Genomic DNA, 144,179 nt, shown 5'->3' on the forward strand with positions numbered 1-144,179 from the left:
CATTTATCTTCCTGGCTTGTTTTTCTAGGATAACAGAAGTGTATATAAATCCCAGGGGGGAATTGCAAAGTCGTAACATCTCTATAAAGAAAAAGTAAATCCGATCAAATAAAGTTGAAGGTACCTATATTCCTTTGGTGTAGTAACTCCACTCCTCGTTGGCTTTTCTAGAGAAATTTACACACAGATGACAAGAAGATGTGCAGAGCCATGATAATCTCAGCACCGCGTGTTGTAGTGAAAGATAAAAGTTAACTGAAACACTGCTTCTTAGTGTAATAGACAAGAAAACTATGATTGAATTACCTGGTAGGAGAGTATACAGCCTACATAAGCCAGAGCGATCTACACCAACGTGGGACAGCCTGAACACACGATGGAGTGTGAAAACCCAAATCCAAAAGAATGAAGCAGTAGGAAAATGGGAGTGTTACTGTGTATACTTCACACAGACATTCACATGCAGACAGACGGATGAGAAAGGGAGTGGAAGAAAGTCACTGCTTCCCCTCATAATGTCCTAAAAATGCAAACGTTGCAAAACAATGTGCATATGACCTGAGTGATGGTACCTTTATGATTTGTTGGTACTTTTCTACAGGTTTGAAATATTTTATAATTGGATAATTTGCAGTGTCACTTGCTGGCTATGATTTCATGCCAAATGCGCTAAACATCATTATTTCGCCTCTTTCCTCCATCTTTCCCCTTTCCTTTGCCCTTCCAGAGCATCTCACGAGTAGGCCTGGCTTACAGAAGATTACGTAGGTGAGAGCATTCTAGCAGTTGAGCGTGTGTGTGTCATGGAGAAGTCAAGGAAAGCTCATGATTTGTCCATAAATGGCAAATGGGCTGCAAATCCCACAAGGATAAGACATATGGCAGGTGTGTGGATCTGTTCATGGACTCGGATGTCCCTTCACTGCGTAAGTGAGCGGCTCAGGGCTGGAGCATTGTGTGAGCCTCTTCACAGGCAGGTCTGGTACCAGGACGGACAAACAGACCCTTATGGACATCAGATGGAGAGAAAGCATGGACAGGTATCAGGAAATAGCCCTCTATTGGAGATGGACAGGAGCCAGCGTGCAGGCTGACAGGGCTGAGGGTGAGCGCAGAGCTCTCCAGCACTCAGCCCCAGCAGCGGTGCTTCCTGCAGGCAATAGAGCTGATGTTGAAATAGAGTTGTGTGCAAATTCTGCCCAGGGCACTCAGCCCCTCCCCAAACTCTGCCTCCTACCTTTCTGTCACCTCTGTGTCTGTCAGGAGACCAGGGCATGGGCAGGCATACAGTGTGATCAGAGGGCAGAGATATTTGGTTCAGACGAAGACAGGCTAGGGTGAGATCAGCTGGGACAGGCTCTGGTGGGCTCCCTAGCCCGGAACAAGGCTGGTTACAACCTACACGGAGAGAACCCCTCTGAATTAGCGTGCAAGCTTCCATAGCCATGTAGATCTTCAGAAAGGCTGATTTCCTCTTTGTTCAGACTTCAAGACAGTCGGTACTGGAGGAGGTGCCAGAAGTTGATACCTCATGACAGAACAAGAGCTAGAAACCAATGTACAGAAATGTCAGTCAGTGGTGTTCAGAGAGTGCACGCGACTCATGAAAAATGCTTGAATTTGACTCTCATGTGTTTCTGAACTGATAAAGGGGATTGAATGAGGATAATTGTTAGAAATGTTACCAAATCACCCTTTCCCCACAAAGCCTTGTATGATACTTTCTTCCCAGCTTTTTTAGAAAACCTTTTATTTCATTTTCTTTATGTCCAGTCATGTATTTAGTTTAGTTTAGTTTTGTTTTAGAATGTAGTAAACAATTTCAGGATATCACTTCTTTTTAAACTGAGGTACAATGTTCTTTTTAGCCGCGTATCAAAAGGTAAACAAGTATGGAAACTTCTCCTTTGAAGATTCTGCGTGGGTCTGTTGCTAGTTAAATTTTCCTTGCAGAAATCAAACATGGTTTCCGGTTGCATGTTTACCAAGCCCCCTTTCTCTATAAAATACAAAATGCAGGGCTGCAATTTTCCCATTTGTTAATTTCTCCCATTGAGCCCATTCCTTCCTCTTAAATATCCTCTTTCTTGTAGTCCATCTCATTTAGCAGTAAATACAGAGGATTACAAACATTCCTGTTAGATATAAAACATTCCAGGAAATTTAATTTCTTTAGTCATGGATTTTAGCTGTAATGATACTGTGCATTTGTATAACGTCTCTGCCATGAGAAATATGAACTCCTTATTCATTATGTGGAGACAAGTATTATTATCATAATTTTGCATCCTATGTAACTGAGTCACAGGAAATGAACCAGAAATAAATCATACCTGGAGTGGAACTTGCCAAAGAATGTAGTAGAAAGGAGGTGATTGCTTAATGCCTTGAACACTTGCACTCTGGGGTATAATGCAGCTGCTTTGCCACAGAGAGAGAGAGAGACAGAGAGACAGAGAGAGACAGAGAGAGATATCTTTTTTTGGTCTGGAATAAAAGATGGGACATGGTGGTAAAGTCACAGACAAGGCCCTTGCTAATGCATAATATCACTACAAACCTTCCTCTGTTTCCCATGACACCCCCCCCCCCCAGCCTGGCCTTGGCCTGCAGACCCTGGGGACATTTCCCTAAGTCCTTCTGGGTGCAAGGTTCATGGTTTTGCTCCAGGGTTCTGTTCCAAGCCTAGGTGAAAATCTTTGGTCTAGAACCTGTGCTGAACCATTCATGGCCCTTTGGTTAGGTGAGTATCTGGTTCCTTCAACTCACCAGAGTCTTAATAGTTTACCCTTTTACCCCTAGGGATTTTTCTTTAATCAAAACAGCCTTGTAAAGCCAAGTTGGTGTTTTTTGATGGGTCAAAAAAGGAACTAAATAGGAGCCACCCTTTGAAGACTCTCCTCTTGATTGGACAGACGGTTTTATAACCCAGTGTGACTAGGGTTCTGCATCTTGGAAGTTTCCAGATATTTCCATTTGTACGTATGTCTTATTTCAATGCAGAAAATTAATGAGCAAAACAAAGTATGTTAATCAACCCTTGAAACTCTTTAAGTACAAATCCTTAATCATGGAGAGCAGAAGGAAGGCGATGTGACTGGTGAGTCAATTTTATCCCTGAGTTATTGCACAAGAAAAACTGGTTGCATCTAACAGGGAAAATGCTAGAAAGAGCTGTGTGAGACTCAGTAGATCTCTTGAGGTTCTTTTCCAACACTACCTTGCTGGTTTCTTCTCCATGGGATTAAACAATTCAGTATCAGATGCTTCTACCAGGAACTGTAGATGTGGAAGAGCTGTTTCTCTTAACATTCTCCTGTCCTCTCTGTTCCATTAGCAAGGGCTTTGGTTGGGGCAGCTCTGAGGGAAACATGAGAAAAGAACCAGAGAATGAGGAACCTGCAAGTCTGTTGCCTTATTTGGTACATGTGGAGCACAGTACAGAAACTCGCCTGAGAACTTTAAGAAAGGAAATGTACCCTGTCTGTCACGAAAGGAGGAAAAAGTTTCATTGGGGGCAGTAAGCGTTGACTAGAACAATGAGAGCTTCCTGGTGCCAAGAGGCAGAACAAATGTGTGAAAGGGAATGAAGGGACATTACCATACCCAGCCTTTCACCGGAAAATGCTACATAAATGAGGGCTTCGTGTCAATATTTGGATAAGGAAACATGTCTCCGTCTGATTCGAAGGCCCTTTGCAAACAAAATCTCTTGAGAAACTTTGTACAATATTCACAGTCACAACAGAAGCTGTACCCTTGGAGTTTGGGGGAGCCATTGTCATGGTGATGAATGTGTGAACAGCGCTTCTCTCTCTCTGTGTGTGCTTTGAGGCTACGTGGTCTTTGGGCTTCACTGGAAGGGGTCGCGGCCGCCGGCCTCCACCCTGTGGCTCAGCTGTGAAGTTCTCAGGCCCTCCACGGCCAGGCAGAACACACTGAACCAGGTGCAATCGCCGCTTCGTTTATCTACTGCACAATTTATACACCGCGAGAACAGTACTCATTTCACGTTTTAGTTGTTAAGGTGGTTTGTAGCAAAAGTAGAGTCCAGGCACCCACGCCGAGGGCAGCTGTGCCTGCAGTCAACTCAGTAGGAAGAAAATTGCCAGCATTATTGAAGTGGAACTGGATGGATGGTGACTTCGAACAAGCACAGCTCCCACCTGCTCTCCCCAGCCAAGCCACCGATGGTGGAAGCTGGTTGTGCACCCATCGTGCGGGTGCCTTCAACTTGACCGTCCTCTCAAAGGAGACGCGTGGAACTGGAGGAGAAAAAGAAATGGAGGAGTCCAAATCTTGGGTCTCTCTACTCAGGGATTTTTGTGATGCTGGGAATCTCAAAGGGAAAGCAGATAAATTCAATAGGAAAAAAAAGCTCTCTTCTTTTTAGCAATAGCAAAGACAAAGAGAGAGAGAGAGAGAGAGGGAATAAGAAGGGAAAGGAATAGCATCTTTTCTATTTTAACACTTTAGTGTATAATGGCATATGAATAATATCATCATTTTTCTGCCATTTATTCAGATGTGAAGGAACTTGGCGAATAATAATAGCTGCTGTCAAAGGTATTTATATTTAAAAGGTCTTTATGTAAAAAAAAAAAAAATTTTTTTTGTCAGGACTGATTTTTCTGTGAGAGGATCTTTCCATCGCCTAGCAACCAAAATGGCTATCTTCCTGAGTAGATGCCACATTTCAGAGGGGGCACAACCTTTATGTGGAAACATTTGCAAATCTAGCAGTCGGGACTCATAAGAATTCAAAGCAAGTTGTTAAACGGATCCCAGAGGCAGGCTGCGACAGAAGTCTCGGGGGGTCTCTTCTTCGGGAAAAACGGAACACGTGAGGAGCACGAATCCCCCGTGCAAAGCCTGAAGCTGGGGTGATCTGCAAATGAAAACGACCCCTTCAATAGCCTGTTCTGAACTTTTATCTATTCAGAAGAGGAGAAAAACAAGTTCATACCAGGAAAAACAAAGATTTTGCTTAGCAAATCACTACTTACCTCGTGGTAAGATGACCTCTCAAGGAGGAAAATGTCTAGCAGGAATTTCTCTTATTAATAATATTTTGAAAAAGAATAATGGACATGTTTGGGATTCAATCAACCCCATTTGCTACTGCATTTTGATCATTTGTAATATATTAGTCATCTTTATTCTTGCTCAATCTCACAATGGAGATTTTCTACGTGTTCAAAAATATTTAAACTCCCTCTTTCTCTGAGATAAAGATCGTAACAACCAGATTATAAAGGAATCACCAGAGACAAAATTCATAGCGTGGAAATAGTGATGAAAACTCTCTCCTGACAGACATTACCCTCAAGATGGGGGTACCTCTGGGCAGGACCCTCGGGTCCAACAGACAGCGGAGTTAGAGGAGGCCCGAGGCCTCTGGCAGGCCTCTCTCAGGTCATAGTGATGGCCTGCGGTGGAAACTTCAGTCTCTGCCCAAGCTTGTGGCTTCACAGTCATCCACAGGCTTGGAGAGGCAGCGCCAGGTCCCTACTGGGTCAGAACGGCAAGGAGGCTTGTGGGCACCTGTGTATTAACCCGCTCTCAGGGAGACCCTTAGTCACCTGACTGCAGCGTCAGCCCATTCCACAATCCTGTCCACATAGGATCTGCTGGGGGCCCACCTCCCGTATGTCAGAAGATGTCAAGAGCGTCACTCCAAGTGGAATATATGAGGCATCTCCTTGAGACTTCCAGTTCAGGATGTAGTGTCTTTTCTAGAAGAGTATCATTTATTCTTAAAACTGATGATCTCCTCTTAACTGACTCTCTAAAAACACATGGATGTTTCTCCTAGTCTTCTTTTTTAAATTAGCTTGAAGAAAGTTCATTGTTACCTTTCCAGACATGTTTACAATTGTTCTACTCAATTTCCTCTCCTCTTGTCACTATCACTGCCCTCTCTCAGAAATTATCTTTTTACTGTTCCTGCTGTTGCCAGTCTGGGATTTGAACTCATGCTTACTCAATCACTAGGCTGGTGCTCTACTACTAGGGCTCTACCAGCTTTTTGCTGCTTATTTTGGAGATGGAGTCTTGTAGGCTTTTCTGTCTGGGCTGGCTTTGGCTTGATATTCTCCTGATCTCACCCTCCTGATTAGCTAGGACTATAAGCTTGAGCTACCTGTGCTTGGCTCGCCTTTTTATCTTCAGTGTAAAATTTTGAGCTGTCTACTGGGAATGCCTTAGTTCCCAGGCTTCTAAAAAGTGACATTACTTTTTCAAAATAGATATGGAGAAAGGAGAATGCTTCTGAGAAAAGAAACAAAATACATGTCATAAATTAGGAAGAAAAATGTCATACGAAGTGTGTTAGATATTGGTATTGATTTGTTCTGGGAGTGTGTCTCCAGTTCCTGTACAGGACACAGGAGCTTGCTTTATAGAGATGAGCACAACCACAGGCTGGCTAGGCTGCCTTCCTGTAAACACTGACAGTGGATCAATTTGGTTCAGAGCCTAGTTAAGTTGGAGAGAAAAGTCAGGAGGTCACTGTGGTTATCAGTTCAACCTGCCGGCTAACGGGTAAGCATGGTTTCCTTGTAATGGTTTCTTTTGATATTGTAGAGAAGATGTTTTAATATGTCACTATGAATTATTTATTTATGACAGCATTGGAAAGGTATATTCAGTGCCATTTAGTAACCATGCTCAATGTAGGACTAAAACAAAAAAGGCATCAGTCATTCAATATTTAGAAGACATTCTGTTTAAACTCTTCCTAACAAACATGGAAATATACACTCTGATAAATGGCTTCTGTGCCAGACAGCTTCGTTTCAAAGGATAAAGGAAGCTAAGACATCATCTCCTAGTTGCTTGACAGTTTTTCTGTGAGATATTTTCACAGACCAGGACCAGATTGGACAACTGAGTTAAGAGCAGCAACAAGAAGCAAAGTGATTCACCAGAGATTCTCAGGGTCAATAGGTGCTCTGATAAAGCAATCTGGTTGTGTTCAGAAATATTTTTTTTTGACTGGTCATGGGGCTTGAATTTTGGGCCTGGGTGCTGTCCCTCAGCTCTTCAGTTTGAGGCAAGCCCTCTACTACTTGAGCCATAGCACCACTTCTGGTTGGAGATAAGAGTCTCATGGCCTTTCCTGCCCGGATGGCTTTGAACTGTGATCCTCAGATCTCAGCCTCCTGAGTAGCTAGGATTACAGGTGTGAGACACCAGTGCCTGGCCAAGTGTCCAGAAATCTTGAACCTCATAGTAAGAAGTGAGCAAAGGGATGATTAGACCCTATTATTGAAGCTTGAACTTCAGCAATGGCTTCCTCCCTGGCATCTGTGCTAGTCTATTAGAATGTGTTCATCTGGAGACATGATGAATTCTCTGTGGTTAGGCTTCAGTGCTTTTCTTCCCATCTCCATCCATTCTCTCTTGTCAGCTCACTATTCCATTCCCAAATTTCCCTCCCAATTTATAGGACTTGCACAAAATATTTTTTTCATGTATATCTAACTGGCAGCCTGATGGAAAATAGTGGAGAATTCTTTCTCAAGGATCTTTTCTTCAGAGAAAAAGAAACACTGACTCAATTGGATTAGGAAGATACAGTTTTTAATTAACCTTTTCTTGATATTTTTTACTTCCTCCTTCTGAGGATTCTTTTCAGTTGTATTTTAGTCATCAGCTGAATATTGGTCTTTCATCTTATGTTGTCTTCGCTGCTCTCTTTCTGGTTGTTTTTTTTTTTTTTTTTTTAATGTATGCCGTTTTCTGGATATTTTGTGAAGGAAAATTTTATCTTGATTTTCAGATCTTTGGAGACATATTTCCTTGTAAGATTTGGTTCAAAACACTTCAAGTAAAATATATTCATTGTCTTCATTCTGATTACTTATCAAGGCTGTTTCTAAGAGTTTCTTTTCCTTCATTAATGTGCCTCTTAGCAATGCAAAATTGCAAAATTTGTAGTTTTAGTTCCTAGAATAATAATATGAGATATATAAAAAACTCTTTGGGGACAAATAAAAACTTAAATAAAACGAAACACTTCCAAGATCTGAAGGGTAACATAGAGGTTCTCCATTACCCAATAGAATTGTGAAATTGTTGAATCAAATAGTCTGGAAAGGAAGTGGTGGTGATGGGGAGAGACAAAAACAAAAAGGAACAAAAACCCTCAATCCTCTAGTACTGGACAGAACTCTACTTCACCCTTCCACACACATGGCTTTTCATCCCAAATTTTAGAACCCAGAGGTAGCGTGTCCACAGCACCTGTGTCTTATGGTCTGAGCTTCTCGTAGCTGTGATGTCTCAGAAGATGCCAACGGTGCCCTCAGGATTCCGATGCAGGCTGGATGCTATTCTTGTCCCCTAAAAACAGACTCACACAGAAATGCAACACACCAGAGTGAAGCGTGGTGGAAGTCTGGGGTAAGGAGGGTATTTTGTGATGCACGGCTAATACTCAAATCTCCCTTGTGCACACAACGAAACATAGATCCCAGACTTTCCAGGCAGGAGGTGCTGGGGGTATCACCAAGAGCTTTCAGGAAGACAGCATGGCCAGGCTGCACATGAAAAGGGAGCTAGGGCTAGGCCCTGGGGAGGGACAGACTCGATGTCCTGGGCAGATGAAACAGTAAACAGAACCATATGCAGCCCAGGGGCTCTAGAAGACAAACTCAGCATGTGTGACGAGGTGATGGAGATGGAGAGGTCCGAGGAATTGGGCATCAGAGGACTCAGGGCCGGGGGAGACTCTTTAAGGAGTTTTAGTGCTAGGTAATGGCATGGTTGAATCATGAGGAGCCATCAAGGGATTTTAGGCAGCAGGGGGCAAAGCTGTCTTTGTGTGCATTTATGTGGAGCCAGGGAATTCCAGAAAAAGGAGTGGGAATGTGCAGGGAGCATCTGGAAAAGCAGGCAGGACTCGGGCATGGTGGAAGGCGAGGTGGTGGGGGGTGTAGGCAGAATTCGGGAGAGGGTGGACGGAGGCTTACAGCCAGCAGAGCTGAAGGACAGGAGACCGGCTGCAGGAGGAGCTGGAAAGGGAAATCAAAGAACAGAGGTTCAGCCCTGCTTCCCAGCTTTGGAAAGTCGTGAGATGGAACCATTTCCAGTTGGGGTGCGTGGAATTGGAGGTGCTAGGGGGCATCCGAGGACTGCCACTTACGGGACCACCGGCCAAATGGACTGCGGTGTACGGACTTGCTGGCTGGGTCTTCTTAGATAGAACCTCATGGGCAGAGATGGGGTGGTTTACGGTCTTGGATGAAGCAGGATGGATGGAGTGGCAAGAGGAAAGACCTAGGACATGAACCTGTCTTCTTTCCCACACTGGGGAGAGTTTCAGGAGCAGGATGGCTGCATAGGAGCTCAGGAAGGGCATCCAGGGAGGGGGAGGAAGACAGGAGGGCTTCAGACCCATGAGCATGGAAAAGAGGGGAGCTCTGCTACACTGGGGGGCACCAAGCGCAAAACAGCTATCACTGTGGGAATGGTGTCAGGAGGCGAGCGTCCATGAACACTTGACACAGGCCCCGCGGAGCATGCGTAGATCTGAAGGCACAGACGGTGTTAGTGTGGGCAGTGGGCTCAGGCCCCAGGTGTGTGGCCCATAAAGTGGCTGCGGACTCAGAGGTGGCACTCGACCAGCTCATAGGAGAGACAAGGACGCACAGAGGTGTTGAGTCCACGGTCAGGGAGTGGCAGCTAGTAACCGGGTGAGGGAGTTGGGAAGGGGTACAGCCTGGAGAAGGGAGGGCAAATGTCTCTCGTAAGAGGGGTTCATTTTATCAAGAGAGAAGGCCAGAGAGAGGGAGTGTGGCTGTGGTGAGTGGTCTGACCGAGAATCAAGAAGCTATGGAGAGGAAGGAAGTGGTTGCTATGGCCACTCTGGATCCAGGGTGAGTTGACTCCCTAGAAAGCTGGCTGAGCATAGCCATAGTCAAGTTCAACGTCAGGGTGAAGTGTTGATTGTCAGATGACACAAAGTCATGGCTTTTCCAGGAGAACACACATCTCGTGAATTCAGTAAGCTCCAGTGTTTGTGGATCCTGGTTCATGACTTGGTTGTGTTTGGTGGCTTTGCTACAGATCTACGACTGTTATTTATTTCCCTTCTTATCTCAGCTTCCCGGGGCCTGGTCCTGTGGGCAGCAGCCATGCTGTAGCAGGGTGCTTGGTTTCCTGTTTACACTGCAGCACCTCCTGAGGTACAAGGAGTCCTGGGAAAATACTAGGAAACTACAACTTCAAAAACAAGGTCAGTGACCTGGGAACCAGCTCAAGGCTGGGTCCCTGAGAAGGTAAGATGGCAAAGGAGCGGCTGGAGAGGCTCAGCAGCCCTCTGCTGACTGCTAGAGTCCCAGGGCTGGGCCTGGCGCCGCTCCCAGTTTGCAACTGGACAGCCAGCTGTGTCTTTGTTGCAGGTTCTGAGAAGTCTGCCCTGTTATGCTGACGGCAGGTGTTGTGGCCAGACAAGCTCACTCAGGCTTCCGACCCCTCATTAATTTGTAATAGAGTCGATTGTTGTCACTAAATATAAAGCAATTTGCCTGCACTCAGCAAGGAATTGGCTTGCTCCTCTGTGTGACCACAGGGCATTTTGTCTCCTTTGCTTCCCCCGCTGGTCGCCTTTCTCCTCAGACCTTCACACTGCTGTGCAGGAAGAGCGCAGAGCAAGGGAAACTTCCATGACCTCCGGGAAGTCACATGTATCACGTGAATCTGCAGCTGGGTTGCCCGCCCACTCTTTCCTTCTGCCCTATCACCATTTAAGAGAAGCCTAAGGAACAACCTGACACACAAGTTTGAAGCTATTGTATCAGGAACAGTATATTCTTAAGCACTCCATGTATCCGAGATTTGTCTCCATGTGGTCCATTTATTTTAATTTGGGACTGTAGGCAGGAAAAAAAAAAAGAAGTAATCAAACTTGTGACTAGCATGGAAAAACATTTTTTTAAGTCCCCAGGCTGCAGTATGACCCCTACCACTTTTGCTGTATTTCTTCTCCTTGTCAGATCAAAGTCTGAACCCCTAAAACTCAACCATGCTTTGATTAATTACCTCATAGAATGAATTGTGCAAATTATAGTTCTAGGTGATTTATGTCATTTCTAGCTTCGATCAGATTTTTTTTTTCTTTTGGTGTTTCTTGCTCCATTCACTGAACTTGTCAGCCTTCACCTTGAAGAAGGTACGATTTTTCAGATTGTGTTATAGTGTTGTATGTTTAGACAAAGTTACAGGACAATGCGTAATGGCGTGCTGCATCTGAAGGAGAATGTAGAAAACAATGTCATTCTCTTTGGAAAACGAATTGGAAAACTCTGTACTGCTGCCTCCTTCTTCCAAGTCTTTCCATTGAGCATTTTTTTGTATAGTCCTGCTTCCAATTAAATGAATTAATTTATATAAGACATATAAAGCTTTTGGGGATCTTCCCTTATTTTCCCCATCTCCGAGTTCTTGTTCACATCAACAAGGTTAAAGGTATTTAAAAGGATTTGAAATTTCTCTAAAGTTAAAATAGGGGGTTAACTTGAACATTGGAAAGACTAGCTCTCAGAAAAAAATCCCACTGCCAGGCAGATCCTTCATTGAAACCGCATAAATAAATGAAAAACAAAACAAAACACAAAACCTTTTCTCTCCTGTCTGTCACCGAAGCCACCTGCCTGGCACCCTAGTCTTTGCTTCTGGGATATGGCACTGGGGAGGGAGGGCTGGCGGCCTCTCTGCCTCCCAGAGTCTGGGGTTTGGAGTTGTCCTGGATTGGGCAGCTGTGCTGATGCCTGACACCCAAACAGAGGAGAAACAGATGAAAACAAGCAATTGGAAAGTGAAGATCTCTCAGCAGAGTCACTGCTAGCTGGGTAAGTTCAGCTCACTTGTACAATTCAGACGGTCCATATTCAGAAATAATATGCACCCAGAACGCTGGTCTTCAAGTCAGTCCGGGTGAGCTCAGACAGTCCTGTGCTCACTTCACAAAAAGCCAACTGTAATATAAGCATCATAAATATTAATATCGCCCTCTTCTTGGAAATGATACTCAACACAGAATTGTTATCCCCATGGCCAGAGGATATATCATTGCCAGAAGTTTTAATAAAATATTTTTATTATAAAAGCCATGCAAACTATATTACAGCTAATAGAGAAGAGTGAGGGAAGGGAGCCCCCCTGTCTGTACACGTTTTGGCTTAGGGGTGCATTTCTTACCAGGATCCTTTTCTTTTCCTTAATCACAGATACACGTTGACATTGGAATCAGACTTCAAATATATTTTATTCATTACTTATTACATTACAGACACATTATATCACTGCTAGTCACCATCATGTTTCTCCAAGTGAGTGCACACATATTTTTGGTGGTGGTATTGGGGTTCGAATTGAAGGCCTTGTTCTTGCTAGGCAGGTGCTCTGCCTCTTGAGCCATACTCCCTCCCTGCCTATTTTTCAAATAGGGTCTCGAATGATTGCCTGGGCTAGCTCTTAGCTGTGATCCTCCCAAACATTCTTCTCACAGAGTTGGGAACTCAGCTTATTTGTTGGTAGGGTCTTGTCTTTTTTTTGTCCCATCTTGAACTCAATAGCAGTTCGCTTGGTCTCTCTGTCCTGAATAGCTGGGATTACAGGAATGAGCGACCACGCCTCAATACACTACCATTTGCACATTCGTTTCACTATTGACGATCATTTAATCTTTTTCTCAGTTTTTAAAATTATAAACAATGCTGAAATGAACAGCTTGGGACACACAAGTATTTTCGTTTCATCTCAGGCTAGATTCCCATGCACACCATGATTACCTCCAAAGTCAGGACATATCTCCTCCCAAATTATTAAAAATGCCAGTCTTGCTACATTGTGGCTGACATTAAAACTTTAAAAATCAATTGAATAAGCTGTGCACCGATTGCTCACACCTGTCATCCTAGCCACTCAGGAGGCTGAGATCTGAGGATCCTGGTTCAAAGTCAGCCCTGGCAGGAAAGTCCGTGAAACTCTTATCTCCAATAAACCACCAGAAAACCGGAAGTGGTGCTCAAGTGGTAGAGTGCTTGCCTTGAGCTGAAGAGCTGAGGGACAGCGCCCAGGCCCAGAGTCCAAGCCCCACAACCGAAAAAAAAAAAAACAATCGAACAATTTCTTGGTGGAAATTGTGCTTTTTAAAATCATCTTTGGATATTCGGGAGAGTCTGTGTGTTTCGTAGGGAGCTGTTGCTGTGCTGTCGTACTTGTCTGTCTTTGATCTTGCTCATATGGTTGTATGTTTCCATATTGTCTTTAACCAGTCCCTTCCCTCTCCTTCATGGAGGACTTGTTCTCAATTCCAGCCTTACGTATGTATTTTATTCCATTGCTGCTTCTTGCTTCAAATTGTTTCCTTCACTTGCCTTCTCTCCAGCAACCTCCTTCTCGTTTCCTCACTACTTCCATTTCCATCTTTTTGGAGGACTTTCCTCCCCTCCTCTACTCTCCTCTTCCCTTTCCTGCCTCAACCCCCATCTTCTCCCTTTCCCTCTTCCTTCTCTGTCCTCTTTTACTTTTTGGAACTGGGGGTTGGGCCCAGGGCTTTTAGCATGCAAGAAGTGACATTCTAATGTGTCTTCCCAGATTACTGGTGACAAACTATGACAGACAATAGACCTGAGCCCTACAAACCTGCTGTGTCCCCATCCCTCCCCGAGCCTAAAGTGGGCAGAGACACAAGCCACACAGAGGCTCCGTGCTTTCTTGTATTTCCTCAACCGGGGCTTCCTGTCAAAGAGCGAGGATTTTGTTTCCACCATCGAAAGTCATTTTATCTAGAGCCAATCTCCTGAACTGTGTTCAGTCGACCTCTGGTTAATCTTGATTGGCTGTTGTAACTGGGCAGGAAAAGGCAGTTTGGGGAGGAAAGATCTTTAAATGATAAGCTTCAGCAACAACTACGAGAGTACGTCTACTTAGTCTTATAGTTTATAATATTCATATATGATCCATACAGTCATATTTTATGAGTCATAGAATCTCAGAATTTCCACAGACAAGTGGAATTAAGAAGCAGCTTCAGAATGCATGGCTGTAAGCTAAATGGTTTGCTCTCCTCATTTGCTTCAATATGTTAAAAGTTATTTGGAAATATGATTCAGTGACATGGATTCTGTATTTAGACCCTTGAAAATGTCTTAATCTGGTTACTGATCCATAACCACTAACATGTCACCAACTGATAGCTATGAACCACTTCAGGTGACCACCAGTGGATAACATAGAAAACAGGTAGATATTCTGTCTTGGCCTTGACACTTCTGCCTGCCTGCATTGTGAGCAATGAGATAATCCCAGGGATCTCAGAATCAGGAAGACCTATGCAGGGCTCAGCATATCTCACAGGTGTGAGACACTTCTCTGCTTGTCCAAGCTCACTGGGCACTCCTGGGTTTGATTTCTTTATTTCAAAGTTCACTGTCATTTATAGGAATTATGAGAAAATGGTCCACCTTGGAATAGCTATTGTTCATGTTGTACTACCAGTCTTTCAATTATGAGTTTACCAAGTAGGGCGTATGGAGTGTGTGATTTTCCTCCCCACCTCCACCCCCGGCTACTGCACCATGGACCTATATCTAGGGGTAAGAATGGGCTGTCATAGATCTGCCTACCATGGTTGATGCTTGGGTACCACCGCTCTCTGGATGCTTGACAATAATTCTCTTGTGGACATGTTTGTATGTGAATGTTTGTACTGGCCTTTGTTTCCTTCAGATAGATTCTGAGAAGTAGAATTGATTGTAATGTTTTACATGCATATCCAATCAAAACTTCTAGGAAGAATGTGCCAAATTATAGCCCTAAATTGCTTCTTTCTTAAAAGCAGTGAACTCAGAATGTTTGGTCATAATTAAAAAAAAAAATTTCAAATCTTTTTTGTTAATTGGACAGAAACTCAATAATATCCCCTTCTTTAATTCTGTATTCCTCTGTTGGCATTTGCATAGCGCATTGAAATAGTGCCTTGTACACGCTAAACATTTCATAAGTATAAGTAATTCTGTCTTTTATAATTTCTTTCTTTGTGTTTATTTTAAGAAAGTCATTCCTTACCCTAAGATCTGATAAAATATTACATGTTCTCTGTCACATTTTATTTTATTTTTATATATTTCATGTTTCGTCAGTGTGTATTTCACTCTTTAGAAGTCATTACAGAAGGAAGACACAAACCTCTCAGGGCTCCAAGGCGTTGTCAGATTTCCTCAGTCCTCATTCCCCCTAAGCCACTTTGTTTTGATCCAAAAATACCAGCAAAATTCGTTTTGTAAGATCTCCTGGCTTTTGACCCCCATGATGATGAAGCCGGTTTGTGTTCCATCATATTTTCCAGTATGCCCTGAAGTTGGCTTAGGTCTTGTTAACCCAGATTCTTCTGTATACTTCTCTGGATCTCAAAGACAGACCAGTTTCAGGAGGCTGAAAATTCCAAACATAACAGAAAACAGACTTCATCAGTCTTCTGCAAAAATATAAAAGGGAACTAATACTACTGTGGGTTCAAGAGTGGAAGCAAAGTGACCAATGGGCATTGCCAAGGATTTTACGTTTGTGGTAGCCGGTACGGTCTGATGATGGAATTCTGAAGCCAGCCTCAGTAGCACTCCGAGAAGGCTCATGCTGCTGGATTTTGTTCTTTCTCTGATTACCATGCCTGTTCACACATTTCTTCTCCAATTCTGCCATATGCTCTATGTCACCCTTAGTGAGTTCATGAATTATATTACTCAATAAGTTAAACGAAAGGAGGCGAATAACAGCAAAATCCACAGCATTTTTAAAATCATTTATGCTTTATGGAAAAGTGTAAATATCTTTATCAACTTCCAACTAGCTCTTTAGGAGCAGAGTAGTCAGCCATACACAACTTGCTCTCAGGAGAGATCGCATTGATCAGACCAGGATATCAGACAGGGAGGGCAGCTGGTGCTGTGGCTGTTGGCAGCTGGAATACTGGGAGTTTCAGTTGGTGTGACTGAGTCACTCTGAGTTCTGGGGTCCCTGTTTTTACACCCCCTAAGTGCTCTCATAGTGAAGTAAAGAGCTATTGAGATGTATAGCTATCTGACAAGTTATCAGGAGGCTGGACTCAAATTATCATCACCAAATCCTTCTTTGGTGGCATTTTGTTTCTGATATGAATTACCCTCACGATGCATCCCTTGTTGTTGTTTTTATGAATATCACATTTTTGGGCACTGGGTTGTTCAAGTCATAAGTGCTCACTTCTGCAAAAGGACCAAGAGATTGGATGCTAAACTATACATTCCCTATTATGAGCTCCATAGAGAAGTGCAGTTATTTGCTCTATTAGGCAACAAGAACTGTGTCATCTGGGCCATTGAATTACATGGCATTGTTTTAGTAGTCTTTGATTCCATTTAAATGAAAACATGGGACCATGCTTGTACTGTATGTTGAGTCAGATTGCTCCCAGTCATAATGGGACTACTGTAAGTTCATTAATACTCAGAGGCCACAGGAGCCCCTGTTCATGCAATGAGGTGGTTTGATTGAATTTCCGCTCCTGCAGCTTTTGTAAGTCTTTAGCCTCCTCCCTAGGAGGAGTCCACCTCTAGGAAACTCAGATCTCTGGACTCCTTCTCCTGGAGCAAGGGTAATGGTGGGGGAAGGGTGGGAATAGAACTATTACTTTTCCTCTGACTCCAATGCTACAGGAAGCCGCCGGCTACAGTGGTCACGTTGCTCTTGTTTACTGCCTGGGGATGCTGGTGTTGCGTATTTCTTTTGTTTTCTCGGGGTGTAATCTCTGTTGCACATGGAGTTCAGACAATGTAGATGACCCTGTCTTCCATGCACACAGTTCTCTGTCAAGAGTCCCTGGGCGGGACTCCCATTTTAGTGTAAGGGAGAGAGGAAAAAAAAAATAAAAAGAAACAATAGAGACAAATTTAGACACTGATGGGAAAAGAGAAGTTGCTCCCTGTCCACCCCAGCCTTTGAAACAACGCCCGCCCGGCTTACTTCCTTGAATCTTCCCAGGGTTCCCCAGCCAGGCAGAGTGGCCAGGGCAAGGCAGGCAGATGGCAGGTGATGAACGTGCACACCCCTCGGAGAGTTCATGTCCTAGGCATCCCTTCTCTCACCAGAACAATACAACACAATTGCACACATCCCAGACAGAAGCAAAACCCATCTCCTGGTTCAGATCAGCCTGAATCCTTATCAGCGTGTATGTTCCCAGCTCTTCAGGAGGGCATTAAGCCATGGAGCAGAGCTGGCCTCTCCCGGGGGTGCTCTGGGCGCCTTTACCAGGCCATCTCCTCCTTCCCATTCTAGACTATCAGCTTCATCTCCCGCACCTGCGTGCCCTCTGCTCCTTTGAACCCCATGCATTTTTATTTATTTATTTATTTTTGGTAGGTTGTGGGGCCTGAACTCTGGGCCTGGGCACTGTCCCTCAGCTCTTCAGCTCAAGGCTAGTGCCCTACCACTTGAGCCACAGTGCCACTTCCAGCTTTTTCTGTTTATGTGATACTGAGGAATTGAACCCCGGGCCTCATGCATGCAAGGCAAGCACTCTACCACTGAGCCACCTTCCCAGCCCCAATGAATCCCACATATTTTTAAGAAATTGGCTAAAGGATGCAAAGAGACATTTACCAGCTTGTAAAACAGATGACTGATTTTGAAAGGATTGAAACTGTATGCTGTTCATCCTGGGATATGTGTGTCTATTGGGGTGGCCCAGATAATAACTGAAATCAGCGATAGGCGTGCAATCTCTTTTTGGGCTGAGCTGTTAATGAACTGTGACCTTAGATGGAAGGAGTCACAAACACAAGGCACTCACTACTCCACAAGAGGATCATTTCTGGGCCGAAAACATTTTTCTTGTTACTGTTAGAGTTCTGCTGTGGTCATTCAGCATGGGGTGTTGTCTGCCTTTCATGGTTCTATGTACATTGAGGATGAATTATTACAATTTGTAGGTAGGTGCTCATCAGAAGCTTTTACAAAAATAGTATATATCGAGTTTTTCAAGAATAAAAACCATATAGAGCTGGTTCTGCTCATATAATCAGACAGTTCCTGGTACGTGTATTTACCAATATACTTCATCTTACCTAACTGATGTAGAGGTAACTTCTTGGACAGACAATTTTCTTGGCCTGTAGGTTCTACCTCCTCTGCCCGGCTAGGACTTTACTTATTAAAAAAAAGCATGGGTAAAGTAGAGAAAAGGAGGAAGGAATAAGGAGTACATGTCTGAAGGAGAGAATTTTGAGAATGGGGCTGAAAAAAAGAAATCCTAATTTGCTTGCTTCTTAATCCTGAGGAAAAATAGAACTGGCTGATTTGAATAGATGCTGTGTCTAAAATAGCTCAAGAGAGAAAAATCAAAGAGAGATGCACCTTTGTTGCATGAATCTTTTATCATTTTCCTAAAATACAAACTTTCTAGTTTTACAAAAACCACAGTGCTACCCAAATTCTAGACATCTTTTGCCACAGACCTGAGTGCATTTCACTAGACAGGTTTTCAGAACTCTGTATAATGGAATTAAAATCTTTTTTCCCCCTTCGGTCGTGGGCTTGAAGTCTGAGCCTGAGAGCTGTCCCTGAGCTCTTCAGCTCAAGATGAGTGCTCTACCACTTGAGCCACAGCAATGCTTCTGGTTTTCTGGTGGTTAATTGGAGATAAGAGTCTCACAGACTTTCCTGCCTGGGCTGGTTTTGAACCATGACCCTCAGATCCCAGCCTCCTGAGTAGCTAGGATTACAGGCATGAGCCACTGGCTCCTGGCTTGGAACTAAAATCTTTAGTTTCTGAATTTCTACATTGCTCTTGCTTTTGATTCTTTTCCCAACAGCCTTTGTCTGGTTTTTGTCCAACATAATTTTTCCAGGACAGCCAAAACCTGCCATCTAGAACATTTGGTTCTGCAGCAGGATGCCTCTTCTCCTTTCCAGTCTCAGGGATGAGTCCTATCTTTCTTTCCTTTCTTTCTTTCTTGCTATTTTTCTTTCCCTGTTTGTCACCAGCCCCTTCTTCACTGTATCTGTACCATTTACTGCCACATTTTTGCAAGTTGGAAATGAGGGCATTGCACTGTGTCTTAGAAGACAAAGCTACATCCCATAACTGGATTAGGGGAGGCAATATAGAGCAGGATCAAACCAAGGAAGGCATCTATATTTTATTTTTTTTATAGTCTAATGCAGCAGCTAAACGTGGTGTATAGGCAATCATCAATATGTTAAACTCCTTAATGTATGTTCCTTTTGTATTTCCTACCTTCTTTGCTGTTGATTAGAGTGAGGAGAATGAGTTCAATGAGCCTCTTTCATAAGATGTGCATACTATTCGGGAGAGGAGCTTGTTGTTGGTTGGCCTCCTAAGTTGAATCCGAAGTTGTGGGCCTCTTCCGTCACAGAATCTCCAAGTGAGGGTGTGAAAGAGTGGCCAGTAGACTGTTGCACAGAGTGTTCCCTGCGGCACAGGTGACACCTTGGACTGTGTTATTTCTCACCGTGAGGCTGCTCTGTGCATTGTGGGATGTGTAGCAGTAGCTTCTACTCATTCGATGACAGAAGAATTCATAGCCTGCCCTCCTAAGTGCTGCTAAAAATTGTCTCTCACATGTTCCTAATGTCCTTTGGGGGTGTAGAATGCTTCCCTGAAATAGATAGGTTTTTTCCCCCCATCTGTAGGCTCTGCCTCTGATCATGCAAATTATGGCTTACCTATCCCAGAACTATCTTCCCAAGACCTTCATGGATTTCATCTCCTGAAATTACGCTGCTCAAAAGACACCTCTGTGGAGGGGTCTTCCCTTCTGCCTCTTCTTCACCCGTGTGCCACACTACCAGCTCCACCTTCTGAAGCCGCTCATTATGCTTCATAACATTTCTCCCAGCCTGCATGTACCTTTAAGTTTTATTGGCTTGTCATTGATCCACAATGGAGACTCAGAGCTGAAATGTTAACTTGTTCCCTACCGTGCTCTATGCAGTATCTGCCATACGGTATTTGTGTAACTGTGGCTTGCTGAAGAATGGGTGAATGAGTGCAGGAGTGAGTGACAAAGAGACTGAACTGGACTCTTTGGTGCAGACAAGTCCAGAATCTAGACCTGCCTGCCGGAAAGAAGCATGTATGGGAATGTTCTCATGGCCAAGGTTGGAATGCCCACAAATCTTTCAGTTTCTACTTATTTATAATTACTTAGTACTTCAGATTTTTCCCATCATAGGAGATTTATAAAAAAAAATTACTAGGTTCCCATATTCAAGTTGAATAGGTCTTTGGTACTTAATCTTTTTTTCCCATGGAAAAGAACATCATGAACTATTGTTCCTTTTCCTTGACTAAATTCTTTTCAAGATGCTGCAGGAAGAAAAAGTCATGAATCAGCCAACGATCTCTTCCACAAGTCAAATTTCAGGTTTTTTAAAAAAATTACATGCATACATAAAGGACCGTGTGAGTGCATGTAGTTTTTCCATTTTTTTCCTTTTTGCTTCTATTGAGAGTTTCTACCCTGTCAGGAAATGAGTTGGAGAAACCAAACTGGAACAAAATATGCTAGAACTCTCCTTGTTGAAATCCCATGGTCGGTGAATGGACAGACACTGGTTTTGCCAATAACCTCATCATTTTCCTGGGCCCGGGGACATGCTTACACAATCCTGAAGTGCACAGTCACTAGGCAGAATGTGAACTGCCTGGTGAACTACTCTATTTCTGTTTGTCTTCAAATGTTTAGTGTCCCTACAACACTCTTACACTTAAAAAATTATCTTTAAGTAGTTGTACATAAGACTTGCTATTTAACAAAGCAATTTATGAATACGCTGTATCCCGATCAACATTCCCACTCATCCCTTCTCCCCTTCTCTCACTCGTTTTTATTTTTTTAATAAGTTTTTTTTATTGTGAAAATACCATACAGAGGGGTTACAATTACATGAGTAAGGTAATGAGTACATGTCTTATCAAGCATTGTTGCCTCCTCCTCTGTTTTTGCCTTACATCCCTGCCCTCCCATCTCCACGACTACACTCCCCTCCCCTCGTTTTTGTTTTTGTAGGATATGCCTTGGATTTGTGTCTACATTTTCCCACTTTTCTCCTCTGATACTGTCTTATGAAGGGATGGAGGATTTGCAGTTAGCCAAGAAGCTAGGTTCAGATACAGATGGCTTGTTGCCCTTTCCTGAATCCTTTACCTTCATAGAGACGCCTGGTCTCTTGGCCTGCATTCTCTCAGCTGTGACATGAGTGTATGTAGTTGGATGGATCTCATACAATGGGATTATTAAATGAGATAATATACAAGAAGTCCTGGAACACTGCCTGTTTTCAGAAGACTCTTCTTTTTTTTTTTTTGCCAGTCATGGGGCTTGAACTCTGGGCCTCGGTGCTGTCCCTCAGGTCTTCAGCTCAAGGCTAGTGCTCTACCACTTGAGCTGCAGCAGTTTTCAGGTAGTTAATTGGAGATAAGAGTCTCACGGATGTTCCTGCCTGGGCTGGCTTTGAACCATGATCCTCAGATCTCAGCCTCCTGAGTAGCTCAGATGACAGGCATGAGCCACTGGTGCCTGGTATACAGAAGGTTCTTAAAGCTAGAGACCTTTTAAAATTGTTTCAATGCAATTTAATCCCACCTCTGAGTTAGAGAAATCTTGTAACTCTCTGGTCTGATTGTATGTTGTTCTGTCAGAGTCTGGATAGAAAATGGAAGAAAACAGTGGGAGATTTTATTTCTTTTTTCATGTAGTATACTATTTATCACATATATGTATATAGCTAATATTTCTCCATGATAGAAGATTTGAGAAATTCAGAAAAAATATAGTAGAAGAGTATATGAGTTATAATTCTTTAACATTTAGGTATGTCTCTTTATTTCTATATACAGGAACAATGAAATAAAATTAAACTAATCAGTCTCTTCTTTAAAAAAACTAATTCTTAATTTTTCCCCTATTATTCGTTAGCTACTAGCTATTTAGTAAACTCATATACATCCACAGCACAAGGGATTCTCTGCCACCACAGACGTAAACACACCCCCACTTAGTATATTGTTACAATTCTCTTCAAGATTTTTCACGCATTAAGAGTTTAGGATTTGTTCTGACGTCTAATTTTTGTATTGTGAATCAATTTACAAAGGAAAGTGAAAAATATGAAATACACAGGACACTGCCCCCAAATGACTTGTCTGTGGAATCAGTGTTCTGGGATGTAAGGGCTGGGTGGGGGAAGCGTCAGCTGTCCCAGCACACGCCTCCCACCCATATACACCCCCCCCCGCTCTCCCCCCCATATACACCCCCCCCCCCCCACCCCGCAGCTAACTCTTCTGCTTTCAGAACTTCATCTCAGCAGAGCTCAGTTTTCCTGCCGGGGAAATGCAGACAATAATGAATTGTGTGCAATAATAACATACATAAAATAGGGAAAAGCATCTGTCACAAAACGGCATCACCACACATCCCAGACTGCTCTTCGTTTGTTGCAATCCTTTCTCAGCTAGAGACATCTGAAAGCTGAAAACCCCGATCCAGTTGTAGTTTGTCAGTGGAGGAATTCTCCTCCCACACCCTCCTGAATTGGTATATGTGTTTTTTGAATATTGGAGGGAATCTTGGACGGACATTTCCAGATACTTATCTGAAACTCTGACTTTGAGGGTACCTTCCTGAGAGCGAAAAGCATGAAATGGAGGCTGTTTCCAGTTTTGGTGGAGGATGAGGGTGTGAGGCTGAGGTCAAGGTGACACGGCTGAGCTTTCTGTCGCTCTCCGGGCCTCACCCGGCCCTACGCTTACCCTGTATGGAATTTTCTATGTAGAGGTCTGTCACTGGAAAAATAAGATTCTTTTGCCAAAAATAAAAACCCTTTGGACACAACAGATGTAAACAATATTGTTGTTATAAAGAATTTCAAAAGCTTGAGAGCTGAGGTTCTGTGTAATAATGCTCAGGGAAATTGTCCTCCTCAGCAGCCTTAGATGAGGTTCCAATGTGTTGTCTGCCTGAGATTTTTTTAAAGAGCCCATTGCAGCCCTCTTTCTACATTAATATTGTGTGTGTGTGTGTGTGTACATTTATTTCTTAAGTGACTGTACTGAATACTTTTTTTTAGCATTGTAGATGATGTGCTCTGGGTTGTCTTGCATTTCCCACTGTGATGATACTATAACAGTTTGGACAGACAGAGGAGACGCAATTTTTTTTCTGAAAAAAAAAATCACATGTCAGAAAAAAAATCACATGACTTACTGCTCAGCGGGAAACGCAATGGTCTCCTACGAACGCATCCCACATGCAGCCATCTTGAGCCTGAGCTCTCTGAGGGCCCAGGCTCGCTCGCCAATGCATAAACACTCAACACACATAACATTTGATTGGAATGAAGAAATCACATGCTGTTAGGCTGGAGTTGTGACTCCTCCACACGTCATTCCATAAACTCTTTCGATAATGACCATGCAGAACTGTTGGAAGAGGATCTAATTCTATGGAGATATCTTTCAAACTTTCAGCATGACTAAAATACTCCAATATCTCTTAGCAATTATATATAGTTCAGTATATATAGCTCATGGTATTTATATTTATTTCATTAGACTATGTTCTTCATAACGCAGGGGTCTCTTTTCATTTATAATTTTTGTTTCTCTGCTAGATTAAAACAACTTGAAGTCAAGAATGGAATCGTGTGCTGTTAAATTTTTCCTGTCTAAGAAATGCTCAAAAATATTGTCAGTGACCCAGGGGACTGTATCATCAGAATAAGGACAAAGGTGATTAGGTACTACTAAATAGCTCTTCCCTTTCCCCCATGATGCTTATAGCATGGGTCAAAATTGACCTTCCACTATTTTATTATGTACAAAAATTACACAGTCCATCCCAGCCAAGCTCGCATTAGATTCTTACTGGGGTCACTGATGTGAGAAAAGTTTGAATTGCAAAAAGAAGTGATAGTTTGATTTCCTGTCAGGATCCTCGACTATGAGAAACTTGTGTTTCCTATGTGTACCTTGGGTAACTACTGTGCTATAGTGAGTTAACAAATAATTTAAGCAACTTTCATGTAAGTTTAGATGGTATAATTAATTAAATACAAAATACCTATTTACCTCAAAATGGTTTTGTCTTGGTGCCGGAAATCCTTATCAAATTAAGCCAACATTTCTGGTGATAGACTCATTGTCTGTAGGAGGAGATGAAGGCTGTTTATGCTTTAAGATCTAACAGCCCCAGTGCTGGCTGGGCATAGCAGATCAGCAGGTCGACAAACAGCCCAGCCTTCTGTGAGAAGAGGGTGTCCAGGTATAGAGTAGGAGAAGAGGATGCACAGGTATTTATGGTAGAGTAGGAGGAGAAGATGCATAGGTATTTATGGTAGAGTAGGAGAGATGTAGAGCCTAGGGGAGTCTAGTAGGGCAGCAGAAGTGGCTGGAGAGTCAGGGAGTGAGCCGGGAGTGAGCACTGGGGTTAGGCTGATGGGAGGCGTGGAAAGGTTTCCCAGCTCTGGAAATATGCTTGCTGAGCTCAAGTCGTGCTGAAACTTTTGGGCAGGCAGGAACCGGTGACTACACCTTGCCCTGTCAGCAGAGCAGCAATTCCACATTGTCACAGGCAGAACCGGCCTGGTGCAGAGTGGAAAGTACTGGTGGGCCTATATCCACCATCTCTTGGACCAGAAGTGCTATGTGTTCAGATCAGCAGCCCGAAGCTCCTTCTTCACCTGGGAAAAAGAGCATTATACACCTCCATTACCTCTTACGTGCACAAGCCCAGGACTCCTTGAGACCAGGGAAGTGAGCCAACTTCTAATAGAAAAACCACAGCACTATTAACAGTGCTCCCCAAGTAATGGGACCTGGGAGGAACGCCCAGGGCAGCATAGATGTTCGTGGGATGAGGAGAGAGAGGCCAGGGTCTTTATGTCAGGAAGATCAAGGTGGTTCAACAAGGGGAAAATAAACCATACATCTTGGAGTGATCAAGGCTATAAAGGTAGTTTTAAATGTCATAAGACTCTAAGGAAGTGCAGGGTAAAGGTGCAAAATATAATCTTTTCACTGAAAGCCGCTAAGGTCCAGTTCAGGGACGGTTGAAAGTCAGAGCTCTCGCTCCTGAACACAGGTGACTAACGAAGATCCTCTGGGTGCCCTTTGGTGAGAGGACATGACCCAGCTAGACTGGAACACATACATGCATGTTCATGCATGTGCAACACACACACATGCACACACACACAGTGTGCACTAAATGTTTCTGCTGTGTTCTCCACTCTGGGTTCCTCTTTGAGTCCACTCTTCCAGCTCGATTGCCAGGAGTGTAGACATACTGTCGGCCAATGGTCGGATCGGTGGCGGAGTAACTACAGCTCACTCTTGCTACAGGAAGAACATTGTTCACTAAAATAGTTTGTCTTTTGATGCCAAAGGAAATCAAATTGTAATCATGGGCTGACAGTGGAGTTGAAGTCATGAGACTTCTTGCTTCAGATTTGGCAGCCCCACACGTTCTCAGGCTTATTAAATATAATTTGGGTTTACAGAAGGGAGAGGCTTTACGACGTTGGAAATTTGTTTTAAATAATGCCTAAGTAAACGGCTGGTAGAACAGCCAGCTTCAGAATGACTCCCATGAACGGCCAGGACACAGGTGCTCAGAGCAGCAGGAGTTTAGATTTTTGCTGAAATAACCCAATGAAGACAGAATGCACCTGGGAATGCCTGGGAAGTTGTGCTCTAGCTACATGAAAATCTCCGAAGACCACTGTGATTTGTCTGTTCTGTTCTGACAGTGGTGTGGTAAGGTTGCCCAAGGAGAGGGCGTCAGCCTGAGTGCATCCACCACATCTTCGTGCTGCTTGAAGAATTCAATTGAAATTAAAGCTAAACAGACACAATGGAGTTTTATTCAGCTATAAAGAAGAGCAAAATTAGGTCATATTTCAGGAAGGAAAATGGATGGGACCGGCCATCATCAAATTAACCCAAATAGGCGAGATGCAGAAAAGACATATGTTGCTTGTCTTCTCTCACAGGCAGGCTCCAGATTTCTTTTTTTTTCTTAAGGCATGAAAGTAGAAAAGGGACCATTTGGGAAAGGAAAGGGGATGGGCAGGACTGGAGAGGGGACAAGAGAGGGTAGGGGGTGAGTCAATGTGATCAAAGCGCATGATACACTTGTATGAAAGTGTTGTAATGAAACCCATTATTTTGTACAAATGACATATACAAATAAAAAGGTTTAACTACCCTAAATAGCAATAGATGAATGTCTGCTCTACACAACTGTTTAAACGTGCTGTCTCATTTAATCGCTGTGCCAAGGTTTGAGCTTATATTTGCCTCATTTCAGGAATCTAGAATCGAGGCTTATGTGGTTAAGTAATTTGCACAAGATGCAGGTTCAGAGCCACTAGAGCCCAAAGCTATACTCTTCCTGCCATGTTCCATATGTGTGTGTATGTATGTGTGTGTGTGTGAAATAGACAGAGAGAGAAAAATAGAGAGAGAACTAGACTTGTATCTGTTTTATTCTACTAGCTTCTTTCCCTGAGACCAGTTGTGGCAGAATAGACCCCTTTCCCTTGGGAAAATGAAGCAGAAAACTGGACAGTTTTTTCAGTGCCCCCAAAATACTTTTCCTTAGTTCTTTTGGGGGTGTATAGAGCAGTAGGTGGCTGTGGTCACCTGCACAGAGCGGCTCTGGATCTCTTTGCCTTTGTCTACCTCCTTACAAGCCAGATAGTGGACTCAGGCTGTGAACCAAGAACATAGCTGTAATCGTTTGTAGCCTGTGGAGAGACACGGTGTTGGAACTGGAGAAATTAAACCGAGAAGAAATTCCCTTTTTTCTTTGCACTTCACATTTTCTGTTACACCAGGAATGTAAACGTAGTCACAAACTGCATCTCTGTGACACATAGGATAAGGAATGTATTCCCTCAGGCGTAGGGAGTAATCTTGTGATCCATGGTTTATCTTTCTGCCTGCACAAAAAGCATTTGTTTGTTTGTTAAAATGAAAAATCAATGGCGAAGATTGATTTCTTTCATTTTTTGGGGGGGGGGGATATCTGGTTGGTTTACCTTGATACATATATTGTGGTATTTACCACTGTTTACTCATCCTTCACAAGTGATTTAAAAATGATAAAACGAAGTTAACCCATGCGATGAGTGTATTAGGAGTCACAGGGCTTCTCATGTAGTCATTGCTTTTTATCAGCTACAGTTTTATTTATTTCTTTTAATTGGATATAATTCAATTTAGCCAGAAACTTAGCACCACATGGCAGCACACATTTCACTAAGCTGGGGGGGGGGGGGGGAAAGGAGAAAAAAGCCTAACGCTCTGAGGGCTAATGGGCCATTATAGAATCCCAACAAAGTTTATATGTAGAGCCTGTGTTGGCACGCAGTCATGAATGTTAGAGGCCGGCCACCATAAAACGAAATCCTTTACATCAGCCTCGGGTCTTGAAGCTGTCCTGTGCCTGTCACTTGACAGCTCAGAGGTATTTTGGTGACCGGGGCCAAAGCGCTTTTCTCCGCAGAAAGGAAATGGTGACTCTACTGGAGGCTCAAAGGGAAAATTAAAGTCATCCGAGCCCTGATTGCAGGGGGTGGGGGGGGCGGGTTTCTTTGAAAACCTGAAGCAGGCTTTGATGCCTCCCAAGCCCTCATCAAAGGATGCCCACGGTGCTGGCGAGAGGACACATTGGTCTGGCTGTCCCAAAGTGGTCATTTTATATGGTTTAATTCCACCCATCAAAAGTAGCAGGGGGCATGCTTTTGGGCAGAGGGACACCAGGACATGGGGAATGGGGGAAGGAATCCAGACCCCAGCTCTCTGCACTGGTCTAAAGGCAATGGGGTCGGTATTACCAGCTCTCAGGCCACCTGAAGATGCCAAGGTTGAGGGACAAGGAGGCCCTGGAATGAGTCCATTTCCTTCTGAGGGACGCCTCTGACCCCCCCGAGCCAGAGGAGCTGCTGCTTGGACCACAGCTGGCCTTTGATCAGACGACAGTATCCTGTGGGTGTGCGCCCATGCCAGGACTGACAGCCATCGGAGAAGAGGATGAGTAATGCGTCCCCAGCGACCCAGACATTCTCCCCGCATCTTCTGTCCATGTTTATGGGCAATGATGGCGTTTATGATAATGAGAACAAAGCACACCACAGTTAATGTCACCAGTATTTCCTCCCTTTGGCAAAACAACTGTTCTCCATCTTTCCACAATCTATGTTCTCAGGGAAGACTCTCTGGTACAGGAGTCCCCAAGGAAAACCTTCACACAGATCAACTTTAATAATAGAACAAACTGCTGTTTATAAAATGCCTTTCATAGCTTTTATGTCTGATGAAGAGAGAGAGCCAGGAAACTCTTTTCCACCACAACAAGTTGACAATACCCAGCAGTTTTTCTTGATTTTATGAGCTCGGGACTAGCCTTGTAATTCTGCAAAATGTCCGCAGTTTGCAGCTGCCGACGGTTTCCCTGTAGGCAGGTATTGAGGTGACAGTACTGTATGGAACAATGTGAGTATTTACTGCTGGGGTTCACTCAGCACCCTGAGTCACAGCCTGCATCTCCCAGGGCCAGAATCTGCATGCTCTCAGCACTTCCTCTGAATTATGATCTAATGCGAGAGAAACAATATGCTGCAAATAAATAGATTTCCTCCCTGTGGGTGACTCGAGCTGTCCCCATTGTGTGCCTCTTCACTGGGCACTGAAAACGAGGAAGTGTCCTCACAAAGGGCTTTCTCTCTGGCTTCCCGGGTTGAAGCCTCTTTCTCACTATTCTGGTTCTCAGCTAAGTTCACGTATTGTTTTTTCCCATTCAAGCAAGACTATGACTAAGATTATGCCCCGCCCCCCAAGTGGGCGGCCATTGTTGGGGTAGAAGGTGGGGTGGGGATGTGAGACCACCTCCAGATGTCAGTTTGGGATTATTCGATGATTTTCAGGTGGACCGGGTCGTGTTTGGTCTCTGCGGTTGATATGGATCAAAGTTGGAAGCCAAGATACAGATATTGTGTATTTGTTACTGTTAGTGTTTGATGGGGGGGGGGGGGGGGGGAGGGAGAGAAAAGAGAAAGGAGGGAGGGTAAGAGAAGAGAGGAGGGAAGGTGAGAGAGAGACAGAAAGAGAGACGGGGGGGGGGGGGGTGGGATGGGGGTCGGTGCTCCAGAGAAAGAATGCAGAGATAAGAGAGGCCTAGGAGGAAGTTTCTAGACCGCACACTCTCCAGATGTGAGTGTGGGCCTCTCATAGTCCTGCCTGTGTGGATGGCTCATTTTATGGGCAAACTAAGGCAAGGAAAAAGTCAGGATATTGCTGGACTAGAGTTTATGCCCTCCTTTTTTTTAAATCCTTACATGAAGCTTTTGGATGTGCAATGTGTCAGAGTCCTAAGGGGAACAGGCAGTTCTGGAAGGCAAATGGCATTGGTCCCCAGTGGCTCAGGGGGTCTTGCCTGCCACCGTTTGAGGGGTTACCTGCCATCCTGAAGTTCATGCAGCTCTGCTGAGTGTCAGCTGTGGTTGCTATACAGTTCCTCCGGCTCCCTGAGACCAGCTTGCCCCTTGGTGGTAGTAGTCCATTAAGAAATTAAAAGCCCAGGGCTGGGGTGTAGCCCTAGTGGTAGAACCTTTGTCTAACATGTGCCAGGCCTGTGTTCTATTCCCAACGCCCCCCAAAAATACAAGGACAAACATGAACAGTGTGATACACACACACGTGCATACACACACACACACACACACACACACACACACACACACATACCTCACACATGCCTTTGATTGAACCCCTGTTTTCTATTTTGCAAACAAGCAAACTTCCCAGCCTCCTTCCTGATCTCAGAGGAGAGGAGTTTTCCCATGCTTCCCATTGTGCAGAAGGGAACAGAGAAGAGCCATTGGATGTCCCACAGAGGGACCCATCCTGTCCCACAGAGGGACCCATCCTGCCAGACACACAGCAAAGGCCATCCTGCAGACTGGCCCACAACCCCCAGGAGAACACAGATTCACTCTCCGACTTGATAAATATTTATGATGGGGAGTGCATTGTGCAAGAGGCAGACATTGAAGCCACGCTCCCACGCGGCTGGTTACATCACTGCCTGATCTAAGCTCGCACCAGCTCTAAGTGACTTCATCACACAAAGGCCATTGTCTTGGCGCCTACTCTTGCTTGGGTCTTTTCCTGAACACCTCATGCTGCCTTTGTCCCTGCCCTGGGTACCTGGAGCATACTCTGCCAAGAATTGATCATGTGTTCTTTTTTTTTTTAATTTTTTATTGTAAAGATACTATACAGAGGGTTTCGGTTATGAGCAAGGTAATGAGTACACTTCCTATTGAGCATTGTTACCCCCTCCATTGTTTTCCCTTCCCTCCCTACCTTCCCCGAGGGTCTTTTTTTTTAAATTGTGATTAAGTGATTACATAATTCCCCACATTTCACAGTATTGTGGAATAATGATGCTCATTTAAAGTCACAAGCTCATTCTAACTTTCCTGGAGCAAATTGTCTATCATGGTCTATAACATATAACGGTGTACACATATACACCATACATGTGATCAGCAGCATGGGGATATTTAGTAGTGGTTCGAGCAGATGAGTGGGAGTTCTTTGTTTCTTAAGTCTTTTTAATTTTGTCATATCACCTAACATTTTGAATTTAGCATCCACTTATCAGGGAGACCATGTACCATTTGTCTCTTTGCTCTTGGCTTACCTTGCTCAACATGATTCCTTCTAGTTCCATCCATTTCCCTGTAAATGCCATTATTTTGTCATTTCTAATGGCTGCATAATATTCCATTGTGTATAGATACCACAATTTTTGGATCCATTCATCTGTGGTGGGGCATCTGGGTTGTTTCTATATCCTAGCTATTGTGAACAGTGCTGCAATAAACATGGAGGTGCACGTGTCCTTGTATATTGGTTCCTGTTGTTCAGGGTAGATGCCTAGAAGTGGTATGATGATCATGTGTTCTTAAGGAGACAACTTGACCTAGGGACTCTCATGTCTTTCTTTGTCTCAGGGCTGCTTCTGCGGCTTCTCTCTGTGGCTTGTCTCCGTGACCCCCCTCTGCGGTTATCTGGAGTGACAGCATGTGGCATCGGCTCACGAGAAAACTCTGTTTGTTTGTTCCATGTTTGTCCAAACAATACTTTGCCAAAAAGTTGATTCCATTGCTTCTAGATATACTTAGCTAGCTGGTGTCACAGACTCTGGGGCGATGAAATTCTATGGTTTCAACGCTGGTCAGAACTTCTCGGAAGGAGGAGTGCAAACTGACCTAGAAGTCTCTTCTGACGGCATTCACGTTCTTAGTGCTGCCTGCACAGACGTGGGGGGGGGCACCTTGCACGTGGACAGGCAAGGTCTTCAGATGTCACATTCCTCTCTGCTGTGCAATTCTTCCTTCCCCACACCACCCTAACAGTCAGTCACCAGAGCACTTCTGCTTGCCACAGGACGGAGCTTCCTGCTGCAGGTCTTTGCTGATGCTGTGTTCTTCTTTTGTCACAACATCTGCGTCCTATATTTTGTCTCAAAAACCAAGAACTACCATCTTACTATGCCACCTATAGGTTATTTTGTTTCATTCGTTCTTGTTTGCTCAGTTTTTGTGAGTGCATGACTTAAGCGGTTGTTTTCCTTACATGTACGTTCCTCAGGTTATACAACCACCATCACTAATTCCAGAATCTTCTCATTACCTTCGAAAGAAATCTATGCCCATTTTCCATTCACCTGTCTACCGAGTCCCTGGGAAACCCGAACCGTGTCACTGTTTCTGTGCATCTGCCTACTTTGCATATTTATGGAGTCGTGTAATATCTGCTCATTTCTGACTAATTTTTTTAACTTGATGATGTGGACTTTGAAAAAGTTTATTCATATGTTGTCTATACCCATTCTTTACTGTTTTTTTTTTTTTATCGTTGTTGTTGATGAATAGTATCCCACTGTAGGTGATACTAGACTTTGTTCATTCATCAGATATTGGATTATTTCTAATTTCTTCTATTTTGAATAATGGCACTTCAAGTCTTCATAAATATTCATGTACTTGTTTTTGTATGAGAGCTTCTATTTTTAAAATTTGTTTTTGTGATTTGCAGATAAGGCCACACTATGCAACTGAGAGTGTCCATGAACTCTTTATCCTGCTTCAGTCTCTCAGGTGCTGGGATTCTGTGTGCCACCATGCCTGGTTTCAGTTCTCCTGGATACAAACCTCAGGGTACTGGCTCAGATGGTATGTGTGGTTATACTTTTGAGGAACTCTTTGCCTCAGTTGCTGTATGATTTTAGATTCCCACCAAGAGGGTGTGGGAGTTCAGATTTTCCACATCCACTTTTTGATGTCCATCTTTTTCATTGTATCTATGGTTGCTGGAGGGGAAGTAGTAGTCTCTTGTGGTTTGGAGTTTGCACTTCCCTGGGAATGATGGACATTTCTTTCATGTAACTATGGGTCAATGGTCGCTAATCTGCTTTGGAGAAATGGTTTCTTATCTTTTGGCTGTATATTAGTTGTATTAGTTGCATTTTTATTGTTGAGTTCTAAGAATTCTTTATGGCACTAGAATCTTATCAAATGTATAACTTACATTTTATATGTATGTATGCATATATATATATATATATATATATATATATATATATTGCCTATCTATCTATCTATATATGTTTTTGGATTGGGTACAGATTGTAGGTCCTCGCCCATGTTAGGAAAACACTTGACATTGAGCTCTATAGTCAAACTTTTAAAAAATGAAAACAAAAACAGGAACAAAAACTTAACTTCAAGCGAGGGTCTTGCTACTGCCCAGCTCGGCCTTAAACGTGTACTTCTCTTGACTCAAATTCCTGAACAGTTGGGATTACAGCCATGCACCACCACGCTCAGTAGAGTTCCACCTTTGCGGAACCCTTTGAAATATAAAAGTTTACAATTCAGTTTTATTCATATTTGTCTTTGCTCGCTATCTGTGGAATGGTGACACATAAAATATGTACCTAAGAAGCTATTGTCTAATTCAAGCCCATAAAGCCTTAGAAGAGTTCATCCAAGAGTTTCAGAATTTATCTTACTGTTAAATATTTGATCAAATTAATTTTGGGTATCCAGTTATCTCCCTATCACTTATGGAGAAGACGATGATTTCTATATTGAATTTTCTTGGCACCCTTGTTGGTAAACAACTGACTATTCTTTTACAATTATCTGTATCTCTGTCCTCTGGCTGTAATAGTACCTCACTAGCTTAAACATGAAATATTAGTTATGTAGGAGAGGCCATTCCATTGTTTTACCTTCCCACACCTGCTTATACTGTATTCTAAACAATCTCATCTAGCCTTATCACCCTCTCTCCTTAGCTCTTTTTATTTTCTCCAACTAGCTGAAGTGTTAGTTTTGTCGTTATTGTTTTGTTTTGTTTTGTTTTTTAAAGCAAAGAGTTTTTTGTTTCATTTTTTTCTGGGTTTTGTTTTTTTCCTGAACCCTACTTTATTTTGGCCCTATTTAAATTTTTAAAAAATTATTTCCTTTCTTTGTCTTGATCTTCCTTTTCTATTTCTATAGGTGGTAGGTTAGGATAAAGAGCTCTTTCTCTGACTATAATACGGGCTTTTGAAGCTGCTCATTGTATCTTTTGGTTTTTTCCTACAGCTTTTGGTGGGCTTTTGCCTATAGGCACGCTGCATTGGTGTCATTTGAGCTTTCTTCTCTGATTTTTTGTTTCTTTAGGAATGTATAGTTTAATTTTCACATATTTCCCAGTGTCTCCAATTTCCTTTTGTTACTGATTATTTGTTTCATTCCATGGTGTTTAGAAATTTTACTTTGTATGCTTTTAATTCTTTTAGTTTATGGAGACTTGTTTTATGACCTAACATCTAATCTACCTTGGAAAATATTCTTAAAATGCTCTTGAAAGACATGCTACTTACTGTTGGGTAGGTTGTCTAAAGACATCCCTTAGATCTATTTCATTTATAGTGTTGTTCCAGTCTTATGTTTTCCTATTGATCTTCTGTCTAGTTCTTCCATTAATTATTAATGCCTTCAAATGGTTGTTGAATGTTAATTTGTCCCTTGAATTCCATTAGTTCTTGCTTCAGGTATTTTGGGACTCGCTTATTTGTTGTATACATGTTTATAATCTTTACTTCTTCTTAATATGTTGACCTATTTATTACTTATCAAAATATTTCTTTGTGTCTTGCATCAAAGTTTAGAGCTAATTCTCCTGACAAAGATTGCATTCTTCACCTTCTTTTGATTAATATTTATGTGGTGTACATTTTTTCCATTTTCCATTTTTCTAACTTTAACTTCTTTGGGTTTCTAAGCTAATGTATCTCTTGAGGAAAGAATGTAGTTAGGGGTTGAGAAGGTGGCTCAGTGGTAGAGCGCTTGCCTTGCATGCCTGAGGCCCTGGGTTTGATTCCTCAGCACCACATAAGCAAAAAGAAAAAAGCTGGAAGTGGCACTGTGGCTCAAGTGGTAGAACACTAGCCTTGAGCTGAAGAGCTGAAGGACAGCGCCCAGGCCCAGAATTCAGGCCCCATGACTGGACACCCCCGGCCCCAAAAAAAGAATGTAATTAGATCACCTTAAAAATATCCATTACTAATTTTGCTCTTTCTTCTCTCTCTCTCGCTCTTCCTCCTTTCCTTTCCTTTCGTTTCCTTTCCTTTGCTTTGCTTTGCTTTGCTTTGCTTTCCTTTCCTTTCCTTAGGACTAAGTGTTAAATTTAGGACTTTATGCTTCCAAGTCAAGCTATGGGTTATTCTTCAAACAAGATCTTACTATTTTGCCTGGGCTAGACTCAGTTTGCAATTTCTTACTTATACTTCCAGTATAGCTGGGATTACAAGCCTGTACCACCATGAACATGCCTGCTTTTATGTTGAGATAAGTCTTGTTAACTTTTTGTCCTTTTTGTCTACATTGAACTGTGATCTTTTCAAGTAGATATGCTTACAGTATGAGACTTGATTCTCATTCTTAACTCTTATTCTTTGCTTTTTTACTAGAATGTTGAATCAATTTACATTTAGTAAATTACATTTAGTAAATTACTAATAAGGTAGAATTAATACCTTCTTGATCAGCCTTCTTGGGTTATAAAACACAATAGACAGTTTTCATATTTCTTTTTGTTTTTCTCTTTTAGAAACTTTGTTGTTGAAATGATGTGTTTAAATGTGAATGTCTTTGAATGTATTCTGCCTGTCATTTGTTGGACTTCTTGTTAGTGTACATCCACAGTTTTCATCAAATTTGAGAGTTTTAGGTATTATTTCTTCAAATATTTTTCTGTCCATTTTTAATATCCTATTCTTCTTGATCTTTCATTATTCATAGGTTATAAATTGGGTGATATTCGCACAGGTCTCTGAGGCTCTTCTGTTTTCTTTATCATTTGTGTGTAGACTGGATAACCCAATAGACTATCTTTCAAGAGTGTCAGTTCTCTCTTCTTCTGGGTTAATGCTAATGTTGAGACTTTCAGTGATTTTTTGTTCCTGTATTCCTCTGATCCAGCATATTTGCATGTCTCTTTGCAATAGATAAGAAAGACTTATGGCCCTCAGTAGGCATAAGCATTGCTAGAATAATTACTGATAAGCCTTTGTTGTAAGCATACCCTCTTTTCAATGTTTATTTTAATTTTTTTTTTTTTTTTGTTAGTCATGGGGCTTGAACTCTGGGCTTGAGCGCTGTCCCTGTGCTCTTTAGCTCAACGCGAGTGCTTTACCGCTTGAGCCACAGCACATTTCAAGTTTTCTATTGGTTTATTGGAGATAAGAGTCTCACTGACTTTCCTGCCCGGGCTGGCTTTGAACCTCGATCCTCAGATCTCAGCCTCCTGAGTAGCTAGGATTACAGGTGAGAGCCACCGGCAGCCAGCTGTTTATTTTATCTTTAAACAAGATAAGATGGAGGTGAAAAAACTGTACTCCCTCCTTCACAGCCGTGAGATGTTTCAGTGTTGGTTCCTTGAGTGACAGACTATCAGCCACGCTGCCAGCTAGAATATGCTGATGCCAAGACCAGGAGCTTTGGTTCCTCACGGGCATCTGGAGGGAGTTACACAGTAGCTTTGGTGTTCTAGACAGCATGTATGGGATTTTTTTTTCTTGCCATCACAAACCTCAGTGAATTTGAGAGCTCTAGAGCCATTCATCTAAGTCAGAGGGGCAACTTTTTATCATGACTCAACACTACTATCTCCTGATTTTTCTTAAGATTTTTTTTGGAGAGTGGGAGTATAGGGAGAAGAAGTGCCAGAGATTGAGGCCAATATCTTATGCTTGTTAACCATGTATGGTACTACTGAAATACATACACAGCCTCTCTCTAGACAGAAGAACTGGTGGAGACAGACTCTGGGAGACAGGGCACTTTTTTTTTTCTTGACACTGATGTTGGTTCTATTTATTTTTTAGTTCCTGTACCAGAGGGCTCCACACACGTGCGCTCATAGAAAGAATGGAGCTTACTTCGTTAAATGATGGCACTGCTTTTATAACAACCAAATTAAAAGACGATGAAGCAAAGCTATTTAATAATCATGAGCTATTTAGTAGTGGGAGTTAAGATTGCAAAAGCTATTTTCAAAGACCACAGTGTTATTATTTTTACATTTTAGCAATAATATACGAACAATTATACCATTATGTGTAGTGATTCAATCTGATTAAAACACAAATAGCAGTTCTCTTGCTTTGTATCATGTCAACCATAAATGACAACCAGAGGTGCCAAGCTAATCCTTCTCTGTCCCTTTTATACAAGTTAAAACATACATTGAAGAAAACAAAAGGCTGATTGGTGTGTTTGTTTCCAGCATTGTCCTGCTGATACATGGTTTTATTGAGGGATAGAAGCGTCATTGGAACCTGAGGCATTCTTGCAATGAGGTGTATTATCTTTGTGTGTATGTGTAGAGAAAATGTTTCTATGCCAATTGTGTGGAGTGAATATTAAGAACTAACTTATCTTTACTGTCGTTTTAGTTTTAGTGAAAGCACTTTCCCCACATGGTTCTTAAAAAGCTGGAAAAGCTTTTTAATTTTTTTATTGTAAGGATACTATACATTGGGGTTACAGTTACATGAATAAGGTAATGAGTCCATTTCCTATCAAGTATTATTACCCTCTCCTTTGTTTTTCCCCTTCCATCCCTTCCCTTCTCACCTCCCCAATTCCTCCCTCCTCTGTTCCCCCCCCACCGCCACCAAAATTGTAAAGTTCATGTTCAACATAGTGTCGTGTATGTCTCATTGTTATAATGGGTCAACCTGTATCCTTGTTTCAGCATTTTGTTATTTCCTTTTCCCTTCCCAAATTAGAAAAAATGTATATACAAGATGCAGGATACCAGATTCAAATACAGTGAAAACGAGTTATACCAGGGGAGGTAGAACATACAAAAGAAACAAAAAAAAAGCACATAGTACATTAAAAACAACAGCGACAAAGATAAAACTTCTTATATCCCTTTTGTGGGGTTCATTTTGCTCAGCACCATCTTATCTGGTCATATATACATAGCTTTTGCTAAATTCTTTTTTTTTTCTTTTTTGGTTGGTCGTGGGGCTTGAACTCTGGGCGTGGGAGATGTCCCTGCACTCTTCAGTTCAAGGTGAGTACTCTACCTCTTGAGCCACAGTGCCACTAATAGCTTTTGACCTTTTCTGCTTGTCCTAGACATAAACTAGTTATTGCAAATAAGGGAAACCATAGGACCTGTGCTTCTTTGGGCCTGGCTTACTTACTTCACTTAATATAATTTTTTCCAAGTCTTTCCATTTCCTAACACAGGGGGTGATGTCATTCTTTCTGATGGAGGCATAGAATTCCATTGTAAACTTTTTCTGAAGTTATTTTGGTATCTGTAAGGTGACATGTCATTCTAAATTTGTCAGTTCTGAATTCCTACTCAGGAACATGTATATTCACAACTCTATACACTGCTTGCTTCACACCACACACTTACTCTGTGTGTGTGTATGTATATGTGTGTGTGTGTGTGTGTGTGAGAGAGAGAGAGAGAGAGAGAGAGAGAGATTCTCAGTACTGAGATGTGATGGCAGCCCAAGCTGTTCCCTCCCCTCTGGAACCTGAGCATGTTGGGAGATTCTGAAGAGCCAGCTGGTACATGGTACATTGTAACAGGTGAGGTACTGCCTGCTGGTCGGTTGTGGGCCTCAGTAAGGGCCCACAGTTAGCAAGGTAGAAAGGTGGAGATGACAGTAAAGCTCACCTGCAGGAAAAGGTCAAGATAGGTCACCTGAGACAAGGGAAGTTGCTTAAATTGCACACTGTAGGCATTGCATATACAGTAGTTTATGACAAGTCCTGGAGCTGTGCTGTCTAATAGAAATAAGCACATAAAAAAGTAACTTTAGGGGCTGGGAAGGTGGCTCAGTGGTAAAGTGCTTGCCTTGCATGCATGAGGCCCTGGGTTCGATTCCTCAGCACCACATAAGCAGAAAAAGACAGATGTTGCACTGTGGGTCAAATGGTAGAGCGTAGCCTTGAGCTGAAGAGCTGAGGGACAGTACCCAGGCCCAGAGTTCAGGCCCCATGACTGACAAAAAAAAAAAAAAAAAAAGCAACTTTAAGTCAGGCACTCATTGCTCATTCCTGTCTTCTAGTCATTCAGGAGGCTGAGATCTGAGGATACACGTTCAAAGCCACTCTGGGCAGACATTGAAGTGCCAGAGATTTTTATCTCCAATTAAACAGTAAAGAGCTAAGGTACAGGAGCAGCTCAAGTGCTAGAGCTCCAGTTTGGAGCCCATAAGCTAGAGCACCAAGACCTGAATTTAAACCCCAGAATCAACATAAAAATAAAAATAAACCATTGAACTCCATGTAAAAAAATAAAATACCCATCCTACTTCATTTATCCCAGCACAGCCAGATATTCATAGCCTTGGCTTCTATATCTATGAATTCAGTCAACTATGGATCAAAAGTATTTGGAAAAAATGTACTGTACAGAATATGTATGAACTTTTCTCTTTCTTACACAATAATGAATAATTGTCAAGATGTATCATTTCCATTATACTATAAGGAATCTAGGTAAAGGAGAATCTCCACAGGTTACATGCAAATACTACACCATTAGATGCCCAGGACTTCAGTAACCACAGATTTTGGGGTCTGTGCTAGTCTGCCATCCTGGAAACAGTCCCTAGCAAGTCCCTGGATGACTACATTTCCAACATCTTGACATTTCAACATATAGCCCACATAGAAGACTGTTCATGGGCATTTTCCCATATGTCTTGCACATGGTACACTTGCTCAGCTCATCTCAATTTGTACAGTAAATACTCATTAACAATAATTTACACTTAAACTCCATAAAATTGACAGTTGAAAGTTTGAGTCACTGCTCAAGTCATTGCAAACATACCGAGGTTTCCAATAATTGAATGATTTTTTTTTACATTTAAATTTAAATGGATTGAAATCTGAAATTCAGTTTCCAGTTCATACTCACTATCGTAGCTGCAGGCGAGCAGCTCAGACTTTGAGGGTCTGAGGCTCCTGCTTGAACCGACAAGATGCTTCGTTGACAGCAGGTGTCCGCTAAATGCTTGTTGGATTAGATTAAAGAAAGCAGCTGAGGCCCAGTCACACTAAATAACATACCCAGGAGTCCCCAAATGTTAAATGGTAGTGAGATAAACTAGAACTCAGGCTGGCAGTGAAATGCAGCATTTGAATTTCAGAAAATGTCTCAGAAGAGCTAGGCTAGCCAGGCTTTTTTTCGGGGGGAGGGGAGTAATATCCCCAAATCTGTTTTGAATTTGGAGAGATAGACCTCCAGCAGGAGCAGTGGGAGACAGGGGGCACCTGCATTTACAGTCTGCAGTGGGGGAAATGCACCAGTAACAATGGAACATCAATGGCTTTCACATTGGCCTCTTACCCACCATGGCTCTGGCAGTATCAAATGCAAAGGTCTGAGTTTCAAAACATGGGTTTGAAGATGTGTACAGATATGTGCAACTGGCATCTAGTTTCATGTCTAGAGTGTAAGCCAGTGGATGTAGAACCTGGTGGAGGTGGAGGACAGCCTGCTACCTTCTCTGGAAAGTGAATAGGAACCTATCCTCAGCTTAGTCTTTAAGGGCTGGAGAGAACCACATTCGGGTCCCCCTGGGTTCCCCCCCCCCCCCCCCCCCCCCGCCACAAGGACATGATTAATGAAACAATGCATTTAAGGGGCTTTCTCTCTCTCTCTCTCTCTCTCTCTCTCTCTCTCTGTCAATTGTGAGGCCTGAACTCTGGGCCTGGACTCTGTCCCTCAATTCTTCAGCTCAAGGCTAGTGCTCTACCACTTGAGCCACAGCGCCACTTCCAGATTTTTCTGCTTATGTGGTGCTGAGGAATCGAACCCAGGGCCTCATGCATGCAAGTCAAGCACTCTACCACTGAGCCACCTTCCCAGCCCCTACTTTGTCTCTCTTGAATTGAATAAGCCTGTTCTATTTTAATCTATTAAGAATAATCCTTTAAATCTATCTTTTTGGCGATAAGAAACAACAACTAGGTATGTATTACTGTTTAGAGTAAATGGTTTTGCTTAATATTTTTCCATTTTATTGCAATATTACTTTTCTTTTTTCTCTCTTTTTATTCTCTTTTAGTCACCCTTGAGGTCATCTTCTTAGTATATTTGCTTTTAAAAGAAATGGCAATAGGTGTTTGAGAAGCTCTACTGTTGGCTAATGATAGTATGGCTTCTGACATTACAATGGCTTTGGCCAGTAGAAGATGTGTGTTTCATTTGAGGGAGAAGAGCATTGCCCCCTCCTCCCCCCAAAAAAGTCTACATCATCTGAGCAGTGGGGTTGTGAAGCCTCTAGTAGCAGTCGCCTCACAACCAGCCATGAGAACAGAGGTCCTCTTGATAAACATTTGAGTCTATCAAGAGACAGACATGAATAACTTAGGATAATGGTTATAATGTTTGTTAGCTTTCTAAGCATGTTTCTTTGTCTCCCTGAATTAAACAAGTGCATGTTTCTTCAACTTTTTAAATATTTTGATTTCTATCATGGGTTAAAAATAACTGAACGGCATGTACTTAAAATAAATGACTTTCTCCTTAGTATAATTAAAGAGATCAATGTCATCCGAAATCGCTTTTATTTTAAGGAAACCCAGACAAAATCATCTACTTAAGTAAGGTAGAGTCTATAAATTGGATTAATTTGCTAACATGATTTTAGAATAGTAAAAATCTTAAAATCTAAATCCAACATGGAAAACAGGCTTGCTTATTGCCTCAATAAGCAAGCCTGTTTTCCATGTTGGATTTAGATTTTAAGACAGAGAAACTTTTAAAAGTGATGAATGCTTGATTTTTGAAATTTGAGTAGAAATTTAATTGTAATTATGGTGTATGTGGAGATATGTATGCATCTTGGCAGTGTAGACTTTTGGTTCTTCGTATCTGAATTCTGTGGATCACTTTTCTGTGCTGACCAGTTGGCTTCCCCAGCCGACGCAGGTGCCAGAGACCAAGGCTAGTGCCACATGTTCCCCATGGGGACAAATATGAAAGACCTGGCCCCTCAGGTTTTGTGAAGAGGAATGAGGTTTATAAATATACAGAGAAGCTATGATGCTATCACCATTATAGTCTTGTTCTTAGCACTGAGTTGAAAATCTGTGTGTTTATAAGAGCAGCAAGTGGATAAGCTAAGGCTATATTGAAAAAGATCTAAGATTCAACACTGCACTTTATATTATTTTGACCATGTACTTTTTGATAATATTCTATTTTTTTGGAAAACAAACAAATTTACTTGATTCTGGATAAACATCATTTATAGCTTCAAGAATCTGGACATTTCAACTATTGAAGCCAATATATCTTGGAGTTGTATGATACAATGGATAAAATGATATCTTACATACAAAACAAAATAATACAGCACGTCCTATAGCTAATATCTCTAAGGTGTGAAGTGGTCCACATGGATGAGTTTTCCTAACATTTAAAGCTTCCCCTTTGAAAGAAAATGAACTTAGAAATAAAGCATTGTTTGTGTCTTCATTTTGGTAGCTATCTGTTGGCAAGCATCTACGTACTGCTCAGCTATGTACATAAACATACTCAGCAGTGTGTAACTCTGGTGCACTGGGAACCTGGAGGAGTGTTACATTGTGCTGGTACTGTCACAATGAGGCATGAGGTGTGGTACCCACAACCACCTCAGAGTTGTCAATACTGTCAATTCCTGGGACCGACAGAAATCCATTCTTGGCCTCAGTTGGATTATGTGCAAAACTGGCATCATAGGAATTCTTTTTTTTCTCTCTCTCTTTTTTTTATTGTGAAAATACTGTACAGAGGGGTTACAATTACATGGGCAAGATAGTGAGTACATTTCCTATCAAGCATTGTAACCTCCTCCTTTGTTTACCCTTCCCATCCCTTCCCATCCTCCCTTCCCCCCCTTCCAATCCTCCCCCCATAGGAATTCTTTTACCTGAATGTAACCCAGGCAGTTGGTGAGAATCAATGGAAGAAAACTGTCCTCCACCATACTAGTTAGAGAGTGATGATTGCCAGCTTCCTGCCCCTCCTCCATTCTCCCACAGAGTAGTACTCTCACAGCCACCTCTGGCCAGTACTATGTGCATCCCCATTGTTCTGGCTTGGAGAGATGAAGGTCTGGATAAATACAAATGTCTTAGTCACTAAGTTGAAAACTGGAGTTCAAATCCAGTATCGAACCATCCTGTTGTACTGCCAGCTTTGATATGCAGAGGTGAGTGCTTCTGAATCATTTATACTTCCAGGAGTAGCATGTCTCTGAAAGTCACACTTAACAAAGGGAATATGTGGTTTCATGGGGCTGGGAAGGTGGCTCAGTGGTAGAGCGCTTGCCTTGCATGCATGAGGCCCTGGGTTCGATTCCCCAGCACCAAATAAGCAAAAAGGAAAAAAAGCCAGTAGTGGCACTGTGGCTCAAGTGGTAGAGCGCTAGCCTTGAGCTGAAGAGCTGAGGGACAGCGCCCAGGCCCAGAGTTCAGGCCCACAACCGGACCAAAAAATAAAAAAAAAATAAACTGGTTCAGACAGGTGTGATGCAACCACCCAGGCCTAGGGACCTGATTAAATTCAGTTCCTTCCTTTCTCTTCCTCATGTCCCTCATCCTAATCTATTCTGCACCAGGAAACCAGACTCCTGTCTATAACATAAGCTACCAGACAGAAGCAGTATTTAAAAATAATTCTATTTAATGAGTCATTTTTGTAAGCATACTGTACTTTACTCATTGTATAAGCATCATATGGATTATTAACAATAGAAAAGTCCCCAGCTGTGTGACATACAATCTGGTCAGACAGAATGCCGTCAATACCGGGATCTCTTTAAAACAGTTTCATCACATTTAAAAGCAAATATGCAAATACAGGTATAGGATTGATAAGACTTTTTACCTTATTTATTCCAACTATGTCTTTTGTTTCTACCTATAGCATGGGAAAAAAATAATGATTTCAGTTTCTGATATGAAAGGTTGAGCTCAGAGAGGTGGTGCCGTGCTATTACCATGTACCAACTTTAAGGGCTTCGTAATTTCTGCTACATTAATTTCCTACATAGCACACACTTGGACAGTTCGGACAATCTCCGCGTAAGTTTTAATAGTATGACATAACCTTCTCTTTTCCTTTACTTTTTCTTTTTGTGTGTGTGTGGCATTAGGGTTTGAACGCAGTGTCTCATGACTGGGAAGATATTCTCACTGCCAGCCCATGCTATCCTGGTTTTTTTCCTCTGGCTCTTTTGAGATCATGTCTCAGTTCTTCTCTGCATCATGCTTGCTCACAGTTAGTGCAGTAGGCATGCACAACGGTGTCCAGCTCCTCCCTGAGAAGAAGGGATCTTGTGAATTGCTGCTCAGGTGGCCCTACAGCATGAACCCTCCCAAGACCAGCCTCTTAAGTAGCCAGGATTACAGACTCCAGCCACCAGCATCTGACCTTTTCTGTAAAAGTATCTTATAAAGTTATTTTTAAAGAACTATAGGAAAAAAACAGTCTTGGGCCCAAAATAAGGCAGTAGAATAAATAAAAACCAGGGTGGATTCAGAACTCACTGGGTGCAGTGCCAGGGGTGGGTAGTGTCTGACTGTGTTGTCACTGCGGTATTTAGTCTCTTGGCTGCCATTGGTTTCAGTCAAGATGTCTAATTGATTATCATATATCAAACAGCATTAAAGAATGCATGAACTATTCATATTCATTAAATAAATGAGTAATACAAAAGTATGGAACTGGAGCAAGTCAGCCAACTCTTCCAGGGAAGAAAAGGCAGAGCCACTTTGGTTAAAAATGCAAACTGGAACCACTCTGACAGTGCCATCTTCATTTTTTTCTGAGCCAACTTGTGCTGGAGAATCAGGGGCGACTCCTGGCTTCATGTACGTAACATTCCATGAGCTAGTGTTTATAATGTGCTGAGCAAGACCAAAAATGGAAAATATCTGTGGCCTAATTGTAGTATTCTACCAAAGACCTCTATGTCCTCAGCTTTTGCAGGCTATGCATATGGTAGTCTTCTGAGGATTTCAAGATGGCATCACAATTTCTTTTCTGTTTAAATTGAAATCATTTAGTAGTGAGGAAAGATGATAATTGGAAAGTACCTTGAGGATTCCCAATCTGGAGATATTTCTGAAGATTTCCCTTGAGTTGTCTGTGCTCAAGGTGAGGATGGGTGTGCAGAACTTCTCAAGAAAAAGAAGTGTGTGACATGTCATCTGTTCTTGTTTGCTCCCTGCTGACAGCCAGTCCCTTTTGTGAGCCACCCACCTCTTCTCCAGGATACCTCTCACAAGCCAGGACTTGGCAAGATGCTATTTTACAAAGAAAAGAGCATGCGAGACAAGAAGGCTAACTACACCAGCCAGGTAGACAGACAAAAGGGGCCTCAATGGACCAGGGCACCAAAGCCAGCTGATGTGTTCCTGGAATAAATGGAGTAACCTCTAAGATAAGCTACCTGCAGTGGAGCTGCAAGTGCATTGTATGTGCACACGCACACGTTTCCCCCCCCCCCCCCCCCACACACACATCTCCAGTGCCTGCTTCCTGCCCCTTACAGGTTAGCTGTGAGGACACCTGAGCCCCAGGGCCACACCCACCCAAGTTCCTAATTCTGAAGCTGGAGTTGAACCACAACAACAGCCTGGTCTGTCTATAGACAACAAAAACACAATGGAAAAGGAGATCTTCAACAAGCAGGTTTCTTTTATGGAATCACGGTGTTACAATGTCATGTGGCAAATTATATTTTCCAAAATAACAATTGTCAAGTGAAAATCAAACCGATGGCAGATCTCTGGCAGCCTCGTATGGACAGAGTTACTCCAAGCCCTGAAAAAGAGGACTGGGCTATTGATTGTGGGAGAAGTAAGACCTCAGTACATGAGACATTGTGATAAAAATAACTCTTAAAAAAAAAGGAAGTGACATTTTGAGAGCATAATCTAGACAGTCCCTGATTTAAGAGCATCTAGCAATTTCTCTGGGTATGTGCACTCTCATCTTGCTGATGAAACCATTCTCTGCTCTAGAAAATCTGGAGAGCCTGAGGCACCCCACAGAGCAACTGGGCACGGCCAGAAAGCCTTGGGTCCTGTAAGGAGGCTTTGGAGCCTTCTGAGAAAGGTGGTTGGGGGCTCGTGTGTTTCTGGTATCCCAAATGGAAACTCCCAGAACACATTCACACAGGTACAATGTAAAAAGAGGTGGCCAAACAATAATAAAGGCAATGCAGTATTATAGTAGTTACAATGTCACGTTTTGTTTTGTTCTGTTTTGTTTGTCTGTCATGGGGCTTGAACTTTGGGCCTAGGTGCTGGCCCTTAGATCTTCAGCTCAAGGCTCTACCACTTGAGCCACAGCATCACTTCTGGCTTTTTCTGTTTATGTGGTGCTGAGAAACTGAACCCAGGGCCTCATGCATGTGAGGCAAACACTCTACCACTGAGCCGCCTTCCTAGCCCCTACAATGTCATTTTAATGGGCTGGGAGTATAACTCAGGAGTAGAGCATTTACCTTGTATGTGAAAGATCCTGGGTTCTATCCCAAGCACCACAAAAACAAACAACACATACATAAAGAGAAATATATATATATATATATATATATATATATATGATGCTTATGTTTATATAACATATGTGAAATACGATATTTATAATGTATATATGCTATGTATGATACATACAACCAAGCATGGTATGGTACCCCATTAGTATGTATACCCTTTATGATCCATTTGCATCAATTAAAAATAAATGTGATTACAAGACATTATGTCGAAAAACGAACTTTATAACTTTGGCTCAGGGGAGCGGGGAATGGGAAGGTATGGTAAGGGGAAGCAAAGGAGGAGGCAACAATGCTTGATAAGAAATGTACTTATTACCTTGCCCATGTAATTGTAACCCCTCTGTATGGTATTTTCACAATAAAAAAAGAAATCTTAATCAAGTACTAAAAAAGAAAGTATGTTTATTAAAAATATAGAATTTTCTTTCAGGTCAAATGTGCATTCTCTTTTAAAGTAACGATAATTTCAGATTTCCTTTTTGGGTCTTAACACAGCAAAGTCTTGCTGCAGAACAGTGTTTCCCAAAAGTGGCCCATTTATTTCTCTCCTGCAGTAAAAGGAGAACTTCAAATGAGACTAAATGGTGGCATCTTGTGAAATGGGAGTGCACGTTTGGGCAGGAGAGATATGTTGGCCCCCAGCACCAATTTTTTTTTTCTTTTCTTTTTTTCTTGTTTTTTTTAATTTTATTTTATTTGTGAACATACTGTACAGAGGGGTTACAATTACATGGGCAGGATAATGCATACATTTCTTACCAAGCATTGCAGCCTCCTCCTTTGTTTACCCTTCACCTCCCTTCCCAGCCTCCCCCCTCCCCCCCACCCAATCCTTCCTTCCCCCCCCCCCCCCCCCCCCCGCTCCCCTCCCACATTGTAAAGCTCCTTTTTGACATGACAATTTGTACTTCTCATTGTTGCAACAGATCCACCTGAATCCTTAAATGACTTGTTTTTCCCCATCTCCTCCATAAGTTATACTGACATCATATATATTGAAAGCGGGGGTTATACTGTGGGGGAGGGACATACAAAGCAACAAAGAAATAAAGTTATAAATGCGTTAGAAACACATGCATGAAAGAAAAAAAAACATTAAAATGCCTATCTAAGGATTCATTTTCCTAACATCGCATTGTCTGACTTTTTCCACTTGACTCATACATATACTAGATATTGCAAATAAGGGAAACCATGGGACCTGTGTTTCTTTGTGCCTGGCTTACTTCACTTAATATAATTTTTTCCAAGTTTTTCCATTTCCTAACAAATGGGGCAATGTCATTCTTTCTGATGGAGGCATAGAATTCCATTGTGTATATATACCACATTTTCTTGATCTACTGAAGGGCATCTGGGTTGGTTCCATATCTTAGCTATGGTAAATAATGCTGCAATAAACATAGTTGTCCCCAGCACCAATTTTGGCCCCTCGCTCATCTTTGCTGGTCCATATCCAAGTGGCTCAGGTGAGGGTCTGTCTTGGTTTGGGGCAGGTAGGTTCTAGTGGGTGAAGCTCATTTGACAGGGTGCCAAGATGGCCAGGACTGAAGTGTGATCCACGGGCTCTTCTTGCTGACAGAGCAAAGTGGCTTCTTCCTGAGTGGCTCTTCTTAGCTCAGTCTCCTCTGGGGTCATGGCTGGGGGCTGCTTGCTGTGAGAACAAGCAGACATGACTGCAGGCACTTCCTGCTCCTGAAAAAAAGGAACTTTAAGTTCTTCTGGGAATAGTAGTCAAAGGGTGATGTCTAATTCTCACTGTGATTATGCATTAATGTTTTTTTTGGAGGGGGGGGGGTGTAGAAAATGTGTCAAGGAATCTTATCAGTAGGCAAAAGGGAAGAACAACAACACTACATCAATGTGCACAGAGCATCTTAGCAGTCTTGCCTGGCTGGAGCAGAAGTTGGAGACCCTGTTTTTACTGCTCTGTCCATCGTTTTGGGTCGTATGTGTTGCAGGGATACATGCAGCTTAAAATCCATCTCAGGGAGGCCATGGGATGAACAGGCTCTCCCAGAGAAAGGCATTGGTAAGCCTGCCGTGTTTTTACACTGTGTTTCAAATTGATTGCTTAATCCTCGTAGCATCTGGAGTGGGGTCTGCCGAGCAGCCCCACGGAGGCAGCAAGGACACAGGGATGGAAATTTTTTTTTTTTGTAAATTTCCCCTGATTGGTGAGTTACCAGTCATGCTTCATTGTGGGGCAGGAGGGATGAATTTTAGGGGTCTTCAACCCCCCAAATCTTTGTGTCTCTGCATTGTGACCAAGAGAAGTACAACGGCCTTTGAGCCTTTGTTCCATACCATTCAAAGGCGAGCACACCCATTTTCTTTCCACTTGTTCAATTCCTATCACCCTTTAAGGATGAACTCCAGTGCTCTCTCCTCCACAAGGCCTTTCCAGCCTATGAAAGTGCTGCTAAGCACTTTGGATCTCATTGTTACAACCCTGAATATTTTCAGGATAAAAGGAGCTGGGATTTGGAGTAGTTTTCTTCTGTTGAAAGGCAGAGTCAGAATTCAAACTCTGATGAATGCTCTAAGATAATGTATATGTCTTCTTAAAAACCAAGCTTTTTTCAGTTCTATTTTATATAAGTGTTTACTGTGCTTTGCTGTGTTTTCTTCTTGATGGCTATTTAATTTTTCCTTTCTCTATCTGTCTGCCTGTCTGTCTGTCTGTCTGTCTGTCTGTCTCTCTCTCTCTCTCTCTCTCTCTCTCTCTCTCTCTGACAGTACTATGACTTTTGAACTCAGGGACTTACCTTTGTTAGGCAAACACTTGGCCACTTGATCCACTTTTTGTCTTACTTTTGCTTTTGGATTGGTTTTTGTCCTTTTGCCTGAGATGAGTCATGTTGAACCATGATTCTCTTACCTCCACATTATGAGGGGTGGAAATCACAGGCAGGAGTCACCACACCTAGGCTAGAGTATTTAAATATTTTTGTTACTCTTACAGTTTATGAATAGTAAAAGCAGAAGCTATCATTATGTTTCTAGTGACTAGATCCTAGTAGCCAGTACATTTGATAAAAGCTAGATATTTAAATATTGGAGATGTGATTTTAGTGTCTTGAAAGTTCAGAGAGTTGTGGGAGACACTGCTTATTCTTGTCACAACAGATGTGGGCCAGGGGAGACTCTCTGTACCTGTGGTCTGTTCTGTGCAACCCAGAGGTGTCTTTATAAGACCCAAATCTGAGAATAATACCCGAGGTGCTCCATTACTGAGTAGACACTGGCACAGAGAAAAAGAAAGTTTGTTAAATAAACAAATAACTGGATGCTAGGATAGCTGGGTGGGGTAGAGCACAGTTGTAATTAATTGTCATTCCAGAACTCGGAAAGTAAAAGTGGGAGGATCAGAAGTTTGAGGTAAACCTTGACTAACTAGTAAGAGCCACCAAACAAAATGAATGTAAAGATAATTGGTCTTTGGGGAGACTATACTCAAGGGAAAACCTTTTTATCTCTGTATCCAGCCAGGTCATAGCTTGGAAAATGGAAGTTTCATCTCTATAGAAAAATTCTGGCTAAATGTGATTTAATGACAGTAGTAATCTCTGCTGCCTAACAGATAAGATGCTCGGGGGGTTGATGAGGTAGCACTGTTGTACTAAGAGTTCTGTCATGCTAGTAGGTGCATCGATGTTCTCTTCTTTATCTTTGAATAGCAATCACAGTGTTCACCTTTCAGTGAGCTGCTCTTCTCTGTAGCAATGCTATTCTGGTAGCAATGGTTTTTTTTCTGCATATATGTCAAAATTGTTTAGCAAGGAGGCATCACTGAAAGGCTTCATTGTGAAAACTACAGATGATCTGGACAGATGTGGTTAATAACATGACTGGCATCAGCGTCAGGTTGACACTTTCAGAGCTGACGCCAAAGCTGATGAGAACCATTTGGTATTCAGCGGTGTGGCAGGGAGATAGGCAAAGAGAATGGATGCCTAAGTATTTGCCTTCTGAGATAGACAGGAAGGGACTCAATGCCTAGACATACAATAGCAGTATAAATCCAGCCAGCATTTAGGATTGCAAAATGCAGAACACATACACACACACACACACACACACACACACACACACACACACACACACACACACGGAGAGAAAGGAGATAGAGATCCCAAATGATTCCTCTCCATTATTTTTCATAAATCCTATATCACACATGGCCGAGGGCCAGACTGCTAAAAATCATAAAATGTCAGAGGTGAAAAATATTTCAGAAGCCTCTAGTACATCTCATTTTTATTTGCAATTATTACCCTCGCTTACTTTGTAAGAATGCCATAGTACCTTAAGGTAGTGACATAATTCTTGTATAAGGTAAACTAAATAGCATTGTTTTATAGATATGGATTCATTCATTCATTCATTCATTCCACCCCTCATTCATTCATCCAACACTTGTGTGTTAGATGACAACACATTGTCACTTTCTGTACCACTGGTTGCTAGAGACAGACACATAAATAAATCAAAAGCTTTCTCCTGGGGAACTTAGATGCCAGCACAGTAATCCCATATGTAAACATTCAATTTTGACACTCCATAATTCTTACAAAAGATGAGTGCTTGCACAATGCTATGGGAACACATAGGTAGGGATGTTTTCTTTTCTTGGTATATTTAGGTAAAATCCTTTTCAGGAGATGACACTGGAATTAGAACTTTAAAAAAATGAGGCTAATCCTTTGGAGATGGAGAGCCAAAGTGAGTGGTACTCCTCTAAGAGGAAGAGATAAAGGTCAATAATGACCAAAGCTAATCGATTTCATACTACCTGAAGGGAGATAGGCAGGTGCCAGTGATACTTGTCATTTGACGCAGGCTTGATTGGTCATACTATTGAGTTGTTTGTGTGTATGTGCTCTGCATATCCTATTTCTCCTTTTCAAACACGAGCAGGAAGCAGCACTCTTTTCCAGGACCAGGAGGGATGTTATATAAACAGCCATGTCAGCCTTCATAAGGCCCTTGCTTTCCTTGTGTTAGGTAAACAGGAACCAAACTCTGACCCATTATTAAAAGCAAAGACAGCTGGCAGTAATCACATTCTACAAATACACAGAACTTTTGACATTTTTTTAAAAAAAAGCATAAGTGCCACTTTTTCTAAACAGGTTGAAACATGTTATATTTCCCATCTTTGCTTTATACCCCATTAGAAACCACATCTCCAGTTTATGGTTGATTTCTACAAATCCCACTAAGAGAGCCCCGTTGCTCCATTTGACATTGAACTTTGGAGTTTAAGTTGATGGCAAAATAAAAAAAAATGAACCAAAAAGTACTTAGCCAAATGTAGACAGCCCAGCATAAAGCAAAGCAATTTCAAATGTTCAATCTTAAGAGAGTCATGAAAACCACGATGGCTTTTAAGGACAAGTAGCAAATTTGAAAACAGAGAATAAAGCCTCCTAACATTTATTTTGAGATACACCAGCACACTTGGGAGCCATTTGCATCTTATTTTTGTGTTCTAATTCTCTCTTTGAAAATATACTTGGCAAAGTGCCTGCAGAATAGTACCTAAGAAGAATAATTAAAACCATTGCAGGCAGCCTTTCCTTAATCTAACTGAGCCATCCATTCTGATTAGACTCAATTCTCCAACTGTAGGATTTTCACAAAGGTCAAGTCTGTATAACCGTGCTTTTATTTAAATAAAAAAGCCTCAAGTTTATTTCTATATTGTTCCCTCAAACACACAATTGTCACAATGATCTCTAAATGATTTAACATTGAATATTCTTATTCTCCAAGCAGCATACAAAATTCAAATTTTAAGGTGATAGTGTGACTACATGAAAAATTGCATGTATCAAATAACAACTTTTATTTTTTAAAAAATAACATTTTCAAGGCACACTATAAAAGTGGATAGTTGATAGCAATACAAGCTGAGAGGCATAATGGCTTTATACTACCCAAAGACTGGAATAAATCACACAAATGTGTAGTCACTAACTACAGGACAATCTGCAGAATTACTTTGACTTCTTCACATAGAACTTTTCCATCAGAAAACATTTCTTTCCCTCTCTCCTTCCTTCCTTCCCTTCCTTCCTTCCTTCCTTCCTTCCTTCCTTCCTTCTTTCCTTCCTTCCTTCCTTCCTTCCTTCCTTCCTTCCTTCCTTCCTTCCTTCCTTCCTTCCTTCCAGTTGGTGGTTTCCTTTGAAAATAATTGTGTGTTTTTTCACATCCACTCCCCAGATTGGGTCAATATCAACCTCAAGATACAGCCTGGCCATTTCACAGTGGATGGATGGGCTGGACTCAGACTTTCTGAAGTGTTGTTCTTAATAGACAGATTGACTGTCACAAAGAAGACGGCTCCTCAGATCTTTGCACCAATCTCCATTCTGTCTGCTATTGCCTCCATTTGTTTCCATTATGTGGTCCTTAAGGATGGAGGCCTTTGTTTAACTTTATATGACAACTAGAAAATACCAGGGAGAATCATATTTTATGTTACAGTTACTAGTGAGGAATACCTTCTGTGCTGAATCGAAGCACCAAGTTTTTCTTAGAGAGCTCTAAGAGACAGTTTAAGAAAAGCATTTATCACCACATACATTGAACTGGGAACCATTTTTCAGGTAAAAATCACTTCTTTCTCCCCACACATCTTCTTTGATCTCTGGATTTTGACAGAAATATGACAGTTTTCAGTTCTGGTAATGGTACTATTCCTGATTTTCATAAAGCAAATTGTAAAGGATTTGCCAACCAATATTGTCAGCACCTCCCCTTGACAAGCCCCATTTTGGAAAGGTTTGATGTTTAAAAAATATTTACGCTGTCATAATTTAGAAGATTTGGGTGCCAAAGTATGTTTCTAAACAAAGGGGCTTAGAAAAATTGAAAAGTGACAAAGTCTGCCAATAGATATAAAAAGAGCATTGCAGAATCAACCACTCTACCTGGTATTTGCTGCCTTAGATACTTCTGCTGTTGCAAAAGAGGAGGGCTCTCTGCCCTCCTCCAGGCACTACCATTTGTCACTCAGTTGCATTGTAACTTCATGCTATTCATTGTCATTCTGTTTTCTTTGGTTTCCCCATAGCTGTCCGCGTCGATTTCCCTGTGATTTTGTTTTCTAAACATAGGATATTTCATTCATCTAGGATGAAATTCATTTGCTGGGATTGCCTTGGTAAGGCACTTCCCACTGGAGAGAATGGCACAGAAATGGAGTCAGATGACCTTTTCCTAGAGCTGTTATCACTATCTGATTTTCTGAAAATTATGAGTGCATCCTTAGTTGACCCATAGATGGCCCACTCTTTGACTCTCCTAATATCCTTATCTGGAGCTCTTTTTTCACCTACAGGATGCTACAAACACATTCATGAAGACTGAAGACTTGAAAAAGAAGAGCTCAATAAATCATGTGGAAAATAGCAAGCCACTCACATCCAGCAGAGAGAAATTCAGAGGAACAGTAAAAAAAAAATCAGGCAACGTTCATCTTTAATAGAGAAAAGTTAAAAACTGGTGAGATGTAGATCTAGGGGCAATTTTGCTGAAGTCATTTATCTTCAGCACCAGAGTTAGGCCTTGATCAGCAGACCTTGAAAACCTTGCATGTGATCTCAAGTAGTCTTGCACTTAGATATGGAAGACTGATTTGGTTAGTCACTGGTTTTTCTGGTATTTTGACTAGAAATTTAACCCCTAAAAATTATAGTGATCTCTTATGTGTATTGAATATAGAACACATTATATAGTGGAGCTTCATTTGAAAGCAAAAGTGTTATTTGATGAAGGGACATGACTTAAGAGAAGGAGAATGTTTAGCTAACTTGTAAAAGGCTAAATCACTGGTGTAACTGTGGCCAAGTGCTATGGAAAGAAGGCTGCTGAAACTAGATTGGATTTATTTAGATTAGACTAATTTAATTTCTTTGTTGGTTTAACTTCAATTTTAAAAGACCTACTAAGTTCAAATCAATAAAAACATTGCTATACCTGAATTTCTCCAATCTATGTATAATTCAGTCTTAATTCATCTTTCTAATGATTAACAAACAGAGATAATTAGTATTTCACTTTGTAGTTCTCAAATATTCACAATTGATATAAATATGATATTAAATAATAACACTAAAAAGATTATTTGTGGAAGCTACCAACGTTATGACAACCACTTGACTTCATTAAATAACACGTACATACATCCAATTCACAAATAGGACAAAGGAATTACTATTCTGCTTTGAGACTCAATGAAGACTAGATGGAATAGAAGCAATTTGCTTCAGTAAAATATTTCCATATCATTCTGTATGAGCATTCAAATTTTACCTGTGAGTTATTTATTTATTTATTGTTATTGTTATTGTAGATTTGTTATACAGAAGAGTCACAGTTACATGAATCAGATAATGAATAAGGAGTACAGTTCTTTTTGAACTATGTCTCCCCTTCCCTTACTCTCTCCTAGTGTTCCCCTCCAGGCTCCACCACAAGATGTACGGCTCGTGTTCTACGTAGTGTCTAGTGAGTACCACTGTTGTATCTGTTCACCTTTGTTCCACTTTTTCTGTACCTTCCCTTGTCCTCCAAAATACAAACAAATTAGACAAAAGGAAAAGAAACCATAAACAGTAACAATGGCAACTAGAAAAAGTCTCTTGTTTCCTTTACTTGGAGTTCATTTCATAGAATATTTTTTTTTGTTTTTTTTTTTTTAGTGAAAGCAGGGGTTATATTGTGGGGGAGGGACATACAAAGCAACAAAGAAATAATCTTATAAATGCATTAGAAACAAATGCATGAAAGAAAAAAACATTAAAATACATATCTAAGGGTTCATTTTCCTAACATCACATTATCTGACCTTTTCTGCTTGACTCATACATACACTAGATATTGCAAATAAGGGAAACCATGGGACCTATGTTCATAGAAATTATTTTATATGATCATATGCACATAGCTATTGAGCCTTTGTCAACACTCCTATGCTTATTCCATTTTAGTGTCAGTGTGTGAATGTCTCAAGTCCCATATAATTTATCATGTCCCAGTGTGTGTGCATATATATATATATGCACACACACATTTATATACACACATACATATTTCAATCACTAAGTGTGTTTACTTGTTGATGTGTAGGTTATTCTAGTTACCACAAATGAGGGAAAACATAGCCTATGTTTCTTTGGCTCTGGCTCACTTCCTTTATATGATTTTTTTCTAAGTCCTTCTACTTCCTTATGAATGGTACAATGTGAGCTATTTATTGACAAAGCATCTTTCCTGTTCCTTGGATTATTAGAAGGAACATATTATCCAGCTCTAACTCTGTCACCAAAATATAATTTCAATGAGATAGAAGAACTAGGAAAATGGCAACTGTCCAAAATCTTTGACCTTTTCAAAGAACCCTGAGCTTATAGAAGCATACCTTTAATTTCAAGGAAGACTGAAAAAAATTCACTTGTAGTTTTGGGAACTAAGTTTTAGAATGGAGCCTCCGCCAGGTACAGCAAAGGTTTTTCAGTATTTTTGTTGTGTAAGGAAAATGCTTTTTCCTTAATCAGAGTATCTCATAAACTCAGCGAAAGGTCAGAGGATAAGAATGTCAGATTTTTAAGGTCAAGTTATAAAAAAATAAAATAACAAACTAATGGAACCCCCCCTCTTTAAAAAAAAAAAAAAAGGTTGTTTCTAGTATTGAAAAGTTCTTGTGGTAAAGGTATCTAGTTAACAGGCAGACAGCAAATCTCGGGGTTCTGCCAAAAGAATGGAACCCTCAAACCACCTGTATGGTACTGAGGACCTCAGAGCCTTGTAGGCACTCCTGTGTGTAGATATGTGTGCAGGCTCTTACCCCAGCACCCGCTCATCTGGAAGACCTTGGTATTGATGTCACTGGTGATTCTCCGTAGACTGCCTCCATTCACAGGCCTCAGTGGTCCCCCACACCTGTCTGCCCACTTGGCTGCCCTCCTCACTCACTGCCCCACACAGCCTGCATAAGCTATAAATAAGCAGTTTGCTTTGACTATGTTGTACTACTCCACTGACAAGTGGAATGTTAATTAAAAGTATAGGCTACTTTTGTATTCCAAATTCTGTTCTTTGCAATACAAGGAGTAATTGATGAAGAGTAAAAGGCAGATTCTTGTGACTTCCTTCCTTCCTTCCTTCCTTCCTTCCTTCCTTTCTTTCTTTCTTTCTTTCTTTCTTTCTTTCTTTCTTTCTTTCTTTCTTTCTTTCTTTCTTTCTTTCTTTCTTTCTTCCTTCCTTCCTTCCTTCCTTCCTTCCTTTAGCTCTCTCTTTCTCTCTTTCTTTCCTTTCTTTCTTTCTTGCTTTCTTTCTTGCTTTCTTTTTTCCTTTCTTCCTTTCTTTTTTTCTCTTGAAGGATATTTAAGATCTTTGGTCTTGATAGTTCAAAATATTTACTGCCCTGGGGCTTACTGGGAAGTCATTCATTAAGACCACTGAAATTCTCTCCAGAATCAAAAGGAATTTGCAGCTTTTAATTGAGGTTCAACCAGGGTTACAGTAAAATGAAAAGACAAATCCACCAATCAGGTGACAATTAAAAATCACCAATTTATTAGATTTAAAATTTTTTACATATGTTTGTCAGTTCACCAAGATGCCCACCGCATGTTAAATGTTGGATTATATTTAAGATGGAACAGTGAAAATTAGAGAGCAAAGTTAAGTTAATAAAGAAAGAAAAAAAATCAAGCTTTAATGATGTTGAGGAGTGAATTTAGCTTTAAGCTTCTTGAAATGCTTTAAAAAGGATTAGATTGGATTAGACTAGATGAGATTTAGTCCTTGTTGCCAGACAAAAGAAAAAAAAAAGCACAACAATGTACAGTAAGGCCTCGGAAACTACATGTACATTGTACCAGGGAGACCAGCGAGGAAAAATGTGCCTAGGATACACAGAGTTCAGTGGTCTGAAATTACTCCAATTGACCTATAACGCCCGTGCGCACACACACACACACACACACACACACACACACACACACAGAGTACTGTCACAAAATTACTGCTGCATGCATTGATATCACATCTCAAATCCTGAGGATGCACAATTCATTTTTCCTCTACACCACCCAACTTTCACTGATGACACACCTCTCACATTTTCACTTCCTCCTTTAACTTAAGCACATTAGCTTTCACTTTGCCTTTTGGGCACCATTTACTTTTGCTTTAATTTCAAAATTAGGGATAGGAAAACATTGGGCAGATTGTAGAACTGTTTAGACACAGCTGACAACGCCAGAGGATTGCCTGAGAACTCCACATGTCAGGGTGTTGTTCGCGTACTGGAATGCAGTTTTTTTCTTAAATTTCTTGTATCCGTTTGTCCATTTTTTTTGTCCATGTATGATCAGAATGAGGTATTGTTCATCTGCAAATAAGGTGGATGTACTGTAATGAAACCCTTTTGATTGACTTAGCATGCTTCATATACCCATTTTAACAGAGATATCGTCTGTTACACCATTTTGACCATTGTTTTGTAAGGGAATTTCCTGTTTGAATCAAAACCTATTATAATTCATTCCCAGAGCATCGTGTTTCTCTCTTCGAAAGGACTTACTGGATGTGTAATTCATGTGTGTGTGAATATTATTTAGTAAGTGCCACAGGAGTATAGACAAAATAGACTTTTGTGTAATGTTAGATTTCAAGGCTGGCATGAGGAAACACTCACCTTTGTTGAGGGAGTAAATTCCTCTATGAATGTCTTTATAGCATCTCCTCAAACCCCAGAACATTACACTAGAATCTGACTCTGTATGGTGGATTTTCTTTAAGAGAGTGAAGACAGTATAATTTGGTTGCTTGGAATTTGATGACATGATTATTCAGGAATATGGCTTAGGAAATCTCGATGAATGTGTAAATCAGCAGCTTGAGAGATTGTCCTTTCAAATACCGACTGGAAAATCATGTCAAGTCCTAGTCCACAGGGAATCCGCAGTCCAACTTCCTAGAAACACAATACTTGAACAGTTATTCATTGAAGAAAAGTCTGTAACAACATTAAGTGGGAAAGTACACATACTTCTGTAGGTATGAGATCTGGATTTTGTTCTTGGCCGGTGAAGAGCAAGCTTTCTTTTCCTGGGATAGATACAGTGATGTGTAGTAAAACAGAAAGGGACCAAAGGAAGCAAAACCTAGTTTCAGGTCCCAGCTCAGCCACTTGATACCTGTCTGCTCTTGGTCAAATACTCTCGTGTAAGCCACAGGTTCTGGGCTCTGGGTTCTTCCAGTGGTTGCAGAGGTAAGCGACGGTGGATGAGAAGCGTACAGTGCACAGTGCACAGCAGGCAGGCCACTGCAGGTTTTTGTGTGGGTGCTTTCTCTGTGGCCACTACATTGCTGGGTTGAGCTATGCCATTTGGCTCTCCAAGGCATAGCCAATTGCCTGGGTGAGTTCTGGAACCGAGACGATTTTAATGATTCTCACAGGTTTCCCCAGACCCTAGAGAGCTCAATCACCAGTTTTGATTTAGAGAAAATGAACAGATCGGTACATTTCAATTCAAAACCCCTTTGATTTATTTCTGATTTAGTTGTTGCTAGAATAAAATACCAGGACCAACCAAGAGCGAAGGCCACATCAGCATTTTTGGTAACTTCTCCCTATCTGCAGCCTTGCCTTATCTACTGTGGAATTTTGAATATATTCACCATTAAATTACGATGAGTTGTCTTCAGGTTCCAAGTGTGTCCTATCTTATTTTTTGTTTTATTATAGCACATCTAAAAACATGTCTGTGTGCTTAGCCTTAGATGATACCCCGTAAGGCTTATATCTAGACAGTGGAAAAAAATATATATCCCTTACTATCTCTGGTTAGCCTTTGCATTCTTGAACGTTTACGGGCATTCAATAAACTTAATAGATGAACAAGAACAATCTCCTGAATAGCATTTGGAATCATCCTTAACTTTAGGATGGTCAGGATGCCCCTAACTTCTCTCTTTAGCTTCTAAAATTAGAATGTTGGAAATATCCTTTAGACAAAATCCCTTTACCATTGAGGAGTAAACAATTCTCTTTTTGTTCAGGGAACAGATTTAGATTTTAATAACTTAGCCTCTCCCATCTGTTCCAAGTATAAATTGTACACGCAATTTATCATCGTGACAGGATGGGGTCACTGGGCAGGAGCCCGTCCGGCGTCCACTCTTCTCCAAAAAACACGCCAGACCCTTTGTCACGCTGAGACAGGTCACTTTGTTAGTCCAGGGAGCTACTGTGTAGCATGGAATAGAGAAAAATGTCATCAGTAGATCTCAGAAGTCACGAGACTGTTTCAGAAAGAGATACAGCTAAACATAAAATCATGCGATTGTACTAGGACATCAATTCCTAAATCTTCAAGCAATTATCTTAATTGCCAGAAAGCAGCACACACAAATAAAAGAATCCAAACTTGGGAAATAAAAGGTTTCTATATAAAAGCTATCTGACAACCAAATGGCACCTGCATTTCTACTTCTGAAAATTTCTGTTTCTGAAATGAAATGCAGACTGAGGAACACAGGAGGTTAAGGTTTTAGACATGGACACTGCCCTCTGAACAAAGCACTGGTAGGGCACAAGTGAGCCTTTCTCTGTGTCTGTAATACTGTGCCTTTAAGAAGAACCTACTGGAGTCAGCTTGTAACATCAGGTGTTCCAAGATGGTGGGGGCAGGGGCACTGGCTCCTGCTGAGGCAGGCAGCTGCATTGCTACAGTTTGCTTATTAATTCTGATAAACTATAAGTTTCATTAAGTTACTAAGGTTTCTTAAAAATCGATTGAGACCCAGTCTCCTACATACCACGGCAGAAACAAAGAAAATCTCAGAGGGCCATGTTATGCGCTTGTGTTACCTTTGTGTTCTCCTGGCTGGAGGCCCCTGTGCTGAGCACCCAGCCCACAACCACACCTTCAGTGGGACAGCTGTCTCCACAGCCTGCACCTTGGAGTTTGCTTCAGCTGGACACCAAGCAAACCAACCAGAGAGAGAGGTTGGAGGGGTGTCTGTGTGGCGGGCACAAGGAAAGGCAGAACCTCAGTCTCAGGGGGACTTGACCTGCCAGACTCCAGAGAGAGGACCTTTCTCTAGAGCTTTCAAAGCTTAAGATCAGACAGCAGCAGCTTCCAGATATTTAAATTCTTTCCTGTAGAATGCACTCAATAAGCCAGTAGGAAGTAATTTGATATCTTACGGTCACCTGGGATCTTTTGAAGGCCTGATTGACTTCACAAAAGGCACTTGAGACAGTGCTAGGCAAACAGCATGAGTCAGGCTTTGGGTCTGGCCCAGATCTTGTCTCCCATAGAAGAGATTCACCGAGGAGGAAATGTAGCCCAGACTAGGGCAATAAGTCTGAGTCCTACTGGCCTTTATGGGAAGGGGAGCCAGGGCTCCCATTTCTGGCTTGTCTCACACCTTTATGAAAACTTTTTAACTCACTTCATTATCAACACAAAGAGCAGAAACGAGCTCAAAAGGATTTTGTTGTTGTTGTTCCAGGGTGTTCTCAAGGCAGCAAGATTTTAATTTTTCAAGAGGTGGGCTGCTAAGCCATGCTATATCTTTCTTTTCCAATTACAGGCTTATTGAGTGCAATTAAAGTCATTACCAAATTGTTTTTATCATCAGACCTAAAATTTGTGCTTGTTAAAGGCTTTGTGATGTCATAAGTGCTATACTTAGAAATATCTTAATTGTTTTGGTACCGATTTTACAGGAGGAAGCTTACTGATGCCTAAGATCGAAATGATGGATGGCATCTTCTTACCAGCCTTTAAGAAATATTATTTATATAATACGATTTGAAAAGATGCAAGAAGAGAACTATTAAAAGAACAGCACTTTGAAGGACATAGTTCATCTCAGATTTCTGCGTCATATGTTGTAAATTTTCATCATAGAAGAAAAAGGATTTGAACTTTTATAAATAACCTACATTACAATATAGTAATACCTCCATTGAAGTGAGTTTGAAGCTGAGAAGTCTAAAATAAAAGACTCAAATTGTATCTGACTGACAACGATAAAAAAAAAATTTATTGGCTGTTTCCAGTTATCATCATGAAAACAAATACCATAGCCACTCCGGTATTTGTATGGTTGTTTTTATTAGTATCTACAAAATCTTTTCTATTTCCTTGGGTATCAAACTAAGTTTAAAATATATTTCAGATATTTCTTCCAAATAATTATTTCATATCGTCATGCTTTCTTTTAGATGTTTTCACTATGCTTTTCTGTAGAATGGTAAAATATAGATTTAGTATGTTCTTTCCATATACAACAAGTATATATGGAAAAATAGTCATATGCATTTTTATGAGTAGATAAGTATCACCCCTTTATACAAGCCAGATTCCAAAAAGGAAATTCTAATAAATCTACCAGTTCCTAGTACTCTTCTACAATTCCTCCACTCAATTACACTATTTCTTCCCACCAGGGATCGAAGGCAAATGAAGAAGTCAAACTAGGTGTATGAATGTGACCCGGTATTTCCCCCAAGGCTGTCTGTGTATGCTGCCCTTGGGCCAGAGAAACCACACTGGTGAGCAACTCAAAATTTAGATTTAGGAGCCATCCATCGTTGTAGATTCTTGCTTTTCCTCATGGACAACCGTTGTTTTGGGGAAAGTACCTGTGGTTCAGAGCAAAGGAGAGAATCTGCAGCTAGGAGCCAAGAAGGGCAGGAAGCCCTGTACAGGCACAGTTTGAAATCTATCCTAGAATTTGCAGTTCATCAGTGCGAGACTCAGGCTGAGCTGTCTGAGCTGTGCCCCAGCTTAAAGATGCAAGGGGCTGGGGAAATGCAAGGGGGCAAAAGTTTCAGGTTGTCCCGGCTGCAGGAAAAAGCAGGAGTGCATCTGAATCTACCCCCTTCTCCTGCTGCTGATGTTTAGGTCCCTTTTGGCAAAGGACTCTCCCACCATGATGTTTCTCTAACCCCACAAGGAAACTCAATACTCTGCACAGTCACTCCTGTGAACAAGTTTCATTTTATTCTGGGGGAAACAAGCTGACATTTCAGGGTACACAAGATGGCCGTTTCTGCAGGAGAAACATTAAGAACATCCTTCACAGAATGTAACTCTTAATCAGTTCTGTTTACCCACGCCGGGAGCCACAGCAGGTCACGTTGTTTGCCTGGTGCCATTTGGTCTACCCTGCTGCCGTCCTGGACAGGAAGTACTTAAGATTAAAGATTATATTTTTATAGTCGCAGGCCTGCCTACTCCGAGCTATTAGCTGAAGAGAAATGTAGCTAGGAGTCAATTTGTAGCAGGGATATTAACAATCATTTGTGTGTGTTTCACAATGAAAAAAAAATAGAAGGAAGTTAAGGTAGAGAAATAGAAGGGAAGAAGGCAGCTAAGTCATTGTTGCAGTAATAACTGGTATTTCTGTGTTCAAGTTGGATTTTTCATTGGAGATCAGTCTTGCATATATAATTAAGCCTACACTGGTGCTAAAGGACATAGTCACAGATCGCGTTAAGGATTTCATTTCACTTTCTATAGCTGCATTGTACAAAGCAATTTTTTTTTCTCCAAACAAATGGAAACAAGCAAATATTTGAAAACAGTAATGTGGAGTGTGCACGTGGGCTGTTTGTCTTTCTCGGTCTGCTTCCTGGCAGGGGCTTCGTCTGTAGTGGTTTAAGTGGAACCATTTTCCCTTGAAAATCCAGTTTCTTCAGACAAGCCTAGTGGGTGATGTGAGGCTTTGCATTTTATAAACACGTCACTTGGGTTTCTATTTTTGCATTTTGTATTTGTCAATGTAAGGGAACAAGATGCTAAGTCTGATTAAATTCACTTTTGCTAAAGAGTCATTTACAATATAAAAGTTCTATTAGTCTTTTCCTATACATGGTGTTTTCATGATGATTTGAGACACATCACTCAGAATATGATGTTTAAGAGGTGATTGAAGTTTCAGAAACTCGAGTGTGCACATGCACGTGTGTGTGTGTGTGTGTGTGTGTGTGTGTGTGTACTAGGGAATTCATTGCAGCATCAAAATGAACTGTATTCACATGGTATGTGAAGAAAACTTTAAGACATTAAATTTCTTCCAAATCTCTGTTAACCTTCAACAAGTTACACAATATGAAAATAATTTTATTATGGAAAGTAACTCAATTAATTTAATAACTTAATCTAATCACTCCCATGTTATCCGCAAAGCAACTGTTTATGGACATCTAGCAGTAATTATACACAGTAATTCGGTGCTCATTTGAAAACTAGATGATAAAATATTTGTCCTTAAATAAGAGAAATCTTACTTAACAGAATAAATTGGCAACTTGGTAGTTTGGGTTTATAAAATTGCACAATTTTATAAATAATATTTGACTTAAAAGAAGATATATTCAGTTTAGAGCTATTCAATGTAGAGCATTAGAAGGAAAAACAAAAGAATGCAAAGAGTGTCATAACACATATACAACTGTAGACAGAAAATAGGTTTGCTTGATCTTCTAGTTTTCAATGCATCTATGTCTCTGAGTACCTCAATATTAATCTGCCAGTGGACTTTAAATTAGGATACTTTTTGCAACTTTTACACACTATTACAAGAGGATTTTATTTAGCCAGCTTCCTCTTGTGGACTATTTAGTTTTATTATAGTTTCTTTGCTGTCAGTTATGTTCTGAGAACAGTGACTTCAGCCCTAAGCCTTGTGTCAGAGGAGCAATTTGATCACTTTATTTTTAAAATTAATGAGCTTAGCTGTATCCTCATTTCATTTCCTTCCAAGTAAACTCATTAATAATAATTAAAAAAAAAGAGTAACAGACTACAGGTGGAGAAAATACCTGTGGTGCCTGGCTGGATATAGGCTGTGACCATGGCTCCTTGTGCAAAATCTGTGAAAGTAACCATTTCCACAGGAATCTGTATGTGTATGTGTATGTGTGTGTGTGTGTGTGTGCATCATTACCAGAATATTAAAAATCTATACCCAAGTCCTGAGAATGTCAGCCCACTCTAAAACAGCAATTAAAAAAGAGAGTAAAAGCCCAGTGATCAAAGGCATGCCGAATTTTGTTAGCCCAAATGTAGTAACTTTAATGAAGTAAACTAGTGTGATGACAGAGTTAAACTCAACAACAATACCCCCACTCATTAAAATCCTAATACTCTTCCATCTGTCCAGCAACTTTGACCAACCCTTGATGGTGAAGGAATTCATTTCTTTATTAAGATGAAGTTTCCACAGCCTAAGAGTCGTAAGAGCAGTACTGCAGCCCCTGCGCAGGGAGCTTCTTGCCACATGGAGGGCTGCATTGGAGATGCAGCCTTCATGGCCTTCACTTCTGACCTCAGGATGTACTCGGGGTGGCGGGCAGGCTCCCAGCCTTTTACTCCCCCGGAAAACTCCTTGCTTCTGGTTGGGTAGAAGTAAGTGCACTGGCCTATTACTGAAGAAGCAGATGCTTCAATTACCTTCTCTTGGGGGCTGGAACTGAACGCAGATCATGGCCAGCTTTCAGGATGGTGGTGGTGGGTCCAGGAGAGACGTTTATTGCTGGTAATCCTTTCAGATCTCCGACCCTAGTGATGGGCTTTGCTTCAAGCTATTGTCAATACAGATGGTGCTAGGCTTGGAATGCAGAGGCCCACAAATCCTGCTTATGTTTGTAGAGTTTGTACTTCTGTACTTAGTGGTGAATGTCAGCGAAGGAGGACTATTTCCATCAGATGTTCTCTGCTCATTAGCACTCATTATGGCACTTGCAGCCTCCGAGACAGGCATTGGTCTAGGCACGCATGCATGCCTATCTATATATTTAGGATATTCACAAAAGAAACATTCTAAAAAGTATACGTTTTAAAATAAAGCACTCATCTCCTCAGATGATAGTTACATTATTAGTACAGTTTTAAATTCTTTTCTTTCCTGTTTATTTATTTGGTACCAATCCTGGGATTTGAACTAAGAGCCTTACATTCTAGCTTGGCTTTTTCATCCAAGGCTGATGCTGTACCACTTGAGTCATAGCTTCGCTTCTGGCTTTTTGCTGATTTATTGGAGATAAGAGTCTCATGGACTGTCCTGCCCAGAATGGCTTTGAACTTTAATCGTCAGTCTCTGCCCCTTGGGTAGTCAGGGCTATGGATATGAGCCACCAGTATTTTCTTATAAAAAGTAGAAAATGTGCATCATACTCATAAATTCACATGTTGAATTGAAACCCATTGGTCTAACTATTGAAAGATAGTGAAAAGTATGAACAATGTGCTCTTGTGGATTCTTCTGATACACACGGCAGCACTGGTGACAGGTGAATGAGACCCACACAAGGGTCCTTCAGATGTGAGGGTCCTGTGTGGGTCCTACAGTCTCCACTCAGTGCCAGTCCCTGTGCATCTGATGCTCGGCTGTGACCCACGGGCAAAACCCTAGAGGAGGGGTCTCACTCACGCACCTGACCCTGGTGAGTTCTCTGCTGGCCTCACCCTCACTTGTGTCTTTAAGTCCCATTTCCTGCTGTGTGGACCATCTCCCTGACCGCTGCTGCTTCCTCAAGCCTTCCCACCTGGAGCGAACTCAAGCCCATTCCCTCTCTCAGGCCCTAGACTCCGCCCTTCGTCCCCCACACTCCAATGCTCCTTCCTTCCTTCCTTCCTTCCTTCCTTCCTTCCTTCCTTCCTTCCTTCCTTCCTTCCTTCCTTCCTTCCTTCCTTCCTTCCTTCCTTCCTTCCTGTCTATCATTCTCTGGGGCAGCGACTGTTCCTGTCATCTTTGACATGTCCAAAGCCTCACTTTGAACCTCAGATCAGCACAAGTTGAAGAAAAGGGTGTTGAATGAAAGCTAACTATAAACCCAGGGACAGGAGCAGCTGCAGCAGGCATCCTTCCTCACGGTTGGCAAGGGTGCTGTCCCTGGGCAGTGTGATCCCAGGCCCCATCTCTACACCCAGGCCCTTGTCCCAGCCACCCACACCACGGTGGGCTGCAGGCCCCTAGCTCAGCGCTTCTGCTCAGACTCTCAGTTTCTAGGAAGGCCAGCAAATCTGCACGACAGCAAAATCAACAACAGAAATGGTCTCATAGTTCTAGATGGCAGGCCTCCAGAAATCAAGGCACTGGTAGGGTCATGTTCTCTCTGAAAGTGCCAGGAGTGAGATTTCTTTGACTCTTCCAGCTCCGGGTAGCTTTAGGCTTTCCCCAGCTTGTGACCTCATTATTTTGATCTCTGCTCCCATTTTTGCATGGCCTCTCCTCTTAAGGTCTCTCTCTCTCTCTCTCTCTCTCTCTCTCTCTCTCTCTCTCTCTCTCTCTCTCTATCTCTCTTTCTGTGTCTCTGTCTCTCTTATTCATGTTATAAAGAACATGTGAGGATATTCTTTGGGGAAGAACACAAAGGCTCAATGTCTATGTGCCTCTGATCATTTAAAATAATATTTATCAAAATGAACTCCAGGAAATAAAAATGAGAGGTCTTTTCTTTGTTGTTGTTGTTGTCTTTTTGTGTGTTTATCCATCTTTGGGAGGATGAGGGGCACAGAAATGGAGGGATAAAGGGTGAACAAATGCAGCAGTGGTACTCTCTAGACACTATGCTGAAAATGAACAATTCAACTTGTGGTACAGGGAAAAACAGAGACAGCACTTGCAGGGAAGGGGGGACACTGTCCAAAAGAGAATGTGCTCTTTACCTGACTTAAGTAAATGTAACCCTACTGTACATCACCTTTATAATAACAATAAAAAATGTAAAAGGACATACTATTGGATCTGCCCAGAAGGTACAAGATGATCTCGCGTGGAAAGTCTTAATTTCAGTACATCTGTAGGGTGTGTGTATGTCCTCCTCCAGGCTAGGGAATAGTTAATGACACCATGGACATTGTGCTTGAGCTACTTCAATGGACTATGAGACACTGAGCTCACTTTGTCCTCCAGAGAGCATTATCTCTGGTGTTTGGGCTCAGGAAGAAGTTTTATCGCTGTGCTGCCCTGGACTCAGGGGTAACATGAGCCTTTGTGAGGTGCTCACATCCTCTGGGTCTTGTTTGGAGCAGAATCTGTCTGGTTTGCAGAATGATAGCCTGGCACTGGCACCTGGACCAGCTCTACAGCTGTGTGGCTGCCAGGAAAGCAAGGGGCATGTCCCACCACACCAGTTAGGATGCCCCTGGGGGTGTTGGATAGCAACGCTGCCAGGTAATCTGCCCTCCAGGAAAAAAGGTGCATCACCGCCGCTCAGCAGAAGGCACCATGTTGAATTTACTATCTTCCATCTTAGCCCTTCTTGGCTCCTACTTCTGTTGGCTGTGTTAATTAATTCAGACAAAGAATGGCCAAATCTCTTTCCCATATGCAATTTTGGTTTAGTCTACATTCCTGCTAATTCATGATTGGTAAAAAGAGAACTGTGAAGTTTTTATTTTAAAATACACTGTGGCCTGAATATAATTTTCTTATTTGTTTGCTTCTCTGAGATCTTTCATTTGGGAATTGCATTCATCAGGTAAAGATGTGTGCACTTTGATGAGTTTTAGTAAATAAATCCACTATGTGACCAATATTCAGGTAAAGACACACCAATATAATCACGTCCAGCCTCCTTCAAGTCAAAATCCCTCTGGTAAACTCCCCAGTGCTGATGTCTGTTATCTTGAGCCACATTACATGTATATAATGCAATGCTTTAACATACATTAGATATTACAATTCATTTCATTTTTGGGGGGAGGGGGTCCGGTTGTGGAGCCTGAACACTGGGCTTGGGCGCTGTCCCTCAGTTCTTCAGTTCAAGGCTAGTGCTCTACCACTTGAGCTACAGCACTACTTCCGGCTTTTTTCTTTTTGCTTATGTGGTGCTAAGGAATCGAACCCAGAGCCTCAGGCATGCAAGACAAGCGCTCTACCACTGAGCCACCTTCTCAGCCCTCATTTCATTTTTTAAAAATATGTTTTGGTCAAAAGAAAGGGAAAATAAGGCACCGAAATATTCAGTTAATTGCCAAAACTCTCTGAGCTGGTAAGAGGCAGGCCTGGAATCTCAACATGGCAGGTGATTAGAGGTGAATTGCTTTATTAATCCTGGACTCCCCCAGCAATTCAGACATTAACCCGGAAAGCTGAGAGAAGGGTAAAACTAGTTGACTGCCTTACCAAAAGGGGTGGGGGTAGGAGAATCATCTCCAGAATATGATATAATTGTATAGATGAGAACTTGATCTTCCAAGGAGATTTGAGGGTGTTGAACAAACCTATAACTGTGATATCTAGGGTACCACAAGGTATTATCAGTCCACCTTCCTTCAATGTCATGACTCAGCCTCATAGGGAAACATTCACAGCCACATGACTAGGAAAGAGACAGAAGCACAGGTCATTAAGTAATTTTCTCAAGACCATAGAGCCAGTACTGAAGGAATCCCTGATTTGAACCCAGAGCTTGTGTTCACAAGCACTATACCGTATACTCTTTCTTGTCCATGCCATTTCAAAATAGAAGAGAAATGTTCTCTGCTCAGACAGTAAATATTGACTAATATTCAATGGAAATTATTTCATCCTGGCATCGACATCTAGGCTTACAAACTCTATTTATTAATTGAATCATGTATGAGATTCACAACCCCAATAATGCCAAGGAGATGAGAGTTACAGAAATATAAGAAATAGGCTGGTGTCTAAGAACTCTAGAATCCATGGAATTGTGAGCAGGAATAGCCCCCAAAGACCATCCCAGAAGACCAGGGATCAGAGAATGTACTAGTGCTGTGGCAGAGAAGGTAGAAGTGCTTAGGAGAGTCCAGGTCTTCTAGTGAGGATGTTGTGCAACTCCAGCTTGGCTGCTTTTTGGTATGGAGTCTAACTGAAGTAAGGAGGTCGGGTCTGACTGGTGCCATGTTGGCCACATGGTGGATGGTAGGATCTGACAACTTGTCTTCATGCTGGGGGAGGGAAATGCTCTTACCCATCACCTGCCTCCCAGGTAATGGGCATGCCTGGACCCCTGGAGGCAGGAGTGGGCACTTGGCTGATAGGTTACTGAATCTGTCCATCCAGTGCCGGGGACTGGGAATTTCCTGTGCTGAACTATTTAGGCCCGGACGAGCATGATGCCATACCACATGTGTCACCATGACCATGTCCTGTGTCCTGTGTCCTGGCTCATTTTGGATCATCATGGCTTCCCAATTCCGCTCTCCATTGGAATTGGTTTGTTGGTATTGTTTTTGTTCTTTCTCTTTAGCCTGTTTCCTAACCATGTTATGTGTATTTGGGGGTTGTAGGCCTTTGTAACAATAGGCAGCCTGCAGCCTGCTAACTGTGTAATCAAGACTCCAATATTCCATCTACCTAAATGTGGCTTTGGGGATGATTTACCTTACAACCTAACCACTGTCACCCAAGCCATTGGGCTTGTGGGCTTGTCTTCACTTCCCTCGGAAGCTGAGCTTTCCCTGCCTCACAGAGTGAGATCTTCCCTGGCACTTGAACATCTTCCCCTCCCAGGCCACTGGGGGTAGCTCCACGTGATCAAGGGTGTGAGCAGCATGTCCATTGCTGTGTTCAGGATTAGTGGTGGAAATTTCAAAGGACATGGTTCCCTATTGAATTATTTTGTTCCAGTGACACATTTCTGGTGACAGAAAGATTCACGTTTTTATGGTGAGGCTAGGGGTCCTGTCCGTTCCTCACGAGGATCAAAGCAGACTAGATAAAGCCTGGAAAGTGAACTCTATGCAAAGTTTCCATTGGTGTACAATGCTCTGTGTAAGGAAAGCTTTCAAACTCAAAGTAGGCATGAACTAAAGATCAATCATGCAACTTGCTGAGCAGTAATTACTTCTGTGGCTCTGATTTACGTAGAGGAGATTTAGATTTACAAGAGAAAATGCTGGTATAGGGCAATACACTAGTGTTCTAGCTGCTTCTTTTTTCCTAATCAATGAAGTATTTATTACAACTTTCCTGTGTGTGCAGGTCCATGTTCACTGTACCCTAAGAGCAAAGCTTGTGCTTTTTTTTTGCTTGTGACGTGGCTCAGAAGTGATAAGACATAGTCCATGTGCTAAAGGTGGGTCCAAGATATAGAGATGGGGCAGGACTGGATGTGATCTGCAATATTCAGGGGCTAAGAAATGGGAACTTCTCTTGGACACTGAGTGGGGTTTGCGTTAAGAAAGAATCAGCAGGGAGGTGTTTGTCATGGAGAAGTATGAGTGCCATACACAATATGAGACCAACTCAGAAAGAGACAGGGAGGTTATGCCCAGCTCTGAGTGGGCCAAGGTTGGGCTTATCACTGTGAGTACAAATTTCACAAGTTCTTAGGATTCGTTTTTTTTTATGTTTTTTTTTTTTTATTGTAAAAATAGTATACAGAGGGGTTACGGTTACATGAGTAAGGTAATGAGTACATTTCCTATAGAGCATTGTTACTTCCTCCTTTGTTTTCCCCTACCGTCCCTTCCCTCCCCACCTCCCTAACTGTTCTCAGGATTCTTAATGCTAGGTGAGCAATTTGAACGTTGTCAGAGGAACGCATAAATATTAAGCTCAGAATGAAGGAACAAATTGATGAAGTGGTCAATCCGTATCTTCATCTGGGCCGGTCTGTTAGCCGACTTTGAGCTAAGTGAAATTGGATTACTCACATTTCTAGGATGGCACTAAAGATCACAGTGTTTTGATTCTTATATCTTAATCATGTCTCCTACAGACTGCCCTGTAATACACTACACCCAAGATACATCCAAAGGTGTTTTTTTTTTTTTAGTTAACTTTCAAATCAAATCTTGTGCTTTTTGCTTGGGGCTGGCTTTGGGCCATCCTCCTGCTTGTGAATTCTGTGTGGATGGAATTACAGGCATGCACCATTGTGCCTAGTTTGTCTCCTGAGATAGGTTCTTGCTATATTTTTGCCCAAGCTGGTCTGAAGCCACCATCCTCCACCCATACATAACATTTGAAACATTTTGAATATTTTACAAACAATCCCATTAGTTATATGTTGGATTTTCTTGATCATCCTCCGTAATTTTCTTTCTTGATCTCTAATTTGTCATCCGTTCCCATTTATTTTTTCTTAGGCTGTAAATTACAGCCAAAGTTTGCTTAACTGTTGTTTTTTCTATTTTGATACTTTCAATGTGATCTTGATCTCTCATTCTTCTCCCCATGGTTATTTAGGTCTTGCTTCCTCCTGGTCTTAATCCTTCTTTTTCACTTTTGGGGGTGATGGGTCAGGTTAGTGGGAATTCTCTGGAGAAAAAGGATTATGTTCAGGATCTAGTTATTTTAGTCCTTATCTACCTTCACTGAGAGGAGACAAAAGCTAGATGGCTGCAACTTTGGCTCTTTTCCTACCTCGCCCACTAGAGTTGACTTCCTAGCCAGGTATGATGTAAATTCATGATCTGCTCAGTCTCCCACATGGGTCTACCTTATAGCCAGGGTAGGCTGGTGGCTCTTCCCCTCATCCTCTGTCTCCTACTGTAAATGAGGGTAGAGAATTGAACAAATCGTGTCTTGTGGGTCCCAGTCCGAAACGTGCAGCCACGGGCATCCTCTCTGTATCCCCCAATGCTGTTATTTGACCTTTGCTGCATTTGGCAATCTTCTCCCCTAGACCATTGATTTCCCAGGTGTTAGTGCTTTCTGTAGAATTGCAATGTGCCTTCAGTTTTGGAAATTTTCCTAGTTGATTTTGGGTGATTGCAACAGGAGAGGAGCCATATCCTGTCCTGGCTCCTGTCTTACAAATTCGATTTTTTTTTAAAAAAGGGCTTAAATCAATTAATTAGCAAGGTGTAGTATTACCTACTAAAAACTAACTAAGTCTGAATTGGACATTCTTTTTCCTCTTCATATAGTCACAATTTATTCATGTGGTGAGGTCATGCAAACAGAAACAGAAAATTAATCCTGTCCAATAATAGGCCACATGTGAGTGCTATGTAAGTTGATAGATGGATGGGAATGCAGACAATGCTCAAAGTCATTAGAGGTGGGGAGAGGAGGCCTGGAGGTGACACCTCTCTCCCTGCTCTTGAGAGGCTGACAGAGACCACACGAGCCAAACTCTCTCCTACCTCTACTCCTTCTTCTCCCAAGACATCCATTGAAGGTGGTGAAAGCAAATCTCCAGGTAGAAAACAGGAAAACAATGCACTGTCTTGAAACGTTCCCCAAACCAGACCTGGTCCCCAACAATCACCAGAGAAGATGATTACAGGTGACTCAGAGTCTCCAAGAAAAACCTCATCTCTGCATTTTTTCACAAGGACCCAGAGTAATTTGGAAGACCCTGCCCAAGTGTCTAGAATGCTCTGGAAGGTCAGAGACCTTGTATTTTGTTTCTGGCTCTGGCACGGAGTAGGTGTAGGAATTGGATGCGTTTCAGTGTAACTGAGCCTCAATTTCTTGTCTGTAGATGGGAGGGTGAGGCTTGGGTCTAAAACCACTTCCAAATTTAATATTACATGTGCAATAAATGCAGAGCTTTTGTAAAGCTGTATAACTTTTACAAAGGGGAAACTTAGGATCAGGGACTCAAGGAAAGCAGTGTGAGCTATCCCTTGCGGACTAGAACCATGGAGTAAAGGCCTTCCTCCTGTCTTGCCTGACGAATGACCTCAGATCATGAGACAATGCATACAGCTTCACTAAGAACAACATAGTAGAGGAGCTATATAAAACACAAGACAAATTGACCAGCCAGGCTTAGCTACACACCCACAAGAACACTGTTTTTCTTTAAAAAAAAATCATAAAGTACCCAGAGCAACCCACACACACCTCGAGTGTATGAAAATATTGGTTTTATTTCTACCTAAAAGCGAACGTTTTCTCAGTTGGTTTTTAGTAAGATGAGTGCTTCCTGGCTTTAGAAGTTTGATGGACAGTTATCTACTCGGGAGGTAAAATGAATTTCAAAGACAGATCTAAGACAAACTCCTTTCTTTTCCCCCTGGCTCCCTCTGGACTTTTGTTGCTGTAAGTTTTACAGGAAAAACAAATTTCTCAACGGGTCCAGGCTTACATAAAAGTATTATTAAGACCCCCAAACACATCAAGAATTGTCTTCCAAAGAGGCTGGGTAGCACCGAGGATTCATCAAGGTCAGATAATGGCCACAATCATGTTGTGCATTGTGGGGAGGGCCTGAAGATTCTTCTTATTCTTGTAGGAGCATGAAAATATGTCATTGGAGAAGGGGGAAGCAGAAGACAGCCACATTGGAATCTGCCTGCCTTTTGCCATTAAAAAAAATTATTTTTTTACTGGAAAGGCTTCTGGTGGATTGATTTAATTAATTGATTTCTGTCTCTGATTACCTTCTCTCTGCATAGGGCTGGGGGGACGGGGGGTGGGGGAGGGTGCGGGTTCTAGCCTGGCACGTCTGGCTGATGTTCAGCTGTGTGCATGTAGTATGAACGACGATGGTGATTCGGATGTGAGTTGGTTTTCTCGCCACTTCTTCCTTGGCAGTGTATCAGACGTGTGATTTTCCGTGGCGATGGGGCAGGAAGATCATGCAGGAATAGAATCCACCGGGGGAAAAAAAAGTAAAGCTGCTTTTGCCCAATTCTTTTCAGAGTTCTCCAAAATCAACACATGAACAAATCTGAAAATCTTGGACCAGCCCGAGATGAGGGGAGAAGAACAGTGGATGTAGGACCGGGGTGTGATGCTCATGATCACTTGACGTATGGAGATGGCAGGCTAGGGAGGGCTGGGGTGCTCAGCTAGGGTGGTGCAATTGCAGCCGGTTTGCACAACCTACGATAGACACTCCTGGGTGGGGGTGGGGGAGGAGAAAATCATACACCTAGAAATGTCCACCTTCTGCAGAACCTTTGAACCTCAGAAATGAGCTGCGGGAACAGAAGAAATCACTCTCACCAGACCGGTTGCATTTCATTGCAAAGGAACAAGTGTCATGCAACTTGGGATCGTTTTCTCCAAAGCAATGGATGAGAAGCTCTGAGAGCACTCTCACACCTGGGAGAGAGGTGAGCTCCGTGAAACAGTCATGTCAATAGCTGTAGAATGCAGCAAGAGGAGTAGCACGAGTTAAAACAGGAAGACCCACCGGACGGCTGTATGCGGCACAAAGAGGTAAGTGGATCACTTAAGATGAGAGAAACTACATTTGTATTGTCCAAATTGATTTTTGTCAACTTCACGGTTCCTTTTCCAATCCACTGGTTTTAAAAAAATAAAACAAAGTCCCAGAAAAGACCCATTCCAGATTTCTGATGCTCCACGAGTATTTTTCTTTTCTCCCCAACCTGTGATGCGGGGATTTTCTCCTTAGGTTGCTTCTATGGCTCCTATCTGTCCATGATTCTGTGCCCCATTTGGACACTGGCTTATTGAGGCTTCTGCTTTCTGCTTTCCAGGAAGTTTGGGAAAATTGACTCGGTGTAAGAGCGGGGGGGGGGGGGGGGGGGGGGGGGGGGGGGGAAGGGGGCGGGAGGGTCAGGCAAAAGCGGAGGTGGGGGCGCACAGTGGGCACACTGCTGTGCTCAAAGTCTCTCGCTCACAGCCTCAGTCAACAGCCCGAACCAACACAGATTTCCCTCTCCCCTTCTCTGTGTGCTCAACACTGCCGTGGGCAGCCAGCATTGATCTCCCGCTGGCTTCTCAGAGGAGCCTAAAAGGAAGGGGAAAATTGCTGGATGGCGAGGGGGGGAGTTGGGGGGTGGGGGGGGACCTGAGTTCAAATCCTCATTGCTTTACCAGCTCTGGTTCCACAGAACTCTGCAGACGTAGCTCTCAGGTCAACGAGTGGAAAGGGCAGGGCAGTGTCATAACATCATCAGTTGGAGGATGTGTGACCGTGGTTATGTTTGGCTCTGGAAAGTCTCATTTCTCAGTGGTCCAGCCATCCAGTGTTTCCCAGCACCTCCTTCCTCCCAGGTGTTAGGGGTGCAGGAAGGAGCCACAGGGGTTCCCTTTCAGCATCACCCCCTTTTCTCAGGCCTTACCAGTTTCCACTGTACTCACGGAAGCAGGTAGCGTCTGTATCTCCCCTTCGTCTTAGCACAGGGCTGGACTAGAAGCTCTCCCTACATACATGAACAGTTGCCATTTCAATACTGGAGAATGTGTTTGGAATCTCTCTCTCTCTTTCTCTCTTTCTCTCTCTCCTCATCCTTTCCCCCTTTTTTCCTTTCCTTCTCCCTGTCTCTTACACACACACACACACACACACACACACACACACACACACACACACATACACACACACTTCTCTCTCATGCATGCATACATACATACATACATATTCTCTCTTCCACACATACCTATATTTTTTTGCTAGTCCTGGGACTTGAACTCAGGGCCTGGGCATTGTCCTAAGCTTCTTTTTGCTCAAAGCTAGCACTCTATCACTTGAGCCACAGCACCACTTCCAGCTTTTTCTGTGTATGTGGTACTGAGGAATCGAACCCAGGGCTTCATGCATGCCAGGCAAGCGCTCTACCTCTGAGCCATGTTCCCAGCCCTCACTCCTCTTTCTTAACAACTGAACCGTCCTTGTGCTCCACTGTCCAGTCTGTGCAATGATGATTAAAGTTTTTTGAGCTGGGAAGATTGTTCTGAAGGATGAAGGCAGGTCTTAGGTACAGCCATATCTGTCTTCATGAAAGAGAGGCAGAAGGAGCTGTGATGACAAAGAGAGGGGAAGGAGAAAGCAGTGGAAGGGAACTGGGAGTGTTCTAGAAACCACCAGAAGTCACCAGAAGCTGTCCAGGAAAAGCATAGGAAACTTTCCCCCAGCCTTGGACCCAGCCTGGCCCGGTCTACGCATTGATTTTGAACTTACGACTCCAGAATCATAAGGAAGTAAAAGTTTGTTGCTTTCAGTGGTAATTTGTTGGAGCAGCTACAGAAAATCAGTTGTCCTCGCCAGCCAACGAGTGTGACCTGGTTCTCAAAACCTCTCCCTGTGAGATTCCCGCACTCAGGCCCTGAACCATCATGCACCTACTTAGGTCCAGACTCCTCAGCCTTCCCCCACAGCACTGTTAACTGTGGCTTCCCACTTCTATTTTCAACCTGGATCCAGGTGACTTTCACAGGAAAGGCCTTCAGTTCTGGCTTTACGAGCCAGCAATTTGGCTTCCCTTACTTTTCGCCACTGTGCTTTAGCAGTCTCTTTATGTGACCACAGCCTTGGCCTCGTGATACTCATCACATTGGGTGGGAATGCTCAAGTCAAGACAAAGTCTCAAACCTGCTCTACTTCTCTGCTTCCTCTTCCTTCCTTTCTCTGGGACTCTGGCCTTGATCGCACACTGCTATCCTTTGCTTAATTACGCTTTCCCTTCCTCTCTCCTTGTTCTGGATCATATTTTTGTAAGACACAAATATCCCCACCAGCGAGAGACAAGGGTGGCCCTCAGCTTTCTGCCACAGGCGTCACTTCAGGTGTGAGCAATAAATTATTCCACATATTTGCTTCCTCATTCCTCTAGTGAGATTTTATCTTTTGTTGTCACTTACTATTATATCACAATCAAGCTTTTCAGATTTTGTAAAAATATAGTTAAATAGCATTTGTTCTATTCCTTTGATGGACTGGAAATTTTCTATTTTCCTATTTCTAGATTTTTCAAACCCCATCCATGAAGTTTTGCTCTAGTCTCCAGTTCGTTATTTAAAAACATTCCTTCATTTATTCATGGATTAGTTAAATTTTTTATATATATATTAGTGTTTTTCAAAGTATAAGACTAGTTCTATGAATGTTTAGTCAGGTGACATGGGAAAAAAAGGTTTTCTGGTGAGATTACTTTTTGAAGCTGGAGAGGAAGAAGGAGGAGCAGCAACTGAATCATATATTTGACTACAGATGAGTTGACATGAAATAATTACAAAACCTTGTCTATGTAAGGATTTAATTCATGCTTTAATTGTCACTTTCTTTTTACAGTATACCAGTACTCTCCAAATTATGGACTATAGAAATTACAGTATTTCTCAGTTCTGACATTAAAAACACCCTTTTATACCTTTAAAATGCATATATTCCTGGCTCATATTTCAGACCTTTTCTCACATTGTCATTTAGACTGTTTTCTAAGCAAGCACACTAGCTTAATACAAGGCAGCAAACTACAAGCACTCGGTACAAGATTAAAGTAATGTTATCTTTATTGCAGTTGCACACTGTTAATACCATGTGTGAGCTCCAAGACATTCAGTGATAAATCCTAAATGAAATTGCTGGGCAACTCTGCAGGTTCCGGTGAAGAATGCATTTGGCAAATGTTAAAAGTCAGAAAGCATTAGGAACTGAAATTTACCTTTGATGTTGGCCCCCAGGGAGCTGACAGTAGGTAAAAGGCAAAGTGCTTGGTTGTCAAGTCAGGAAGAGTATACATCTCTCAAACATTATTGGGTACGGGCTGGTGTGGGATTTTTGTTTTTGGGGTGTTTTCCTATTAGAATTGTTTCACTAGCACAAAAAGAAATGACTCCTAAATCAATTAAATGCTTTTCACACGTTAAAATTTCATATAAAATAGTTTAAAAATTAACCTTGTTTCTTTAATTGAATGCTTAGATGGTTTAATTCCAAGGAAGTTGAGATATTCAGTAGTTAATCACCTGCAATGAACTATTGGTGCCTATGTGTGTTGTCCAAACTTCTCTGTGGGTCCTTTTTGGATAATAAAGAGAAATATTTTAGATTTTTCAATGAAAGTAAACAAAGTCTTTGCTTTAGATTACTTTCTTCTTAATTAACTTGGTCTCTTTTGTCCAAATACTCAACCTTATCATTTTAATAAAATATTACTACTATCATTATTTTAATGTATCTACAGAAATCTTTACCCTCACTTAGTATTCGTGTGAAACGAATAATGTTCAGTTGCATGGTCCTTTACTAGAGCCTCAGTACAGGCTCGGATCGCACACTCTTGAATCTTCCAGGCTGTGTGTAGGCAGCACCCCCGTGCCCCCCTCCCCCCCCCCCAATGACAACTGGTCTACCACAGGCCTGCTGGTGTCAGTCAGTGCAGTCAACTTCTGGTAAACTGGTTTTTCTTGTCATTGATGGCAGGCCTTTTTATTCCCTTCTACTGACGGGTTTTAGTTTGTGTAGTTTGTGTTTGGGTTCACTCTTGCTGGTGTTCAACATATGTGTATCTCCTCGGAACCTGTTGCCCACCTTGTGGCTTCTAGACAAAGCTGTTTTCTAGAGAAAGTCTGTTTTCTAGAGTGTTCCCTCTCAAGAAGAAATCTACCTGTGGCCCTTAAGGCTCTCACTGGCTATTTTCCACCCACATCCCCATCCCAATGACTCCCAACCCCTGGACTGACACAAGGATTCTGTGTGGGATGGTCTCTACCAGAGATGAAAACCAGAAGCCAGAAAGAAATCCATGTTCAATATCTGGCTTTCTCTCGTGTCTAACTATGAAACACCTGCATTGGGTGTTCTCCTTTGTTTCCTCCATGGCTTTACAAGAGCCCTCTCTCTCTCTTCTTCACGTGGCTGTAAATACCCCACACCATGTCCTCCCTTTCCCCTGCTTTGTATGCTTTCTTGCTTTCAGCTAGTCCCTTCTCTTTCTTTGCAGGAGTGCTAAGCTTCAGAGCTCAGCCTTGAGGATAGACAAGGTGCACACAATGCGGTCCATCAGAAGATTGAAAATGCAAGGTTGCCACAATTCTTCCGGTGTAATGAGGGTTCCATAGCCTCTGCCTCGGGCCCATCACATGGGAATGTGAGGCTGTGTCTTCCACTGTCTTTTTCCATCTTCATTCACTAATGCCATGTCCACACCTTTTGATTAGGAAGATGAGTTTCTCAGCACATCCTTCCTAAACAGCTCCCCCTTCACTTCCTGCCTTTGCCAGGCAAGTCCCCTCCCATTTTGGACTTACATCTGTCACAGGATTATTAAAGGTAAAATAAGAGAACAGGCTCTGGAAAATGATTTCCTGGTATCAAATTCTAGCTAATTGTGGGAACTAAGGCAAATTACATAATGTATGGATGCTTTCTCTTCTTTAGTCATGGGTGTAATGATAGCTATTGGGACATGAAGTAATGCACATAAAATGCATGCAAGGACCTGGTGTGTGTTCTACCTGTTACGGTAGAATCAAAGGCTCTCAAGAGTGGAAGGACACTCAGTCTAATCTTGCATTATTTGACAGCTCTTATAATAATCCAGTTAAATATTTATGTAACTTCTTCTTAAAGGCCTACAGTAAAAGGAGACTGGGTACCTTCAGAGGTGATTCATTCTGTCCTAGGAGATTTCTGGATAGTGCAATGTTCTTCTGTAGCCTAAGAGAATATTCATCTCCCTGCACCATCTATTCATTATTTCCAGAAATAATGGCACTTGGAGCCCATTTAGGGCAAGTCTCATCTTCTGCTATCAGTGAATGTTAGGACGCCTGTTTATTTTCCTTATTATTTGCCCTTTCATGTTACACAGCCATTGAATCCTACAATAGGATTTAAGCTCCCCACCCACTTAGCTATTGGACCTATGAAATCTAGGTACCCCAACTGAGTCTCAGGGCCCGATGAAAATGAATTAGGAAACTATGTTGCTTGAGATCAAAGAATAAGAAAGTCATTTTTTAGCTTTTCTAGAAACTATAAGCCCCATTTTAAGTGGTCACTTATGATGATTCAAGTGTGGCTTGAACTCTTCACCAATAGCTAAAGCCTTATAGAAGTACAACCAGTGCCAAACAAAATTATAGAAGAGTTGTAGATTTTACCATCTTAGAGCTTAGACACCTGAAGTTAAGACACAACATCCTCTTGGTCCAAGTTGGCAGCACTGGCCTACGTCTGTTTCAAGCACATTAAGAATTTGCCATAAACTCAAAGGAAGGGTAGATCATCTCCTACAGGAGTGAGCAGCGAACTCAGTAGTCAAGTGGTTAAGAGAAGAGCTGGTAAGGGTGGGAAATCTCTGGCTTTCTGGATAAGGCTCAAAACATCATTCAGCACAGGACAGGACAGGTCAGTCATGCCCTGTGTGTCTCATCATAGCCTGTATGGGTAATCGTATGGCCTTGGAATGATGCTATAAATATTCAAATACACTTTGGCAGAAAAAAGTTTCTGTTTTAGTAGACGGAAATGTCAAGTGTAACAGAGGACACTGCCTAGAAATGCTAGAAGCGAGGTGTGTGTAAGAAGCAGGGGAGCTCACTCTAAGCCAGGAAACGGTGGTATCAACAACGCCTTCCACGGTGGTGAAAGACACCTGCAGTGACCCACCTCTCACAAAGGGCTTGGCGTGAGTGTTCATCAAGGGCCACTCAATTTCAGGCCTGGCAGAATTGATAGAAAGTTAAGGAAATAATTGCACAAATCATTTAGTTAATTGTGTTTGCTTTTCCAGTCTTGAGGTTTAAACTCAGGCCTGAGTACTACCCTTGAGCTTATTTTATGCAAGGTTAGCTCTCTACCATTTGAGCTACAGCTCCTCTTTTGGCTTTTGTGTGCGTTTGTGTGTGTGTGCACGCGCGCGTGCGTGCGTGCGTGTGCGTGTGTGTGTGTGTGTGTGTGTGTGTGTGTGTGTGTAGTTTATTGGAGATAGAAAGTCTTATGGACTTTCCTGTCTGGGCAAGCTTCAAATCACAACCATTGAATCTTAGCTTTCTGAGCAGCTAGCAGGTGTTAGCCTTTGACACCTGGCAGTAGTTAGGTTTTGTTTGTTTGTTTGTTTGCTTTTGGTCAGTCATAGGGCCTGAACTCTGGGCCTGGACGCTGTCTCTGAGCTCTTCAGCTCAAGGCTAGTGCTCTACCACTTGAGGCACAGTGCCATTTCTGGTTTTCTCTAGTTAATTGGGGATAAGAGTCTCCCACACTTTCCTGCCCAGGCTGGCATTGAACGTGGATCCTCAGATCTCAGCCTCCCGATTAGCTAGGATTACAGGTGTATATTTGATAGTAGGCCAAAGGAAAAGTACAAAGTGTAGTGTGAAGGCACACTAGCAAGTCTCACAAGACAGGGGCCAGCTTCCTGAAGCTGATATTTAGGCTGGGAAGTGGTAGAGATCCTGAAGTGGTATAGCATGAGGGCAGGAAGAAATGGATAAAGAATGGATAAAGTTGAGCATGAAGGAAAGGAAAGGGTAGGGGAGTTTCAGAGTTTGAATGTTGAGTGATAGTTACCAGGCTTTAGCAGACACTGGCAAGATTCAACTTGTGTGTTACAAAGTACTGCCTCAGGACCAGGTCAGGGTTACAGGATGGATTTGCCATCTGATAGACGAGCTTGCCTGGGGAGTGAGTATTATACCCAGAAAAGAGTTTAACACTGAGTCCTAAATGTCCAGTGCTTATGGGGAAAGGGTGAAAGCCGAGCTAGTTAAGAGACCCTGAGAGACTGTGGGGCTATGGAGGACTAAAACCTCTTTTCAACATAGTTATAACATTATTTTGGCATCTCCCAACTGAAACACAGCATTGCAAACAAAATTGATCAGATCCATAAAATTAAAAGTCATCTCTTCACTTCCTGACAAGCTCATCATGTTTCTTTTTTTCCCTTCCCTTTCTTCTACTCCTTATCTCTCTCTACTCTGAATTATGAAGTTTTTTTTTACAAACACATTGTTTCTACAGACTATAAGTTTCCGATCTCAGAATCTATTTCTTATTCATCTTTGAATCACCCACAGCACCAAACAGAGAGATTTGCACATAACGACTACTCCATTTTTATTGAAGAAAAGAGTGATCCAATTTGTGTTACAGGAAGATGAATGGTGTGGTTATGTACAAGAAGGATTGCTGGGGAGAGACATCACAGGCCAGGTACGGAGTTACAGCAGTGGGACTCCTGGGAAATAAGATTAATGGCAACAGGAATAAGAGGAAGAGAAAGATTTGAGAGACTTTCAAAGAGAAAGCAACAGTTGGGTGATCTCGTCAAATTGTATGGCTTAATACTTTTATATGCCCCACAGTCCCTTATTTACATATCTAGGCTTTGATTCTTTTATTCCCCCAGCTCAGAACTCATATCTTCATCTGTCAACTTGACAAGTCCTCAAGACTCTGTCAATTTCAGTTCTGCCCTTTCCTAGTCTTTCTCCTATTTTATAATGGCATCACCAATCATGAGCTGCACAGGAATCATACTTGATTTATTACATTCTCTCATCTCTCTCCTAGCTCCATATTGAGTTTATAACCAAGTCCGGGTGTACATTTGAACTTTATTCTCATTCTGGCTTCTCTCCTCACCTCCAGCTCTAGCGACCCTAGGCTGGTCCTTTTTCATTTACAGTAATACAGAAGCCTCTCCGCTAGCTGCCATTCTCCTGTCCGTTCCCAGTTCACTCACCAAACAGCAGCCATTTGAGATTGAATCAGCCAAAGGCACCACTTACAATCTACCGTTCACGTTGCTTGCCACGGTATATGGAGCAAAACCTGACATCCTATGGTGGGACTTCAGCTTCTCTCTCTCTGATTTTCTCTCCTCAGATTCCCACTCTGTGGCTAGCTCTTCTCAGTAAGCTGAGAATGGAACCATAGTACCACCAGGAAAGTCTCCTTGACTTTGCTCTTTGGGGTCTGGCATGGTGTCAAGCTTGAGATAGATCGTCACTGAGATTCTCTCTTAAGGGGCCTTCTTGTCCTAGTAGAGAAGGGGACAGATGGGTAGAAACAGGTGTTTGTGTATCACTCAAATATGGATTCTTACTCAGATCCTCCATCCTTGCATTTCCTTACAGGATTTTGCACTCACTCCCAACTGCCCTACTTCCCATATGTACCACACTTCTTCATGCTTAGTGAAGTGGCAGTTCTTAGAATGTGTAAATTCTTTTCGGAACCACCCGTTCGAAGGTAGCGTAGCTCTACCTCTCAGGCTGTGTCTACCTTATCTGCCTGCTATTTTCTCCTCAATCATTTTTGCCTCTTATACATACGTGGTTCTTTTTCCCTTAGCTGATACACAGATACCTTTGGCTACATTTCTTTTGAACTTGATCATGAGCTTTATTTCTGCTTCTGTAGTAGAAGACAGAAAGTGTTTCAGGACCATTTGATGCCGGGCTCACCTCCTTATGGGGTGGATAGAAAACTCTCTCCTTGATTTGTCTCACGGAAGGCCTCTATGCTGCTCTGTCCTGAGCTTCACATGCCCACAGTGGCTGTAGTCACCTGTGGGACTACGGCAATTTATGGTTGTGAGAACTACAGTCCTTTCTGAATCATATTTGCATGTAAAATCTGCCTCTTCCATGGCCTGTCCACATCTATCCACTCGGGTAGACTTGGTTACATGGTAACAAGCAAGGCCTAGGGATCTGTGGCTTACAAAAGTGACTGCTAATTTTATGCTTCGTAACTCGTCCTTCAGGGAGCATCTGGGGTTTTGCTGGATATTGTTCCAGTTCCCAGCAGATGTGACTGTCGTCATGAACACCAAGCAGGTCATTCTGCTTACATTCCATTGGCCAGAACAAATCACATGGCCATGCATGGTAGAATAAAGCAAATACAATTCCACTGAAGGCCCAGAGAAAGAAAGGTGATGAAGAGTATCAATAATGAGTTATTTCTGCCACTATCTTCTTTGATAGTTCCCTTGTTCTCAAACTTGAGTGTGTATCAGACTCACCAAGAAAAAGGCTTGTTAAAGCCCATACTCGGAGCCTGGGCCTGGGGTTAGTGACTTAGTAGTTACGATGGGAGCCAGGACTCTGAATTTCATGGGCGCAGGTGATGCTATGGGAGGAGAGATTCTGTGACTGGATCTGCGTGGGGTGGGATTGTTCTAAGTCTAGGAAATTAACCTTGGTTATGTCTTCATTTTAAGTAACTTTTCATTGAATACATATTGACCATTAGTTTCTTCACATACAGAGGCTCCATCTTCTTTCTGGTGATCTTTAGCGAGGTTTGACTCAATTGTAGCTCTATTTCTCAGTTTCTCAGCCCTTTGAATCGTCATTCAATAATTCTGATGTAGAAGCCTCACGTAATTAATGACTACGAAAAATCTATGCTATGTTTGAATGGAAAAACACAATCTGTGACTGCTAAGTGAGTATACTTCAGGCCAATAAATTATTCTGTAAGGAACTTACCTTAATCATATCAACATGATGCTGCTTGAAAAGGTTTTTCATGAATTTTAAACATGAGCAAGGTCTATTTAGTCAAACGATGGTAAGATGTGTGCTAAGGTCAAAATGTGGCTAACTTCTGGCCCAGACTTTTACAAACCACACATTATTGGAGTTCACATCTTGCTATAGCTGCAAGTCACGCTGGCATGCTTGGGTTTGGGGTGTGGACACAGTTTTAGTGAGGATGGTGTTATTTTGTCATAGTTCGTTCCTACACAAGTGACTTTTCATAACCTGAAATGCCAGGCTATTTCTGAAACAGTTGGGTAAGCCAGCTGATATTTTAAACACTGCTGCCATACAAACGTGTTCGCCTCCTTCTGGACTGGGGAAGAGGTCTAGAACACAAGAAGTGTGCCAAGTAGAGTCATGGTAACATAATTGCACCTGCATAAGAAGATGGCAGGAGGAAGGTCACGGAAAGACCTTGGAGAAGGGCATGGGAGCAAGAAGGAAAGTGAACAGAAGCCAAGGGCCAGTCTGATTAAAGTGCTGCTTATGCACACGTGAAAGCCCACTATGTAACCTATTTGAACAAGTCATATACACTTCAAATATGAATGACAAGCCCGGCGCCAGTGGCTCACACCTGTCATCCTAGCTACTCAGGAGGCTGAGATCTGAGGATCACGGTTCAAAGCCAGCCTGGGCAGGAATGTCTGTGAGACTCTTATCAATTAACTGCCAGAAAACCAGAAGTGGCACCGTGGCTCAAGCAGTAGAGCTGAAGAGCTCAGGGACAGCACCCAGGCCCAGAGTTCAAAACCTAATGATCAACAAAAATTTTGTATTAAGCTAAAAAAAAAAAGAATGATAAGAGTGATAGCAGCTCCCGGTTTTCAGCGTGTGAGCAAGCTAGTACAACTAATTATTCATAAAAATATGTAGATAGACTTATTGTCTATCTTGTTTCATGATAACATATCTTTTAGAGAATTTTAACTTATATCTCACCAGAAAAATTCATTGTTTTTATTTGTATAACAACTTTTTCATCTCATTGGAAAATTAATACATATTTATTGCACAATGTTTAGAAAACACAAGAAAGGGAAAGAAAAAGGGGAATCAACATCAGTTCTGTGGTCGAGAGCTATTCCTAACATGGTGGCTTATGATCTTTTTCTCTTTTATTTTCTTCTACTTATGAAAATGTCTTTTACAATGACAATGCATTTACTATTAGATTACTTCTTTTAAAGTCAACACATCACAAGCTTGCCCCCAATCTATTAAATATTGTTGTATACAACACTGAATGACAGTTTAATAAATCTTTCACCTCAACTAAAGAAAACACAGTAGATATTTCTTTTCTTTTCTTTTTACTGATTGGGGAAATACTTTTGAGGAAGTTCCTGATTTATAGCACAAGACGTAATAAATGCAGCGATCATATTACCATTTTAAAATACTTCTTTCTAAAGCTAGTATTTATTGTTAGTTATATTTTATTAATTTATTGTATTGGGGATCAAACTCAAGGATTTGTGTATGATAGGCAAATGATTTCCAACTGAGCCACATTCCCAACTCACCAAATTATTTGATCATGGCAATTTCTCTCACAGAACAAAACCTGTGAAACAGCCACAGTAGTTGAATTTGGAATTTACTCTTAAAATTTGCACAAAGTTTGAAATAGACCCTGATGGATGACCACTCCTTAATATGTGCCTATTTGGAACCAAGAGAGTATGAAGATATAGGAGAGGTCTCAGCAGAATACCTGGGTCATCCAAGTATTATAAGCTGTTCACTTGGGTACCTTAACTCAAGGTGTCAGTTTATGTAAATCTTGGCAGATTTTTTACTTCTTAGATTCTAATGTCAACAAAGAAAATCCTTCATCGCCTTGGCTAGCTCCTGCCTATATTTAATACCTCCTACTGTCCAGGAATCCATTTACTTCAACTAGCCTAAGTCTTTCCTGCTACATCTTATTCCCTCCTGCTTACTTTCATGTGGAGGAAGCAGCACAGCTGGTCTCTTTCTTTTAAAGATGCCACCCAGGGTGCTGGGGAGCATAATTTGCCAGCAGACTAGATCTCCAGGTAGGCCTTCCCGCATCTAGCTGTCAACGTGGCAGGTGTAGGATGCTTTAGATGTGCCTGTCATTTCCATTTAATATTTATTCTCACCCACTGGAGGAATGGCACTCCAAACACAGTGTTTACTGAGAATGCTATGGTGAGATTCAGTGAAACTAGTGTCACTTAACTTCCACTTAAGTCATTGTTGTGGTATATTTGACACCACTGAAAGTGATTTAAAAAAAAAAAAACAGTTAAAAGTAACATCTCCATTTCTGTTTACTCAGCCTGGGAAGGTTAATTGCTGTGTTGACAGCTCGAAGCATCTTCTTCACTGGCTAGTTCTGTGGCCATTGCAAATTTTTTTACAGTTTCCCAGGCACAGCTCTCTTCATCCCGATTTCTGATGGGATGGGCACCTTAATGTTCTCCTTCTTATATAAATGAGCTAAATTCACCGAAGAAATACTTTCAACACACTTGCTTGTTGGTTTTCACCTACCCACGGGAAATCCTCAACACACACAGGGCTGATGTGCCAAAAACACTCCTGTACTTGGCATGTTCATTCTTAGTATTCTGTTATTTAATTTCAAGTCATTTGTATAAATCTAGGAGACAGTGATTTGTTATATTAACTTGTAGATCCAGTGTTTTTCCCTTCCTGACATTTTATCCATTTTTCTCCCTTTACTTTGTTAGTAAACACACGAATTAATAATAACTTACATGGTAGAATCTATGTACCAGCATGTTTCTATGTTGTGTAAACTTAAACTCAGTTAATTTATGTCATGTCCTAAATAACATATGAAATGAAAACTATGCAGAACCCTTCTTTACAGAAGAGAAAAGTCTTTGATTAGAATGAGCCCCTTGTCCAAAGTCACCCCACCAGCTCGTCCATGCTGTGCTTTCCGACATAGGAGAATGTTTGGATTTCACAAAAAATCCCCAGGGGAAAGGAGACAATTTGAGGGATAGACAATATGGTAGAAAGGATGATAGAGATGGAGACAGGGTAAACACTCGGCAGGGAAGCTTGGACTAGCACAACAGTGAGATTAACCTTATCCTATCATGGTGGAGTCTTGATGTACGATAAGAAAGGAGGGGGATTTTTGAGAAAGATAGACAAGTGTATTAATTGTGTACCTGCCACTGCGGATGAATCTCTTGCATCCATTTTAGACCTGCATAGAATTAAATAAGGGGACTCGCATTTGTCTTCTCTTCCATAGCCGTTGCTTTTAAGATGAGTTAACTGGCCTATGGGACTGTTATGTCTGCAATGGAATTTGGTGAGCAATATCAGTGGTGGAACCTGTTGGGAGAATTTCAGTGAATACTAGAGTTTGGGAGTTCAGGTTATGGCACAAAAGGTGGATCTGTGCAGGAATTAAATAAAGTACACAAGAAAACACCATATGCTGGAAGAAATCAGAGCAGGGGAGTTGGAAGAGAAGAGGAGAGGGTATGGAGTGCTTTCACTGTGACAGGCAGAGTTTACTCTGTGGGTGAATGGGGTCTCATTTAAAATAAGTTCTTCCCAGATTTAACTCAAGTTGAATCTGTTTGGCTGCTGTCCTTCTAGGAAGCGGAGAGGACATCTTGAGACACAGACATGGGGGTGGGAGGAATGGGGAACCCAGATGAAAAGAGGCCTGGAAGATTCTCCCTCAGAAACTGGGACTTTGGTCCCAAGCACTGCAAGAGAATCCATCGATTTTAGCTACCCAGTCAGAGAAACGTGGTCTCCGCAGGCCAGGAAGTGAACCTGCAGGTCAAGCTGTGTTCTGTGCTGTGAGTATGGGTGACTGGCACTGGCACCATGGGCAAGCTGTGCTCTCGCACACGCTGTGCCAGAGGGGATACCACACTTCAGCCATAAGCTAAAGATGCATTCCGCCCCAGTGGAGGCTTGAAGAAAGGACAGGATGGAGCTCTTTCTGCGCTCACTTGGCAGAATTTCCCTCGCTCATCCATGGCTCCTTCCTTAGAGGCCCCGGAAAACAACTGTGGAAGAAACTGCATGGGAAAATGATATAAGAAAACTGATCCAAACAGAAGTTGTATAGTACCAGCAAGTGTAAAGGACAGAAGGCTCACAGTAGAGACAGGGCCCCTGGGCAGGAGCAGAGGAAAGAAGTCGATACAAGCTCTAAGGAAATTTGATTTCTCTCCTAGAGCTTATCTGGTCATTTGCTCATCACTTTTAAGGCACTGTAATTAGAGCTCTGTTCCTCTAACAGCCCTTGCATTAGTGAGATTTCCCTCGCTTCTGTCAGAGGCCCAGCTTTGTTTCCTACTATCTCCCCCACCCTGTTTGTCATGAGCTTCCACAGATAAGAGAAAAGAAGAGTCGAAGGAAAAGCAAAGCAGTGGGAGCCACGGGGAGTCTCTTCGGGCCCTGGAAACACTTGGTAACTTTTCTTGCAACTGTCAGTGGTATTAACTTCTAACCCATTAAACTCCCTCACAGGATGGCTGGAGTCAATGAAGCAGGACCCGGCCTTTGCCTGGCCTCTCCATTTCCAATTCCAGCAGAGAGAATGAAACACACAAAGTTCACAGGGGGAAAGGCCCATGGGGGAGGCAGTGCTGAGAATTGGAGAGGAGCTTTTAACTCGTCTCAATGTTACTGTCCTTCCCATTTTAACTTTTATCTGCCCATTAGCTCCTTAAGTCTGCTCATCCATCCATCAAAAGGAAAAAGAGAGAGAGAGAGAGAAAGAGCCAAATGACGCGTGAGAATATTTTCTAGGTATCCTAAGGCTACCAGGCCATCTCCTGAATTTGCCTGAGATGTAACATCTTCATACAGTGAAAGCTTCGTGAAGGACCATTTGTGATTTTTAAAAAGCTATGTACCTTTGAGAGCCTTTTAGATGTACTTTTGACCTTGTTTCAAATTCCTCAGCAAGCAACAACAGTTAAGAACAAGGATATCTAAAAAAAATTTTAGGTGGTATGTTTCCAAAAAAGGAACAGTTCAACAGGTTGATGAATAAGAGCTAGGTTGAATCAGCTACAGGAATTATGATATCTGGGATTATGATATCAACTTGTAATCCTTAAATGGTACAATGAAATAATTCTATTAAAGAAGAAATTAAAATTATTTCTATGACAAAATAAAAAGTTGGTGGTGTAGTGTCAACGTTTAATAAGTACTAATGAGCGCTTAAAATTAGCTTTTAGTGAGTGAATTAAGATTTCTGGTGGCTCACGATTGTTATCCTAGCTACTCAGGTGGCGAAGATCTGAGGATTGTGGTTCGAAGACAGCTGAGGCTAGGAAGCCTGTGAGACTCTTATCTCCAATTAACTACTGAGAAAAATCTGGAGGTGGAGCTGTGGCTGAAGTGGTAAGAGTACCAGCCTAAAGCAGAAAAGCACAGGAGGAAAAATATATTAAACTCCAAGGAGAAATCTTGTTTCGGGGAAGGAAAGAGGTCTGGCTAATTGGTCAAGTTTTTTGTTTGTTTTTATATATGAGCAATTAGATCAGAGGGAAGAAAAATATATTAAACAGTATATGGTATTAAATATTCAAGCAGAAGTAGCACTCAGTCTGGACTCCAGACGTGGCTCAAGTGGCAGTGTGCTTCCTCGTAAGTGTGAGGCCCTGAGTTCAACCTCCAATACCACCAAAAAGATGGACTTTTATCTCTCCTTCCATTCATACAACATTCATTGAGAAAGCTGATATTAGCAATCAAGTCTTTGTGTCAAAAATCTCTATAATTAGGACTGGGAAGGTGGCTCAGTGCTTGCATTGCATGCATGCATGAGGCCTTGGTTCCATTCCTTGGCACCACATAAGCAGAAAAAGCCGGAAGTGGTGGCTCAAATGGTAGAGCACTAGCCTTGACTGAAGAGCTGAGGGACAGCACCCAGGCCCAGAGTTCACACCCCATTACCCACCAAACAAAACAAAACTCTATAATAAACAAGAGACTGTGGTGATTTTCTTAAATATACTTCATGACAGAACATGAAGATGTTGTAATCTATATATATATATGTATTATGATGGTAGAGCAAATATGAATAAAATCTTAACGACTGTACAGAGACAAGATCCTCCGTCCTCTTCCTTACAATCTATTCAATCATGTCTCTGGACTGAGTGCTACCGCTAAAATAATATCGAACTAACAGAAGATTGCTCCACCTCTTACCTACTTTTATGTCCACCCTTATGATTATTATTGGACAAAGAGGACAATTACGGGAATGGAAATTAAAGGAGAAGCTTCCTGGTCACTTACTTTTAGTGAAGTGTCTTATTTTTTAAAGGTGCAACTCATCTTTTTTATCTACAAAATTATCTCTTTGTATCACTGGCAAACCAGCAGGTTGGGATTAGGGATACTTTATCACAAGGCTAAGCAGGTTGTGGACAGAATCTAAGGTTGGTTTTGCGCCCCAGCACTGTTTAATTCAGATCCATTGGTGGAGTGTTCCGTCGGTGCCACGCACTGTGCTAGGTTGAGATAGATGGAAAGGACAAAGGCTTGGGGCCTTGATCCACTGCCCATTAGCATTACTGGCCATCTGCTATCCCGGGCCAGTATTTACATGTCCACAGGGACTTCTAATCGGTGCTAGATCTGGCTCAGTTGCATCTCTGTGCCTGAGCTTAGTATAGGGAAAATGGATGGCAGAGTGGCTTGCAGCATCTTGGTCCTGGCTTTGGAATTGTTCAATCTAATGAGCGAGACAAGTATGTACACAGCCATGACAGGAGCCAAGCCGAGGGCTCTAATAGACATATAAACAACATGTCACACGAGCCTAGATGTGGATTAATTAGTTCTGACTCAAAAAGTGGGCTGCTTGTTGAAGAGAGAGCGTATTTAGTTGGAGCAAAGAAATAGAAACCTCTTTATATAGAATATTATAGCAAACAGATGCCTCCCACTAAGTAATTACTTCAGGACCTCATGATGCTATTAGCCGGGCTCTGCTCTCCTCCTAGCTGCCCACAGGTCCCCAGCTCCTCTTTCTTATAAACAAAGCAACTGCACTCACGGGAGGCAAGGTGCAGAGAACTTGGAGTGTGGAATCCTGGGTTTGCAGAAGCAGGGTTTGCTTCTTGCTCCAAAGTATCTCCTGGGTGGGTTGGGCTATGTAGCGAGCCTCTATGCAGGTTGAGCTGGATGATCTCCCTGTGGTTCATCGCGAGTTCTGCTCAGGAAGAAGGGTGAGCTTGTGGTGTTGCTTCCTTCTTTTTCCCAAGGATCTTTTTCTTTTTTTCCGTGTTGCGCTAGCTTTGGATTTTCCCCACAAGCACCTGAGGGGAGAGGAAGGAGACCGCTCTGCAGTGGGTGAGCACAGGCCTCTAAGGAACACAGAACATACCTCCTGCTACGAAGTACTGTCTGTGGCACCGTCAGCCTTGAACAAGCAGATTCTTATCTCACCCCAAGTCCAGCATGCTACCCATACATGCCTTGTACTTCACTAGTTCACAGATTTCTTTATCCCCTCATTGGCCAATTCCTGGGAAACTGAAGGAGGCAGAAAAGTCAACTCTGGAGATAACCCGATGTGCTCCTGGGGCACAGTTTTAAAAAGTTGAGGTACTATTTCGGGGGAAGATTGTCCTGCAGCAAGAAAAGAGAAGTTGCTTCTCCTCCCAGCTCTGCTTTTCACCTGCAGGAGGACAAGCCTGTGAGAGACCAACCCCATACTCCAGAGGGCTCCTGCAGGAAAGGGCTGGGGATGGGAAGGGGTCTCCAGACCTCCACCCAGGAGGACCCTGAGCCTTGAGGCATCTGTAGGCCTTGGGGACAGGGCGACACAGCAATGCCCAAATGCTGGAACACTCTTTGCCAAAAGCAGAGTCAGCAAAGAAGACTTACAGGAAAGAAAGCCCTATTTCCGGTCAGCTTCACCCTTTTGTAATAATGATGTTGCAGTTATTGCCTTACAGCAAAAAAATGAGTCCAACTGATGTCTTTTCAATTTACCAAATTTATTAAGATGCACTTGCTTATTAACTGATTTTAATTGCGGTCCTGTTGTGATCATGGAAAGTAGAACGAAACGGAGACAGCTACCAATAAATGTCTAATTGTTCCTTCATTATTTAGTGCACTTTATATTTCATCACACTGATTTATATTTTATAGCAGGCATTATAAAGGAAAGAAGCCAATATATGTTTTAGCACAGAATGGTACAGTTTTAAAAAGCAAGCATTTCTCTTGAAATTTCCCTGTAATTTATTTCATATTTTGAGCTTGTTCTGACAAGAACATAGTATGTGGGAATGAATGTTTGGAGTTCTGTGGGCTTAATTAGTGAAGGTACCTAGCTGACACTCTGTAAGTTAGAGGACACAGGGACACTGATTTGGGGGAGTAACTTGACACCGTTAACAGAAAAACATTTTAAAAAGCTATTTATAGCATTGACTAAGACATCCCATTTCTAGGAATTTACTAAGGAAATGACTACAGCCATTCATAGGAAAAATACTCTGCTGAGTTAGGGGGGGAAAAAAACCCAGAAGACTGTCAAGAATGCGAATGCTCAAAATAATGCACTCACAAATTAAGAGGGGTCTATTATATAAAGAAAGGCTATGCAGCCATAACAAATTATGCATGTGTAATAATTATGTACAGGTATATTCTACAGTAAATTTGCATATCCAGACTGATAACCTAATCCTCCACAGCCAGATGAGTCTTGCTTGGATGTCTTGTGGGGTTTCTGCTCCTTTCTAAAGCTTCTATCATCTTACTGTTGCAATGATGGTGCATAAAATAAAAACAATTCGGTGAAATTATTTAAGACCACCAGCTGGAATGAGAAAAGGTATGAATATTAGTTGCTGCATTTCCTTTTGTCCATTAAGAGGAAAACCTTTTTGGCAGTGACAGTCTCCCAGTGCTTGCCTCCAATGCTTTTGACTGTGTGTTGTTCCTGTTCTAGGATTTGTCTGGTATTTTTCTGTTGGACTGTGGTCTCAATAATACATTAAAACAACATCAACAACAGAACTCTTTCCCATCCTGTCAATCAGAACAAAGAATCCAAACCCTGAAACATAACCAAATCCCTGGCCTACACCCAGGGCACTGTTATGTGCCTTCTAATTCATTGGAAAATATGGAAAATGTCAGTGAATACAGGGCCCAGTCTCTCCATTAGCAGCCTAACCCCGCGGTGCAGATGCGTGCCCTTTGATCTGAGTTGCATCAAGGAGAGACCTGATCTTTGGCCTCCAGGGTTATAGGACAGTCTCATTTGCTCCCTCTGGCAGCTTCTCCACGCTCCTAGGCTTAATGGGGCTGAATCACAAGTGCGTTGCGTCTTCCTGTTTCCTGTTCAATTAGCCTCTCGGGCCTTCTCATTTGACTGGATTCTCAAGTGGGAATGAGATGTCCACAGCAGGAGAGAGATACTTCATGATTTTTTTTTTCCTGTACTATTGTAGCCTGGTTAAGAAAAGTGCAATTTTTAAAGCAGGACTATGATCACATTATGTGAGAGAAAACATCATAAAACAAGTGAAAACTTACCAGTGTGGAAAATCCATTGTCAGCCTATCAAATGTACTTGAATATGAAAACAGTTTAGATAATTAGAGGAGCTATGGCTTCTCTGGTGGGATTCAAACGGAATCATTCATGAGTATATTTACTTTTCAGATGCACTTATAAGTATATAAAGATCACGTATCCCTTGGAAATAAAGGATTAAATGCTTTAAAACTCACTTGGTTAAATAGAAATTATGGCAGATAGATATTCAAGTAGAACTTAAGCTTTATCACAAATGTTATGTTGTTTGTTTAGTTTATACACACTCAGAATATTATCTTTCTAGGTTATGTAGCATTTTGTAAAAGCTTAATAGAATAAAATCTTTCTCTTTGAAATATATTTAAAAAACCATAAAACACTTCATGGTGTTTAGAACAATTCTGACTTAACACTGTGGCAGCAAATGTTTCTTCTTGAAACCCATTTTTCTTTGTTTATTATTATTAACTTTGTTCCATTACTACTCCATTTTATTTCCATTATTTTATTATTATATTCCAATTCTGAAGACTGTGATATCACTTTTACTTGTTTTCAGTCACTTTGTTGTTAGGCCTCCCTTGTCATGAAGATGTAAGGAATGGTGTGATTTAGGACTGATGTGATACAATACCAGACCAAACCCAATTGCCCTCTACCTAAGTGGCTCTCACTGACACCTTTGAGGTTGTGCTCTAGAGTTAAATGATCACAGTGGCTTTCCAGAAATACTAATTAGATTCCTCCGTCTTTCCTCCAACACAGGTTATTTCTTGGGAAAGAGTAAATTTAACTGACTCATGTTGGGGAAGTTTGTACATTGGTCTTCGTGAGTCAGAGATCTTGCAGGCCTGCGAAGCAGAGCCTTTTGCTCACTTCATGGACATGACTTCTTTTGTCAGATACCAAATACAAAACACACAATAGGAAAGAAGCGATTGTTTCAAAAAAGAAGCGATTGTTTCAAAGCCTTGTAAGAGGTTATTAACTCACTGTACTTTTGTCTTTTCTCCTGGGGGATGGGAGAATGCAGTGGGAGCCCCCTCTCTCTGTCACAGTACTGTTTCCAGGGACTTTTGGGCCTCGGGTCACATTCTGAATCTTCTTAAGTGTCTGTATTGTCAGGCTCCTTTTATTTTGTTGTTTGAGAAGAAAATGAAGATCTTGGACATCATTTATTCTGAAAGCAAGTATCCAAGTGTGTTTAACAAGAAAGAAAAAATCAAAGATGTATCTTCTGCCTGACTGGCTTGGAAACCTAAAATCTTCTTTACAAATAGAGTGATTCATTGCTTACAACTGGATCAAAAAGTAACAAGTTTTTGTCAAGGTCTTTAGCTTAAAACCTCCCCTACCTCTTCCCGATTAGCTCTGCTGTGTTGGATTAAGTCTTCGATCCCGCTTTTGTCTCCTTCATTACATTTATCCCCTGGCCTCCCATGGTCTGCGCTCTTCATTAGCTCGAGTAAACAGCAGCGAGCTGACATCACAGAAGTTCTCCAGCGTGGGTCATCCCTGGGTTTCCTCTGCACTTGTTTTCGTTTCAACGTAAACATTCTGAATCCAATAACCCGGTCAATAGGAACCTTCCTGTTGAGACCTCAGCAGGCCCTGGAAGCAAAGGTCAGCGGAGTTGCATTTGCTGTACAAACCTTGAGGTCAGAAATGACAATGCTGGGGCAGAATTAATGGTCTGTTGACCCATTCTGTGGTTAAACGAATAGCACAAAGCTTTAGTACCCAAGGACCACATCCATTTTTACATGATGAATTCAAATTAACTACAGTATGTCCCCAGAGCTTGTCAGCACAGTTGTTTACAATACGCTCACACACTCTCTTCCTTCTCAGTTACCAAACCTTTCTGACTTACTGACATATTACATGCATTTAACACAAGTGGGATGGAAGAAACACACTGAGCGTGACCTCCTATTCCCTGTGGGTAAGAACAGTTGCATCCTGGTCTCCACTTCCTGTTTCACTGAAGACACCTGCTCTGACCTTGTCCCAAAGGAGATTTCACATTGGTCACGAGAAGCATAAGTCACTGGATTAAGTTCTGAGGAAGGATTGAGAGTGAGTGTTTTTATTCTCAAAGATGTGGAATGACAAATTATCAGCACAGGGAACATTCTATGATGTCATCACTTGGTTTTCTAGCCGGTCAATAACTGGCTTGATTATGATCCAACGCAATCTCCTAGACCCATCACACTTGTGCATTTCATGTTAACCTAAGCTTAGAAAACCTTAAAAAAAAAACAGCTGTCTTGTACAACTAAGGGAAAATATGTACAGAACCACAATTATGGAAGACTAGGGTATCTGTGGGTACCTGGTATTGCGAAACATTTTGCTGCCTCAATGGTTTAAAAAAAAACCCAAACACTCAAAGCTTCGACCTCATCTCTCCAAGAATGACTCCCAAATGCAAATCTACATTCAGGTGTGGAAGGTCAGGTAGAGGCTGTCTATATCTCCACAACCCACACAGAAAAAGAAACAGGCACTCCGATACAGATGAGGTATGTCAGTATACAGAGAGACATATCTGCGTTTGTGGGTCGCCATGGAAATAGTAGCTGATCAGAGATACTGGATTTTAAGTACTGACAATGGTGAAAGGTTCCAACACAATAATATACCCATTTTGAATCTCTACCACTAAGGCCCCAATGTTCCATAAAGGGAAAATCAAAAGCTGGGATGAAATGTCTATACATCTTTTCCTTTTTTTTTTTTTTTTTTTTTGTCAGTCCTGGGTCTTGAACTCTGGGCCTGGGAGCTGTCCCTCAGCATTTCAGCTCAAAGTTAGTGCTCAACCTCTTGAGCCACAGCACCACTTCTGGTTTTCTGGTGATTAATTGGAGATAAGAATCTCATAGACTTTCCTGCCCAGGCTGGCTTTGAACCACGATCCTCAGATCTCACCCTCTTGAGTAGCTACTATTACAGGCATGAGCCACCAGCACCCAGCTTATATGTCTTTTTCTATTGTTTCCTGAACCCAGAAGAAGTAGGGCGATGCTGAAATGCAGGTATAGAATGAGCTGTGGTCTCTGTAAGAGATTAGGAACAACAACAGAGTCACAGGTGGTGAACATTAGGTTTATCTGAGGAAAATTCTACTCACACATAAAGAGGTAGGCAAGTCTACAAAGTGTAGACATGCATTTGGGAGACCAGGCAGTGTACAAGTTGATGCGAATGTAGATTTAGGACATTTGGTGACTTAGGACAATTTCCATGGCTTGTATTTACTTCACTTCCACATCTGAAACAGTTGGGAGTGTTTAATGGTACCGAAGGTGTGCTGAAACCTAACCAGGTACACAGTAAGTGCTCACTAAATGCTATTTATCTTTGGCAAGGAGAGTATGGATGGCAATTTGTGATGATTGACACTTCCTCCTGGCTTCTAAATTAAACAGTTTTGGGGGAGGGAAGGTGTTTCCCATGTGTTATTTATTTTACATTTACAATCAATATCAAAACTGTGTTTGTTCTCTCATTTTGCAGCTGATAGGCATCATGGTTCTTTGCGTCAAATCCAGAACAGTTATAGTAATAAATATCTCTGGTAAGAGATACTGTAGAATACATTTCAATACCTGAAAACAGCATAGAAGTTCTACACTGTGCCTATCCCTCCATTCTAGCATGTTCTATGAGATCTGACACTCACCTCTCCAATCTCTCCCTCAATCATACGGATTTGACTCAAATAACTCCCAAGCCTCAATTTTTGTAAATTTTGGTAAAATATGTGGAAAATAGTTTTGACCTCATAAAATTATTATGAGAATTTTACTACTAGTAGTTGAAAGGCAGTTAATGATATGCCTTCAAAGTGCAGATTCAGCGCTATTCAGCCAAATGTTATTGGCATGGAAATGGATGGAACTCCAAGAACATGAGCCCGTCTCCAAAGGCCAAATGCCCCATGTTTTGGCTCACATGTGGAATTCAGACTCTGAGATCATGATGGTGGTGATGATGATGGTAATGGTGATGGTGATGATGATGATGAGACATGAACATAAAATAAGGACTATCTGGTGGTGGTGGGATTTGGAAAGGGAATGGAAAAAGGAGAAACTCCTGAGGATGGATCATGTTCACACACACCCAACTCTTCTCTCCCGCCCCCCACCCAGAACATAATGAAACCTACCAAAACCCTATGAAAAAGGGGGTTATGGGAACAAAACAGAAGGGGCAAACTTGTTTGAAGTACAGCTATGGAATCATCACGATAAGAACCCTTTGACCTATTAATGCATTCTAATAAAAATGGTAAGAAAAAAAGGAAGTGTTCATAAATGTTAGCCATGATTGAGTATAAAAAATGTTAAAATATTTATTCATTTTCCTTGGTCTAAAGTCAATGTTCAGCCATTACCATGGAAAGAATGACCTATAAAATATTCGTGATGGACCTAAAATCACACTTGTAAGTTTTATTTGAGTCTCTAAAGGAAAGGTCCTTCAGACACTTGATATATGTTACGTTTTTATATGACCTTGTACTCTGTCTTTGTTCTTTACATCTTTATATTATTCCTCAGCCAGGCAGAAATTGCTTTGAAGTAGGGCCTTTCTCCTCACTTTCACACTACATCCTTAAGTGTCTTTGATGGAAAACTCTCCAAGGTTAAGGACTGTCTCTGTAATCCCTATAACTTTCTAGAGTCTAGCCAGTGCCCAGTTGGCTGCAAATAAATGCTTTGTTTTATTTACTGACTGAATTAGATAATTAGGCTGTATATTTGAATGGACCACACAGAATGGTTTACCATCTCAGCTGTGCAGCAGCAATGTTAAATTCAAGAGAAACATATATTTTAAGTGTTTAGTTAACCAGCGTTGGTGCAATGTATAACCACCCACACTAGGAAATCTTTGATTATTCAAACAACTCTTAGGAGATACATAACATTTTATAGATTCATTACTTCTATCTTCTATATTTCTGTTGCTTTAACATTCAGATCATTAGGCAGAAATAGCTTGCCTTACAGACCGGCGTAAATCTTTCACTGGGACGTGGAGGCAGCCTGGTTTACAATGTTATACTCCAGTATTTAATGGGATTACCTTCTAGGGTATGAAGTGAAGAATAAATTATTTGGGCAAATCTAATCAATGATGCTGTAAAAATTAATTGCAAAAGCCTGGGCTCATTTAACTTTTGTTCTATAAAGAATAGTCAATGAAGAAAGATAGGTTGGGTGCTACTGCAGAGTAAATCTGTCAATAATTGTCAGAGAGCAAAGAATACAGTTTCCAGGAGTACAAGGAAAGTTGCTTGGGTGGATTTTTACAGAAAATAATAAACAGGAAGTAACTTATGTGGTAATAACCTGACATTGTTTCAGATAGACATCTTTTGTTACTTTCCTCCCACAACATATCATAATAAAATGATTCAGACACAGTGAAACTGAAAGGATTTCTAGGCAGGTGTCAGTACCCTCACCACTGAGATTCTATGATCAGTACTTCAAGCTTCTTTGTCATTGCACATATCTGTTTTATATCCCTATATCTTACAAGTAATTCTTGGATCTGTATGGTGCATTTCAGAATAAACTGTAGATCAGTGCAATTCCTCCTAAAATATATACACCTATATATCATCAAGTAGAATTTAATATTTATCTATACTTTCTTTCCACGTAAGGTTCACGTTCAACAGGACCCACAAATTGAAAGTGTTCCTTCTCTGAATTTTGACAGTAGATCCACCTGAGGATCCAATTTCTTCCAGCAGTAAGAACACGGTGCCTCCCCAGATAATCCCCGACACTGAGTATGGACCATCTCTCCTGAGGACCAGCTGCTGTGACTTTCTTTTCTCTTCAGTGCTTTTTCTCCCTCTGAAATCTGGTCTTGGCAGAGAAAGTTGTGCTTGCATGGTGCTTCAGTCATGGTATTGCTGAGCCACGAGTTCACACCTTTCTACCGCTCTGACCCTGCAGACACACCACCAGTGGTTATCTTCTCTTCTATTAGCTTCTTCAGCAGGAGACCTCTCATGAAGAATTATTTGTTTTATACAAGCCTTTTAGGGAACTTAGGTTTGTGTTTCTCCTTGGTAAAATGTATAGTCGAGGTCCTGTTTGATCATTATGGAGGTGTAGACCTAGTTGTTTTTGCCTTTTGCCCAAAGGTTCTTATGTACTTTAATTGTTCCCCAAACACTGTAAGAATGGAGCGTTAGTGGAGCCCTCATTTGTAAAGTAATCACAGAGATGCTGTGGCCATTTAGGTAATGATTGATGAGCCCAATCAATTCTGATCCTAAATTTATGCTTTGAGCAAATGACAGGTATAGAGAGAAGAAAGCAATGTGAAAGTACGATTCCTTTGGAGACTGTGCACGTTGGCCATGGGTCTTCTACAATTATGGCTTCTTCAGCTTCCAGTGTGACTGGTTCTCACTGCGATGAAGCCGTGGGATGGCTACTCTCCCTCGCTGGCATGGTCCCCAGGCTCTTCCTTGTTTACTTTCTCGTCTACCTTTCTGCTGGAAATGACGTCTTGAAACACCACCATCTGCTTCTTCCCGGGTGAGCCAGGCAGGGTGCCACTGCCCACCGAGACCTGGACTCGTTCCCGAATGGCAGGTCCCGGACTACAGCTGACAGCTGTCCCCAAGTGTCACTCTAGCAGCACATGACAGGGACACAGAGACAGCTCAGTGCACAGCCAGGGATTGTCTGCACAGAAATCAACTCCGTGCTCCAAGACCCCCCAGGGACTTCCTGGGCAACAGGAAGTGAGTTAGCGAGCTCAGCATCAAGATCACCGTCTCTGCACGTTCTGAGAGACTCCCTGGCTGAAGACAGCATGAGACTGTTGATGTGATCCACAGAGCCAGACAGATCCAGGATGGAGAAGGGAAGGGAGGCTGCCGGCAGCGTCCACATTCACCTGTGTATCACCCATCTCCTTGCTCTTCTCAGAGACGCCTCTAGGGAAAGGAACAGGAATTCTGCAATCCACACGGATCCTGCCTTCTCTACCTGACTGTGACCTCACGGTCCCCAGGCTGTTTGTGGGACTCCACATCTGAACTTTGTCCTCACAGCTGCCTCTAAGAGGCTGGGTCATTTGGTTTTCGTTCCTTGGATCATGTGCTCTTCTCTGATGGGAGGCTTGATGCAAGCCTGAGGTCTCTGAGAAATCTCCCTGTCCTGGTGGCTTCCCACTCGAGGCATTCAGAGCCCTCGATCCGGTCCTTTGCTGGTGGAGAAAGTGTTATGTTTGGCTCATGGAGTGCACACACTGCCTCTTTCCAGTGAGAGTTCAAGGCTTTGCAAGCCCTCGTTCAATATGTGTCAAGTTGAAACAGCTATTGTTTGTTGAACAGTTACTCGAATTGTGATACATGTTTATATGTTTTCTGATGCTCACTCGGATTGTAAATAGCCCATAAAAAAAATATCCATCACTTGCAACTTCTCTCCTTTGAGTGCATCTATCTATGAGTACCCAGTAACTTACCTCAAAAGAAATCAGGCCTATAGATTTGGAGGAAAGTGCTTTGGAAATTGGAATGCACAATACTTGAGCTAGTTAATATTACAGAGAGGATCTGAAGTGTTGATAAATAACACACCCACTTCCGCCTCCCTCCTGCTGTGGCAGTCCTTTCCCTTTCTCTATGGTGTGTATTCTTTTCTGGTGCTTCTGAGCACAAGCCTCATGCCAGGTGAACAAAGATTCCTTACTTCTCTGGCTGTTTTGGTCAGCCAGCTGCTAAAAATATCCCTGAAAGTACAAAAATGTCTTCATGAACTGGAGGATCACGTTAAGAAGATGCCCAGGCAGACTGTTGAAATGCTCACAAAGCTCAGCTCTGCTTGTGTCCTGTAGTAAAATGGAAATGAAGAGAGAGGGACGGAAGGGTGGTCTGTGAAACAAGGAATATGGGAATTTTATTGTTGAAAATTCCAGACCTACCAGATAACAAATGATGTTAAAGCAAAAAAAAAAAGTCTTCAGGGAAAGATGGGGTCTGGAGTCCAGTCAGGAACACATGAAGAAAGAGGCAAGGCTGTGGCTGTTGACTCCTTTTGCTCAGACTTCAGAGATCGCTCATGTGCTTGATGGAGCCATGCCAACTATGATGTTCTGAGCAGCATGAGAGTGCTCTTCCTCCCCAGTCTAATTGGACAAGAATAGTTTAGAACTCAAGATTTCTACAGAAAAGAAGCCAACTGAGAAGACTATTCAGTTGAAAACACAGACCATTTTCCAGGAGAAAAAGAATTGTCGTGGATGTATGGCAAATTCACCCTTCCTGCTCCGTGTGGGCTTCAGTGGATTGGCTGAGACCCTCTTCTTCATGAAGGCACAATTCTGTGCTCAGAGCAGAATCCGGTGCTCATCTCCTCCATAAACACCCTCAGAGAATGAGATGCAGAGATGACAGTGTACCAGCTAACTGGGCACTCGTAGTCCCTTCAAGTTTTTGACAGAAAGTTAGCCATTGCAATCCAAAGTATTTTCAACCTCCTCATCATGCCTTTGCTGTTCTGGGGGAAGCTAGCCACAGTGCTCTAGCTCGCTGTAGTGACATCATGAGGAGAAGAGCACACAGGCTTTCTATCAACCCATCCGCCAGGTACACCAGTCAGCCCAGTGAGTACAACCGTGGGAACTGGGCAGAAAACAGAGTCAGAATCATTCAGATAAGTCAAATCTGCCGTGCACCGTAGTTGCTATTTAACAATGCACAATAAGTTGTAGTTATTAATTGATGTATGATAAATTGTCTTCATCCTCGGGGCAGCTGGGGTTTTAAGTGGGTGTTCTGTGTGTTGCAGACCCCAGATCGCTCACCAGGTCACAATTACAGTACTGGCTGTGGCTACTGTCACCTGAGGGATTGTTTGGAAGGTAGACCTACTTCCAGAGCTCTGTATGATGTGGTAGTTAGAAGGCTGACCACCCCTCACTCACTGGTGGCAAGAGAACTCAGTTTCTGCCCTGTGGCTGTCTCCCCAGGCTGCTTGAGTGAGTGTCCTGACAGTGTGGCTGCTGGTGGCTCTAGATGAGGTAATCCACGAGAAGGGACATGACCCAGACTTGGGAGCCATGCATCGTCTTTTCCATAGCATACTTGTGCTTATCTAGGCTGGTCCTCCTCAGTAGAAAAGTGTACTCTAGAAGGATATGAAAACCAGGAGGTGTGAATGTCTTGAAATAATAAAATATTCTTGAGTTATATCACTAAGATTTATCATGCAGTGATAGATAATGAATATAGAAACAAACCAGTATGGAATATTTTTGTTATTCCTAATGACTCTAAATGAAGAAATGCAGGCCTGTCCTTTCCGATCTGAATAAGCATGGGGAAGCCATGGACCATAGAGTCCTCTACTTCATCAGAGGTCTCTAGTCCAAGTGGCATCTTAAGCACCCCCAAACTGACCAGACATCCCAGCTCCTGGATCTGGGCATAAATCTTGGTAATTTGTTAGCTAGTTTGCTACATCTGTGTTCTAATTGTTTTTGTCCGTCAGGCTTTATAGTTTTATCTAAGTCCAAATTTGGGATTCCAACCTTCACATCCCTTCTGGTAGAAAAATATCGTGTGTCTTTACAACCAGCTTTTTATATTGTGCCATGGCTGTTCCAAATACAAAAGATACTTCATGTGTTTCCTAGGCAGACACTTTTAGAACACTTTAATTCACGTCAGCAAAGAGAAGTTCGGGGAAAGTACTGCGTGTTGTTTCCAACAAGGTGGAAAATTCATCCGAATGACAGAAACCCTGGGTAATGACAAATCTCTGAGGATTCATGTGTCACAAAAGAACTAGCTGATTGGTGTGTGCAGTTCAGCTGTAGCTTAATATCAATACTTACACTCCCCTCTGAATAAAAAATGAAGCAATTAAAAGTTACTAAATCCTTTGTTTTGAATTGCTTCTGGTCCCTTTGGGTTAGTCATTGCCTGGTTTTGTGCCTCTTATTTTGAGAAGTCCTGTCTTGCAAGTTTGCAAGTTCATTGACTCTATTTGGAAATGGACTTCATTCCAAAAAATAAGTTTGACTTAAATATTTTCCACTCCCTCTGGGGACATCTTGACAAAAATGGCAAAACCCAAAGACTTTCCGAAGGCTAATCTTTTTTCTGGGTCATATGATTCCTTTCAGTTTTCATCTGGAGTGGGTTTTCTGACAACAATAGGTTTGGCTGTTGGTGAACTGGAGAAAATCCTGTTGCTTTAGAGTTAACAATGAGTGGAATTTCAGGGCAGTCGGGCTATTTGCTCAATACAATAGAAGCTGGCACAGATGGGACTTCCAAGTGTCAAACAGACTGTGTGGGAAAACCTAAATTACTGCAACTGAGTCAACAAGCTGTTCTGAATGCAGCAATGCTGATCAGACACAGCAAAGCAATTTGGTCAGCTTCAATTCCTACCCATGGGTAAAGGCGGATATTAGAAAGATCCCCATAAAGCAATGGTTAAATGTTATAAAAGCATAGCAAGATCCAGCAGGGAGCTGAAAATCTAGGGGAGAAGAGAAAGAGGAGTTAGTGAAATGAAACATTAGAGATGCAAAACAATATGCAATTAATAATACCTGTCTTCTTTAACTAAGAAAAAAAATAATACCTGTCTTCTAGGCAGACTTGTGACCAGGAAGAAACCACAGAACCAATGATCAAAGACGAGGCTGAGGTCTGCGGTCTCATTACTCACAAGCTTTGTGTAATGCAAAACAAACAGTGCTTAGATTACAGAGAGATCCTCTGTCTTCCAATAGTTTTAAACTTTGGGATCTGTTGGGTAAACAGCTCCCGAGTGAAACTGGATTCACTTGAGTCTGATGAATCTGAGTGCGTTAGCCAGAGGTTTTCAGATATGACTCGAATAAATCACTGCCTTCCTTTACACAGGTTTCTGGCTCAGCCAAATTTCACAGGTTAGAGGTCAAGAGCAGGACCTGGGCCAGGAGGCAGGAAGCAGAGGCCTGAGCTATCTGAGCCAAGGGGGAAAGTCAGATGAATGTTATGAAGTTACAAATACAGTTTTGATTTATCTGCTTGCTTCATAAGGTTGTTCTTAGGTATCAAATGATTTCACACATACATGCATGCGCACACATGCATGTGTGCATGAACACACCTGTGCAGATGGGCACACATACATGCAGCACATGCACGCATGCACACACACACTCACACATATACACAACAGAAGCCATCAAGAGCAGAAGCTAGCACTCTGTAGCTGATCCACATGAAAACAAACATAATAAAATTGTATCATAACAAAACTGTAATACAGTTTATTCACATGATGTCACTAAGGTTTTCATGTTATAAGTTACATGATGTCACCATAGAATGAGCAGGTAGAAAGGCATGAATCTTCATTGACTTAGACTTCAGATCTCTAAACTGCAAGCTCTAAGCCACTATGCCAAACTATGGAATAAAGAGGAGAGGTTGACAATCCAGCAAGGCGGGGGGGAGGGGGGGGGCGGGGGGGGGGAACCAATGTCCTTTTTTCTACTGTCTCCTTGCATAGTCAACACAGAAAACATCTAGGATCCCTGGAAACCAAGAAATGTGTGGGTATCTCCCCCCAACACCACCTAACCAAACTGTTCTGCAAAGAACATTAAAAGGATGGCCTTAACTCAAATCCACTCTAGTCCCGCTGACTCTAGAGACAGGTAAGTCCCACGAAAGGAAGGCTCCATCCCACAAAACACAGTGGCATCTCGCACCAGTTGAGAGTCGTAGGTTGTCAGCGATCCTTCGGAAGGCTCGGGCAGGCGTCGTGTTTGTCGAAGCTGCCTCCTTGGGTTGATTACTTTGTTATTCTGGTCCCAGGTGTACTGTGCTTACTGGGTATCAGAAAGGGTATCATAAAGGACAATGATGAAGAGAGGCATAGAGCATGGCTTGTGGGGAGGGCCAGGGGCTTCTGTGCCCTCTCCAGACCCCCACCCTCCCGGAACCTCCACCTGCAGAGCTCGGTGAAGCTCTCCAAACCCAGTCTTCCTGTGTCTCTATTGAGGTTTCATTACATGATTGATAAAATTAATGGCTATCGGTGGTTGGTCCACTTAATCTTCAGTATTTCTTTCCTCTGTGAATTTGAGGTTGGTTTCCAGGTACCGGACATACATATAAGAGGACGCGTACTTCAGAATGGGCCCAAAGAGTTTAGAATCTAAGTACCAGGACATTGAGATGATGGCCGAATAAATATTCTATAACACCATGAGGGACTTGAAGTAGACTTTATGAGCACAAGCACAGTGATCTCTCTAATACGTGGACATGCAGCATATAGCACTGTTTTCCATGGAGCAGGATTCTTATGGGATGTGGTGGTGATCGAAGTGAAAGCTCACCCACGCGACCCACCCAGATTCTTTAATAAAAATAAATGCTTAGAGGTGATTACTCTGTGTCCTGTGTATTTGAGCTTGAGTTTTGAGGAGAAATCAGTGCGAGTCACGGTAGAAATCAAACCAAGTTCTAGGGGCAGGTGATGGAATTTGTTTCACAGCCTGTGATCCTCACCAGGTATAAAGGGGAGGGAGGGGCGGCTTGAGCAGTACCCTGGCAACAGGACAGCTCAGATGGGGTTTTGCACCCGGGAAAGCTGTGAGCCACCAGGATGGAGAGTGTCTCTGGGGTAGAGCTGTCCCGTGTGCTGTGGACACTGTGGGCTCATACTTCCAGATGCCACTGGCAGCGTCTGTACCTGAGTTTTACCCATGAAAATGTCTTTCTTGTAGAGCATTTCCTGGGCTGGATCACACTAAAAATAACTCCAAAAAGCATGGGTTATTAGTGACTTATGGTATGCACCTATACCAGTTGGCAGAAGCCCTATCTTGTATGCAAATTCTGTATGAGCAGAAGGTCAGTAGCAAATCAGACTATTTATAAAGCAATTTACAAATTTGCATATGCTTCAAATAGCGATGCGATGTTCGGATTGGTAAGAGTGCCACCTTCTAATGAATACAGCATTTTAAATTTCACCCAGTGAGCCATTCACTCACTATGTTACATCTGCTTAAATTTCACTTGCTTCACTCAAGATAAGATTCTAGAAGTAGTGTAGAAAGAAATAAGCAATAGCCCAGAAAATCAGACACATGAGGCATAACAGCTTAAGAGTTTCCTTCATATTTTGTGATGTTTTCTTTTACTAGCTTTGTGCCTTTAAAAAGAAACAAAAATAAATAGATTTTTCATGCTTTATACAACAACCACCACAGAAATTCATTTAATTCAAGTACTTAATATAGAGATATGTGTGTATATATGTATATATCTCTCTCTATATACATCTATCTATCTATCTATCTATCTATCTATCTATCTATCTATCTATCTAGGTATAGTAGATGGACAGAATCCTCTCGAAGTTTATGGGAACTAGATTGATGAAGGAATGGAGCAGATCAGGGGATGAGGTCACTCTGGGTTAAGGTTAGGTTCTAAATCTAACCACTAGTGACTTATAAGAAGGGAGGACACAGAAACTTGGTAAGATGGTAATGTGTAGACATGTCTATAGCCAAGGAGCATCAAGAATTGTCTGTGGCCTGCAGAGGCTAGGTGAGAGAATAATGTGGGGGGAAAATCTCTCTTACAGCCTCTAAAAGGAGTCAGCCTTGCCTGCTTTCAACCTTTCTGCTCTGGGATGGGGAAGGAATGGGTTTCTGTTCTTTCAAGTCCACAGTCTATGACTTTCCAGTAACCCTGGGAAATGAATATCATGTTTGTATCCATTGGTATGGGTCCGACTACCAAGAAATCCTGGGACTTTAATCGGTCTGTTGAATCCTGATCGGTCTAATGTCTTGCATTGTAGCCGGTCCATCTTCAACCAGAGTTAATGAAGCATTCTGTACCAGGAAGAGGTAGATGTTTTTCCCTAAGCTTTAGGAAATGTAGAGCCATCTTCTTCAACTTAAGTTGTCTTGCTTACATCTAGAGACCGTGTTACCTGCTGCCAGCCACTTTGGCGCAGCATGTGTCTGCACTGTGGCTGTGGTAGGAGAAGCAATGCCAGGACTCCACGCATGTGCAGCTTCTTACCAAGCCCAGAGCAATGTGTTCTGGTTCTGGTTCAAAAACACAAGCAGAGAGGGCAGAGTGCTAAGTGTGAGGCAGAGGATTTGCCTAGCAAGTGTGAGGCCTGGCATTCAATCCCCAGGGGCACAAAACAAGAAAAAGGAAGATTCCAGACATGCAATTCCTGGTGGGGAAATCCAGTTCCCTAAGTCTGAATTCCTAGAAAAGTCTCACCTCAATGAAAGAACGATGAACAATAAAGTCAGATAACTGTGGGAAACAGAAGACTAAATGAGCATGTGTATAGTACAGAGTGGAGAAGATCCGGAAGTAAAGAAGAGAAGACAGCAAAATAAGCTCAGAGTTGCTGGGCTGGATATGGCGGGCAGCACTGTCTCCTGGACTTGGGGGCTCAGGACTCATAGGCCTGGAGTGAGGGAGGGCTGACTGGCTTTCTATGTCTTTATCAGTCTGGGAAGGTTATGGTAAATCACACTTAGTGAAATGGGCTTACATGTGATTTAAATGAGTTGATAGAAAGAAAGGCACAGGTAGGTAATCCTGAACACCTGGGAGGCTGAGATCGAAGGATCATGGTTTGAAGCTACACTAGGCAGAAAAGTTTATGAGACCTCTTCACAACGGAGTCACACATGCTGTCCTAACTAGAATGGAATCTAACACAGCGAGCTCACACTCGGGCATGTGCTGGGCAGGAAGTGAGACCCTGTCTTAAAGGTAGCCAGCAAAAAATGGGACTAGAAGTGTAACCCAGAGGTAGGAGTGCCTACCTTGCTGATGTGAGATACTGAGTTTAAATTCCAGTACTGAAAAGGAAAAAAGAAAGGAAAAGATACAGGTATCCATGTGAAATGTGTGGTTAGTTGTACTTTAGAGATGGCATGCTGATTTTGATCAGAAAGAATACTTATGAAAATCTTGGGCTAGCTGTCTATTTCTCTTCCCTCCCTCTCCTTCCCTCCCCCTTCCTCCTCCTCCTCCTCTTCCTGCTCTAGGATCTTCCTTGTCACACAGCTGGCGTAAGCACACAACCTTCCTACTCCAGGCTTTCACGTGCTGGCCTCACAGCCTCACACTGCCACACCCAACTCCAGCTCACTCTATTTTTCCTCTCATTTTTGATGAGAAGGTTTGAGGGAAAAAAAATCATAAATGTTTAATTTATAAAGTAACACCCACTTTTTTAAGGTGTTTTCCCTCTTTGGAAAGCCAAATTTAGTATTTATAGGTTTATCATGTGCCATCCAGCAGTCAAGATGAGCCAAAATAATGAAGTTTTAAGTTATTACTTACCATCCATTCTTGTATCCAGAAATTGAGACACAACTCTAAAAGGGTAAATTAAGGTCTTTTATCTCCTTGTCTAGATAGTTCAGCTTATAGCTGAGTCAACTTAAGGTTTTATAGAGTCAACTTAAGGTTTTGTAGCGTCAACTTAAGGTTTTTCAAGTATACATGTATTTGTTTTTAAGTCTTAGACTTCAGTGGATTTATAGAATCTTGACAGCTGTATTGCAAACATCTGAATTTACCTGGTGAAATTAGAGTGAATTGTATTCTCTGACTCTTTTGCCATTTTCAAAATCTATCTTGTAAAAAAAATAAGATCAAGCAAAGTCAAACTCTTGAAAAGAAATTTGAAAAGGAAACCCACATAGTGCTTTTTTCTTTGGAGATGCTAGGGTTTGAACTCAGGACCTTGTGCTAACCAGGCAGGCAGTCTACCACTTAAGCCTCACCTCTAGACCTTTTTGATTTTTGCTTTTCAAATAGAGGTTCGTGTTTATGCCAGGACTGGTCTAGGCCACACTCCTCTGATTTACGCTTCTTATATAGCTGGCAGACACATGGGGTCTGAAAATGTTTTACCCTTGCTGGCTTTGAACTGCTGTCCTCCTGATCTTTGTCTCCTGAGTAACTAGGTTTATAGATGGGAGCCCTGCACTCAGCACGAACTCCTTATTTTTAAGGCAAAATGTATTTTGATGAACAAACTTCTCATGGATACAAAGGGAAAAAGTCTGTTAAGGAAGGTTATTGGATATCACAAGGGAGAAAAAAATCTAAATCACTTTTTTCCTCCTTTCCTACTACTAAAAAAAAATGTTTTCTTAACTAGCTTATTTTTTTGGCACCACAAAGAACACTCTCAGTTTCTTTTCTTTTTGTTCTGTTAGTTAGTTGACAGGACCTCCAGGTAAAAGAAATGTTTTTAATAAAATATATTCCCTCACACAGTGAGGAGTGGAAGGTAGCTGAGCAAGAATAAAGATGTTATTGCAGGCTCCTCAGAGACATCTACAATGTTCACTTTAATCTATTTGATCGTCCGTGAATTGCTGATTGCTGCTCTTTTCTCTCCAAGGCACAAAGAGGAAGCTTAATATATTTATATATGTACATAGCCAGAGTCTACAGCTGGTATTAGGCATGCTCATTTGCTTTCTTTTTCACCTCTCTCTCTGTTGCTGCCTTTCTTCTCACTGTGAGCTGAAAAATGGAAGCAATTTGCTGGAGTCATTCTTGAAGTTCTCCTACCCGGCGTCTTGAGTTTTATAATTACTGCAATATTTCACTCATGCCGGCTGCAGTGAGTGAAAACGGCGAGTGGGGTGCACCAAGGGTGCTGATGTGTTGACATTCCACAGGCGGCCTTCCCAAACACGCGCGCCCCTCTTCTCCTCCGACACGGAGGAGCCACTCCAGCGACAGAGGAGGGGTTTGTAGCAACGGCCCCACCATGCTCTATTTCCACTGGGACCTGAGACACTGTTGTTCAAACCGCTCATTGTTTAAATCGCTCCCAAGACAGTAAGCATGTGTTGGGTGGTTGAACCGTCACTCCCTCCACCGGTGTGCAGAGAAATGTACAATGTATTGATAGATACTTGGGTTCTCGTGAAAATAAACCATCAATGTTAGGATAACAAGTTTGAATTGATCTGTGTGTGTGTGTGTGTGTGTGTGCGTGCACACACACGTGCACACGCCCGTATCCGTGCATGCATGCGCTTTTACTGGGGTTTGCGCTCAGAGTCTAGACCTCTCACTTGTCTTTTATCTGCTCAAAGTTGATATTCTACCACTTGAGCTATACTTCCATTTCTGGTTTTTTGTTGGTTAATTGGAAATATCAGTCTTATGGACTTTTCTGCCCAGAGCAGGCTTGACACTGTGATCCTTAGATTTCAGATTCCCACATAGCTTGGATGATCGACATGACCACCAATACCCAGGTTTAATTCCATCTTTTTCTGTGTGTGTGTGTGGTTGTTGCTTTGTTTTCTTGGTGCCAGTCTTAGGGCTTAAACTCTTATGCACTGTCTCAGCTTTTTCTTTTCTCTCAAACTATCACTTGAGTTATACTTTTAGCTTTTGGGTGATTAATTGGACTTTCCTGCCTGGGCTGGCTTCAAACCATGGTCCTTTGATCTCAGCCTCCTGAGTATCTAAGATTGCAGGCGTGCACCAATGGTGCTTGGCTTGATTCCCTCCTTTAAATATTACAATGAAGATCCTGTCTTTCTTGGAGCAATATCTGGATCTGAGTTCTATGTTTCCCACAATGAGGTTTAGCCCCAGAGCTCTTCTCATTCTTCCTAGACTTGCAGCCACATGGCAGCATCTCTGAGAAAGTATCCCCCAGCGTAGATTCATTTTCTTCTCACTTCCAGAGGGATGATTCCCTCACTTTAATTAATACATTGACAGCTCTCCGCAACTGCATTTTATCCCATAGATCCATCACTGCCCCACTGTTACTCTATTCTGCGTAAATGTATCTAACCCGAAAGACTGAATTCCCTCTCCATCATTTAGAGTGCTGTCCACAAGGAAGCCGGAATCAAAGTTGGCAGAATAATATAATAATGTGCATTTATCAGCGTGTAACTAAGTCATTCCCCAGTGTCTGCTTTTCAGCTTCTGACAACTTGCAGTATTGAAGGTTTCTCAGACTCAAGGAAGTTCCTGGTGCATTTATTCACTTGTGTTTGTGGCATACCCTTTAGTCACATAATGGTGGACTGACACCTACTGTAAAAACATCAAAGCCCTGTGTCCACCTCCTGCAATTCCAAATCACTTGGGCTACATGGATGTCAGCTCAATTCATTGCTTCTTTCTGCTATTGACACTGAGGATTCCGCAAGCAGGAATAAGGAAGTCACCTGTGTTTTGGGAGCCCAAGGTCTGGGAGAGGAGAGCCAGCCCACAAGGTGGCAAATCTACCTGCTTCATCGCTGGCTACCCCAGGGGGCAGGGGAGTCCTTCCATTCTTGGGATACTCTTGTTTCTTGTGAGGATACGTCCAGTTCTACTTCCCCTGCTAGGAGACGCAGAGATGATGATGAATGCCCACACAGAGACTCACGTGAACAAGTTCACCCGGAGAGTGTTCCGAAGGAAAGTCTCATGAGCTCAACCCTGCAATAAACTCACAGCAATTCTGATGAGAGATTGGAGAGAAAGCGTGCATAAATCTCATCTTTCTGACATGAAAGTCTGCTTTTGCCTCTTGATGCTCTGATTGACATAGCAACATAACTGGAGAAGACAGTTGTCTTTTTCCTATAATTTATATAAACAAAAAGCATATACTTTATGCCCTTCAAGATATTTAATATGTAGGTTGTACTTTGGTTTGCATTTTATGATTCAATTGCACTTCTACAGGTTTTGTTGATATTTGTTTTTCAGTTTCATTTCACAGTAGAAGTTTAGCTCTAGCAACAGACTTCTCTGCCTGCTCTCTCATTTCTGTTTCCAGTCCATAAAATAAAAGCCAAACACACAGGAAAGCAAACAGCAATGTACACATGATGTCACAGAGTAGGAGCGTGTACAAACATAGCTCCTACACTGCATACTACAAAATACACAGCTTATTTTTAGTTGGAAACATTTTTAAGTGCATTTTTAGAAAAGTATTTACTTACAAAATGATGAGAATCAAACAAGAAAGGTCACGGAGAAAATGAAAACATTAAGATACCATGATATCGATCACAGAAAATGTAAAGGCAGGGAAATAGATTTATTTTTTTAATAATTTAAAATTTTTTTGTGATATTAACCATTGAGCCCAGGGCCTCATACATGCTAGACTTCCACCGCTGAAGTATTTCCCCCTCCAAATCACAATTTTATTTATTTTTTTAAATGTAATTTTATTGTCAAGGTGATGTACAGAGGGGTTACGGTTATATATGTAAGGAAACGATTACATTTCTTGTTGAACATGGTTACCTTCTACCTTGTTTCTCTCCCACTTCCTACCTTTGTAACTGGTCTAAAAGCTCATCACTGCTACTGCTCAGGGCAGAGGCAACAAGGTGTGACTCAGCACCGCAGTTACCTGCACTTGCACACACACTGTCTGGTCTCCCAACACACGTGCAGCCAGTGTCCCTTGCCATGGCTATTGAATGGTGGCCTCCACGGCGCTGCTCACTCCAGATCCTGGCATGTGTCTCTGAAATGCATAGATTGAATACAAATCTTGGCTCTGCTAAAACGAAGTGAGATTTGGGAATCACTTGACCTAGCTTCCTGAAACTTTTCCTTCTGTGTTTACAAGTTGGTACTAGAGCCATGTTGGTAAAGAGCTACCCCATGTCTGTCCCATAGTAGGTAAAGAAAAATTACTGAAAGATTGAAACAATCAATACATCATTTTTTTAAAAAATGAAGCAATAGTTAAGTATAATTATGGCTTAATAGGGGAGGACAAATGTTCTGTCCTGTGACCTGTCTGAAGAAAAAGAGTGCTGACCCCTGAGACTAGAAATGGAATAGGTGGGTGGTGTCTCACACAGCAACCACTGCAGGCATGCGTGTGATCTCGAACCACAGCAACGAGATGCACAACTGAGAAGCCACAGGGTAGATTCAGGATGGCCTCTGTGTTCAGCAAGGGATTGAAAAGAGAAACGACCCGTGCAAACGCTACCGTGGAGAGGTTCTTTGGCAAATGTATCTTACTTTCATCTCTATTTTGGTTTTCCAGAATCCTTGCTGTGAGGAGAGACCTGCCACCAATTTGTTGCTTTGATTCAAAGTTGGGATAAAAAATATGTCAATAAATATGAACATCCTTCTGAGAATGAAGGACTAGTTGTCCAGAGACACACTGGCAGGATCCCTTTGACTCTGAGTGGCATTTCTAAGGACAGGTCTCTGTTGTTGGATTTTTCAAAATCTCTTTTTCTCTTCTGAAATGATCTTGTTGATTTTGTAAGAATGCATCTCCCTTTTGTATGGTAGAGAAGACCCATACACAGTAAAGAAAGAGCCTATAAAACAAGCTGGAGTCACTATTAACAATCCGAATTGTAGCTTCTGCTTTTTCAGACATATATTTATCCCTTGATGAAATCAGATTTTATGGGCTAGGAAGGTGGCCTAGTGCTTGCCTAGCTTGCACGAAGCCCTGGGTTCAATTCCTCAGTACTACTTCCACAGAAAAAGCCAGAAATGGTGCTGTGGCTTAAGTAGTAAAAGAAAACAAGCTAAAGAACAATGCTCAGGCTCTGAGTACAAATCAGATTGCATTTATAGTTACTAAAGCAGGCCTTTTTACCTAGCATACTGCAGGCAGTGTTCCATGTTCCTTCTTGCAGAGTTACACTCTTTCTTTTCACTAGCTTTGTAGTACTCTATTATAGGCATTTAACCAATCTCCAGTAGCCACTGTGTAGTATCTTGGCTTTATCATGCTACCCATTTCCTAGGTGGGCCACAGCCAAGTTCCACAATGCACTGACTTGAAACAGCATGAGACCCTGCAGGTCTCACATCATGGTGGTCCCCTCTGAAGGCACCGGCAGGGACCCCTCTTGGCTCAGTCCTGCTTTTGAGTGGGAGCAGCCATTCTTGGGTCTCAGTCCCATTTCCCTTCTCCACCACTGTCTCTGTGTTCTGATGGCCTCCTTCTCTGTGGGTCTTTGTCTTTCTATCTCTCTCCTATTCTTTTTAATTGTTGTTGTTGTTGCTTGTGGGACTTGAACTTTGGGCCTGGGCACTGTTCCTCAGCTCTTCAGCTCAAGGCAAGTGCTCTGCCACTTGATCCACAGTGCCACCTCTGGTTTTCTGGTGGTTTATTGGAGATCAGAATCTCATGGACTTTCCTGCCCAGGCTGGCTTTGAACTGTGATCCTCAGCTCTCACTCAGCCTCCTGAGTAGCTGGAATGACAGATGTGAGCCACCTGCTATAAAGAAATCATATTTGGACTAGGATCCAGCCTTAGTCCATCATGACTCATTTGGACTGAGTGTCTGAAAGACTCCATTTCCAAATTAGTTGTCCTTCCAAGGTTCCGGGAAGGAAGTGAATTTGGAAGGACACTACCTGACTTAACCCAAACACCAAAGCAAAGCTCCAAGGAATAGACAGAATGCTCAAACCTATCTGATTAGTTTCTGAAAATGAGCTCGATAGATTGTCAGGTGGAGCTAATCACTAAGGCTAATCACTGCATATTTCCAGTTTTCTCTTGAAAGGTGCACACGCTGCATATTTCCAGTTTTCTCTTGAAAGGTGCACACGCACAGCCGAGTGCCAGGCCTTATCAACTGCCTGTCAACAATGGGCAGTTTTGTGTTTGATAAGCTGTGGCATTAAAAAAAAAGATTTCATTACAGTATTTTGAATTCTCTGATTATTTCTAAGTAAAGTATTTAAGACAAAATAGGATTTAAGGTTTTTTGTATTCTTTCAAGACTTACCATTTGGAACCTTGGCATTATTCTTTATGGTATTTATCTTCTTATTTTTTAAAACATTTCTTACCTATCGAGACTGGTGAGACTTTATCAGTCTTCCATGCCATGAAAATATTTTCCACCTATTGTTATAGCTTTGCATTTCTCATTTTTAAATCCCTTTGTTTTTTGCCTCACAGATTGCATGTATGTCTGTATGTGTGTGTGTGTGTGTGTGTGTGTGTGTGTGTGTGTGTGTGTGTGAAGTCAGCTGTGTTGCACTTTTCTTCATGGCTCCCTCTTTCTGCATTTTCAAGGACCCCTTTGACATAGATTTTTAAAGGAGATTTTTCTGAAGTTTTTTTTTTTTGTATTTTGCAAAAACATCCAGCTAACTTTCTAGTCCTAACTTCTCTCACTTTGCTTTGACAACTGAGAGGAATCAAAACAAGGCACATTGAAGACTTGCCCCTTCTTCACCCCTGTGCCTTGTATTTCTTAGAAAATCTTCAAAGGCTGTGGCAGATTGCTGGGTCTATTCCTATACTAGATTGTGGTAGGATTTTTTTTTTTCTTCTTATAGGACTTGAGGAAAGTATTACAATCGTTCAACATACTTTCTGGAAAACAGAGGCCAGAAGATCTTATTTAATAAGATACTAGAAAATGCTCTTGGCTGAGGAAACACATTCAAATGGCAGCTATAGATTTTGTATGCTCCAGAAGAATTAAATAAAGAATTCATTTCTCCATTTACAGTTTTCCAGTGGCTTCATGAGACCTTATTAGCCTGGACTCTGATAAAACAGCATGAACTTAACAAGTAAAAGCATAGAGTTCTGACTAGAGCAATCCTATACATTTTCAGTTGGGAGACAGAAGCTTCCATGTAGTCCTTCAAACAGTGGTTGGCTTTTCCATAATTCCACTCATGCCTGGTCGGCTTCCGTCTCCACTAAAAGTAGTTAACTGCCTACCAAAATGCTATTGTCATGTGCTTCCAATATTAAGTGCCTTACTCACTCGGCAGCTCCTCCTCAGAGGGTTTATACCTAAGCTAAGTGAAGCAATCTCTGCTCTTACTTTAATTGCAAATTGGATTATGTCATACCTACCCTGCTTTACTTTACCCTTTAATGGCTTCTTACTGCGGTTAGGCTAGAGCACACACACCAGCCTGGCCTGCTAAGCAACGTTAGGAGGTAGCCCTTGTGTATTCCTCCTGGCTTTCAAAAATCCTTTCAGCCTAGTCTTCTTTGAGTTCTTGACTCGTTTTGCCTCCCATAACACAGGGTCCTTAACTTGGGCAGTTTTCTACCTTAACGCTAAGTTTCATGAAAATGCGTACTTTAAGTTTCACTTTTTGGGTCTTTTTTTTTTTTTTGGTGAACACCGTAAGTTATAGCATGCTAACTGCCCCAACCTAGGTCAGATTTCATGTTATTTATATCACATGTCATTCTCTTTAACTCTGTAATATACATTAAAACTCAGAGAAACAACTCTGAGTAAGCGGTGTATAAGTTTCATGAGAGCAGAAAATACATTGTAGCCTCAGTCTAGAAAAAGTACATGCAGGGGCTGGGAAGGTAGCTTAGTGGTAGGGTGCTTGCCTTGCATGTATGAGGCTCTGGGTTCAATTCCTCAGCACCACATAAGCAGAAATAGCCAGAAGAGGTACTGTGGCTCACGTGGTAGAGTGCTAGCCTTGAGCTTAAGAGCTCAAGGATAGCACCGAGGCCTACAGTTCAAGCCCTACGACCAACCAAAAAAAAAAAAAAGAAAGAAAGAAAGAAAAGAAAAGAAAAAGTACATGCAAGGGAGTAAAACTTATTTATTTATTTTTTGTCAGGCGTAGTGCTTGAACTCTGGGCCTGAGCGTTTTCCCTGAGCTCTTCAGCTCAAGTCTAGCGTCCTACCACTTGAGCCACAGCACCACTTCCAGTTTTCTGGTGGAGAAAAGAGACTCATGGACTTTCCTGCCTGGGCTGGCTTTGACCCTCCATCCTCAGATCTCAGCCTCCTGAGTAGCTAGGATTAGAGATGTGAGCCACATCTGTAATTTTGTTTTTTAAAGAATGAGAATTACTTAGGTGATAGAAAGGACTGAGAATGAAATTCTATAAGCTTTTGTCTGTGGGTGTTCTTAGGAGGGTAGAGAAATTGTGGGATATTGAAATGTGTCAACTTGGTCTTCTGTCTGGTTCAAGAGTCATCAAGAATCCTGACTCTGTACCCAGTGTGTGTTCTCTCCTCTCCTGGAGGATGTGTGGAATATCTCATTATACAAAATGTATTTAAAAATAATATGAACTTGATATTTCCCCAACATCTTTGCATCTATGTTCCGCATAAACATGTCCTTATTCTAGTGGCAGTTACATCTGTTTTTTTAATTGTGAAAATACTGTACAGAGAGATTACAATTACATGGGCAAGGTAATGAGTACATTTCTTATCAAGCATTGTTGCCTCCTCCTTTGTTTCCCTTTACCATCCTTTCCCATCTCCCCCCCCCCACTTTTCCCCTCCTCCCCCCCCCCCCCCCCCCCGCCAAAGTTGTAACTTGTACTTCTCATTGTTGCAATGGGTCCACCTGTATCCCTATTTAAATGATTTTTTTCCCCTTCCCCTCCACAAATTATACCAACATCAAATACAGTGAAAGCAGGGGTTATACCGTGGGGGAGGGACATACAAAGCAACAAAGAAATAATCTTATAAATATGTTAGAAACAATCTCAAGAAAGAAAAACCATTTGATTCCTTATCTTGGGGTTCATTTCACCTAACATCAACTTATCTGACCTTTTCTGCTTGTCTCAGACATACTAATTATTGTAAATAAGGGAAACCATGGGATCTATGTTTCTTTGGGCCTGGCTTACTTCACTTAAATATAATTTTTTCCAAGTCTTTCCACTTCCTAACAAATGGGGCAATGTCATTCTTTCTGATGGAGGCAGTTACATCTTGATAGTACTTTAAAATTCTTTCCAACCTTTTGGTTGACTTGGCTGGGATGCTCCTGATCAGGCTCCTGTTTGTGTCCTGCACACACACGTACTTGCATACACACTCACATGCCCATGCCCACACTCACGCACTCACATGTGTACACACGCACAGATGCACAGATACTTTCACACAGTCTCACACTTACACATGCACACAGTGCACACACCCACATATGCACAAATATTCAAACACGCACACTCATATACACATGCGCATTCTTGTGCACACACCTGGCTTTCTATGTAAACATGATCAGGTCAGAAGAACAATGAGGAAAATCTCAAAGACTAACCTATTGCAGATGATCAGTGGTGTAGATAGGCGTCCATACAGTGTCCCAAAAGCCACAGTCACACACAGAGTTGTATGGTCCAAGTGTACACTATTCTAGATACATTTTTGTTTCAATTGCACCTTTCAATTTCAGACCATGTGGAGCCTATCTTCTTTCCTGAACAGCCATCTGTGGTACCATGTGGGTTTACAATGAAGCTGGTATTTATCAAAAGCAAGTAAAGATGCTAGGGGAAGCTTGAAAAGTCCGTGGATGGAGAAGGCGTGGGTCCTCATGCTAAGCCTGGGCCTAGGTCTTCCTGGGTGTGTGACCAGAAGCAAGGCACCCGTCTTCATGGTGCTTCAGTCTGCTCCTCTGCAAATGAGAAGAATAACATTCTTCACTTTTAGGCTTTGTGAAGATTGAGTGAACATGTATCTGCCTATGTAAGTTAGAGTAGGGTTCAGCATATAATGATCAATACAAGTTTTTATTCTAATTTGTCTGTAAAATAAGTTCATACTTACAGGAAATGCAAAAATAGCAAAGAGCGCTCTGCGTATCCTTCGCACTGCTTCTCTGAGTGGCCATATTTATTAAAGGACTTATCACTTATTGAAAGTAGAAAACGGAACTGAGTTATTGTTAGCACTAATCTACACACCCAGCCCACCTCCTAGCAGTTTTACCAGGAAGGTCCATATTTTGTTCCATGACCTCTTTTATGTTATTTTTTAAAAATTATATTCATGTTACCTTTAAGTAGTTGTATAATGGAGATGCCATTTAATGAATCAGTTTACAAGTGCAGTGCATGTTGACTGATGTCACCATCATTCTCTCCCAACCCTTTTCAATTGTCTTAATTTCGTAGAATATGCATTGAATATTATGACTGTATTCTCCCCTCTTCCTCTCTTAATTCACCTTACCTTTCCTCCCTTTCAACTTCCAGTTTCTTGGTATTCATTTTTTTGGACTGTGAGTTGTTTATTTTTTTTTAATGAACTACCCCATTTTGAACTTCCTCCCCAAATCCATATTTTGGTTAATATGTTTATGTACAACTGTATATAACCCTATATGTGTTTATTTGTACTTTATTTTTCCCTATCTCCACCTTCTTTTGTGACCCAAGAAGGTTCTAGAGTCTCCCTTTGTCTTTCATGAGTGCATTACTATGAAGTCTCTCAATGTGAGATTGTGTGATTTTTTTTTCTTTCGTGACTAGAATGAGATGGAGCCCTTTTGGGAAGACAAACCTCCAGGGCTCTGTGTGTGGTATCTGTGGTATTATGGAGGACATGTTATACTGGAAGGCGTTTTTTTAAATTTTTTGTTTGTTTTGTTTTGTCATCTGTGGAGCTTGAACTATGGGCCTGGCTCTACCACTTGAGCTACAGCACCACTTCTGCTTTTCTGGTGGTTTATTGTAGATAAGGGTCGCATGGACTTTCCTGCCTGGGCTGGCTTTGACCCTCTATCCTCAGATCTCAGCCTCCTAAGTAGCTAGGATTAAAGGCATGAGCCACTGATGCCCAGCTTTGGAAGGCTTTCTTGTAACTAGTGACAGTGACTTTGATAAGGGCTTCCAGCCTACCTGGCCTGTTTCTTCCCTTTAATTAGCATCTTTCACTTTGAAGTTTAACAGTGTATTTTGTTTGCACGCATATAGTCTACTTCCCATGAATAGTTTCACTAACTCATTTTACTGCCAATATTCTTAACATTACCTTCCTTCTTCTCTTCCTCATTTTTCTAATTTTTTCTGAAGGAGATATCCACGGGCAACTCTTCAAATAGTTGCTAGGATCTACCTACTAATACTGACCCCCAAAAATTCTCTCTCATGAAAGTAATTACAGAAAGGTGTCTAACTCTGATTATAAACATAGAGTTAATGAAGATCCAGCTAACTGCCTGAGTTCACCAATCAACTAGGGAGAGTGAGACCTATGCTAAGCATAAAGGAATGGAGGGCAGAGGAGAAATCCTGGACCTGGAAAAGTGACTTTCTTCTGTATACATCTGTTATTTACTGTCTAGCTATTAAGGTACTTACTAGTCAATCAGAGAATGAATCTGAGACTTTGGGGCTGGGAAATTCTAGCTGCATCTTGCATCAGAAACAAGCCAGGTTGCTGGTGTTAGCAAGAGATTCTCCAGCTAGATCGGATGTCAGTATTTGTGACTGAAGGAGAGGGATTAGATTCTTCTTTGTGGATAGCTCCTTAATGTAAATGAATAAATGAATGGACTTTCCGGTGCTCCATGGCTATGCATATCTGCTTGCTAAGGAAGACTGATTCTTTAGGCTCAAATGACAACTCTCATGAAATTGTTGATGAATGCTATAAAACATCCTATATGACTGCATCGATGGGACAACTATGTGAACATATAAGGAAATGGGGTGTGTAAAGTGTGGTGAAGAAATAATATCTACTTATGTTTCTATTGGACTACAAGTTTCTCTTTAACATAACTCAAATCCATGGGTGTAATTCAGCTTCCTAGTGTGCTTGAGCACAGACATTCTGGGCATCAACTCAGTTGGTGGATCCATGGCTCCTTTCTCCAACGCTTTGGGGATTTCCATTGTCTTCCCACCCTGTAATTAAATAAGTAAAAAACACTCCAATTTAGTCCTAGTGGACAGATTGATGTACATTAGCTTCTGGATACCACAATAATTAAGACACCAGCTGCTTGTACTTAAATACTATGTAGTTTGTACACAGAAAACACTGGAATTATCTGTTCTTCTTCAAACAAAGAGAGCAGATTAGATGCATCCCTGCTCAAATGAAACACCAATGTCCAAAATGAACAAACGTTTTGGTAAAATGTGTGCTGCCCTCTCTCCGGGTCAGTTTGAATGCATACCCATTAGACATTTCAAGGATAGAGGAATGAGCTCTATCTGATATTGGAATATCTTTGGAGCTGGACAGAAGGACAGAATTGCAAGACAAAGGTTTTGATATCCCAGTTCTGAAATGGTAGCTTTGGAATACTCAGTATCAGGCAAAATTTTCCACATACAAGGAATTTAAGGGAACATTACACACGTACACACATACACATGTTGCTGGTGAACTTCAAAACCTAGAGAACCAATATGTAGATTGAAGGCTTTTCTGGATTCAGTACATTCTCATAGAAAGACCTCTGTTCTCTAAGAGGGTGGGTAGCTCTGGGGGCGTCAGATTATTTGGAGAAGACTCCATGAAACAGGTAAATGTGAGATCTCCTATCATGCTGTTTCCCTCCATACTTCCTAACACCCAATCACTCATCAGAAGAAGTGTTCCTTTTTGTGCTGCTGTTGTCATTGCAAGCTAACTAATTAAAAGTGAACAATTTCACTTCAACTGTGAAACGGTTCCAGCTTCCCAAGGAGATAAACTGGAACGAAAGGCCTTTGTTCATTTTTCTGTTCTCTGGGAAAAAGCTACCTTTAAAGGCTGTAGGAATATAGCATGCAATTATTATAAAAGGATATGCTTAGAGATTTTTAATTTGTTATAATCTCCCTTGTATTATGAGAGCTATACTTCTCTTTAAGGTTTTCAGACATCCAGCTTAATTTTCATATTGATTTATTCAGGGACAAAACAAAACTTTGTGTAAGCTGAATGGAAAATGTCTCTTTTGTGCAGAAGAAACTGTGCTCACATTTAATCATAATGCATGGAAACGTTCCTCCCTAATTAAACATTTAAATGAAGAGGGAGTATAAATAGAAATTTTAAAAAAGAGAGGGAGAAGGACATAGTGCAACCATCGCAAGATGAAGGTCCTCATCAGCTTCTATTTTCTTCACCAAACCAAAAGCCAATGGGATTGTGGGGGTTTTTGAAAGCATATCTATACATTGTAAGGGGAAAATTTTTGACATATATGAATTAGCACTATTCTTCGCTTCCACAGATGGATCAAGGAGGGGTTTTCAAGTGCTTTATTATCTAATTAAATCTCACAACATGATGCAAGTTTATTAATGCATAAAATGTGAGGCGGTACAGTGGAAAAAGGGATGAGAATATAAATTTTAGTTTGGAAACAGAACACACTTCCACCCTTAGACCACTAACCCAATCTATGTCGGATCTTCGTCTGTCCCATGAAAGACGGACGGGTCCAAGGAAAGGTAAGTGGGCTGCTGGCCTGTTCTCCAGCCTCCCTCAGCCCGGGGGGACAATCAGACACAGCAGGGAGTTAAGTCAAGCAGGAAGAAACTCGTTTATTAACACACAGCAGCCCTTTTTAAAGCAAAAAAGAGTGGGAAGCATGGCAAGGGAGGAAGAGGAACCAATCACTGTCAAGGTCACACCCTATCATGCCCCTAAACTTCCACGGGCTGGTTACGCACTGAACTAAAGCAAATTGGGCTCTGCCCACTCTACTCCCTCTCAGCGCCATCTTTGCTGCCCATGTGCCCTATAAATCTAGATATTCTACTTGTTAGAAAACTTGGGCAAAACATAAAATTCTCTACATAAGGATACTGTGTGAGCATTTATAAAATAAGAATACTAGTCTTCTTAAGTGACAGAGTCATTTTGTTGGATCTGATCTATGAGATCTTAAGTTTTCTTTCTTTTCTCTTTGTTCTACCTTATTTCTAGTCACATTTTCTTGAACCAGAGCAAATGATCATTCTCCTCCTATTAACAGATTGACATTTGCTTTGTTGAAGGGATGACATAGAAGTTCTCTTCCCTTAATTCAGTGTAAAGTTAGTTATTTAACACTGGAAGAACTATGATAATATCTAAACCTAAATTAACTAAGCCAGCAGTAGAATAGAAAAGGTGAAATAAAACCTGAGACTGGGGGAGTTTTTCTAAGGAGATACAAATCTTACCTTCTCTTCTGGAGAAGATAAACAAGGCTACTCCTCCACAGGATGTTAATGTGTCTATAAAGATATGTGACAGCATTAAAAAAAAAAAAAAGCTAAAAGACAGTCCTGAACAACTTTGGCAAATCACATGGAAATATAGCCATAAAATTATCTTTATTTAATAGTTAAGTAACTCCAACAAATAAGAAAAGAAAAATAGAGAATAAGAAAGACTTCAAATGCAACAGAATAAGATTTTAAGAGAGAAATGCAGGGTCAATATATTGAAGAAGAAATGCCAATTGGCCATCGATATATAAGAACAGAAATAAATGGTCATGAGAACAGTAGCCTGGCTCAAACAATTTGGTCACTGGATCACTAAAATTGCCACACTGCCAAAGACTGAGGGATTAATCTGATACATAACTGGTGACACTGTCAATTGAAGTGAATATTTCTTCTTCCATTTGGATTCTTCTGATTGGATAGAAATTATCCTATTACTGTAAGCATTATTGGAATTAAATACCCTTACGTATAAATTTTGTTTGCAAAACCCATTAAATCATCCCTACATGTAAATTTGCAGGTGGTAAAGTAAAAAACAAGTAACTCTTTCCAAAATGGTGATCATAAATTGTGCTTCCAAATTACACTCTTGGATACTTTATTTGTTTGTAAAGACTAACAACTTAGTGTTTTCAACTATAACATAAAGAATGGTCAGATATGGTCATGCTTGTACTCCTAGCTACTCAGAAGAATAAAGTAGAGATGACATGGTTCCCTGCTAGCCCAGGCAAAAATGTTTATAATACCTCATCAATCAATTAAAAGCTGAGCACTGTGATACATATCCTTCCTCTCAGTTAGGTGGCAAGAATTGATAAGAGAATTGTGGTTCACAGAAGCCCGCAGGAGAAGCAAAAACCTTATTAGCAAAATAGTAAAAAAAAAAAAAAAAAAAAAGGCTAGGGTGTTATTCAAGTGGTAGAGTGCCTGCCTAGCAAGTTCAAGGCCTTCAGCTCAAACTCTCAAGAATGAAGGAAAGAAACAGAAATAAAGAGACAGAGTCAGCAAGTGAGTAAGAGAGAGACAGATCAACAGACAGACATGAGAAGATTCTTGTTAAATTTCTTGATAAAAATTGAAGGCAAGCTTCTGTACAGCATCTTTACAATAAAATAAAATTTTAAAAATTCAAGGCAAGTTAATTTGCTCAAATTAATGAAATTTTTATATCTAGGCTTGGTTAGTTATTGGTGATGGATATCTATGTAGATTGATGCAAAATCAGAGAGGTGAAAAATCAACATATTTTTATAACAATAGATACAAGGTTTGTCATCAGAAAGCTATGTTTCAGACATAGTCTAGTAATTAGTGCAACTATTGATTGACTGATTGTCTTATGGATTGATGATCTCATCTGATTTTCATTAGAGTAGGCTTGCTAAGTCCAGCATTTCTATGGAAGAAGTGAGATACAGAAGGTAAACAACTTATGCAAGTTTGCTTTCCTAGAAGATGGCAGGTTGGATTCATTCCATGACTTCCCTTTCCTCTTAATTTGAGTATAATCTTCATCAACTAAACCCGAACACTGGATCCAATCATGGTGTTTTTGGGCTCCTGATCATACATGTAGGAACTTAGAACCATCTTTTTCAAGCCAACACATCACACATCATACATTTTAATGAAACAACATGTTACAATGTTTGTGTTAGGTTTTAAAAAGAGGTAGCTGAGTAAGAACCACACCACGCACACTGTATTCAGGTAAGGGGTAGGTTTATTCAGTAGACCGGCTGGCACCAGGCCAGGTTGGCACTCCAGACAGCTGGCGAAGAGAGTGTCTGGCCCTGGCCTTAGCTAGAGTAGGGGTGGGGAAAGGTGTGGCCAGGTAAAGGGAGGTGGGACTAGGTAAGAGGAGGTGGGACTAGGTAGGAGAAAGGTGTGGCCACATCAGAGCCAGAAGTGATCTCAGCAGACGCGGATGTGACCTCTTTCAGGTGTGCCAGTTGCCTAGGTAACACAGGTACTGGGTGGGGTCTGCTTGCCATCCAGGAGTGGAACTTACATTTTGATCCTTTAAAAATTCAGTGATATGTTCATTTATTTTAACCAAGCCCAGGAGAGTTAATTTATGTAACTGTAAACATCATAGAGGGGTATTTTCAAATTGCTGGAAGAAAGAAATTCAGTAGGAAAAGAAGTAAACATTTTCCTAGGCAATCTTGCATGGCTTTGCTTATGCCAGAAATCATTGCAAATGGAGTTGCTTCTTTGCTAGTTTTCTTGATCATGAGCCCTGCTCTCTGTGAGTCTGCTTTCTTCATGGTAGTTGATTGTTTTCTCATTTTCTGTATTAGTCTGGTCCTGGGATCTTGAGAACCTGGGACAGTAAGTGCTGCCAGGATGCCACTACTTGTTCTCTGAACACAGATCATTCTAGAACTTTCTCTTGTTACTCTTTTAAGTAAAAGATAGTTGCAAGCTTTTTCTTTTCTTTCTTTCTATACATTAATTTGTGTGTTTTTTTAAAATCAGAGATAGCCTTCTTTACTTTGGAGAAAACACTAAGGACTTTAAAAGTTTTATATCCACTGAGTAGTATTAACTCCATCTATAATGATTTTTCAAATACCAGATTAAATTTGGCTTCTTTAAGTAGAAATGTGATTAGTCTGTAGGCTCAGCTCTGCTACAGTTGCAGATAATATAGTTATTTATTTTCCACAGCTCAGCGTTGCAGGATATTGAAATGGTTTATAATCACCCAAACAAACATTCTTTTGGCTCCTGGAGGAGGGGATCCGTTCATTCGTTGAATCTGTTTCCAGGTAGTGAAAACTCCATTCATTTGCATAAATAACCACTAAGAAAATGCTAATGATAAAGGAGGATTTCATTATCACAATCCTCTCAGACACCCAAAGAGCTGGGAACACAGGCATACAGTTTCAAGTACCTTCTTACCTTTAAAAGACAATTATCTTTGGCATTTCTGGAGAGAGACAGAATGCGGCTGTGCTTCTTGGCAACAGTCCTCACATATTAACTAGCTGATCCTCAAAATACAATGCATTTGAACAGTTCCTCTTGATGATGTGTCTATTAAATATCTATCTTCAGAGCCTCCTGTATTGCACGGTGCCAGTGGGAATTAAGCTATGCAGAGAACGTTTCCCGAATTACTCTTGGAAAGCCAATGATTACAATGGGGCCAGCTTAATCAGAAACCCTCTCTGTAACACAGCGCATCTTGCAAATCACTGGCACACAGATTTCAATTTGCTCACATCATGAAAAGGAAACTGGATTTAAAGGGGAGGACCTACGGTCCACTGTGGCAGTGCTGAGTGATGTGGACCATTAGGCCTGGAATGTTGAAAATGAGAAGAGAAAAGGCATTCCCTTCTGTGCTGTGTACACAGACACAAGGTGTTTAGCAAACACAGAATTTGTGAAGGGAGATTGTGCAGTCCATTTGCCAGCTAGGATTTCATTCTCCAACATGGCCTCTAGGACTGCTCAGGTTTCAAGGGCTGAGGGTTTGTGCTTTAGTCAAATCACTTCATTTCAGAGAGGATACTGGAAGTTTGCAGCTCCATTCCACCCTGTGTGTGTGTGTGTCTGAATAGAAATGCCAAGAACTGTACATATGCTATTGTATTTACCTTCTGAGGCAAGCTGTTCTGTGCTATCGAATTTCCAAGAATTTTTCTTTCCTCCCCTTGTTTCCACGCTTTGCTCTGTGTCTGAAACTGGTTCCTAATGTGCTCGCTCGGTTGCTGATTTGATTGCCTCTGCATTCCATCTATTTCTCCTTCTCCTCTCCTCACTTCAATCTAAGAAACTGCATCATGACCTCAAGCCGGGGGGGAGAAAGGAAAAGAAAATGTCATTTCAATTCTGGTTAAAGCAGAGACTTGTATCTCCACAGTTTCTTCCATTGGGAAAAAGAAGTTTAAAACAATAAATTGAAAGTCTCAAAAAACTCACATGTTAAGGAGGAAAGTCACTCAGCTCAATTTTTCAGCAGAAGTCTCACTTCATCTCATTCCTGGCATTTTGTACACGCAGGTCCTGCTTTTTCCCTGAGCTGACATACACTGAGATAGTTTCACAAATGCATACTACAGAGGGAACAAATGCACTCAGAGAAAGGGTCATAGTGACAGTGTCTCTTGACATGGGCTCTGTATGAAATTTCTATTTTCTAAAGCTCATGAAAACAGAGGTGATATTTAATACAAGTACTGAAAATGATGATTTTTATAGTAACACCCGTTACTTAATTTGATGCAGAGTAATACATATGATATTTCTTATAGGAAACTTTTCATATATATTGTCTCATTAAAATTTTTAACAAGCGATATAGGGATGATTACTCTCCATATTTATAGTCAAACACAGAGGCTCAAAGAATTTAGCCGTTCCCTTAAAGCCAGTGGAGTTGTGAGTGGTAAGGGTGATCTGTTTACAACCTGGAGAGCTGTGAATGATGGAGTTGGTCTAATAATTTCCCAAACACCATTTGATAGGACCCCTTTGCTTACTGTCATGGAAGTCAAATATTAGAAGCAAGGATTAGACAACTAGAAGGTTGTCCAGTGCTGGGTTTGGGACATGTCCTTCAACAGTTCGGCACCTTCACATTGAGAAAACATCAAAAGGAGGCTAGTAACATTCCCTCACCCTGATGGGAAGCTGATAATAAAACCTTCATAGAGGAGCTCATGCTGTACAATATGCAGGAAGGGAATGTGTGCTGTCTAAGACACAGAGGTATCTAGTGGAATTGAAGCAAATGGTCCCCTTGGATCATGACCTACACCCAGTCCTACCTCTCCATGCTCATTTACTCTACACTCATATGGAAACATGAAAGTGCACAGGTTTACCTTCTTTGTAGGGTGTTCGTTTCCTTAGGAAGGTGCCTGGTTTTGATATCATTTGAGTGAGCCTATGGTCAGTGCTCAGTCTTCTTTGTACAACTCCTTGGGATTATCCTGTGTCCTACATCGCCCTGTCCAACAGGGCAGCCCCAGCTACAAGGTCATCTCGTATTAAACCAGGGAGGAACTGTGGCTTTGCTTTCATTTAACCTTAGTTAATTTAATTTTAAATAGCCGCACGTTGGCTACTGGTAATGGTTTAAACACAGTATGTCTATCTCTCTCTTTGGGATAGATTTAATATAAGTTTGAAACTTTAATTGTTTTTCTATTGGGCAGGCTATTTTATAACTCTTTAGGGGTAGAAGTTAAGGAGTTAGTGCAAAAGTGATTCTTGTCTAAAGCAAAGCAAATGAATTTTATCCAGTAGCAATAGAACCGGTTCAACGTAGAAGATAATCTGAGGTAAAATGATACATTTTATTTCCATATTGGCTATTAGCACATTCTGTGTCTATTTGTAAAGTCATCTGGACATTATTGATTGTCTACATGTATTTTTCTATTCTTCTATGCTTTATTTTAAAGTAATGATTTTACCCACACAAATTAAGTTACCTCATACTTTAGTTTCCTAGTACTGTTTTCCTTTTATACAGGTTGAGTGGAGAAATGAGAAGCCTTTCCAGTGGTTGTTTTAAATTATTGGGTCTGTTTTATACTTGAGGTAGAGGTGCAGGAAATTTCATAATGTTACTACGGCAGGCTTGGGAAATCAAACACAATAACAAAATAATAATTCTACACCCGATTCCCACGCTGGAATCCTGTCCTTTTGGATTAGAGACTGCAGCGCTTTGACTGATGTCACTGTTCATTTTGTTGACTTCTGTTTCACTGTCAGAAGAATGGAAAAACCTGTGCCTTGGGTTTGCTTGCAATATCAATCAGAACTTGAGGGCAGGGCTAGATAGCATGGCATGGATCACAGAAGCACAGGAAATTTCAGTCTATGATGAGAAGAGGAGGTAATGCCTCCTCCTGTATTCTTTGGCCTTCTGTTTCCAGGCACGTTATATAAACAAATATAAAGAGAGTTTCATTTAGCTAAGAAAATGACTTAAGAATTAGAAACAGAAGCATTTCCTCAGATCAAGCAAAACCAGAGTTGAATTATGTCATGGATATCCTGAAAGTGGAGAGAAAGTTTGAGAAGTGGCAAAGGCTGTTAAACGAACTGACACAACACATACACAAGTGAAGTTTTATGTCTCTGACAGGGCATAATAAACCAGAACCCTATCAGCCTTGGCCTGGAATGGCTTGATGCATGAGAAATAATGGAGCCTGGAGTTTTAGATAGGGATGGATTTCTGTTTGCCAAATACCACTGATGCTCCCCGGGAGCCCATGGCTGTCATAGGTGCAGTTTATTCAGAGATAAAGTCCATGTTTCAATGTAGGTAGATGAGAGTTAGGCTAATTCCTGTCATTTATTTCCATGACCTCAGTGATGTCCAGCAGAGACAGACATAATTAACATAGAGGCTTTGGGGCATGCGCAATAGGAAATGCAGGGGGAAAAAAATCAAGAGTTATATTGTCATATTGATCTACTAGTTAATCACACGACCATTCAAACCATCATTGGAAAAGTGGAGCGTAATTATCAAAAATGTGAAAAATAACATCTGAATTGTATGGAGATGTTTGAACACTATGACCACCAATGAAATTAGAACTGACCTGCTTCTACAAGTCGAAGATGCGAAGGAAATATAAAAGGGTCATTTCTTATTTAATTGTTTTCTTTTCTTAGTCTTTAAACTTATTTTAAACAGTACGCTATTTATATGTGTAAACAAAGGGAAAAAAAGGTTTGTTTTTTTCTTTAAAAAAGGGAGGTAAAAGAGATGAAAGAAGACACCACAGAATAAAGGGAGGGGGTCGAAGTGAAAAGAAGAAAGCTTCAACTAGACACAAAAGTGAGGAACAAACAGAAAGGGGCCACGGTGCTGGGCTCCTTTGAAGCTGGAAGCTGCTGGAAGGCCCCTTTGCGATGAGCAGGTGGCCCCCCCCAACACCCCCCAAGCACTTGAAACCCCCTCCTGTCAGGAAATTATCTGATTTTTTGTTTTTCCCCTCCTGGCAGGAGTGACACAAAATCCTTTTGTTCCCTGCAGTGACAGGCAGGCCTGTTCCTTAGGTGACCTTTGTTTTAGGAAATTAGATTGTCTGAGCAGACACCCGCAGAAGCGCGTCTCCAGACTGGCTATGGACAGCAGGCACCAGAAGTGATGGGAAGCCTCCATGAGCTCCAGAGGCCTGGGCTCAGTTCCTTCCTATTGAAGAAGCTTCAGCAACAAAACAACTCTGTCGTCCAGAGGACAGCAAAGATCTCAAACACAAGCAGAGGAAAATGGTGCACATGAAGCTTGCCTTTCTCCCTCATAGGCAGCAGCCAGAGAACGCAGTGCGAAGGTTCCAGCTCCCAACAGAACACTATGACAACAGACTCCAGGCAGACAAAGCCACTCACCACTTACAGAGAGACAGCAGTAGTTTGGATCCTTCCCTAGAGCACTTGGGAAGATTATTGATACCACAGTCATAATATCTGTAGTTATTAAATACAGTCCTCTTTGTACTGGGTAGGATTCCATCTGGGCAGTGGTAATCTTTCATCTTTTTATTTTTTGTGTGCTATGTTTGGGGCAGTAGTCAAAACTTTGAGCTCTACTCTTTGACAGTTTATTGGAAATAAACTGCAATGGCATGATGGCTTTGGACCTGAAAGAACTTAATTTAAGTTTTGCCCCTCATTAGTGATTGGCTTTGGAAAAATTACTTAATGTCTCTGGCATATGTTTTGTTCACCTGTAACAGATGACTGTGTCTCTTGATTTTCACTAGTTCCAAATCAAGTATCTCTATTTTTGCACTAATTAATAGAACAGAATGTGATTAGGTACTACTTGGAAACATATAAATTAATTTGTGTTTAATTAGGTTATTGAGTGCCTCCCTTAGAGAGGGCAAAATTTATTTTTAAGGTATAACATTGATAGAGCTTAGGATAAGAAATTGACACTCGTCTCATGAAATCCTCCTATCAACCCTAGGAGCAATAATGTATTAGGACTATGTCACCAGTAAACGGGAAACTGAGTCGATGAGATTCATTGCTAAAAGAGATATACCAGTGAAACAGCAGAATAATTCCGTAATTACAACTTCAACTTTCTAAGTGTAGATACTAAGAGAGCCCAATTACTATGTTTTCTGGTCATGAATACGTAACAAATATTACATGGATACATGAGGAGGAACATATGGACAAGAACTCTGATATGGAGAAATTAGACTGTTCTATCAAAATGTATTCATGTAGGATAGAATTAGAGCATGCACTCTTTTGAATATGACTAAGGAAAGTTGTTAGGAGGCGTGGAGCAGATTTGCCAACACCGAAAATTAAGACAGTGGCAGAAAGCCACTTTGTCCATGAGTCCTCTCTGTGGCGCCAGCTGAGACAGCGCAGCTCATGGGCTCTGTGACGACGAGAGGAGATTACAGGGCCTTGCAGTGCTAGCAAGACCCCAGGATGGCCGCACTGGCCCTTTCTTGAGATGCACAAAGGCGCCAGGTGCTGGATCTACAGTGTTCTGTGGAGAAGGTGGCCTGACCACCTGTCTTCAGTTGGAGGGTGGGGGACTTAGATGAGCTGCAGGGAGGAGGCCAGAGGGGAGAGGTGCTCTAACATCACTTGAATCCTCTGAATCCTCTCCCTCTACTCCATTGTTCTACCCAGGGAACGGAGCCCAACTGCAAACCAAAAGCTCTGAAATAAGCACACTGACGTGTCTAGACAGGACAAAGGGGAAACTAGCAAGGGCAGGGCACAGAGGAGAACTTTATACAGGATGTCAAGGAGTTGGGATTGTAATTTATAAGAGACCGGAGGACAGTGGCTGTCTTAGAAAGGCACTGGTATGAGCACAATACACCTTTCACTCCCCTGGTCCTCTCCAGTGTCCTGTGATTTGGGATAAGGAGGACTTAAGAAGGGCAAAACTGCGGTGGAGTGACCGGGGCCTGAGGGAGGGGATGCCTGGGATGTAGCGAGAGGGAAACGGAGAAGTAGCACAGAAGGCCAGAAGAAGGAGCCAAAACCTGTCTATGTGTGTGGAGAGGGATTTTGAGTAATAGTCAAAGCATGAAATGAGACAGTAGAACCTAGGCAGGAGTCCAGTGAGGAAGAGAATCAATCGCATCATTTTAAGTTTCATAACTGATTCTAAGAGTCTTATTTCGAGTTTCAAATTAGCTTCATCTTAAGATCCTTAACTATTTGTTTCTGGTTCTAGATTGCTTGTGACATTTTCTTTTTTTAATATATATTTTTTATTGTAAAGATACTGTACAGAGAGGTTACAGTTACGTGAGTAAGGTAATGAGTACATTTCCTATTGAGCATTGTTAACCCTCTTTTATTTTTCCCCTACCATCCCTTCCCTCCCCAACTCCTCCCTACCCCACAAAGTTGTAAAGTTTGCTTTCAACATGGTGTCTTGTACATCTCAATGGACATTTTCTTCATCTTTTCCAGTAGAATGGATCTAAAATCACAGACTTGGAAGCTGAAGGAGCATATCCTAAACTTCTGCCTTGTAGCATTTTCTAATCATCCAAATTCTGTATTTTAATGGAATTTATATTTATATTTATTACAATATATTATACATGATATAACATGTAATATTGTTGTATATAATACATATTACATATTATATTTATATTCTATATTTTAATGGAAATTAGAACAGATCCCACTGCAAATGTTTGTAGGTACTTTTAAATCACAAATGTATATATATATATATATATTTAAATTTATTATAAATATCACCCAAATAGGCTAAAAAAGGTGATAGTCTAGCAGCCCTGGGTTTTTCTTCTGTCTGGACTATAATTGTGGATGGCCTCAGGTAAATCACTTCTGACTCAATCTTCAGTAACATATAGCTACTTGCAGTGTTATAAATGACTTTTCACAAATCACTCCCCATAGGCAAAATAAAAATAATAGTGTTTTACAAAATTAAGGTCATAGGTATTAATTATTTCACATTCTAAGCAGGGATGTTAACAATATCTTTTTTTTGTTGTTCGACAGTAGGATGTCGCTGGCTGTAATGCTTTGTTCTCCTATGTAATTATAGATCATTTAAAAAGTATACTTAAAGTATGACTTTATGTTTCAATCTTCTAAATAACATGCTCAAAAGATAACAATTTCATTATGGAAACATAGTTTTCTTTATTATCACATTTTTTCCCTATGAACACTGGACTGTGAGAACCTGAAATTCATTCATGAATAAAACTCTTCAACATGTATTCTGTTTCACTCCACTTATTACTTGTGGTTTCTTTGGTGGATATAACAATACCTACTAGTAGGTGTCTATTTCATTTTGCCACTGTACTGATAATGCCAGTAGCTGCCACATTCATTGTATCTGTTAAGATAACCAAGTGCTTTTGTTAAAGGAAATGGACAGCATGGATAACTGGTACTATTTATTAGCTAGTACATCTAATTCTACTTTAAAAGCATATCTTAAAATTCTTACTAGTTCATACCTTTTGTGTGGAATCACTTTTAAAAAAAAACAGAGGCATGTTTTATATATAAAAGTAACTTGGGGATGAGAAGGTGGCTCAGTGGTAGAGTGCTTGCCTTGCATGCATGAAGCAGAAAAAGCTAGAAGTGGCACTGTGGCTCAAGTGGTAGAGCACTAGCCTTGAGCTGAAGAGCTGAGGGACAGTGCCCAGGCCCAGAGTTCAAGCCCCACGACCAAAAACAAAAAAAGTAACTGTTTAGGATTAAAATAAAAATACCTAGAGACATGGAAGGCTCTGTTGTTGTAAGGCCAGCTATTGTGGACATGATCTGGTGTTTGTTTGGCCTATGTGGCGCCCCAGTCCACCTTTTCCTGGGTTTGCCTTTTCCATACATCTGCTGCTTTAGTAGTTCATCAGGATTGTGAAAGATGCTCTCTTATTCTGGCAAGAAATCCTTTAATTGGCTGTTTACCCTCATTACTCCACAGAACTTCACATATTCTTGCTAATTTTAGGGACCTTAAGCTCTTCTTAGGACCTGGAAAAATCCTCCTGAAAGCTTTTGTTTCCTGTCCTGTCTTATCTTGTCACTCAGCAAAAGTGCAGGAAAGACCACCACCAAGTCACATAGAAACATGCCAGCATCCTCCGGCCAGCACTGGCATCCTCTGCCAGGACTCTCACCAACAACTGCTCCCTGATAGAATTCACTCCAGGTGGTTGAGGGGTAGCTTTTCTGTGGATGACTTAACTCTATGGCCAAAAGTAGAGGCCATCAGACCTCCAAGTCTTCAGATATCTTTCTGATGTGCAAGGTAATCATAACAAAGTGTACCAGAGAGTCCCCTCTTCGTCATCTTGTGGAAAGTGCAAGCTAGCTGTTGGAAGTGTATTCCCTGGAAGCTTAGTCATCTGAAACAAAGTACTGATTATTTCTTTTGTGAGGTTGCAGTTTATACTAGTTTCAAGACCATCCTCTTTTTGTCTAAAACAGTGACTTTAAAAAGTATAATTAAAAAAAATAAAAAGTATAATTAAGTCTACTCTTAAACAGTGTTATTACTAGAAACAAATAATTTTAAGAAGCTTCTATTGAAACTTAGCCAAAGGTTTATTGTTGTTGTTTTCTTTTCTTTTTTGGGGCGGTCCAGTCGTGGGGTCTGAACTCTGGGCCTGGGCGCTGTCCCTCAGCTCTTCAGCTCAAGGCTAGCGCTCTACCACTTGAGCCATAGCTCCACTTCCGGCTTTTTTCTTTTTGCTTATGTGGTGCTGGGGAATCAAACCCAGGGCCTCATGCATGCAAGGCAAGCGCTCTACCACTGAGCCACCTTCCCAGCCCCTTTTCTTTTGTTTTCAGGGTTCACAAGGTAATAGAACTTGGAGACTCATTTACAAGTATAGTAGTCCTCCAAATCCTCTGATCTTGTCTTCATTGAAATAGATGAGTTTAGTCATGCTTTTATTAATTGCAATTTTAGGGGTTTTTCTCAGTAAATTAATTATAATGTTTCAGCTCTAGTTAATTGAAAAAGAATTCAGCCTCGCTGTTATTTAGCTAGAGCAGATGTGTCCTGGTGAGGAGAGGCCAGTCCCATGTCTATATTTTATTGTGATAGAAGCAATCGTGGAAGTACAAGGAAGAACAAGAAATGTAACAGCGCAGCTTTCAGAGGGCATGAGGCTCAGAAGTGATTTCCTTACTTTGACTCAGAGACACCCTTTACAATGGTGTATGGGTATGAAAGCCGTGGAACTATGAAGAAGGTGAAATTTGCTAGGCACAGTTTTTAAATTATGCAAGCCAAATGATGGAATCAGAAGTATGTCTTTTTGCAAAGCTAGTTCAATATACACAAATCAATTAATATAATTCATCACATCAACAAGAGCAAAGATAAGAACCACATGATTATCTCAATAGATGCAGAAAAACCATTTGACAAGATACAACACCCTTCATGATCAAAGCTCTGAAAAAACTAGGAATCCATGGAAAATTCCTCAATATAATAAAGGCAGTGTATGACAAAGCTACAAGCACTATACATAATGGCGAAAAGCTAAAGCCATTTCCTCTAAGCTCAGGAATGAGACAAGGATATTCACTCTCTCCACTTCTCTTCAATGTAGTATTAGAATGTCTACCTACAGCAATCAGACAAGATGCAAACATAAAGGGAATCCAAATAGGGAAAGAAGAAGTAAAACTCTCCCTCTTTGCAGATGACATGATCTTGTATTTAAAGAACCCCATGGACTCTGCTCCCAAATTACTCAAGGTGATTCAAAACTTTGGCAAAGTAGCATGACATAAAATTAACCCTCAAAAAAATCAGTGGCTTTTCTGTATAAGAAGAGCGTGGCTGAAATCAGGAAAGCAACTCCTTTTGTAATAGTCCCACAAAAAATAAAATACCTAAGAGTTAACTAAAAAAAAGTGAAGGAGACCTCTATGATGTAAACTTTAAAAACCTGAAAAAGGAAATTAAAGCAGAACTTAGGAAGTGGAAAACCCTTCCACGCTCCTGGATTGGAAGGATCAACATCGTGAAAATGGCAATACTGCCAAAGGCTATCCACAAATTCAATACAATAACTATCAATATTCCAACCTCATTCTTCAATGAAATAGAAGAAGCAACCCAATATATATATGGAACAATGAAAAAACCCCGAATAGCAAAAACAATCCTTAGCAGAAAGAACAGTGCTGGAGGAATATACCAACTTTCAAACTCTACTACAAAGCCATAGTAATTAAAACAGCTTGGTCCTGGCAAAAGAGCAGACCTGAGGACCAATGGAATAGAACTGAAGACCCAGAAATGAACCCACAGACCACCTAATCTTCGATAAGGGAGCTAAAAAATAGAATGGGAGAAAGACAGTCTCTTCAGTAAATGGTGCTGGCAAAATTGATTAATCACCAGTAGAAAACTAAAGCTAGATCCTTATATATCACCCTGCACCAGAATCAACTCCAAATGGATCAAAGACCCAGGAGTCAAAGCAGACACGCTGAAAACATTACAAGACAGAATAGGAGAAACTCTAGGGCTCCTTGGCACAGGGAAAAATTTTCTTAATTGAGACTCAGAAACACAACAAATCAAAGAAAGGTTGGACAAATGGGATTGCATGAAATTGCAGCGCTTCTGCATGGCAAAGGACATAGCTAGCAAGATCAATAGAAAGCCCACAGATTGGGAGAAGATCTTCACTAGCCATACAACAGACAATATACCTGGAACTCAAAAAATTAAATCCCCAAAATTAAATCCCCCAAAAACAAATCCTCAAAGAAATAACTGCCCAATTAATAAGTGGCTAGAGACTTAAAGAGAGACTTCTCTGAAGAGGAAAGAAGGATGGTCAATAGACACATGAAGAAATGCTCAAGCTCTCTAGCCATAAAAGAAATGCAAATCAAAACAACATTGAGATACCACTTCACTCCAGTTAGAATGGCTATCATCAAGAACTCTAATAACAACAGATGCTGGAGGGGATGTGACCAGAAGAGACCCTTACTGCATTGTTGGTGGGAGTGTAAACTTGTTCAGTCACATTGGAAAACAGTATGGAGGTTCCTCAAAAGACTCCACATAGAGCTCCTTTATGACCCAGCAATTCTACTTTTGGGCATTTACCCAAACAATCAGAAAAAGGCCATGCCAAAGCTACCAGCACAACTATTTTTATTGAAGCATTATTTACCATAGCTAAGATAGGGAACCAACCCAGATGCCCCTCAGTAGATGAATGGATCAAGAAAATGTGATATATATATATATATATATATATATATATATTACATATATGCTTGTATATACATATATATGTATATATAATAGAATTCTATGCCTCCATCAGAAAGGATGACATTGCCCCATTTGGAAATGGAAGGACTTGGAAAAACTTATGTTAAGTGCAGTAAGCCAGGCCCAAAGAAATGTAAGTCCTATGGTTTCCCTTATTTGCAATAATTAGTATATGTCTAGGACAAGCAGAAAAGGTCAAAAGCTATGTACATATGACCATCTAAGATGATGCTAACTGAAATGAACCCCAAGATAGGGACACGAGTGGTTTTATCTTGCTTGCTGCTGTTTTTTAATGTACACAGAATATAATGTGATTTCTTTTGTTTCTTTGTATATTCTTCCCCCATGGCATAACTCCTGTTTTCGCTGTATTTGAGTCCAGTGCCCTGCATCTTGAATATACATTTTTCTAATTTGGGGAGGGGAAGAAAATAACAAAATGCTGAAATAAGGATACAGGTTGACCCATTGTAACAATGACACTGTGCTGAAAACAAACTTTACAACTTTGGGGGAGGGGAATCAGGGAGGTGGGGAGGGAAAGGATAGTAGGGGAAAAACAAAGGAGGAGGTAACGATGCTAGATAGGCAATGTACTCATTACCTTACTCGTGTAACTGTAACCTCTCTGTACAGCACTTTACAATAAAAAATGTATATTAAAAAAAAGAAGTGCATCTTTCCTTCCATTTTGATTTTATTGTCAGGTAATTGATTGAAGAAGGGATGGAAAGATCAAAGAAACAAGCAAAAGCAAGAGTCAGAAGATCACTTAGTAGGAGGGACAGTAAGGGGGCCATCTGGAGGGAAAATAATAAGGAAAATAAACAGGCGTCCTAACATTCACTGAAAGCAGAAGAAGAGACTTGCTCTACATGGGCTCCAAGCACCTCTGGAATAGCCCTGGAGTCAGCCAGGCCTGAAAACAGCCAAATGGTGAAATATCCTCCACTCACCCACCAATGCTTTCCTCTGCCTCCTTGCTATAACCTCTGACCTCACCCTACTGATCTAAACACAAACCAACTAGCCCTGTCTGGAACCTTCCATTCAAGAGAAGCCAAAAATCCCTTATCAGCATCTACACAGAACCACTTTCTTTCTTGGAAGCAGCATGATTTTTTACTAGGCTTTGATGAAGACTGAGTGTGGTCAAGGCCCAGAAAACTGGAGATAACCGCTTGACCTGAGGAGCTCACTGGCCAAGCTCCTTCAGTGAGGGAATGGGGTAGGAAGGGCGACCCGGTCCTGTTCCGTTCCCTTCCCTACTGCTTCAAAAGCTGACTCAAATCTACCTGAGGAGGCTGCTTGGCTACACTGCGTGAATTTTCAGGCTGCTTTTTTATGTTAAGAGAATGAAAATTCTCTATTTGGCGATTTCCTTTCTTGTTCGAGGTTTGTTCTTTTACAAGGTTTTTCCTTCTTATCAGCTTGGCCACTGTTGTAGCTATTGTATCTCAAATCTGGGCAAGGGTGGCAGGAGGAGGGGTGGGTGGCAGGACGGGGAAGAACTCTACAAAACAAAAACCACACAAATTATTTTTTTTTTAATTTTTTTTGGCATGCTGCCTTCAAAAGGGTGCAGTTCTGGGTTAAAAGTGCAACTACTTTCAAGAGTACAAAGACTGGAATGGAAGGAGCTAACTTTCATCTCTTTTGCACAGTCAATAATGTGAAAATAACTCAAAAAATGTTTTTCAAGTTGTGGCTATACCCCGAGATTCTTATGTTCTGAAAGAATGAGTTATTTACATATCATAGCACTATTTAAAACTTTTATTTCCACCTCTTTACATTGTATTTCCGATCCTCAACCAACATGTCACAAAGCATCATCAGGATGTACAGGGTGAAGGCACACAGAATAGATGGCCAGTTCTTAGAGCTTCTGGTACAGATCCGGGCATGTTGGGTAGAACCTGAGGCATCAGTAAGTTGTTCCTGTTAAACATGATTTATTTGGGAGGCTTATTACCTAATATTCATCTAATCTTTGATCACATGTCAGGGCTGTGACCATACTGAAATGAAGACACCAGTCCTGCCCTTGGAGTTCATAGAAGGAAGAGATAAATAATGGCTGTCCAGGGAGTCATGTGCTGAAAGATAGAGGATAGAAAGCTCTTTGAAGACACAAGAGAAAGAGTGTTGGCGAGAGGAGGGAAGGATGGGCTTGGATTTGTCTATCAGGCTGCCCGGGGAAGGGGGTAATAAACATATAGCTGCGAAGGACATTTTTCTCCTCAAATATCTATCTATCGAAACATAAGTGCATTTCATGTTTTGACGGGGAGCTATCCCCAAGACATCTCACGTCTGTACAAAGGAGCCAAAATGTGAAACAATTGTGCTGGCCAGCACTTGGGTTGAAGTATGAGGAGGGGAGAGGTGAAGTATGAGGAGGGGAGAGGTTAAGTCTAAGCGAGGAGGAGTCGCCTGTCTCCACTAAGTGTCCATCATGTGTGTGGTACTGAGGAACCATCCTGGCATTGTTTACTGACCTGTGAGCCAAATCTGTGCAAAATCATTCCCCACTCAAGGAGGTTGAGACTGGTCCAGGGCCCCGGAGTGTATGTGTGCTTCGGCCATGATTTCAACCCAGGTTGAAGTGGAAGCTGTTGGTGCCATGCAGTTAAAGGGAAGAATGTAAACACACGCGAGCTGAGTGCTTATGATGTATTATGCAGTACTGAAGGTCCTTTGCTGTGGTGTTTATCATCAGCATGAAGAGCTGAGGGAATTGATTACAAAATTAAGAGAACTACTATTCTGATAGTGTGGTAATGGAAAGAAGAATAATACTCTCCCGTGGCCCCCCTGACCCCGGCATTGTCTCAGTCTCCAGCCTGTGCCAGCCCCCTGGCAGATGTGGACTCAACCTAAACAAAATGTGCCTACTTGCTCAAATTCCCAGGCTGCTACAGAAGTAGAACCACTGTCAATTCTTCCTCAGACAGGAAAGGCTCTAAAATATGTTGAGGATAACAAGAATGTTGTGGCAGAATGTTTCTGAGGTTTCAAGCTCCACATTTGCTGTTCTTCAGGTCCTCGGTGATTGTACCTAAACACCACCGGGAGAGAGCTCCTTAGGAGGTGACACCATCGGTGAAATGGTTATTTGGTCCGTGGGCATCCACAGGACCGTTCTGGTTTTCTTTCTTTTGTGGACTCATTCCAGTTGTTTCCGGTGTATAGGAACATTCCGGATGAATGTAAGAATGTCAAAATTGGATATGGATGCCCATGAGGTCTTAAAATACTACCCCCCCCCCCGTGGGCCTCCACTTTTCGTGTTTGTGTTCACAGGAGGTTCTGAAGCACAGGTAGACAGGAACCTGCTATCCTCACCCCCAGAAAGTGGGATGAGGTGCGGCTTTGTCCAAGTCCTGCAGCCCCCAGACACGCACAAGAGTTGAAGCAAACATTTCCAGGAGAAGCACAACTTTCTCTATTCCATTCAATGTGGGTAATATGATTTTCTAAAGCCCAGACCACTTTCCATAAACTGTCACCAGGATGGCAATTTGCTCTAGCCTTGGTCAAATGCCTTGTAGCTAACTACAGGAAAGGAGCAGCAAGTACTAAGCGCTAAGCACTGCTCTCATCAACACGGGCTCACCCTCTTGTCAGCTATGTGGTGAGCAGCCCATGATGGGAAAGGAAAGACCATTGTCTGGTCCCTTGCTTGAGTGTGAGGACCCACCAGTTCTCTTCTGCAGTAGGTAATTACTACTTACAGAGAATATTTATCTCATAGAAAGAAGCAGACCTGAAGGCACAGCAAGTCTCGAGACAAAGCTGGGACTGGTCCTGAGGTTTCTGACAAGCCTTTTGTGTATGAGCCACAGGAAGACCTATTTTTCTAAGCCGGGTTAGCTTATCTATACTGTCTACAGCCATATTAAAGTTTCCTTTTGGTTTCTTGTTTTCCTCCCATTGTAAGAGTATTAGAGAGATACATCTCAGCCACACAGATTGAACTTTGATAAGAATTTCATGTCTGCTGAATAATGGTGGGACAAGCATGTCACCCTAGCCACTCAGAAGGCTTGAGATATGGAGGATTTGGGTTTGAGGCTAGGCCCAGTCAAAAAAGTTTGCTAGTTTCCAACTCAACCCCCCATCTGCAAAATAAGCAGCAAATAGCCATGTAGGAGTTGTAGCTCAAGTGGAAGAACCAGCATAGCAAGTGTATGTGAGGCTCTGAGTTCAAACCCCAGGACCACCAAAAAGCAAATGAAAAATCCTCAGGTTGGGAGGTGATTTTGAGCAATGCATCATGTATCAGTATACACAGACAGGACTTGTCTTATAAATGAATTCTTTAGCGCTCATGACATGTTGTGATGCTTACAGTATTATTTTTCCCACAGGCTGCCATGTTTCAAAAAAAATCACCATAGAAAAAAGGAAACATGTCTGGAGATAATGTCCACATTATGGTTGAAACTTTGGCTGCAATTGAGAAAACAGTTTGACTTCCAGTAATTTTCAGTTAGCTAATTAAAATATTTTTTTTTTCTTTTCTGCTTAAGGGAGTCCTTATTGCCTGCATTATAAGCTCTTCTTTAAAAAAAAAAATTGACTTCCTTCCAGCCCTGGATTTCCTCAGAGGGCACTTGATTGGCTGTTGTGTTACAGATCTGTGCACGTGATTGGCTGTGGTGTTACAGATCTGTGCACATGATTGGCTGTTGTGTTACAGATCTGTGCATGTGTAGTTGCACTGTGCAGGGTCAGGGATTAATCTCTCTGCTTTGAAGGGCAAATGTATAATAAATCACCATTCAGGAGACTTAAAAAATAAAGCCTGACTTTCCTGATTCTGTGATGATGATATTTATAGGTGGTGGATCTGAAGTAATGCGCATTTTCTTGCAGGTAAGCTTGGGGAATAAAAGAGAACAGAGTGGAGTTCTCTGAGGTGCCAGCAAAAGGTTTCCAGAATGAGAGACATAAAATGAGGGAATCGTCTCCCAAGGTTCACCATCAGAATACTTTGGGTAGGTGTCAGTTATTTTCCATGTTCATCCATTTATATAGGTATTTATTGCATGCATAGACATATATTTTGCATGTCTACATCATGTTGTGTTATGTTAACTCTTATACATATTTTATATTCACATATGTAGATATGTAAAATCTATTACTCATATAAGCATTGGCTCACTGTTCCCAGGCCTGTCCCATGTTCACCCCACAACTGCTTGGATATGAACGGAGTGATCATGCTACAGTCTTTTTTTGTTTTGTTTTTTTTCTGCTTAAAGAATACTATAAAATATGTCAAAAAAGAAAAAAGAAAAGAAAAGAACTATATTGGTTCTCAAATCCAAAGTATTTATTCCTGGCCATGTATTAGGACCAGTGAGGGTATTTTAAGATTATGTAAATAATTCCAAGCTTCTGAGAATAATCCTGGGAAAGGCACAGACCCAGCTATTTTCAGGTCTCATCTTTCGACACTTCTCCATTTCTATTTCCAAAACTATGCTCCCCTACACCTCCCTCTTTTTTGAAGATGGCTTCCTTTACTCTTGAATTAGCTCAGAATGGTTAAAGGCAAAAAAAACTCAAAAATCCAAAAAATAAAAACAAAAACACTATGCTTTTAAAACAAATCCATGCCATAACTTGTTATGAAAATGCATGTCTATGGGTAGATGTAGTATCTTTGGGGGAAAAGCTTATCATTTTGTAATAAACAATATGATGTGATCTTTGTAAACATATTCTAATTTGGGCTAAATTGAGATTTAGCTAAAATCTTGGCCCAAATCCTGAAGACCATTAACAAACACAAACAAGGGGCAGTCTTGGTGGATCCTTTTAAAAGCCCCCATAGCTGTCTGTTTACAAAACATCCTTAAAACCACTTCCTGGAGGCTTTGGTAGGTATAGAGTT

Source organism: Dipodomys spectabilis, unplaced genomic scaffold (genome assembly GCF_019054845.1).
Source record: "Dipodomys spectabilis isolate Male_0828 unplaced genomic scaffold, ASM1905484v1 ptg000215l, whole genome shotgun sequence".
Classification (NCBI taxonomy): domain Eukaryota; kingdom Metazoa; phylum Chordata; class Mammalia; order Rodentia; family Heteromyidae; genus Dipodomys; species Dipodomys spectabilis.